This window comes from Sinohyriopsis cumingii, chromosome 17 (genome assembly GCF_028554795.1).
Source record: "Sinohyriopsis cumingii isolate HCF-2022 chromosome 17, ASM2855479v2, whole genome shotgun sequence".
Classification (NCBI taxonomy): domain Eukaryota; kingdom Metazoa; phylum Mollusca; class Bivalvia; order Unionida; family Unionidae; genus Sinohyriopsis; species Sinohyriopsis cumingii.
In genome coordinates, this window is record NC_142977.1 from 93,335,244 (window position 1) to 93,457,139 (window position 121,896).

At 35.6% G+C, this 121,896-nt stretch overlaps 2 protein-coding genes across 4 annotated transcripts in view; both read left to right on the forward strand.

Moving 5' to 3' along the window:
• The window catches only part of LOC149779437 (uncharacterized), an 11,591-nt gene extending 2,913 nt beyond the window's left edge, over positions 1-8,678 (forward strand). For both annotated transcript variants that reach the window (XM_089938624.1, XM_089938623.1), the window contains exon 3: positions 7,688-8,678. In XM_089938624.1, coding sequence (XP_089794750.1) covers positions 7,688-7,875 — 188 coding nt within the window. In that variant the 3' untranslated portion in view covers positions 7,876-8,678. The remainder of the gene's footprint in view (positions 1-7,687) is intronic.
• A 26,340-nt stretch (positions 8,679-35,018) lies between these two features.
• Positions 35,019-121,178, forward strand: LOC149779438 (excitatory amino acid transporter 1-like). Of its 2 annotated transcripts, none has more exons than XM_089940102.1 (9): positions 35,019-36,186; positions 81,047-81,089; positions 85,291-85,453; positions 91,143-91,329; positions 92,594-92,827; positions 95,999-96,193; positions 111,279-111,413; positions 112,102-112,335; positions 114,565-121,178. In XM_089940102.1, the coding sequence occupies exons 1-8, from the start codon at positions 35,648-35,650 to the stop codon at positions 112,301-112,303; spliced, it is 1,698 nt and encodes a 565-aa protein (XP_089796228.1). In that variant the 5' UTR covers positions 35,019-35,647; the 3' UTR covers positions 112,304-112,335; positions 114,565-121,178. The 2 variants fall into 2 exon arrangements, with proteins under 2 accessions (XP_089796228.1, XP_089796227.1); XM_089940101.1 differs by having other exon boundaries at positions 35,020-36,186; positions 112,102-112,344.
• The last annotated feature ends 718 nt before the right edge of the window (positions 121,179-121,896 follow it).

The following is a 121,896-nucleotide window of genomic DNA, read 5'->3' on the forward strand; positions in this document are numbered from 1 at the left end:
TATTTGGTAACTGTTGAGTCAATCAGCTTTCGCAGCGAACTTCTGAGTACCGCATAGAGTTCTTCACTTAGGAGGTTTTAATTTTTATATTAACAGAATTTTAAGTTATTGGGTTTTGCAAACGCGTATTTTATTCTTTCGTGGAATAGGATTCCATGAGTTGACTAGACTGAACGGCAAGCAAACTCTTACCTTAGCATCTACCTCTGTTCTCAGATTAATTACAATCTGTTTCTGAGATTGGTCTACCTCTGTATGAACCGATACATTTGTAAATGAGCATTACATTTTTGGACCAGGCGAATATTTGCTCAATTCTTACGTTTTGGTGCCTTATGTTTAGTTCAGAGCAGAAAAGCAAGCGATGTCTTGATGAACACAAAATATATCAGGAGTGTAGTGAGCCATATTGTTACGGTTTTCATGGATGGGAAGGGCTATCAGAGATCGAGGGCCAGGTGTGGAAGGGGCTGTTTCGAAGTTACTAACTTTGTCTCTTTATCGTAAGATCGACAGGTTCCAGTGTCAGAACCAGACATGTCAGTAATCTGAGGAACTTGTGTCACTCGGTGTGATTTCTTCATCATGTTTCTATTTGCTTGTTTGCCTGTCTTTATCCCCTCCCCTATCAATATTATATAATGATTGCGTCAACCACCATCAACATGTTTTACGGATCCATCATTCTACGTATCCTTAATTTTGCCATTCCTTTAAGAAGAACAGTATACATCGTTTCAAGCTTCTTAAGTAACTAAAAAGGGAATACAAGTTTTATCAAAGTGTATCAGAGTAACCAATTAAGCACAAGCGGGAGTGCACACACGCACATACAGTAATTATTGGTGTTCATCACAGACGCACACCTTGTCTGGTTTGGTCCAGCTAGGCCTGCATTAAGGTGTTAAATGGGTTTAACAAGGTTTTGTTGATTGTAAAGTGTTTAACCAATGGATAAAACACGGCAGCCGACCCGGCCTGGCCTGAGAATCCAGTATGCTGCCAACTTGTCTACCGCAAACATATATGTCGTAGTCAAAAGATATTCCACGGATTGGGCACTAATGATCTTATGGAATAGACTTCAGCATTTCAACTACTAGAAAATGTTTTCTGTGCTGGTGGAAAAATTGTAATGGTTACCTCCTTTCTCTGTAAATTCTTATTTTATGTAATTCTTTTACTAGATGCATTAAGTATTTGTCCTTTTTGTTTTTGTTCTTTTATCGTTTTCTTTCTTTAACTAACAGAAATTGTATATTGTCACGGAATTGTACAAATCCCTTTATTTATTAAATACATGTACACGGGTTTGGTGTGTGTGTGTGTTTGTTTGTACAAAAATATCCGAGGGTGATTTATGTATATTGTACAATATTTCGAAACAGTGAATTTAGTTCATCGTATGCCGCACGTGCGAAGTGCTTTCGATAGAAGAAACCGAATACTTCCAGCGCACAGACGATTATGCTGCATTGTCTGTGTATAAATGTCTCAGCGGAAGACTAAATCTTCCCATTACGGAACGTCTTGTCAGTGGGCAGTCTACTTAAGGACTTGCACATCTTCAGCTATACAGGTATGTGAATTATTGATTAATTTCTTGTGTATAAGTTAGAACTATTTTACTACAACGTTTATTTTAGTATATTTTCTATGTAGCTTCGGCTTTTGTAGTATAATGCAAATATTTCTATTTTTGTTTGTGACTTAGCAAGAGATTTATATTAGCAGTGAAGCTGTGTTTTATTAGGAAACGTTAGTACCATAGGATTCTTATCGGGCAGAGGTAGGTTCGCTTCTAAACCTGTTTATTGCTTTGTAATTATTGTGCCGATAATGTAATATGTATAGCTTACGGTATATAACGTCATTACGTTTTATCGTATATGTCCGTGTCATGCATAGTACATGGTGTTAGCTGTATTTTCAGCTGATCGGAATCGACGTGGTACCAGCTGCAGAGCTAACCATGGAAGTTGACCATATCAGCTGTAAAGCTGAACCATAACAGCCTAGAGCTGAGTGAACAGTGTTGCTCGTCGAGTATCAGGTGATCGGGTGATGCTGACCGATTTGTGGGCGCTGGATGCTTGACTAACCAAGGAATTGAATGGTTGCCTGCGACTACCTGGAATACCGACTGCTTGATTGGTCAGTGTGACTGGGAGCCAAGTGTGCTGGTGATGGAGTGTGTAACTCCAAAAATGTAATATTTTAGCCGTGGGCTAAATTTGGGGTGTGTAATGCCCATTGTTTTGGGATTGTAAAGATATTTTGTATGATATCAGTCCCTTTGTTTTCATCATTTTATATTTGAGTAAAATACATCATTTTTCACATTTTGAGTGAATTCATTTTTACTATTTGAGTAAAACACATAATTCTTTTCGTCGTGTGAAATTACTGTGAATCTTTTACCTTTGTCCTAGTACTGTGTAAGGTCATTTATTTGTATTTTCATTTGTTGCAATATTAGGTTCGTGCGGATTATGTTAATTTTTCCAATATTTGGATCTTATGCACGCACGTATTAATCATAATTCTTTTCTCATTCAAGTCATTCATCATTAAACATTGTATTTGTATCACCATTAAAAGTGTTCTGTTATAAATCCGAAATCCAAACTGGTTATCTTGCTACATATATTTTCTTTAATGAGCCAAGAGGGATTTTGTACACTGTTTCTTTGCATGTGATGAAGTAAAAATGATCAAACTTTTCTACGGCCGTATCCTTGTCCAGGGTATGTAACCCTAGTTGCTTCGGCACGACATAACCTTCACAGTGTTGCTGTAACATAAAATGCTAAGATACCACAAAGTTACGCATATAGATTTCCTATACTATCAGAATAAATGGGGAAAGTAATGGTAAATACATATAAGAATAGGTTTGTAGGAGTTGCTTCCCATAAAAAAACCAACTTCGTCACTGATTCGCGGTGATTAGCAACCCTTTCTTTGAAGAGTCAGTAAAGTGATTTAACAAGTGAAAAATCTAACACTTGAAATCAAACTCGTTTATCATGCTTTTTGAACTTATATAGTCGAGGACAATTACAAAACAGGGACAAACCATACAAACACAAGTCAGATTAGGTTACTTATGTCGAGTGGTAGTAATAGTAGTAGTTAAAGGGGGATGTAAGACAACCATACCTTAAGTTGTTAATTCACGGAGCAGCAATGTTTTTGTTCTAGATCTAGTGAATCTTTGGTTAGTTTGTGGAGGTGGGAGGGGAATGAAATATGGGCGAACTCAGACGGTGCACGCATATCCGATCCCTCGATGAAGCGCCAGTAAGTCAACGAGGGCCATACATATTTAAAACCTACAGTGTCTTTCAAAATCTTTAAACATGTTCGCATAGTCTGAATTACAGGCGAAATACCAAAACAGTTGGCGACCGTTGCGTGACAGCCATAGTAAACGGAAGCGCGTCTTCTTCGGATCATACGCCGTGTGCGACACGAAGACGGTCACATTCTTGGAGACCGCGAAGGTAGAAAAGCGCGGCAGCTGAATTCCGGCAAGTATCGGAGAACTTCCATGACTGTCTTGGCTCAAGGCAGAGGTGGACATGATGTACGACCTACAGTCCATCTTGGGGCGGCTTAGGCGCATGCTTGTTACTGGCATGCTGAAAGCCAAGTTATCGAATGGTGTGGGTACAGCCATCTAAAGATGGTTGAATAGGTTGTTGTAGTGGAGGACCGTCTATCAACCGTCTATTTTAACCCAAGGAGTCAATCGAAAAGAGTCAGCAACTAAAATACGAACAGCGACCCCAGGGGCCTTGATGGATACAGCCAGAGTGTGGTCGAGAAAACGGGTGTGCGACATATTTACCGACAGGCATTGTGCAAAATAGTCAGCCTGAGCTTTAACGTGTCGACTCTCAGCGTGGTGCACCTGGCCGACATATTATTTCTGCCGTACGACAAGGTTAGCTGGCCCATGTACATTAAGAATTGACCGCATACGAAACCTTCAGCAAGCCAGGGAATGCCACACGGACAGCCCCTCAATGCGCTCGTCCTAGTGCAGTATTTATACGCTGAAAGGTGTTACCCCGTCATATATCACCTTGATAAGTCCCTCGATAGGGTTAGTGATCTGCTGCCTCGCCGTGGGTTTATGCGAAAAGTGCTCCAAGTCATACCGGAAGAGACGCAGCTACCTCGTAAGGGTAATCTCACCAGGCGAAATGCTCGATGAGTGAAATGGGAGGTCTCACGCTAATGCTATAGCTTCCGAGTACGCATCAATGAGCAGGTCTTAGAGATTCGGACCCTACGAGATACGGGGTTCCTGCAGAATATGTGGCTGTTGCATAAAGAACGATGATATCCTGCATGTTGCAGCTCTGGTGACCTCCAATCCATTGGATGATCAAGGCGAATATACTTCCTTCATCGAATGTGTAGTATCTGATATCTGGCTTTGTCATGCCCGTTGTTTTGGTATCTCACCCGCAAACGCTTATGTCTCAGTTAAGGATAGGATCTCCGTTATATTTATCCTTAAATATTCATAGTACATAGCTGTTAGCGTCGCTATTTAAGAAGTGGTCTTTTAGAAAGTCATTCGTACTGTAGAGATGTACGTCCTTTGCCAAGTCCCCAGAAATGTCTTCCGTCTCTCTAGGAGCAAATAGTCGGTATAGGGTCAGAGGAGCATCTTGCGGTTATAATAAATGTCATACATCAAATATGAGTTGGAAGTCATGGTTGGTGTGACGTATGCCTCCTCCTCAGCAGATACTGTACCAGCTTCATTCATCAGGGGTAAAGACTTCCCATTTTGCCACATCGTAATTGTCGAATGATAGGCAGTCTTTTGGAATAATCGAAGACCCTGAGTGTGCACCGTGAAGTTCTCCAGACATTCAAGTCCACATCGAGAAGGCAGTCTTGCGACTGGGTCTATACTACTTAAATCAGTATATTCGGAATCGACTCAGTGGTGGCCAACAGGGGGTGGGCTCTCCAACGTAACCATTTCCATAATTATTAGCGACAAAGCAGATACTCATTTTGGTTGGTTTGGAGGAGCCATAGTCCGGGCTTATTCGATGACTAGCCTTTGCGTACTCACTATGGAAGATGTGACCCTGTGTCACAGTCCAAAATAGTTTCAAAAGGTATACTTCTAGAGGCTAGCATCGGTGTATATGGACGACGACTACGAGAGACAGACTCAGTGGCTGACTTGAATATGGCTCTTTGGAAGCGATGGTAGGATTCCTTGATTGAGATGTAGCGAGATGGTATAGTGACTATGCTTTGCTACACTATGTCAGTGTACTTCGTCCAATCTGCTTTGCGAATGTTCCAACGCCTCTGTGAAGAGTTGTGTATAGTCGGCAGCTTAAGTCCAATATTGATAAGTATTGGTCAGTAAGAACTGTGTGGGAAGTCGTCTAACTGTGTGGGAAGATGTCTTAAACAGTTTGGCTTACTGGCGAGGATGGTCACCAATGGAGCTGACACAGCTGAGGTCCGTTGAGTAGTCCTTTTTGCCATCTTGCAGAATAGAAGGTTCCACGTTGCTTTCCTACTCTACCAAGTATTCTTCGTCTTCATCGGAGTGTGAGTAGCCCCAGTCAGGGTGATGACTTTTAAATTCGCAAATATAGAAGGCGGAGTACTCAAGATTTGGAAGCATATTGTTGTCCAAGTGGACACTGGGCGAATTGTAGAATCTGGTACAGAAAACTGGAGAGGCATCAGTAATGTCTCAGCGTGCATACGTAGCAAAGCTGAATTCGGAGTCAGGTGTTGATGAAATAAGATCAAAACCTGCAATGTTGTATCGTCCAGGTTTGCAGGTTGGATCCTTTATTTCCAGAGCCTTGGCTGAGTACTGACGAGGAGCGCGACATGAACGCGGATCCATGCTCCCCGTGTACGGGGTATTCAGATGTTTATGATTTTCAACATTTATCTAAATGGAAAGTTATCCCTGTTTGCTGATGACTGAAGCAGTACTCAATGGCGACCCTGGCGTGATGCTATGAATGCTATGGTACCTAGCCTTTGTATGAATGTAAGATTACGATCCTCACTCTTTAGGTGGGAATATGCTGTTGCCTTGCGCTGATTCAATAGGGATATGTAACGCTTGGCTTGACCAGTAGCTAGTATGAGTTTTACTTTGCAACTCGTTTAGGACCATCCTAAATTGTCATGTTGTCTTTGGTTTTATGCTTCCCAGCTTCTCGACCTGGTGGCCATCCACAGCGCAGTTGGATATCCCATGAATGGTACCTACCCCGTATTTTCAGGAGATCAGCTGTAGGATCCCATCTTTGTATCGCTGGGCTTGTGCCGATCAATAGGTGTTGAAACATTTGCTAAAACACAGTTCAGTTTGCCCACAAGGGATCCATTTACACGTGTCTGCTCCTCGTCGGACCATGGCTACATGCGCAACCTCATATACATATCATATCTCTAATTGGGCTTCAGTTGGTAGTAACATACCCTAGCTCTATGGTCCTAAAGTAAGTCACAGAAAAGAACGAAAACCCTAGATTATACAGTATAAATTTAAGACGGACTTACAGTATTGTGAATTAAATCCCAACTAGTTCTTTAATGTTTTATCACAAGTCCAAATATATAAAGTTCCAACTGAATTCCAGTGGTATTCCAAATACATTACACTATTGAATGTGTTAGTGTGTTAATGTACCTGTAGCCTTGAACGTAGTAATGTGCTAATGGCCTGGAATGTAATGATGTGCTAACAATATTTTGATGTATCAAAATATTATAATCCAATCATATTCTTGTCTGAACTCACTATAATTTCACATTAATGTTCTAGTGGATGAATATTATTGACGAGCACTTTGTATTTCCAGTGAATAATAATTTGGGTAAATAATTCCACCCAATGAAAAACTGAATACAACTAGTAGACTGATTCTACTCCAAGATGCTATGGCAAGAATAAGTAATTTTTCAAGTAAACAACATTATATAAAAATGACACAACAATTGAACCATGATAAGGGTCAAAAGTTTATTTCTAGAGCATTCTAAGATGTCAACAATATAAGGTATATTACTAACATTATAATAAAGAACATGGCAAACATCTGGTAAACCAGGGTTTAACATGGGGGAATACCAATATCCTAGATTCAGATTACGATAAACATGTTTACCTCCATTGATAATGATGATCCAACTGTTGAATCTAAGCCCAATTACGAAATACAGTTATACCAAACATCTAATAATGGAGAAAAAAGCCAACCAACAATAGAAATTTAAAATACATAATGTGATATACTTTTATGTCAATTTGCTGTACTAAAGTTTTGATAATGCTTAATTGGGAAAGCTATTTTTTATTTATCCGCTATAGGTCCGTACGTGTGTGTACAAGGCATATACTTGTTTTTAATACGATAGTTTAAACCCGAGGTAGTGGTGGGTGAATTTTCTTTAGCATCATCATGTATGAAAATCAAAAGAACATTCTGTGAGAAAATGTAAAAAAATACTCCTTTAAAAGATAGAATGTCTGATCAGAATACGGCAAAAGAAAATTCACTTTCTGTTATTACTTCTTAAGCATTTAGGATCCAAATTTAGTTACAAGTTGAAATTAATTAATTATTTCATTGACTGGTTGATTTGAATTGTAAGCAAAATTATTTTGTTCTTTCAGTGTTTTATAAAGTTGAGAGAACCTGTGGCGGAAGTGGTGACTCGTGCACTTCGATCCTAGGAAACGGGGCATGCACATGTACCGGAGATCTTTGTAACGGACAAAGCTCTATTCGAAAACCTCCAGTGGTGCTTATTTGCTGCTTCTCTATCTTTATATTGATGCTATATATCCACAAGATAATTTAGGAAGGGATAGAATTGCTGTGTCTAACTAAATATTTCCAGACCAAAATACATTGGCACAAATTCTTACCAACACAAAATCGCATGAAGATTATGTTCTGTCTTTATCAAGATTATGTTCCACTAGTATTAAGTTTGTGTTCTGCTTTTATTAAGATTAATTATCAGAGTAATTACGTTCTGCTAGTATGTGTATTAAAATTAGGTTTTGCTAGTGTTAAGGTTAGGTACTGAGATATTTATTCTTATAGTATTTGAAACTAGATATGAGCATCAATGTACATCATTAATAACAAACCGATAATATCCCCGAGTGGTTCAAAAGAATTTCATTAAGATAAGAATAATTTTAATGAAAAATATTTTATTTTCACATTAAATTTAGCCAGCTAATATTCTGTTTCAGATATTTTTCATTGGGTCCAGAGAAATTAATTAAATCTTAAATTGATTTGTATAAACAATATTTATTCCAATAATTATCAAGATATTAATAATAAAAGCTTTATCCTCTGCTCCTAAGTTATAATTGATCTGAATTAACTACAAAACTCATTTCTAAAGTTTACACTTTATTTCGCTCAGATTACAATAGTAACACTTATCTGAATCAATTTTATTTTTTATAGAAATTCCTTGTAACCAAAGTACACGTTTGAACTGATTATTTGTGTTTTATATTTATCATTTTGTTGTTAGAATGCATAAAACATTGTCACTCTGCAGGAGTTACATTAAGTAGATCAATGTATCACCTTTGTAATTCTAACATCTGATATGCATCAATAAAAATGTCCTAAAATAAAGGTTACTTTTTATTTCCAATTCAAGCTATATATACATACATTGTTACGACTATATGGTCTTGAACTAAATGACATATAAGAGCGAAAACCAGCACGTTTTGTCAAATTCAACAAATAATTTATTTCCTTAGATTACAAAGTGAAAATTTAAATAGAACTAACAATATTGTGAATTAAATCCCAAATAGTCCTAACAATTATATAACAAGTCCAAAAGCATATTATTCCGAATGAATGTCAGTGGTATTATCAATAAATTTCAATCATGATTGCGCTAATGTAAAACCATCCCGGAATAATGTCGGTGTGCTTACAGTTTTGATGTATCACAATTATATAATCTAAAACGTCTGTAAATGAATTCACAATACAATAATCCTAGAATAGCGATTTAGTCTGAAAGTATTAATGAGTACTTTATAATTCCAATGAATAATTTAAAGAAATAAATCTTCTCAGATTGAAACTGAACACACTTAAAAGGCTGATTCCACTTCAGATGTTACGATAGGAATGAGTAAATAAAATATAAATCACCTTACAACAAAAACCTAAGACACAATATGAGGACCAAGATGAGGATTACATATTCATTTCTAGAACATTCTAATTTATATAAGTTGTCAACATGATGCGGTCTTTTACTTAAATGATAATAAAGAACACAAGACAAATCAGGAAGACCAGAACTTCCCCAAATGAAAACCAGTGTTCTGGATTCAAATCAAAGTAAACATGTAAACCTATACATAATAATAGTCTTAATATATAATTGACAACCATGGACAAAAATAGCTTTGTAATTTGGTGTTTACAATAAAGAGACAGTAATCAGGTAGTCCCAAACTCCGACCCACAATTATGGACAAATGTCAATCACACAATCCAAATGAAACGTTCAGAGTTTGTTTGATTAGTCTGATTTTATTTTGTCTTTGAAATGAGAATTTTTAAATAACCTCCACCTCCTTTTCGTTATTGTAAATTAAGTTTTAATGATCACTTATATATCCATGCACAATGGGTGTATCCCAGAGAGTAACGTACAATGTTATCAGCCAGCACAAAATAGTATAATCTTGCTTGCTGTTCAGGATGTTTCCTTTCCACGTATAAAGCTTTATATTTCATGACAGTTTTCTAAATTGTCCACATCACAATATTCTTCTACCTAGACCATGATCCAGTAGTAAAATCAAATAAAAAAAACTTCTGATAAAAAATTATGTAAAACTTAGGATTATCATTTGTTTTTGTGACTAATATGATTTTCACCCCTGCGACAGAGAAATCTATCTGATTTGCTAACCTTACTTTTCTCATCACAGTCTGATTGTGTCAGTCATGGTGTGTACGCGTTCGGAACTACTTTAAAAAAGAACAAACTCTTGTTGTCTTCTACTGTGCATGGCAGAGTTATATAAAATCAATCAAACAACAACAACAATAACAACAATAGATAAATAACAAAATGAAATTCACTCATAAAGCAACTGAAGGCCACTTTGTGAACACATCATACAATATATACTGAGAGAAACAGACACAGAAACTTTGGCAAACACCTCCAATCCGATACAATTGCAAATGAAAACTCTTGCACTTACCAATCAGAGTGGTTCGTTGACAGTCCGCACGCTATTCCACAAGATTTCCATGTAGTATATTATTGTACTAGTAATCTCCTCACAGTCATACACACTTTATTAGAGCTGTGGACTGTATCATTGGCTACCATAGAACTTATTCCAATTTAAAACTGACCAAAGTTAGACGTTATTTGTAGAAAATGTATTCATTACTTATTGTTATTTTCATATGACATCCATCAATTAAGTGTGATATTATTACATGCTCACTTTTCTCCATTAACTTTACATTGTCAGAATCGTGCAATATTACCCGATACCGAACTCGCATGCAAATGCAGATATTGCATTCACGTGCATAAAGGAACTACTTTCTATTGTAAACAAACAATGGACACAGACGTAAACAAATCATGTACACTCGCGGAGTAGGCGCTTTACGTTGTGGTTGTTTAAATTTGTTTCTGAATGAACCAAAGCAGATGTTTCGTGGACTGCCACATACCAGCTGCCTTGGCACATTCCGCGTTAACTTTGTTGATACAACGTTTCGATTTAGGCTAGCTATACAACAGACGCAAGAAAGGGTCCTTACAAATAACATACAAGTGACAAGTCATATACCGTCTTCTTTAGCTAGTGATAAGAATGGCAAAAAAATATACTTACAGTTTTACATCCTGAATTTCCTCAAAATGTATTTTCTTAGTTATGCAAATCCGAATTACATGAGCCATGTCATAGGTTCTCAATCTTGATTACACATTTCGAAACTGTACTGTAATTTCGAATATAAGTGCAGTTACATCCTCCTTACTGCACGCAAAATGAAAAAAGCATTAAATTCCATAGCGTCTTTTTGATAATTGCAATTGAAAGACTTCATATTTTTCCCACGTTGTGTTTTCAAACATTCAATGACAGAACAGAAACACATTTGCAGATGAGAACACGCTTCTCCCACGCTTCTTCAATCCGATGTATTTCATGAATAATTGTCACATAGAAATCCAGTCCATAATCACGAAATTTCGTAGAATCGAAAACAAATACCAGAATCTATTCATTCCAGATCAAATGGAAAAGTTGTTGCAAGGCGCATTCATTCACAATACGACTCCAAATTTCAATTTTAACTAGACAAGCCATTTTCTTTCGAAAGTTATGTCTAGCGCGCGACTAAGTTCAAATTTATCTGGGCGGAGTTATGTGCGCAGTAATAATGTTGTTGTTTTGTAATGATGAATCTGCGCTTGCGTATTTAGTTTGGAATACGGCATACATTTAGTTACATTGCTTCTTGTAGATTATTTTGTTTCTGTAATTAAGCATTAGGTAGAATAAAAAGAAGTAGCATATAATAATACGGTTACTGCATTTGTATGGGAAAATATGAACTCGTTTTTTCGGATGGATATACTTCACTTCCAAGGTCGTGCATTTTTTCCATTCGAAACACTCGTTCATATTTTCCCATACAAATGCAGTAACCTATAAATACAGTAATAATATCAAATGGTTTTTGTTTCTATTCTCTCATGAATAGACCTTATGTACTTAAGACCGACATGTCACCCAATCACCTTCATTAACATATTCGTATTAATGGGCAGTTTTTCCAAACAATAGCAGATTGCTCTAGACGCTCATGGTGCAACACTTCTAACATGTAACAGGTATAACTATTTTGTTATTTTTTATTCTTTTCGAAGAGCGGTATATATAACTAAAATATTATAAGACCTGTTGACCTATATATAAAGTGAGAGACAATAATAGTATATGATTAATATTGTATATGTTGAATCTGCTATCTATATTGTCAGACTAATTATTGTCAAACTAATTGCAATGGGTAAAAAATTGAGCGAGAAGAATAATATGTGTCAGTGCTTCTACCAGTACAAGGAAATCCCAGTCGAGGGGGTATCATATATATATATATATATATATATATATATATATATATATATATATATATATATATATATATATATATATATATATATATATACCGTCAAAAGGTTGCTACTGCAGGTACAGACAATTTCTTCTTTCTATATGCGGTATCATAGTTTCTGTAACGATTGTTGTCGTCTTCGCCCCACAACTGTTACACGAACAAGCTTGTCCTTGATGAATAACAGTCGAAATTTCGCTTTTCATTGTTGAGTTAATATTCGTGCAACATAATTCAGGGAGAATGTAACCGGGGTAGATTTTGTCGGTGATCTCCACTTCATCGTTGTAGAAACAATCCCTCAGTTCTTTCAACCTGGTTGTTCATTATAAAGCAATGATTCCATGCCGAGTTGGTATTGTCAAGTTATGGTGGTCGCAAGTGTATTTTTTAAATAAAATTTGACCCTTAAAAAAAAGTATATTTCAGTGTATACACCGTTTTAAAGCAGATATGAATGAAGAATTGGAACAAAGTCATTACCAATGTCGGGATCACTTTTTATCCGATTGAACACTTCATGGCCAATTCCGCAACCACATCACCACTGTCCTGATGTACCAGCACTACATAAGAATCAGTATGTTTTAATATCCAAACGTTCTTGAAATGAATTCAAGGTAAATATAATAGAGCTATAAATCTAAACATACTTGAAATAAATTCACAGCAAATCCAATAGAGCTATTAAAGCTGATAGTCTTTAAATGTTTCACTGTAAATCCGTACGGCTATTGATATATGCAAATGTCTTTGAATAAATGTTTTTCACAGCCCTGTAATTCGAATAAAAGATTGTCTTAAATAAATGAATGAAGCCACTCGATACTCTCTTAAGACCAGTGATTGATTTAAGAATGAATGATTCCGTGTTATAATCCTTTGTTATATCAAGCTAACAACGCAATAGCTAAATAATTCAATACGAAGTTTTTAAGTCAATCATTTAGTATTTAGACATACTCATTTGCAGTAAACAAGAGTTGTTACTGCTCCAGCCAAACGTATGAACGAAACATCGTACTACGCATTGTACATTTATGCATGACGCATAGTGCAAACCATGATCATAGGATTTTTAGTATTAAATAAATGTCATTAACTAAATGAGTCTCACTAAAATCATTATTATGAAAATAAGATACATATACATATACATAACACCGCAAATGTAAAAAGACATTCTATATACTACTAAGAGAATTTCCAAGTGACAGGTAAAATCAACACGCGCGCTAGGTGTTGGTGAACACTCAAGTGGACCCAACTCTTTAGCAACAAAATGTTCACACATAAGGCCGGTAAAGCAGAGTTTTCAACGGCAGAGTCTAATAAAACATTAGTTGTCGTCTGCCACTTTGGGTTCAGCAATCAACAACGTCAAGTTGCTGTGCAAGCCTGTACTAGTCAAAATACAGAAGATCTTCAGGCGTTACCACGTATGCGATTTAAAAAGATGCCAGGTCCTGTTGTCAAATCCAGGTTAACGATTCCGGTTTTGTTGTACGTGGGATCATCCCTCACAAGAACTCATCTGAAATTATTGATTTACATTTTTTATAACTAGTACATCAAAATTGGCTAAGGTTCACGCTGGTGATCGAAGACAACTGGCTGAGGGTATCCGAAGACCTTTATTTCTCTTTATTCGTTTATGCGGACTTTACTGCCGATCATCTCCTTCAGAGCCATCCCGGATGCAGTTGTGATGTAGCAAGAACTAATCTTCACTTATCTCAGTAAAAAATTAAATTATAATATATGACAGAAATACACATCCTTATACAATTGAAGAGATAAAAAGTGACAAATTATATCATATCAAAAAATACACATGGGAGGAAAAAATCGAAAACAACTTTGTCATAAAAATATGTCAAAACAGTAATTTAGTAAAGATAACTCAATTAATTATTCAGTGAATTTAGCTGTACCTGCCCCACACAGTGAGAATGTAAACCGTGGAATGCAATATGACTGTAGTTACTCTGGCTTGACCAATCTTCGGAAATTTTCACCTTTAAAACCACAGGAAAAGAGTGAATCAAAAGAGCTAATATGTCAATATGAGCACTTGTTTCCTGGTGTTCCAACACAACATATAAAATAAATCATGACGTTAAGACTGTAGATTCTGCAACTCTTTAACACCATCCTTATTGGATGAATACTCTCAAGAAGGAAAATTGGGGAGAAAATTCAGCATTAACTGGAGAATGCATTTATACAACCAAATTAAAGTAACTGGAGTTTACCATGTATTCTTGTGCCAAAACTAGATACTACATTTCGCTTGTGTTCTGACTATAGAAAAGTGAACAAAAATGAACAAAATTGGCAATGAATTTAGGTAAAAGAGAGTCTTTCCGTGCTTGTGTCATATTTTGTGTAGTGGCCCCGCGTAGCCGAGTGGTCTAAAACACCGTTACGGATCATTGCCATTTCACCACTGTCTTGCGTGGGTTCGAGTCTCGGGTTCGGCCAATGTGGGTATGTGAGAAAGCTTGGTAGTAGCTTCTCGTTGGTCGGTGGTTCAAGTTCAACCAGTAAAAGTTAACGACGAGGCTATCTCTGAATTCCCGGTACTTGTTAGTTAAAGCATCTGATGAGATGTTCGGGGATGACAAACTGCTAATGGAAAGTGTGTTCAAATATTTCCATAATTTCTGAACCTGTGACCAAATTATTGAGTAAGAAAACCAAGTTTCATTGGTCTCATAGGTTTCAGCAATTTTTTGACAAATTATAGGCCATACTTAAAGGTGCACCAGATATTTCAGGTCTAAATTTCAGTGAATCATTTAAAATGTATATTAAGCATGTGATGAATAATACATAAATAATCCACCACTACGGTGGAATATTGATTCAAAATGGTAAAATGGTTGGATCATCGAGTACGTCATTTTTCTAAAACAAAGTAAACAAGCACCAGAAAAATTATTCCACAATCGAGAACCAATGTTTGGCTTTGATTTTGATTTTGCAATATTTCGAAACGTATTTTAGTTTAACTCATTCTCCAATTATTGTATTCCGTGATCACAACCCCCATACATTCATTGACGAAATGAAAATCAATAAACAGAAGTTGTTGAGATAGAATGTTATGCTGGAGGAATAAAACATGGACATTGGATACATCAGTGAAAATATAAAATGTTTTTCAGATGCATTCTTGCGTGTTTAGAAGTACTATATTAATTTATTTGGTGTCGTTCATAAGACATCTTCCTAATTTTAATTATTGTTGTATTATATTTATATTAGACAAATATGTATTAATCTGTATTTTCTTTACCAGGTCCTGGGTCGAATCTCCGTATAGTACGAATTAAAAGTTCTATAACCTGTATGATATTATTATTTGTATTAAATATTAATTCTGCCTACAATTATCAAGCATTCTCCTATAGAATCCAGGGATAGCACTTTCCGTTCTGTCTGGTGTGTGTTTATATATATATATATATATATATATATATATATATATATATATATATATATATATATATATATATATATATATATAACGTTTTTCCGTGATTGAAGGATGTGAACAGAGTTTTTGCGTACCTGACTTTTGTCATGATTGTAAACAAAGCTTTTACTAAAAAATTACCATGTTTATGAGGTAGTGGAATTCTCGATTAGAATTCCAGGAAACTATTGTCGTAGGTAAAGTGGGTAATTGCATATGTAAGGGTTGATAAATAAATTAGTCATTCCCATCTTAAAGTCAGTCTCTGGAATCCATTTGTTTTCAACATCGACGTTTGTGTTAAGATATAATTCTGGTGGAATTATATTTTAAGTCATTCATTGGAATTATAAAATGTTCAATGAATGGTTTAATATATTATTTCGGAATGTTTTTGACATTCTGAATAGCATAAATTGTATATCATGACACTCAAAACTATTGCTATATCGGGACATTCAAGAAGATTTAATACTTTTGGATTTGTGATAGAACATTTATAATTATTTGGAATTTAATTTACAATATTGTAAGTGTCTTTTCAATTTTTTCTTTCTACTTTAGTGAAATAAATTATTTGTTGACTTTTATTTAAATTGCTGGCTTCATTTCCTTCTGTTACATATTTTAAGACCTAGAGTCATAAGATTATGCAACCTTGAGCACCTCTGCTTTCATAACTGCAGGTAATTGATCTTGTCGTTGAAGTCATCCTGACAATGTCTGGCGCAATGTGATATCAGGACCTTCCAGGTACTGCGCGTAAGATTCTTTTATCAACTGGAATTTCAGTACTATCGTCGAGACAACTTAAAATTGGTCTTGTTGATGCTCGTGTTATGCCAACCGCGTATGGTGCAGATTCCATCGAGATAGCAGAACTCAGAGTGGGCATGTGTTCATGTATGAAAATTTTAGTCTTTGTTGGTCACCAACGAAATTCTCTTCATTGGTAGATTCCATGTCATACACTTCCAAGGGGAAGTTCAATTTATTCCGGCGAAAACACAACCGCGTTATTCGCGGGAAGACCACCTAACGGTCGTGATAGGATATCAGGCCAACTGTAATACACGCTTAACGATGCTTGTGCAATCTCGAGTATGCGGGATTTTATCGCGGTGGTTCATGTAGCGAATGTCACATAACATTATGATTGCGTTGATAAGATTGTGATTATCGAGGTAACGCTTGGACTTGCATTTACAACGACACGCTCCAACGCAACACACATTTCATATAAAACACGAAACTCTCTATAAACCTCGAAGTGTTTTAATGGAAAAGCGCTTCAGAACTCATCATTGTTGTCATAATATACATTGATGTCGTAATATACGTCGATGAGTTCTTGCATTTACAAACGAAAAGTCTCCATGTCTTAGGTTAGGTTAGAAACCGCTCAGAAATAGATGTGACCTCATTGATAATTTCTGGTACATTGTTGCTCGCTAAACCCAAAGCTACTAGTGTTTCCAACCGATCCACTTGTTCATTAACTAGTTGCCGGTCCACAGACATGCACTGAACACTGCGAGTTTGAGCTCTGTGTGACTACGCCGTCCACGACGAGGCGCCTCCGTTCCAATACCGCTTTGAACAAGTTGTTGCTCTTGGGGTTTGGGTATGAGAACGTATTTTTGTATGCATACGATCCACACTTTTTTGCCTTTATCAGGATCCTCGGTCATAGATTTATTATATTGTTTCTAAAGAGAGTAAACTCCGCTCTTCGTGGCTTTTGTTTCCCCAGTAAACTCCTTAAATACCAGTTTAGGCCATTCAGTGTCTATGTTTGTTTCATATACTTTCACTGCTGTTGTGACGTTTGCACGTATTGGGGTGGGGTTCTTCCAATATAATTTAATTAAATTATGATGAATGTTCCACCCTGGCTCGTGAGGTTAGAAAGTTAAATTAGTGACGAGGTAGTTTTACAGCTCTGAGCCCCCAGTCAGCAATGCCGACGGTTAAATTATAGAGAACACTAAGATGAAATTCAATCAATAACAATTTAATAAATGTGATAATTTAAAACGATAACTTCCAATCACACGTCTTTCCCTCGACCAAGTGACAGCCTAATTCATCCCGTGATTTACAGTGTGAGTTCGATTTTCCACCTGTCCTTGCATCTACTCATCTATTTCTTCCCGCTGATTCCTTCCTTTTTTCCGTTCCTCTAACTCCTCCTTTGTCTCCGTTTCCCTCTCTACTATCTCCTCCTACAATTTCGCTCCCAGACTTCAACTTCTCCTGACTTCTCTCCTTTCTTCTCCTTTCCTCCGTCTCTACTATCTCGTCCTCCAGTTCGCTCCTGGACTTCAACTTGTCCTGAGTTCTCTCCTTTCTTCTCTTTTCCTCCGTCTCTCTATCTGAGACTACGGGACCAAACTATAACTGGTCTGTCCCTCAAAGCTTCCTTATTTGAAGCTCTCTACTTAGAATTTCCTGCTCTAAGATTTTCCCGCCAATAACGAATGGCTATTCGGAGTTACGCTAACCTCTCCTCTGGGTAATTTCTCTCAGCGAACTAATTCTTGCCGGAAGACGCGGGAATATCATCCTACCCAAATCAAGGTCTCTCCCCTATCTCGATTCTGATTGGGTGGCGCTGTGCCCCTGTCCAATCGTCTTCGCGGCCAGTGCAACCCGTCTGTCTGTTTTCAGGTAAAGAAGTTAAGACACTCCCACTTCTTCAGGCAACTTCTTTTGATCTTGGAAAACATTTCGAGACCTAGGTGATAATTGGCTATCGGGCGGCCTCGCAACTCCTATGTCCGGCTCTTCAATTCTAGCCACAACAATCTTACGTAACGGATTAGTGCTAGCCTTCGGCAATGTTTGACATCAAACAATGGCCTGTCAGAATTACCTTGATTATATATGTTTCAAACTGGGCTACTCTGGGTCGGGGTAAACATGACAGCTGTTTTATAAAGAGTGTCTCACCATTTGACGAGTCTGCATATAGCCGCTATTTATGCATGCGATATTTCAAGGATTCACTGACGATATTCTTCTATAAAATATTGTTTAGGTGTTTCCATTATTGTTTGATAATTGAGTGATTCTGTTGTTGGAATATGTTTGACCGCCTCTGTAACGTTTTCGTCGAGTGCCTAAGTACATATTGCGACCACAACAAGTTCCTCACGCATTTCCTCGATGTTGCCTCTAGTTTGATCTATACGATCTTGGAATTTCTAAATTGCGCCAGGCAAGCGTCCGAGGGTCTTCACGGTTTGTTCGGTGACTGTTTAGCCTTTGGATATCATACGAATTGGTTTCCGCTACCAACCTTACCGCATCCATGGTTTTTGCGGTCTTGGTTGCAATCTCTTTTGCGGTTTAATCAACCGTGAAAAATAGTACTGCAAATCCATCAAGGTTTAAAACACATAATGGTTGAGCAGCGACCAGTGGAACTTGTGTCTATTAAAAGAAAAGTCGAAGATGATATCGCTGTCACGTAACGAAGCATCCAAGACACCGTAGTAAATATCCTGGTGAAAAGCACATCCCCAGATACAATTATTGCGAGCCTAGAATACGGCTAGATATACGACTTTATTCTAAGAACTAACCAAAGGCTGGAGAAGCATCGATAAACTGAGTGAAGGTTTTATATTACCCATATGATCTTGCTTATAAGGCATCAAATGATATATCCGCACGCCAACATGTGCTGATACAGATCTCGTCTATGACTGAAATACAATTGCAGCTGGATCATCGAAGGAGCTATGAATCCTCCGATTGCTCTTAATCATGGCTAGTGCGCTGCTTAGTTGTGGACAAAGTTCATTCATGGAAAAAAGTACATTTAACAAGCTAAGATGAATATTAATTATGTTCGCAATATACTGCAGTTCACACGAAGCTGCTGTTGAAAAGGTCCCCCACTGGATTGCTCAATAATGGTTAGTCAAACAAGCACTGTGGAAAATTTACCGACCAGAGCCAAAAACGTTTTCCCGTGGATGGTTTAATGTGAGGAGCCCCTATCATCGATTGGTGTCAAGCGGGAAGACTCACGTTGGTGCAGCGATAAACACCGTATTGGATTTGCTGTGTGCGTGAAATCGCGTCGTTCGCAAAGACATTTCGCAAACATGTCGTGCCAGAGATCTTTTGCACAATGAAGACCATGAGTCCTTTCACCTTCGCGATGTTTTGGGAGCAACCAGCCAGATCAAATACATTTTGGAGCGCAGTCCCATGTGCTCTTTGATTAGCTTTACCTTGAACTTAACTACAATCTGTTTGTTTGTATTTTCTGTACAGCGAATGATCATTTAGATAATCATTTGTGTCAAATTCATTTACAAATATTGGTTCAGCCATATCCACATACACATCATCGACTGCGACATGCATCAGCCTCTCTATCCATGTACAGCATCCTATTGATGTCCATCGTGTTCACTATCACTGACAAGGCTGACGCGGATTTGTTTTCGAAGGTTCTCCATAGTTTTCCCAAACGCAACATTATTCATCAATTTGGAAGTATATTTTTCCAGCTTATTCGTGGCTTTTATGTATAGATCTGTATATCAGGTTTTCTTGCGCCTCTTAGTAATTTTATATTACGCTCGCGGACTATTTCAGTTGTTGCAAAGTATACGATGATGTTACTTCCGGGGAAAGTTGTCAGGGCTCATCTTCAAGTCCTGAAAATAAAAGTATGCCAACTTTTCTTATGACAAGTGGTATTCGTATCTCATGCTCTCGCGCGAGTTGCCTCAGCTGATTGAGTGTAGGCACGTTGTTATAAAAGGGAAAGTCATTGTCTAACTACAAATGCCGTCAATACATTTTTTAATATTGTTGTTTAAACAACAATAAAAGTTTTTACCGGTCTTTCAAGGCATCGTCCTAATTATCGCTGAGAAATGGCGTTAAACTCAAAACAATAAAACAACATTTTCTTTGAGCACTATACATTGATATCCGTCAGCTATATTATATCCTATCTACCGAAGTAGAAATTTAATTTCACGCGTGCTAGATGGAATTAAGAGTAGATTGACATTCCGTTCGGGTTATCAATATTACAACACACTCTGGTGTATGTTGGAAGCACATCAGCGTATTAGTATCGAAGTATTGCCTGTTTCCAGGCAGACCATTCTTCTGTTGGAGAGCTGATCAGAATAAAGTGCTGCCAAGGTAATGCTCATAAGTCGCCCAAAAATAATTTTCCCCACTACAAAATCCTTGCATAATTGATATTTCTAGTTTTCATTATATTGTTCAGAAGTTCTGAGAAAATAAAACCATAATGTAATGAAATTGTCCCGTTTGGCTCAGGATTGTTATTACTGCTTTTTTTTTGTTGGGGGGGGGGGTTGTTTTCTAGAATAGCATACTGTTAGTGAAAGCATCACAAGCAGTAAATTAAAACGGACCTGACTTCGGAGCAAAACGTTATGAAAAGGCAGCAGATAAACAACGCTGACTGCGAACACTTTGCAAAGGGTAAATAGAATACATGAGAATGGTAAAACTTTTACCTGAGCATTTGCCTGTTTCCAAATATATTTCCCTCAAGAAAGTGCAGAGACAATTATTTCAAGAAAAACAGGTTTCCTTCTAAGGTAGCTGTCGCTCAGTTAGAGTTAAAGGTCTATAATTGTCAATATAGAGGGAGAGAAAAATGATGCAGAAAGTTAAATGGAAAATGAAAAACGATTGGTATAGACATTTACAATGCAAAATCACACATCACAGTTTTTAAAGATAATTATATATGTCACAAGGTATGCATTTTATTATTATTATTATTTGTATAGTAGTAGTAGTTGTAGTAGTAGCAGTTGAAATAAAATATTTAAATTGGTCTTCATTTTCCCATTATCTAAATTGGGGCCACGGGTGGCCGATTTTTCTTTAACGCACTTATCTTTACCAATCACAGTCATCTCACCTTTGCCGCATGGGTTTGAGTCTCGTTCTCAGCCAATGTGGGTATGAGAAAACTTCCCAGTAGATACCAGAGGGTTGGTGGTTCTTCCTTCGGTTTTACTGGCTGTTTTTTCCACCAGTTATGATGGCCGCCGTGTATAGCCTCTCATGTGCTGAAAAATGTTTTAAACCCACAACAACAACAACATCGTTATTAACTTTAGTTTATGATAGGTAAATGCAGGTACATCACACGCCGTAGCTTGTGCCTTATCTTCCATAGCGATCGACTAGCATGCATATAATTTAGGTAACATATGTACGCAAGGTCTTCTTCTGCTGTGCACAGCTTGTCACTAACCAGTGAAATATCAACTCATGTCAATACACAATCGTACCTGTTTAACGATAAGTTGATGCTGCGACAGGGTTCGTGTTGACATAAATATAATTTTCAGAGTCATGAAGTCGTCTTTAATATTATTTTTAGAATGTAATCTTAGAAAGCAGTGGCGTCACTCGGGTTGGTGTCACCCAGTGCGGTAGCTCATGGTGTCACCCCCATGGTCCTCCTTCCGTAACAGACCATACAGAATCCTTAGTAATGTCATTTTGGTGTCACCCCCTCTGATGGTGTCACTCGGTGCAGTCCGCACCCCCCGCATCCCCCTAGCGACGCCACTGCTGTGCCTGCTAGTCATGTATTTAACTATGATCGGTTATCCGCTTATGAAATCCGACTAGACCGAGCAGTGTGTGCTCTGTAAAATTTGCAAATTTTCATTTTGGTGTCACCCCTCTGAGATGGTGTCACCCGGTGCGGTCCGCACCCCCCTAGCGACGCCACTGTTAGAAAGTATTACTAGTCCCATCAAAGCATTCATATAAATTCATTGTGTAACTGAAAGATGTTGAAGTATGGCTGCATCCTCGAACTTTCAAATCGGTTGGTAGCCCAGCATGAAGTCAAATAGGTCCCCCGCAGACGACCATAAAAAGTCGAGCACCAAACTCCTCTGTGGAAACACCAGTGTGGCCTGATTATCGTATCGATCCAGAAACACAATACGTTCTATACGAATTCAGACCCTTATCTACTCGGATTATAAATATCATCACACTGCAGACATAGCTTACAGCAACGTGAGCAATGCAAATTTATCTAGAAAGGTAAATTGGTCTTAACATTCCAGTACCAATACATACCTTTGAAGACGAATCTACCTTTGAAGACAAATTTATATTTATAATTTCGTCAATATACATTCTGTCGAATTTGAAAAAATCAGCTTGTCATTTGTCTCCTATTATATGTGAATGAAAACTTCATCACATAACGTGTTTACTTATGCAATTTAATGAAACGGGCAAGTTGTGGTCATTCTCAATAAATACAGATTGATAGGAAGACCGTCATTCTTGCATGTATTGATATAATAAATCCACCAAGGGTGAGCCACAGGCGAATTAGAAAATGTAAATCAAAATAATAAAAATTCAACTACTCTCTAGATGAGATATGGCCGTGGAAACTAGAGCGTGTAAATTCGGTGTTTGGCACTGTATGATTGTCTAAATTATTTTTCTCCAATAGCTGGCGTTTCTGTGTCCGTGAAAAATAATGAAATTGTTAATCTTAAGTGCTACAGAGGTTAGATGCAGTAGATCGTAGAGTCTCTAGTGGATTATCGGTTAGATAGATATGCACGCTGCCAACAACCTTGTACAAAGAAGCACTCCACCATAATGAACTGCTGGTTTATATGCATTTCTGGTGGACACAGAGATAATAAAAACATGCTAAAATGCTTTAAAAACCCAAAGCTGGTCTCCAAATTAAGCCTACCATGGAAATCTGTTCTGTTTAACATTCTTTTGCTCTCGAAAGTAATTATCTTTAAAAATAAATGATTCATATATTGAATTGGTATCATGAATGCATATTGACGTATACACGTAACTACATTTGTCTCGATATTAGTATGGACTATAAGTGTAGTTAAATGGATACCATTCATTAATGCGACGTTGAAAAACTATTTTTTTGCTTTTTTAAAATTCATTGAAATTCATCTCATGTACATTTGAAATATATATATATAGGAAATGCTTTGATATGTACTTTTATATATGTTGAAAAACAATTTAACTTATTATTATGGAATATATATATATATATATATATATATATATATATATATATATATATATATATATATATATATATATATATATATATATATATAACAAAGTTATTGATTCAAACAACTTAAGAAGCGAGGATAACATATTAATTTTGGGTAATTTAAACGAAAGTGTTATGCATATTCCTACACACATACAATACAATGATTATTTCTTGACATCTTGCACGCCCCACTCTTCTTGCTGTCTCAGAAGTGTGTGATTTTTATTTTTAGCATATGAAGAAATAATTTTGACTTTGCTGATTGCAGTTCTACATAAGAATTTGAACTTTGTCTGAATCTAATCTTTTGCTGTCTTTGACGTCGTAACAATCTCATGCAATCGTAATATTAAGGTCATACAAAAAGTACATATAACTCTCTATGACTGCAAGTGTGTGCTAATGGACACGATTCTAATGAAAAGGGTCTTTAGAATTTATACGTTTTTACTGCATGTACATTGTGTCTTTTCCATTTGATGGTTATCTAATACAAGTTGTTAAGATTGTTAGTTAGTTGTTAGTTATTATGACGTATCATGAAATAGAATGAACATAATAAGTGAACATATAAATTATGCCACGCTAATTCATTTATTCAGAAATAGACCATTTTAAAACCTGAATAGATCCGTTATTTTTCTCAGAGTTTCTGTTGTCTATATACTTGGAGAGAGAGATATAGATTCTTTACATATAAGTAGCTTCTGTAACATGCATAATTTCTGCGGGGACATCGTTTGTTATCGGACCACTTTCTATATACCACGTCATTCTATTGCATCCATTTCAAGGATTCAATTTAATAATTGCTGAAGTCCTGAAATATAAGTGAGCTTGTGCTGGAAATTAAACCTGGGTAAACACGTTACATTGGTGGCAACAGTGAGGATACTTTCTGGATGATACTTCGTTGAATACTTCGGTGGAATGAAAAGGAATATGGCGTCCAAATAAGGGTACAGTGGAAATAGCGAAACCGGTGCTGGGAAATTAAACTCCAACAGGCCTTTGGGGAACACGAAGTGGGGAAGTGCAATTAAGGATGCCAGCTTCTGGCACTGATCTTGAAGCAGAACTGATACGCCAGAGGGAAAATTGTCAAACTTTATCGACCGGATATGCTACAAAGGCATATGAAGACCTGAGAATGAAAAGTTCTGCTTCAATCGTTACCAGTGAAACAAGGAAATCATACAGAGGTACTTGTGCAGTAGTATGTAAAAAGTTGAAGTACCAGAACATGGCAGTGATATTCTAGAAGACCGAGTTTATTCCGTTAATGTTGAAAAGGGCTGCACTGAGGATTCACGAACTATTTTAGTGGAATGTCAAAAGTGATTATCATCAAAAACAGTTAGAAGATGTTAAGACATACCTTCTATCATGTCACGACATATTTATTAGAAATAAAGAGTACAAATGTCATTCAGCATAGGATTACAACTGGGGAAGCGCTTCTAATAAGGTAAGCTTAAGGACTAATAGTAAACGAGAGGAGGTCGAAGAAGAAATAAGGCTGATATTGGATTCGAGAATAATCGAATCTTCGAATAGTCCCATGCGCTGCTCCACTGGTTCTCGTTACTAAAAAAGAGGATGGTTCACTTAAATTAGGTGTTGATTCATATCCACTTCCTCAAACCGATGACTAACTTGTTACACTAATAGGGTCGAGTTAGTCTTGAACACAATATCTTTTCAAAAAGAATTCACAGGACAAAGAGAAAACATGTTATGTGACGGCTTGTGGCATGTATCAGTTCAATGTCACGCCATTTGGGTTGTACAATGCCCAGCAACTTTCGAGCGTCTGATGGAATTTGTCCTATCTGGTCTTCATTGGGAGATGTGCCTCGTTTATTTGAATGACACAATCGTGTTTTCCAAGGTCTAAGACATTTATATGAAAGGCTTGCTAGTGTTTTCTCACGTATCTGCGAAACAGGGCTGTTTGTGTCGCCCAAAAAAGTGCGAGCTATTTAAAACGAATGTCACCTTTCTCAGTTATAATGTTTCCAGGGAGGTAATAGTGATAGATCCAGCCAAGACCGAAGTCGTTAAAACAAGGCGTCAACCCAAGAATTTACATGACGTGAAAAGCTTTCTTGGAACCTGTTTCTATTACAGTAGATTAATCAAAGATTTCGCCGAAATGGCAAGAATATTTCACAAACTGAATGAGAAACAGGTAAAGTTTCAGTGTACATCTCAATGCCAAGTATCTTTACAAAAGCTAATAGATCTCTTCAGCTCAAACTCTATTCTTGCATATCTAAGTGTTTAAAATCTGTTCCTTTTTTGACACTGATGAAAGTGGATATGCTATTGGAGCCATCTTGTCTCAGGTACAGGACGATATGGAAAAACTAAATGGATATTACAGTAAGACGCTCTCCTAAGCTATGAGAAGTTACCGTGTTATCAAAAAAAAATTCAATCGATAAACATTTTCATCATTATTTGCATGAAGATGAGTTTCTTGTTTAAACAGACCATGTAGCCCTTAACTGGCTCCTTAAATTAAAGAACCCCGAGGGACAAATGGCAAGATAGCTCAAAATTTTAGGAGTTTACTAGGTGAACAGACAAGACAAGAGGTCAAAGACGATTAAAATTCTATGCAGATTGATAGTAGTGATAGGCCAAATGAAAAGCTCAGAGCTGAAAGTAGCTAGGTTCAGAAGAAGACTGATGCGGAGATCAGAGAGGTTCAGATCAACAAAAATATTGTGTCAACTGTTGTTTAATGGAAAGAGAATTATCGGGAAAAACAATGTGGGAGGAAATATCTTTTCAAAATGCGGACTGCAAATCACATGGGTCTCAGTGGAACTGACTACAAGTTGTACAAGGTGCACTTTACAATCTGCTATGGCTCCACACGAGGACCAATGTATCATTTGGTATTGCCATTTTCGTATATATAAAACACTTGAAAGAGTAAAAGAACGATTTTATTGGCTAAAATACAACAACAGTATATCTGGAGTTAACATTGCCAGATGTGGAAAAACACACAATGTCAAAACTGAGGAAAAATGAAGCAATATATTTTTAGAGCGCCAATCGAACGAGTGGCTATGGACAGTTTGGGTCACTTTCCAAAAATTGTTTTCTGAAAGAGATACATACTAGTTGTAACGGGTTGAGCCACTAGATGCACTGAATGTTATGCTATGCCAGAGCAAGAGCTGCAACGGTTGCCAAGTTATTTGTCAGCAAGTTAATCTGTCATTTTGGTGTGCCACGTCAGTTGCATACATGCAAAGGCCGCCATTCCTCACACAAAGTGGTGGCAGCTTTGAAAGATTTAATAGAACGGCGGGAGATATTGTAAGCACATATATCTCAGTGGATCAACGTGATTGGGATGCCCATTTATACTTAGCAGCATTGGCATATTTGACATTAGTACATGAGACAACTGGGTACTCCTTGAACATTCGGACGCTTGACAAAGAAACAGAATTACTGGTTGATTTACTCAATAGGAAATCACCATGCACAGAAGATACCAAGAACCATTCGGATTGTATACGGTCGCTCCAAGAGATGGTGTGGGATGTACGCGTAAAGCATGGTAAAACATGAATAAAGCAAGCAATAGGCGACAGAGAAGAAGATATGACCACAGAGCAAATTAAATCTAATACAAAGCCGGAGAAGCCGTTTTCATTAGAGTTACAAGCAAAACAAATAGAAAGTCTCCTAGCTGCATGAAAAGTGGGAAAGACCTATGTTGTCATGAAATATCTTTACGATTTCGTTTATCAAGTCTAAAAGAACTCGAATGCCAATTAGAAAGTTGTACATCATGACACATTGAAGCTTTGTTACGGAGAATATCACAATTGGGTCAACCAACAGAGTGGTGGAGGGGAAAGCAAGGACAATAAATATTCAAATGTACACACAGATCGTCGACAGTATAATGCGAAAAAGGAAAGGAACAAGTTAATGGCAACTTTTGGAAACAGACGTGCTCGCTGCAGATGATTACCTCAGTTTATTACAGAGTATACCCATTAATTGAATCAGTCAAGCTCGCATCTTTTAGGAGTCTGGCAGATATAGGAAATTTCATTGTATGAAATGCATATATATTCTCATGCTTTTGATATCGGTAAAGTCGGAGAGCATACGGTTGTATATGTAGCTGAGGTATGGTTGCACATCATGTATGATGATCTGGTATTATTCATGCTGGAATAATAAAGTACATGAATGATAGAATATACAATGTTTGTATTCTTTTGTTTTTGGTGTTCTTCCTTTTTTGTAAGTTACCACGTTCAACGTAAATATCAGCAACGGTCCCACTGATAGGCTAGAGGGTTAAGAATAACGTCAGATTTCTCCTGGCATAACACGTTCGTAGCTTGTCTATTATTACAGGTCAAGTGATGCTGTTCAAACGCGGTGAATGCTTTGCTACCTGCACCAGAAGAAAAGTCAGCGGTTGCATTACTGAGACAAGCATGGGGACTGGATCAGTTGTCCCTAGGTTGGCTGCACATTCACATGTGCGAAGAGCAGACCCCAACACTGACTTCGTACATAAACAATGAGCACCCGTGCTTTGTAGGTGTTATTAAGCATACTCTCCAATTAGTAACGGGGGGTCAAGAGAATTAGGACCGAAAAGCAGCCAGAGCAAAGCACTAGCAGAGCAGACAGGGGACCTTGTGGGGAGAAATAACCAGGAAGAGGAGATGGAGGATTTGACAGTGATTCAGGACGGTTATCCGTTCTGTCTGATCGGATCGACTATACGGAATGAATGATTTATCTTCTCCTGAGTCCATTGAACTGCGGGAACCCTTTTTTTCATCTCTTCGAAGAATGGCACATAATCCATCAGAGGAGGCCAAGCAACCACAGTACGTTGGGTTTGGAGAAGGTATTACTGGCAAAAAAAATCCCCACTTAAGTAATATCTGATGTTTCAGTCTGTTTGGAAAATTGCAGTCAGATATCAACCAGATCCCACAAACGTCCTACAACCAAAAGCTCAAACCCAGATTTTCATCATGTTTCGGGTAATGCCTCCAGCATTGAGAAACCGGACTGAAGTCGAAGATGAGTCTGTCTTGTTGAGCAGGATGCTAAAGATGAGATGGTTTTACTGACCTTGGAGAAGTAACTGGGCCCAGACGGGCAACCGCACAGAAACACCATTCCAAAGAAGTACAGCTTCCTTGCTCAGCCAGGGACTGCCCAGCCAACCATTGTCAATATGTCAGCATCCGTTCCATGCGGTTCCATAGCGTCTGCGCCCTACGAGACATATTGCATCAGTTTATGATCCAAACGGTTGGAATCATTCCGGAAGCCAGCTGAGGTCAAGGACCAATCTACAGATTATATCAAAAGAGGTCCACAGAGCATCCATGTTTGGATAAAATAAAACTCGTAATACAAAGTAATTATATGGCCTGTCGTAAGCATTTAAAGTGCATTTACAATAGGAAGTAAAGATTGCCGTTTGAATATTATTAGACAGTTTATATAACGAAGTTTTACACAGAATAGATTCTGCTTAACAATAAGATAATTTATTTACCGTCTCCTGTAAAGACGAAACATCCACACTGGGTATGTTCTGAATTTCCCGCACCACCAGCCTCAGTTGGAGGTCAAGGTTAACATGAATACGTGTTGCACAACAATTTTTTGTTTTTGCTCAAATATTTGTAATTAAAACTGTAATGGTATAATTAGCATTCAACATTTGTCTTGAATCAAAATAATTTAACGGTGGTTAATATGTATTGTGTCTTAAATACCTTAGCAATATGCATCAGTTTGGCTGCGTGTTACATGGTGTTGTGCAACCGAAGGTTATAAATAGGGGTGTCAGTATTCCTTTGACCGCCTAGGGTTAATGTGCATAACAATATATCCATTATTCCTAGTTTTCAAATCCGCTTCTAAAAGTGATAGGCAATGTTATCTTTCTCTGAACAAAACTTAATTAAAATAAACAGATTTGAAAGTATACATTAATTTCGTAAATTTCTGTTCTAGATATATTATAACATAGAGTACTTATTCCTAAGGATATTGGAACTCCATAAAACTTAACCCTTTTTCAGTTCATATGTTTTACTATAGTTTTATTATAACAGAAATGGTTATCAATTCTTATTGTAATTCTATGTATTGGAATTTGTTATTGGGATTTTAATGATGCTCCTACGGACATACTTTAGTCTTATTAGTAAAATGTTTGTGATCAATATAATAAATAATATAAGCTATTAATTATGATATGTCATGACATATAAATAACATATTAAGAAAATCTGTAAATTATGTTATGTGATGTTATGTGGATTTATTTATTGACATTTTAAGACTCAAATCGTTTTTTTTTCCCATTCAGAATTTATGTTGTCTATATACTTGGATAAATATATAGTTTCTTCACATAAGTAGCTAATGCAACATCCATAATTTTTACCAGGACTTCGTCTGTTATCAGACGACTTTTCTATATACAACATAATTATACTTCAACCAATTCAAGATTTAAAGTTAAGGATTGCTGAAATCCAGAAACAGGAAGTAAATCACTAAATGTAAGTGAGCTTCGGCTGGAAATTAAAGCTAGATAAGCACGTGACAATAATCAGCACACGTTGCGCTTATTCTCAGTAGTGAAGTGTTTGGTAACTTCTATGTCCCGGATGAAAAACTTAAGCAAACAATTCCAATTTCTCTGTTTCTACTTGTCTTTTTATTTCTCGATCAATAATTTCAAACAGTGACAGGTAATATGTTATAGCGAGATTCTCTCTCTCTCTCTCTCTCTCTCTCTCTCTCTCTCTCTATATATATATATATATATATATATATATATATATATATATATATATATATATATATATATATATATATATATATATATATTCTTTAATTTCGTTTAATTTTGTCTCTTTTAGATCAGCAGATGCATATAAATAAAACCTATGTTTACTTAGATATTTATATTCAAATTAATCACAAAGAAGGAGTCTGAATCGCTACCAGCGGTGTACGTACTCTATTCCATTATCAACGGAGGAAATTTTTTAGCCAGAAAGCTAATATAAATGTCACCATTCTGAAATTAACAATCATTAGTTGCTCGAATACCAAAAACCTTTGCTGTTAATTAATGGCCGTGCTATGACTGGGGAATGTTAAATATTGTGCTCCATGTCGGATGACTTCGGGTAAGATGACTCCTTTACCCTTGTATTAATACTCTTTTAAGATAGTTTTTTTTGCGTTATTCAAATACATAATTAAACATAAATACGACTGCTTCTTTTTTAATGGTGTCAGGCTGTTACTATTGTACGAAAGGTTTGCATGTCTTTATTATGAATGAAATAATGAAAAAACATGTCAACTGTCCCTTTTTGGGTCGATTCGAGTTATAATATGCAACTCAAATCAGTGCTAAACATACATATAATGAAAGGTATGGAAAAAGATAAAAACTGCAGTCAGAGATAGTCACCTCCTCAAAATGGAAATATGCATACTCCTTAAACAATGATCCAAACAAAGAGCTAACTTTACTGGTACTTTCGTTTCCTATTATGAATACTGTGCAGATGTCACAAGCTCGCATGGGTATCGGGCTGTTTACGACAAGCCACTCAGCTGTTTCCAATGAATGAATGAACAGTTTAACTGTCTTGCGTCTCCTTTTTATCTTTACCAGTAAAAAAAATTATTATAAGAATATTATAATGTGAGATTTAGGGTTTAATTTGCGATGAGTTTCCAAACTTTGTCTTGAGCTTTCATATTGTATTGGTTTCTTACATGCACAAGGGATGCACTACGGACTATCTGTGGGTATACAGCCAGTGTATCGAATGGTTAAAACGTTATATTGTGAATGTGTGTAAGAGAGAAAAAAATATGCAGATTTATGAGTTAAATCCACAGGGATGTCTAAAGCTTGATTTGGTAAGCGAGGACATGCATGTTAACATTCTAAGGTATCATACTATCATAAGGGATGCCAACTCCATACGGAATGCGATCGGTATGTATCCTGACATTACGGTGATACGATATTAGCTGTATTAGGTATTTTATAGAGATGACGGTGCTACCGTATTATATATGTTGGAATTTATCTACTGATAATGGTAATAACATGTTAGCAGTATAGACCTTTTTCCACAAGTCGAATCTGGGTTTTTCCACGCCAATATTAAACGCATGCGCAATCAACGTAGAGCAACTTTTAAGAGGTCGTCATTAACAGTGTGCATGTTCGTGTAGAAAGTTTATGACAAAGACGTAAAGGTTTTACATCTGTACACCATTGACAGAAATAGCATGTTGGCAAATCATGAGTGAATATTTCAAAAAGCTTCCTAATACAGAGAAAAGCAGGTACGAGCACAAACTGCATCAGATGGGACTTACAAATGTGGACGATCCATTTCTGAAAGGAGAGGGGTGGGTAGATAATGTTACCAGGTGACCAGAATTACAATTTGGACAAATCTACGTGTATTTGATTGACTCTCCTGGACTATATACTTGAAAACTTGAAGGCTTACAAATCTCTTGAAGCATATAATCAGTTTTACAGTGGATGGGTGCATACATGTTACGTGAAAGACACAGGCGAACACTGCAACATCCACAGGTGCTCGACGCGAGCGAGATGTTGAGAAAAAAACAAACAATAATGTAAAGGAAAAAATCATACAGAGTGACAAAAATACCTTAGATTACCCCCATGACCCGTTCTGACATAGGACCCTCTCTATCATAACATATAAGAGAGAAGGTACGGAACTTCCAAATACTTCGTTCCACCCATGACCCTCGATTTCCTTCTGCTATTTCCGTTTTTTTAGGCACACGACCATACTATATGGCTTATTTTACTCCTGAGATATTTTTCTATTCATCAAGCCATTATTGACTTTTATGCGTTGTACCAAACTGAAGTTACGGGCATGGTTCCGTTTACTGCTGAACCTGTTTGTTGTTTTGTAATTACTGTGCCGATAATGTAGTCTGCATAACTTACCATATATAACGTCATTGCATTTTATCGTATCTGCCCGTGTCAGGCATAGTACACGGTGGTAGATGTATTTTCAGCTGACCAGAGTGATCGGAGTGGTCGGACTGACCAGAGTGACCCGAGTGACCTGAGCGATCCGAGTTATCGGAGTGATCGGAGTCGACGTGGTGCCAGCTGCAGAGCTAACCATAGAAGTCGACCATAGCAGCTGTGAAGCTGAACCACAGGAGCTTTAGAGCTGAATAAACGGTGTTGCTAGTCGAATAGCAAGTGATCGGGTGTTGCTGACCGAGATTGGTGGGCGCCGATTGCTTGATTGACCAACCTGGAACACTGACGGCTTGATTGGCCAGTGTGACTGGTAGCAGAGTGTGCTGGTGACGGAGTGTGTAACTCCATACATGTAATATTTTAGCCGTGGGCTAATTTTTGGGGTTTGTAGAACCCAGTGTGTTTTGGGGACTGTAAAGATAATTTACATATCTGTCCCCTTTGTTTACATAATTTCACTGTTTCAGTAAATACATTTTACTATGAGTAAAATACATTTGTTTTGCTCTTTGAGAAAACGGGGATACCGTGTTAGCTGTATTTGGTGTTTTCTAGGGATAACGGTGCTACCTATTAGATATGTTAGGATTTACCTAGAAATAAACGTGATAGTGTGTTAGCTGTATCAGGTATATATATATATATATATATATATATATATATATATATATATATATATATATATATATATAGAGAGAGAGAGAGAGAGAGAGAGAGAGAGAGAGAGAGAGAGAGAGAGATAATGGTGATAGCTGTATTAAGGATTTATCTAGAGATATCGATGATACCGTGTTAGTTGTATCAGGTATTTATCTAGAGATAAGGGTCACACCGTGTTATCTGTATCATGTATTTATCTAGAGATAACGGTGATACCGTGTTATCTGTATCAGGGATTTATATAGATAACGGTGATACCGTGTTATCTGTATCAGGGATTTATAGAGATAACAGTAATACCGTGTTAGCTGTATAAGGGATTTATCCATTGATTACGGTGATAAAGTTTTAGCTTTATCAGGATTTAAATAGAGATATCGGTGATATCGTGTTAGTTGTATTAGGTATTTATCTAGAGATAACGATCATATTGTGTTAGCTGTCTCAGGAATTTATCTAGAGATAACTGTGATATCGTGTTAGCTTGATCAAGGATATCTCTAGAGGTAACGATGATATCGTGTTAGCTGTACCAGGGATTTAACCAAGTTCAGTCAGGTACAAAAGCTGCAAAACATTGTAGTTTATTTATTTAACTTAAATTTGTCCTCTTATCTTACATGACAATATTTACATTTTAAGAAAATGTCACATTCGCAGAAACGAAAAAAATTGGTCTGAAACTAAGAAATTTTAGCACAAATGAGATGTTAAATTTAATTTTGATAAGATTAAGAAGCAACAGGCTCACGCACATAGAACGTAAGATTGGCTTCGCTTAAAGTTGGTATTGTAGCAAATTAGACATAAATTGTGCGATGTTTAAAATCAACCAAGTATATTTTAATCACAGAAGTGTAATTTAAACCACCAAAAATATTGTTTGTTGAAATAGATACCTAGCTTTCAATTTTAACATGAACAGTAAATACAATTTTAATTATTTACACGGATTGCATTTTGCTGATCCAGTGTATTGTGTAATAAGGCTGAGCATTGAAACTCTATTCTCTATTTTTGTGGGCAAAACCTTTTTCTGTGTGAAGACGTTGATCCAAACATTGAACTTAATTTTAGAAGATTCCACTTTTTTACACCAACGCACAAATGGAAGTTGCAACATTGAAAAATATAACTGTTGTATGATGTCGTTTAAGCTTTCCATGGTAACGCACGTGTTTCAAATTGCAGATGATATCTTAAAAAAAAATTATACAAACTTCGCATGCAATCATTTCCACCCAGAGTACATTCCTACTACCAGAGGTGTTCCTATAATATTTGTTGAGTCCATATTTAAATCATTATCGATCTACTATCTTCTCATAGCAGTATGCTGCAGGAGGGTTTACCAACCTATCGAGAGTGCAATTAGGTCTGAGTGCATGTATTATGGGCGAATTATTAGGAAAATAATTATTTTATCTCTACCGTGGAATTTATATTTAGATTTCTCCGCTAGACTGACTAATAGGGACTGCTATGTGACATCTTTCTTCCAACTATATTTCCATCATTAAATCTCTCTGGAAGCAGCTGTTTCTGTTTTTGTTAGTTGCAGCCGATTTTTTTTTTTTCGCGCGCGCGGGATGAAGAGAGACTGGAGGCTGAGCTCGCTCTCTTTGATAGCAGAAACTAGTTTGCCAGCGGTCAATTCAGCAGACAGTTCTAGTGCAGGGTTGAAAGGCTGACATTTCCACTCGAATGTGGTCTTGTGTTGAATTGCATAAGATAACGGTATCAGTTGTTATAACTTTGCAAAATGATTGCGTGACCTTGTACCTTTGTACAGGCAATTGGTAATGGCATGAGTTGGACGTATTTCAGTAGCAGATGAAGGTTGCTGGTTCTCACGGCATTAAGGGAAGTACATACTACTTAATGACACCATTCACAACAGTATACCGTCCAATTGTCTAGGAAAGTTCTCACTGAGAACATTGGTTAGCTTTATTTATGTTACTTTAGCGCTTGGGGGAAGGTCCAATTTTTCGGAGCAACAAAAAAACTGTCTATTTGATTTCTTTAATTCTGCTCTGTAAAAGTAATATTGGACTTTGATTCACTGATCAGACATTAGAATGGAAAACCGAGAGGAAGCACAAGAAAAAGTCAACACTCATATTTCAATCGTCGTTCCCGAGGAATCTCCCACGGGTTTTCGAAAATGGTTTCGACAAAAAGTTGCGAACCGAAACTTGCGACAGTGTTCAGTAAGCATAAAGGAGAATTTGCTTCTTGTGCTACTCCTTGGATCAGTTATTTTTGGCTGTATTTTAGGATTTTCTGTTAGGGCTTTCGTTGGGAAGATGGACTCGCGAAAGATTATGTACCTTCAGTTCCCGGGTGAAATGATGATGCGCATGTTGCAGATGCTGATTCTGCCTCTAATTGTGTCCAGTCTCATAGCTGGGATTGCCGGCTTGGACGCCAGAACGTGCGGCCGGATGGGACTTAGAACGTTGATTTATTTCGCTACCACCACTCTCATGGCCGTGGCATTAGGGATAATTTTGTCATACATCATTCGGCCAGGAGCCAACAGTAAAAAAGAGGAATTAGAACGATACGGAGAGGCTGCCAGTGCACATTCGGTTGACACTTTTCTTGATCTCATCCGGTAAGTGGACCTTAATTTTTATTCTGACTAGGTCTTGACGGACCTCTAATAATAGCTAAGTATTTAACTATCGTGTACATAATTGACTTTGCAAAAAAACTATTTTGAGGTTTGTTATTCCAAAACTTATCTAATATCTTCTCACATGTTTTGATGAGGGTGCTGATATAATTTATACAGGTAGACAGTTCAGTGCTTCTGCTACATCCTTGTTGATTGAAAAGTGTCAAACTCAGTCCTCTTATTGTTTCATTTTTTCATAAAATGATGAAATTACAAACATTATTTTGTTTTATGCTCCATTGGGATTTTAAGTCTATGTAGGCCATCTTCATTTCACAGTCATAAAATTCTGATATTTGTTTCTTGGCTCTTTTCTGTTTATTTTTGAAGATTCAGTGTATTTTCTACGATGGAGACTCAACACATGGTTTGTTTATTCAAGATGCGATCAATAGCTTAAAATCACTGCAGTCAAGGTTTTCCATTATATTGAGACTTTAGGCGTAACTTGTAAGACTAAAGGGTACTGGTGAACCAAACCTACTTTTGATTACTCTCACAATTGAAATTGCCTTGTTGATCTTCTATGAAATATGTCCAATAAATGACAATTTATTATCTATATATGTCTCCGATTCCACAAACCCCAATGTATTCCTGGTTTTTTGCCGAAAATATTTCATTTTTTTGCAATCTGGTTTTCCCAGTTCTCGGGTAGAAATAGTCGGTTTTCAGATCATTTCTGCGTTACCTATCCTTCTGCCGGACATCTAGATCTGATAGATGAAATATGGCTCAGAAACTTTGGTATCATCAGCAAACATGTAAGAGTTTGTGTCTTGAATGGTCACACTTGCCAAACCGTTTGTGCAAAAAGGATTGGACGCTGGACTGATTTCTGTAGAAATCCACAAGTCATTTGTCTCTGATTTCTGTAGAAATCCACAAGTCATTTGTCTCTGATTTCTGTAGAAATCCACAAGTCATTTGTCTCTGATTTCTGTAGAAATCCACAAGACATTTATCTCTGATTTCTGTAGAAATCCACAAGTCATTTGTCTCTGATTTCTGTAGAAATCCACAAGTCATTTATCTCTGATTTCTGTAGAAATCCACAAGTCATTTATCTCTTATTTCTGTAGAAATCCACAAGTCATTTATCTCCACTAAGATATGTCTCCATGTAAATAAATATCCGCTTTCTTCTTTATGCATTCACGGACAGGACCTTCGATACTTTCCTTTATCAATTTTTGTAAGAGACGCTCATGTGAAAAGTTGTAGAATGCTGTTTGTCACAGTAGACTACATTCATATATCCTCCTCTGTCCTAGACAGCAGTCCACGTGACTAGTACTTGCGTCAGAATTTTAAAGTTTATGCTCCGGTATTAAGTTCAGACTTATTCTTTTTGAACAAGCTTGTAATGGTTCGTGTGTTTTATAATAGCAATCCTTATAACGGTTAATATGTTTGATGATAACATCAGTTATAATCATTCCTATGTTTATGATGCTATCCCTTATAATTATTCAAATGTTTTATGATGGCATTAGTTATAATAGTTTATGTTTTATAATGTCGTCTCTTTTACTGATTTATGTCGTTTATAATATCATCCTTAAAATGGTTTATAATGCCCTCCCGGGTAATGTTTCATGTTTTATATTGGCATCCATAATAATAGTTCATTCGTTTTATAATGGCATCTCTTACTATAGTTTATAACGGTATCCCTTATAATAGTTTTAGACGGTATCCCTTATAATAGTTTATAACGGTATCCCTTATAATAGTTTTAGACGGTATCCCTTATAATAGTTTATAACGGTATCCCTTTTAATAGTTTTAAACGGTATCCCTTATAATAGTTTATAACGGTATCCCTTATAATAGTTTTAAACGGTATCCCTTATAATAGTTTATAACGGTATCCCTTATAATGGCTCATATGATTTATAATGGCATCCCTTATAGTAGTTTATAACGGCATCCCTTATTATAATCTATAACAATATCCTTTATAATAGCTTATAACGGTATCCTTATAATGGCTCATATGATTTATAATAGCATCCCTTATAATAGTTTATAACGGCATCCCTTATTATAGTCTATAACGGTATCCCTTATAATAGTTTATAACGGTATCCCTTATAATGAGTTATAATTAGAGCTCGGTACCACGAAAAAGTTTGTATCGCGGTATACCGCGTTATTTCTACACATACTGCGTTATTTATGCACATAACGCGTTATGTCTACACATACCGCGTTATTTCTGGAAGTACCGCAAAATGTACCGTGGTAGGTTGTAATTATATAAAAGTCAAAAATTCAGTGTTCTGTGGCAATTGCTTAACAGTTTCTTTTGTGCTTAATTCTCGTAATTCAATAGATGGCAAAATATATTGATCTAATTTATAGCAAAATAACAACATATTTTAACCATGATACTATTTGGAAAAACCATGAATTATGAGATAAAAGAAAAGAAAATATTTCATCTCAAAAGAAAACCACAGCCCCTCCCCGCCAAAAATTAAATGGCCAGTATGTTAATGTAGAATTTGCTTTGTGTATGTTAATTGGTGTATAAGTTGTCATCTAAAAGCTGCAGCTGAAGTGGCACGATAAAAGCTTACACTATTTTTGATACTTGAAAGACATTCATTGTGCTGACATTAGAATTTAATATAATTTCATTTAGCCGCCTTTAAGTTAAACAAAAAACTTAAGAATTGCCGTCAAAGAAAACGACTTTTTTAAAGTTAAAACAAATACCTTTTTATCCCGTTTTTTTTATTTGATTCGTTTTGTAAAAAAAAAAACATTCAAAAGATAGTCAACTGATAGAAAATATGTTTCGTTGAAAGTCATGACATATAAATACTTGTTGACTTGTACTTGGTTATACCAGAGAAAATTGAACATATTAGTTTAAATTTTCAACAATTGTCGCTGTTGCTTTCATTTTAAAACATTCTAAAGTGTTGATAATCTGTGTCATTCTGAATAAATACGAGCCAAGTTTCCCGATCCGCTAAAAATTATATCACTATGCGTATCGCGATATATTGACATATCGTTGCACCCTTATCAAAGAAGGTGGTGTCTTTAAGTTAAACAAAGAACTTAAGAATTGCCGTCAAAGAAAGCGACTTTTTTAAAGTTGACTTGACAGTCATTGTGGTAAGTGATGATCGACGCGTTACATGCCTATATCACACTATCCATCGTGATGATCAACAAGTGGTATTAACTAGCTCATATGAATTTCAAAACACTTGGCATGCATGGAAGCTGAATCCCCAAGAGAACTTCAGGACTTTTTTATACAGGGCACAATCGATATAAAATCGAGTTCAGTAGGATGCTCTCCAGTACAATTTTTAATTTATATTGATCTTAGGTTAATGCATAGAATTGTATAACCAGTTTCAAAATAATAGTATAGGAAAAATTACCGAGCTTCTGTTTTATACAGACTTTATAAGTTTTCGTTTTTTTTCCATCTTGGTACAATGGCTACTATTAAAATAATTGTCAATCATTATTAAAGGGAAATCAAATGGAGGTCACAAACATATTGACAAGAAAAGTTTAATGGTTTGCATTCTTTGAACTGGTTTATTATTTTTATTATTTTAGATCATGTCCGTTGTGACCAATCTTAGCATATCCATGGAACTATCATTCTGGTTTATGGACGTGGCTGTGTTTTGTTGTTGTTGCTGTTGCTTTTTATAAACAAGAATGTTCAGAATTGTTTTGTGTTTGTGTTTTATTTAATCGTTAGGTCCAAATTTATCCTCCGATTTTCAACCTTTGCGTTTATAAATATACGCTCCTACTGAGAAATTCTTCACAAAATCTGTCATATATTTCATACCAGATTGGCAGTGACTGTTTGCTTGCAATAAGCTCGCCTCCGGGCTAATATTGTTGCCCGGGTATGTGTGGAGAAAGTTCGCTAACTGAATAAGCATATTTATGAAAGCCAAAATCAGACGAAAATTTACCTTGTCTCGCTCTTATGAAGAAGGAAAGTCTGAGGTGATGTAGGCTCTGCCGTGCCGAGCTTGTAGATGAAGCACCTTCAGTCTGGAAAAATAAGTGTCGCCATCGCCAAAACTCTTGATCTACGATGCTACTCTACACCAATTTTAGTTCATATTAACAGTACGGATGGATGGGTACCCGACCCGGCCACCCTACTTTTGCACTACCAAATATCCGGCTCAGCCGGGCTTTAAGACAAAAAATTTGATCTTGCTGGGTCGATTTCCACCACCCGTCCCCGCAGTAATATAATAATAATAATAATAATAATAATAATAATAATAATTATTATTATTATTATTATTATTATTATTATTTTTTTTTTTTTTTTTTAAAGAAAACCCACAAAAAGCAGTTGTTATGTTTGACAAAAAAAGGGGAGGGTGAAAGATGGGTTGGGGAAACCACACAAAATAGGACTGGAGAAACCCTGTCTGCTAAGCGGACCCGGCTCCCGTTAAAATTTCCCTACGCGTCTATCCGTAATTAACAGTGATTGCTTGCTTGCACTAAGCTCGCCTGTGGGCTACTATTGTTGGCCGAGGATGTGTTGAGAAAGCTCGCTAATTGATTAAGTATGATATTTCATCACTGAATCAGTTCAAATAAATGACTGGCACGTTGTTTCAGTACAAACAGTGATAAGAACGTTCTCAGATATTAGAACAGGATCGACTTTACTATGTTAGAGAACAATCAATAGATAATACAAACTTTCTAGGCTCCATTTCTTGAGGAAACTCGCTTTAATATATAGGCATATAATTCATAAAAGACAAGAACAATGTGTACTTCAAAGGAATTTAGGCGCTGCAATATGGAACCAATTACACTTGTACCAAATTTTCAAAAACTTGTCATCTCATTGGAGCCTTTAATAGTATAATATTTCATACAGTGCTAATTACGCTCTGACCTTCACTGGACTGGTGGTGTGGGTTTTTTCTTGCATATCGATTACACTGTCCTCTGCTGGACCAGGTGAATAGACTTTTGTACAATGTTGATACGCTCTGGCCTGCATTGGGCAAGAGGCGTGCGCTTTTGTTGTTGCTGTTGTTGTTGTAGGGTTTAACGCCATTTTCAGCACAAGATAGAGTATACATGGCGGCCAGTATAAATGGTGGAGGAAGAAACCGGTAAAACCCCAGAAAGAACCACCGACCCACGAAAAGCTACTCACGTACCCACATTGGCCGAGCCCGAAACTCGAACCCACTCAGACAGGTGTGATCCGTAACGGTGAGCTCCTTAGATCACTCGGCCACTCGGGACACCAGTGTGCCTTTGTAAAGTTGTGATTTTTCTCTGAAATCCATTTGGTCAGAGATGTGGTCTTTTGTATAATGCTGGCTGCGTTCCGACTTCGGCTGGACTAGTGATGGGGGGCCGAGTGGTCTATGGCGATCCTTTACTGATCACCGACATCTCATCCCTATCAACATGGGTTCGAGTCCAGGGCTCGGCCAGCGTACGTATGTGAGAAAGCGTGCCACTAGATTCCCGTGGGTCGGTGGTTTTTCTCAGGATTTGTCCGGGTTCTCCCGCTACCATATATACTGACTGCCCATCTTGTGATGAAAACTGGCGTTAAACCCAAAACAACCACAACAACAATAACTAGCGATGTGGGATTTTGTCCAGTCTTGCTTGCTCTTTGACCTCATTTAGACAAGAGATTGTTGAACCGATTACATTTTGACTTCAATGAACCAGCCGTGAGTTCTTCTGTATATTGTTGATTAAGTTCTCACCTGTATTGGACCAGCTGTGTCATCTTCGCTAGTCAATGTTCCGATATGTTAACCCTATCTAAACATTGGCGGATCGAGCTGGTATTTAGTGCTTTTATCCTCGCGACATCTATTGGATTTCATGAGTTGCCTCCCTTAGTATGTAATGCCAACTAACCAATAGCGTGTAACATTGGTACAGTGTTCATCGGCCGAAAATGGTGGAGGCAATTGATTTCAAAAGGATACTTTGTAAGTGTAACATCGAAAGTATGACTGCGTATCAAAGTGAAGCCATTACCGGTGTATTTGAGTGATCGATATTTGTACAAACACGGAAAGGAAATGGAAAATTGCGTATTTATGAGTCCATTCAAGTTGTTTGTTGTCTCCTTGTTTTGATCATATAGGAACAGTGCTCAAATTTGAACAACTTAATTTTGATTGGATATGATGGTTGCCGCCGCGTCTAATGAAATTCGCAGACCCTAAGCACGGAAATATTTGCTCCATACGCCAAGGTGTAGATAGGGTTAACGTATCAGAACCTTGGCTAGCGAAGATGCAGCTGTGTGGGCTTTTGTACAACGTTAAAGTTACGCTGATCTGACCTTCATTTTACCAGCGTTGTGGGGTTTTACGTACACTATGTAACCGGAATCGACTCGGCTCTATGTCCTTTCCGGTTGCAGTTTTAGTGGCTCATTAATCGAATTTGATGCATGTTTTTATTTAGTACATGGGTACAGAAAATAACCTTTTCACCTTTCCTCGTTTTTAATGGATTTATTTTAAGACGTGTTATTTCTGTAACATGTGTGTACTCTATATGATTCATGTTTAAAAGACTACCCTTCTGAACATCTGTTTGCTTTTTCCCCTTCTCTGCTTGTTATCATATAAAGGATTCGGCGGTAAGGTGAAGAAAATAGTTGTCATAGACGACGGTGATGAATAGAAAATCTTCACCACATGTGACGGTAATGAAATGAACATCTTTAGCACATACGACAGTAGTGAAATGAATATATTTACCATATGCGACGGTAATGATATGAAAATCTTTACCACATACCACATGCGAAGGTAATGAAAGAAAATATTTTACTATGGAAGACGGTAATAAAAGGAAACAAAGACAAAGCAAAAGAAATATCTACTACATTCAGTTTTTCAATAAACAATACGATATCAGAAGATTCAATCACTAAACATTACGTTGTTCTTATTTTGCACTTTCGATTTTGCACATCCTGTCAGTTGCTAATTTAAAACCCTTTCATTAACAAGTAGCAATTACTCTATTTACCACTCACAAAAGACACTTTTTTTCCGAGTGGTGAATTGAATTAAAGATATCTCAGTACGTTTTAATTCTAAATCGTCATTTATGAGATGATGAAAGCGAGAACATCTTTTAATGTAGTATCGACCACTTTGGCAAATTAGTTAGGGTTCAGAAAGTGGTATCTGGGATGCTTCAGTTTCAAAAATTATTTTCTTTATCAATTTTTCCCGCTGAATTCAACGAACTTGTGGCTTTTATTTTCTAAAATATGGAACAGCCTAGTTCTCTTGAGCGACTGAGTTTATATAACACTGTAGGAATTGAAAGAAAATTACCCAAAAACTCATTGCTCATTACGATATCTCTTAAGAAATTGCGTGGTTTTTTTTAATGCAGCAAACATGAACTTTTACATGCTTGCGGAGTACCTAATAACAGCTCTCGTATCAGAGTGCGTGCGTAATGCACATAATGAAATATATGAATATGGTTAAGACATGTGTTCGACATTAGCATCAGGGATGATGAAAATATACAAGAATCGCTATGTAATTTAGGAAGTCTCAAACTTGCTGAGCTTGTTTACCCCTGCAAGAAACTTCGACATTGTGAATCGTTTATTCTTTTGTGTCATACTTTGACACGCTCATTAAATCGGATTATAATTAGAACTGAAAGTGCATTGTATGCCATTTAGTCTTACTCGAAAGAGCGTGGAATATCATTGTAATATGTAGAAATGGTCAGTGGAATAAAAATATTGGATTGTAATTTTGTCCATCAGTTTAGATATCAAATTCAAACGTCGCCCTGGCACAGCTCCAGTGGCCTTGTGGTTAGAGCATCCGCATCGGATGCGAGAGGTCGTGGGTTCGATCCCCGGCCGAGTTATACCAAAAACTTATAAAAATGTTACTAAACGCATCGCATGGTACTCAGCATTAAGAGTTAGTTTTAGGACTGGTCGACCTGGTGTCAGGATAATGTGACCGGGTGGAACATTATGCTACATGTCTGCGGCATGATGCCCCAGTGCTGGACATCATTATACACTGCCACACTGCATACATCGTAGCGATATGACTGAAAAATTGTTAAAGTTACGTTAAAAATCCAAATCACACCCAAATCAAACTTTCCCCTGCTATCGTCGAACTGATTTCACGTAGAAATTAACAAAAGACTGAAGATGACAAATTTCCGTGGGAGGCTTATGGAAAAATGTAAATGATGATACTCACTGTTACGTTTGCCATACCACAACAAAGTAGCTCAAAAGAAAACTGACATTAAACATATACCAGTATCATGTCCATTGTAACTAACATCACACTGACAAAACAGTAATTTGTATGGTTTATTGCGATGTACAAGATAATGGACATGTGCTTGGCACATCGAGAACAAAGCTATACTAGTCGTCAATAATTCACATGAATGGCGCATGCTTAATCATATTACAAGTGAAAGATGTACATTTCAAGAATGACGTGGTATAAATAATTTAAACAAGTGGAAGTAATTTTTATGGGCAAAGTTTACACACGCATCACAGCTAATACGATATTATTGATGGATGTTGTAATGCTAAAATATATCTTCGTTTAAGGTCGCTTGTGCTGTTTTGTAAGCAGTAGCGTACTAACGGGCGGTTGCCACGGGCGCCAGTTATCGTTGGATGCCAAAGCGACGGGCGCCAAAACCTCTTTGGCCTTTATCGTCGCCTCGGGCGCCGTTTACCCTTAGTCGCCATTGTTTGTAAGCACTTAGCTCGGTCTTAAGTGTATACAATGATGTCGGGCATTTCTGCGCACTTAAGGTTTCCGACTCCTATATTGAAGCAAAATGCATACCGAATTCGACCGATTGACGAAAATAAAGTACAGAAATGTTTACCATTAGAAAAGAGGCAATTGTCACCAGAATATTTTGTTCAAAATACTGTTAATTTTGGACACGGGATACCACCCCCGTGTTTTCCTGACTTGCGATATGTCGGCCTATTCTGCGCACAGCGTTGAAAAGATGTAATATTTATTAATCGGGATATAGAAATGAAATGCATTACATTGGACTGTTTCTGTCAGCATTTCAGTCGAGTAAATAGGTCAGATTTATAGCTAGTTTTACAAAATTCATCGTAATAATGCCAATAAATGGCAATATATATTAAGCAAACAAAATCGATCTTGTAAAAATGTTAAGCTATTATGTGGAAGAGAAACAACAATAAATAGGATGTAATGTGTTTACAACGTCTTGCTGATGGGGAAAAATTACTGAAGAATTTAGAAACAGACTATACGCCGGTGAATTTCTTGAGAATTTATATTGTAGCGGCAAGTTGACGCGTTGGGTAGCAGACGATTTTGTACGTATGGGACAACTTCTTGCAAAAATGAAAACTTGGATTAAAATGCAGTATTGTTTTAAGGTACACATTTCCATCGTTTATATAAAGTATTTATTTGTATAATTCTAAAAGATACATAGTATATCGGGTTTTCGGGGTTACCGGTTCAAGAAGGTCATGGAGTTGGTCTTCATTTTTACGTTGACATTTAGAAATCACATTTTCATATGCATTTCGAGTCGAAATGCTGGACATTTTTGTACACTTTAAGAATATCACTTTTCTTAATTAAATTGCGATCGTTCTTTCTTGATATAAAACGGATATTTTTACCCAAAATAACACGTGATCCAAGGTTTACAGAATTGTGTCGTTGCGCAGAATTACCCAACACACAGAATTGGCCGACATGGTGGTACAACTCGTTCCTACTGCGGCTGTTTGCATGTGACGAATCCAGTACAGACTGCATCAAGACCCAGTAAATGCCTCAGCCCACTAATTTGGTACACTTCGTCTCTCGCATAGATCAAAATATATTTTAGCTATGCCTATAGGGTTACGAAAATGTACGTATTAATAAATATCTCAGCACCTACGCATGTGATGGAGAGATGCATGGCACAGTCTTATTATTGGACAAGCTGCTTTTACTGGTATGCATAACAATTTAATGGCTTTAACACAAATATTACCACTGTCGAAATGTTTCACTTGAGGCATAACCCTTTAAAATTGGTAAAAGTCGTTGCATTAAACTATCAGGTCCTGTCAAATTTCGGATAATCGAAGCTAAGAGCACTTGATTTTTTAAAAATATTTATATGTATACTCAGAAAGGGGCACCTTGGCGACATCTGAATGAACTGTCCTTAAGATCACGAAAGTTGCATAATGGAAAGCAAAGCGAATGTTTTATTGGCATGAATGATGAAACATCACGAGAAGCTTTGGATAGCGTTTCCTGTAAGTTTATACAACAGAAAAACACGCAAACATCATACGGGATTTAATTGTACGTGAATAATATTCTTTTTTTGTGCAAAATTAAACTACGTTTACAGAGCTTGGGTAACCGTTTATATAGTGGAATATATGTATGAACTCTTAGTAAAGAATACTAAAGTTCTACTGAGAACATCGGCCAATGAGCGTTATTAATGTATCTTTTCCAGAGAATGTTGTTGTTTCAGTTACTGGAATGAGTTTACCGTTGTTCAGTAATGGCGTTAGCATTGTTGACCTGAACACTGTGGACATTTTATAGAGGATTCATAGGGAGTCTATTTTACGTGATAGAGAAAAGAAATTGCAAATTGTCCATAAAAATGTACGTCGATCGAGAGAAGCACAAGCATTTTCATTTAAAACTTTGCTGAGCGGTGTATGTTTTTCTTTTAATTTTATAAAATAGAATAAACTCGAACCACCTCAGTAGCTACGATTACGTGGAAGCTTGTTTTAGATTTTGATGAGCTAGCTGGTGGAGATGATCAAAATTCGTGCGCGCCATATTAAAATGAGCGACGCGTAAATTAAGCATGGTCACGCAAGCCAACCATTAACCGATGAATTCAATGCATTTCGTTAATTATCTTTCACACAGCCAGCCGAGCGACAGAATCTTTTCACAGCTTGGATCCAGATCTTTAGATGTAGTTATATGATTGCTGATGAAGATTCTGAATTGTATAAGTACAGTAAATGACATTCATCAACAGGCACAAACAAGTCCTAGGTTCTGAGTATTTAATAGTATACATATATGAGATTACATTCATCAAGATTTACAGACACAAACTGGTCCTAGGTTTTGAGTATTTAATAGTACCTATACGTCAAATGACATTCACCAAGATTTGTAGGCACAAACAATTCCTACATTGTGAGAATTTCAGTTTTTCTGCTCTCTTAGATTGAAATTTAGTCATGACATCGGGGAAGTTTTATGGTCCACTGTAATTTCCCGCCTGCAACCCTTCCCGTCCAAATATTGATATGTGAACTGCTGTCTTGCTTTTTATTTGTGATTATGTCTGTATAAAATGCCTTCTAAATTTGTGTTGCTTTTCTCATTGTCATATCTGTTTATTATATTAGAGGGACCCTCACACAGTAATCAATTAAAACAACTTTTTCATGAAAATGCAACGCAAAACACGACCTAAAATGCCACGAATTAGTCCTGTTTGGATAGTCTAGCAGTATGCGAATAACTTCTGCCAAGACAATGATTTTATATTGATCCTGAAGACTTCCAGGAGATCATTTATTATTTAAACACTTACAACTCAGGTCTCAGGTATCTAGAAATCAGCACTCGAAATGCTAGGTACGCTGTTGTCCTTTGAATGGCAGCATTAAATATGTACCTATATCTAGGAGCTGACAAAATATATCTATGTCCTCTAGAACCATGATCACATATTTTTTCATTAACCCTCACAGAGCAATTTACAGAGCGATCTCTCAAGTAAATGAAGTGTTTCGACTATGAAGATCCGTTCACGTTTCAAGGTTTTTTACCTTTTTGCGGACTGAAACGTTTCTTTATAAGCTTTTATGTATGAATTATGAATACCAAAATGTGTATAATGACTTTATTTAGTCCAGCCTGGCAAAGAGTGTCGAATAACTGCTGATAATTATTTTAATGTACCCGTAAAAGCTCATTATGGAGAATAATATTCCTGACTGGCAGCAACTGCGTCGCTGATTAAGGGGAGAAACAGCATATCGGAGGTCCTTGTATTCTGATCGAATTTATTTGCATTTAGCCTAACCAATCGAAGTGAAGCTTGATACGAATTTATTTGCACTTAGCCTAACCAATCGAAGTGAAGCTTGATACGAATTTATTTGCACTTAGCCTAACCAATCGTAGTGAAGCTTGATACGAATTTATTTGCACTTAGCCTAACCAATCGAAGTGAAGCTTGATACGAATTTATTTGCACTTAGCCTAACCAATCGAACTGAAGCTTAATACGAATTTATTTTGTTAGGTCTATATGGTCTTAATCTAAGTAACAGAAAAGAGAGAAACCCAACAAGTTTTGTATAATTCAACAAATAACTTATATCCCTGAAATACAAAGTGAAAATTCAAAAAAGAACTTACAGTAACGTGAATTTCAGTGTAATCAAAACTAATTCCTTGATTGAATTTGTTGATGGTTCCTGTCTCGAATGTGCAAATGGCCTGGAGTGTGGCGATGTGCTAACAGACTAGTGTTTTGACGTACCACAATAATATAACCCAAAATGTCTTTGTCTGAATTCATTACAATTCCACATTAATGTCAAAGAATATTTTTGAGCATTTTGTAATTCCAGTTGATAATAATTTCAATAAATAAATGTACCCAAGCAAAAAGCTGAATGCGACAATAAAACTGTTTTTGCTTCGGATGTTAAGGCAACGATGAACAATTTTTTTTAAGTAAACAACATTATATCAAAAGCTAGGGTACAATGATAAAGCCAGGATAATGGTCAGTGTGAAGTTCTATGTGACTCACTGTTATGCGTTGGGGTGGGATGCTCCCAATATTTATTTGAATTACTGAGGAATTCCCACCCTGGCTCGTTTTTGTAGGAAGTGAAATTAGTGATAGAGAGAGGTAAAGCTCCGAGTCCCCAGTCAGCAATACCGACAATTAAATTATTAAGAACACAAAGGTGAAATCTAAAAGAATAACAATTTAATACAAATTAAACGATATTAATTTCTCAACCAATCTACTTCCTCTCGACCGTGTGACAACCTATTTCATCACGTGATTATAGTGTGAGATGGCTTCCCCTGTACTTGGTTTCTACTCATCTGTGTTTACTACGCCAATTGCTTTCCTCCTTCCGGCGTTCTCCGGTTCTTCCTGTCCTCTTTCCCTTTGTCTTCCTTTCTCCTCCTCCTTTTCTTTCTCTCTTTCTCCTTCAACGAGGCTTGTTCCCCGCCTGCTTCTATTCTCTATTTCTCCTTCAACGAAGCTTGTTCTCCGCCTACTTCTATCCTGTCTCTCTGAGACTCGGGATTTGACTACTCTGTCCCCAAAAGCTTCCTACGAAAAACACAAGGACGTTAGCATTTGTGTTAGCCATCTCGCTCACACTAGATCAACAATCAATCAATCATCAGATCAAGGTTATCTACATCTTTGGTCACGCATTCGTGCACATCGAAAAACACACACGTTCTCATAAAAACAACGTTGCAATAAGAGCGGTATCCTACTTATCATACAGAAATCACTAAATTGCGTCACATCAATATATATATTTTCTTAATCTCATTATTCTCAACAATATCACAATAATCCGACGCATTTCTGCACTTTACACTCCCACAAGTGTACACAAATATTCAAATATTCATATTATTTAAATTTACACACTGCAACCATTTTACAAGCTACCATTTAATTCACAATGGCAAAATCTAGAATATCACATGAACAAATACACTAGTTTACTACGAAGTAACTAAATAGCGAAATACAATATTAATTCTGACGAGCGAGCAATCTACATAACCATAGCTCATTTCTCAAGTACGCATGTAAATTAACAATACAAGGGTAATTCTACGTACTAACGATTCTAGTAAGTAAATATACATACTGCACTTAATTACAATTACAATGCCGTAACATTCTGCAACAATCGAGCAAATAACTCACTGACCTTTACGAAGCTTTCTGTCCTTAGAATGTACTAAGAGTTTTCCCGCCAAATCACGAGTGGCTCCCTCGGAGTGAGCATATTCTGCTTTACCAGTACGACGGCTTACAAATCACTAATTCGTTATCAGTCCGACTGACTGTTAAGTTCTGGTTCGAATTGATAGCCCCATCCTTCCTCAGTTCTGATTGGATATCAATTCTACCCCCAGTCGGTTCAGATTAACAGACGCGCCTCAGGCCATCTGTCAAAGCGGAGAGATTTACAATAGCGTTGAGGGTCCTTTGTTCTTAGAACAAAGCTTCTAACTTCTATATGCTAGTGTTAACACCTAACGGGGGATTCATGTACAAACAAAATCGCCGTAACAGTGCAGGGTCGACATACTCATTGCACTAACCCATTCCTTTGTTCCTGACTTACGTAATCGCGGGCAGGCAAACATGACAGTCAGTCTCCTCTATAAAACATTCAAAGTTGTCGATAAGTTTAGTAATTTCTAAGTGAAAACTTGATGTCCTAGACTAGGATTCAAGTAAATAAGTTTACTATATAAAAGGAACTGAATATTTAATCTACATTCTTAGGGAAATATTAGATGTGTTTCTGTTTGTTTACAAAATAAACGTGCCTGGTCAGGTACACCATTAACTTGGAGAATGTCAGGTACAAAATACAGATGTACATAACATATAACCATTAAGGAAAGTCGACAAATAATACTAATGAAATATACATAGCAATTTGAACTTTGTCTAACCAATCAAAAACAAGCATCATACGAAATATATATAATTATTCAGCCAAACTCATCATTCTAGAGAAGATTATTTAGCCAACTGCATGATCAAAACTTGTATACAGCTTTGATAAGAATGGAAATCGGGTTTGCTTTTAAGATTTTCAACAGTTTTGGCGATCGGCTGCCTCTCTATTAGATGTATACGTCATTCATAAGGCGACCGACAAAATGAAAGCACAGGCACGTGCTACAGCCATAATCGTGTGTCGGGCTTTAATTCATGCTTTGCTTAAAGATGCAAAACAAAATAAAACAAAACAAACAAACAAATAATAGACAAACTGTTCTCCTTATATTGTATAGAAACAAGCATGACCTTGATCAACCTGTGGACTATTTTCATTACATCGTCAATTACTAGGGACCTTGCATCGACTGAAAAAGCGATCGAGATGGATATTTTCAGGTCAAGTTTGCCCATCACTCCTGCCAGGGTATAGGCCACCCACAAAAGATCGTCAGAGACTTCTGTCTTGTGTCATCCTCTCGAGCTGACTCCAGGTGTGACCGAACTTAGTGATGTCCGCCTCAAGGTCGCGCTGCCAGGTGTTTCTTGGTCGACCCCTTCTCCGCTTGCCTTGAGTGTTTCACCTCAATGCATGTTTGGTAATGTTGATTGGCGGCTTACGTAGGGTGTGTCCTATTCAACCCCACCTCCTCTTCTTGATCGCGTCCTCTACCGGACGATGGGAGGTTATCTGCCACAGGATGGCGTTGCTGATGGTGTCTGTCCAGCGGATCTGGAGAATTCTTCTTAAGCAGCTGTTGATGAAGGTCTAAACTCTCTTTACGGTTAACTAGATGATTATGTTAACATACTCAAAATATTTCGCGACTTTCTTCCATTCCTAACAGAATCTATAACTCATTATTACATAATAGACCCTCTCATAGGCGACATTGTTAATGTTAACATTGTTATATATTAACAGAAAGATGTTTTTTTAAGTAAACATAGTAAAACATCATTTCATATGAGCGCCCATTGATTCTCATTTAGTTAATTAGCACGTTGCAATTTCAGTAATAAGGGCGAGCTTAGGAATGTTCCACAAAAAAAATCAATTGGATTGTATTTTAATTAAGATCTGTAATTTGCAATTATCTTAATCAGCACTCACCAGCACATCTTCGTCTGATTGACAGATAACGCTCTTTTTAAGCGAACAGCGTGTAAGTGCGAACAAGCAATGCATGATATAGTCGTAATTAAGCCACGTAGCAGGAAAATGCATTCATTCAAAGCAAAAACGAATGTCTAACTGCAATATAGTGTTCAGATTCAGATAACTAAGACATTATTTTCTCTAAATATAACGTATTTTCAGAGACCGCAATTTTGTGTAAAATTAAATAGTAGTATGTACAGTGATCCAATTTATATCCTGCCGAAAGTTACTGAGTACATCCTCCGTCAAAGTATTATCGATAGCGGATTTGTTTAAAAATACGATATGACCCGGCTCCAATATGGTTCGGCAGTCCTCAGTGAACGAGTGTGTAGCTTCCAAGACAAGATTCCCTCGAGGGGACACAAGCTCTTTCCGGTCAGAAAGAATTTCCACGAATTCAAGATAAGACTATTTCTTCACTGCAGTGTTGAAACTGTTCTAATCAGCCTTGTTGATAGCCATATTGGATGTAAGATCGACATCATTAAGTTTCATTTGGACCAGCAGCCATATTGGATGTAAGATCGACATCATTAAGTTTCATTTAAGACCAGCAGCCATATTGGATGTAAGATCGACATCATTAAAAGGCTTGTAGTGAAAACCCGATGTAAAAAATTACCAGCAGTTGAGGAGAAGACGCACTATCATTATTAAAAGGCTTATAGTGAAAACCCGATGTGAAAATGACCATCAGTTGAGGAGAAGACGCCCGATCATTATTAAAAGGCTTGTAGTGAAAACCCGATGTGAAAATGACCATCAGTTGGGGAGAAGATGCACTATCATTATTAAAAGGCTTGTAGTGAAAACCCGATGTGAAAATGACCATCAGCTGAGGAGAAGACGCCCGATCATTATTAAAAGGCTTATAGTGAAAACCCGATGTGAAAAATGACCATCAGTTGAGGAGAAGATGCCCGATCATTATTAAAAGGCTTATAGTGAAAACCCAATGTGAAAATGACCATCATTTGAGGAGAAAATGCACTATCATTATTAAAAGGCTTATAGTGAAAACCCGATGTGAAAATGACCATCTGTCGAGGAGAAGAAGCCCGAAAGCTCCGGTGACCTAGTGTTTTGTGCGTCCGCCTCGGATGCGGGAGGTTGCAGGTTGAAACCCTAGCCAAGTCATACCAAAGTACTAACAGCTGCCTCGCTTGACATTCAGCATTAAGAAGTTAGAGTTAGGACGGGTCGACCTTGGGTCAGAATAATGTTACTGGGTGGGACATGATGCTACATGTCTGCTGCATGATGCCCCATTGCTAGACATCGCTATAAACGTCACGCTGCAAACATCATAGCGAAACGAATAAAAAAATTTAAAGCTAGGTTAAAATTCCAAATCACACAAACATACACACACGCACACACACACTCTCTCTCCCTCCCTCCCTCCCTCCCTCCCTCTTTCTCTCTCTCTCTCTCTCTCTCTCTCTCTCTCTCTCTCTCATGCATAAAGGAAACAATACGGGAAAGTATTTGGAGTGAGAGCAAAAAACTAAAATTGCATCAAGTAATCTACAAGAACCTGTCACCTCGTACAGAGTTCACAAAAAACCATCTTTTTTGTTTAAATCATAAGTGTGTCTTATATTTATTTAATCAATATGAATGAAAATTGAAGATCAAAACCCAAAAGAAGCAACTTAGCAATTTGCAAAGGAAATTGCGATTATTCGTAATAGGTTAAGAACTACATTTTGTAGCGGACACACTGGACAGGGCTGTACAGAGTTCATTCATTCTGTCAATACAAAGCTACTTTTAGTCCATCTAAACTGTGTTGGAAATGCAAGTATGAGTATTTGTATGTGATATAAATAAAATATATGTATAGTATAACGCTGTATTTTGTATATACCACGTTGTATATAGTCTTCATTAGAAGGAAACTCGGCAAGCCTCGTTTCCTTTGAATGAAAAATTTATACATCTCGAAGACACGCTCTTGCCAAAGACAACATGCATTAAAAGTGCGTTAAAAGTGCAAACAGCTGTACAGTATCACAACTGTAACAAAAACAAACAGATAAAGAAAATGGAGAAACGAAAGATAAAATACGAGAGCTGTAAGAAGTGAGTAAAATCAATGAGAATTAAACGATAGATTCTTAGGTAAAAAGAATAGATTAGAGAGAGAAATAAGACATGAATTACTTGTTAATGTGGGGGGAAAACATTAAAATGGGTTCAGTGTATTTGCTGAAGAAAATCTTAAGTCATAGACGTCGTATAGGCGATGATTGTCAGACCCATTAATCTTTCAACTGTGCTAAAAGCACTGGTGCTTTCTGCGTGATCTAAAAAGCGACATAGCGAACCGAACATCTTATCGTAGATAAACGGACGTCATATTTGACTACAAATTAGTGCAAAACCTTACCCATGTCCTGCTATTGAATTGAATGCGGTCAATTAGTTAACTGACGAATGACGAAGTTAACATAGCCAGTGCAGTTGGCGAGACCGCAGTTTAGTATATTGAAACACATATTTGCATGCAGAATCCATTAAACATTTTAATACCAACACACCTTTGAGCTGAATAATACTGACTTTCTGATCAGATCAAATGGTGATCACAGTGTCACGTGAGATTAAGGCAGAATGAACTAAACTAGTTCGTGAAGATGGCAATTGTCTTTTGTGAATTTTTCTAGTGGCTATTGCAGCCAACTCCCTTACCGTTAAATTTTAGTCTTTCACCTACTGATAATTCTATAATTTTTAATTGATTTTGTCGACTGTTTTCTTGAGTGTTTATGCTTTCAACCCTCCCATCTGCTCTGCATTATGACCTTTTTTTGTTTTGTTCTTTCGGCAATGTTGAGATAGAAACTTCTTCAAATTCTTTTCATGCATTTCAAAGTTAGAACACTTGTATTTTGTTTTTAAATTGACATCTTACACAGCAATTACTTGACGTCCTCATTCTGTTTACTCGTGTGCAGTGATAATCTCTTTACAGTAGGTGGAACTTCTCCGCTTCTAATTCTTACTTGGTAATCATCTATCAAAGTCTTTCCTACTTTTGCCTAATTTGTAAACAAAAATCCTTAGATTTTAATGGATTTTAAGGTCCCGTCTCGTCACTATTAGCGAGGTTTGTGAAAAAACAAATTAAATAGATAACACCTATTTAATTCATGGTTCCGTCAAATCGATCATGACTAACAACTCATGGCCAGTCTGGACTGCGATAATATTTTATGGTAGTATTAATTGTATGCTATATTTCCTTAAAATTAGAACTGTTTCACTCATTCCAGTGACTTCTTTTATGGTCCAAATGTACAAGTCGAGACCTTGGAGTGACACTTAAAGTTCCTTCACTCGGTACAACATCTTTCAAACATTTATGCATTTGCTCCGAGCAATAATTAACAAGGTCTACGATATCGGTAGCTTGTATTCGACCCTCTACATCTTTTGCAGAATCATATTCGTACAAAGGATTCCCAAATAAATAATTTTCAAAAATTTCATTACCACCCCTATACATTTTCATCTATTTAAACGACGAAGTAATGGACCAAAATATTCACGTCAGTGTCAGAGTCTATAATTCAGAATGTGGCACAATTGGCTGGGATATTTATACTGATCGATAATTTGGACAGTTTACAAAATTAACTGAAGGTTGACTCCATCGTATTAACTGGAAATATATACCTTACTGGAAATAGATACCTTACTATACATACCTTACTGGAAATAGATACCTTACTATACTAACTGGAAATAGACACCTTACTATACTAACTGGATATAGATACCTTACTGGAAATATATACCTTACTATACTAACAGGAAACAGATACCTTACTGGAAATATATACCTTACTATACTAACTGGAAATAGATAGCTTACTGGAAATAGATACCTTACTATACTAACAGGAAATAGATACCTTACTGGAAATAGATACCTTACTATACTAACTGGAAATAGATAGCTTACTGGAAATGGATACCTTACTGGAAATAGATACCTTACTACACTAACCGGAAATAGATACCTTACTACACTAACTGGAAATAGATACCTTACTATACTAACTGGAAATAGAGACCTTACTATACTAACTGGAAATAGACACCTTACTATACTAACTGGATATAGAGACCTTACTACACTAACTGGAAATAGATACCTTACTGGAAATAGATACCTTACTATACTAACTGGAAATAGACACCTTACTATACTAACTGGATATAGATACCTTACTATACTAACTGGAAATAGATACCTTACTATACTAACTGGAAATAGATACCTTACTATACTAACTGGATATAGAGACCTTACTGGAAATAGATGCCTTACTATACTAAATGGAAATAGATACCTTACTATACTAACTGGAAATAGATACCTTACTATACTAACTGGATATAGAGACCTTACTGGAAATAGATGCCTTACTATACTAACAGGAAATAGATACCTTACTGGAAATAGATACCTTACTATACTAACAGGAAATAGATACCTTACTGGAAATAGATACCTTACTATACTAACAGGAAATAGATACCTTACTGGAATTAGATACCTTACTATACTAACAGGAAATAGATACCTTACTGGAAATAGATACCTTACTATACTAACAGGAAATAGATACCTTACTGGAAATATATACCTTACTATACTAACTGGAAATAGATAGCTTACTGGAAATAGATACCTTACTATACTAACAGGAAATAGATACCTTACTGGAAATAGATACCTTACTATACTAACAGGAAATAGATACCTTACTGGAAATAGATACCTTACTATACTAACTGGAAATAGATAGCTTACTGGAAATGGATACCTTACTGGAAATATATACCTTACTATACTAACTGGAAATAGATAGCTTACTGGAAATGGATACCTTACTGGAAATAGATACCTTACTATACTAACAGGAAATAGATACCTTACTGGAAATAGATACCTTACTATACTAACTGGAAATAGATAGCTTACTGGAAATAGATACCTTACTGGAAATAGATACCTTACTATACTAACTGGAAATAGATAGCTTACTGGAAATAGATACCTTACTGGAAATAGATATCTTACTATACTAACTGGAAATAGAGACCTTACTATACTAACTGGAAATAGAGACCTTACTATACTAACTGGAAATAGATACCTTACTATACTAACTGGAAATAGATACCTTACTATACTAACTTGAAATAGATAGCTTACTGGAAATGGATACCTTACTGGAAATAGAGACCTTACTATACTAACTGGAAATAGAGACCTTACTATGCTAACTGGAAATAGATAGCTTACTGGAAATGGATACCTTACTGGAAATAGATACCTTACTATACTAACTGGAAATAGGGACCTTACTATACTAACTGGAAATAGAGACCTTACTACACTAACTGGAAATAGATACCTTACTGGAAATAGATACCTTACTATACTAACTGGAAATGGAGACCTTACTATACTAACTGGAAATGGAGACCTTACTATACTAACTGGAAATAGATACCTTACTATACTAACTGGAAATGGAGACCTTACTATACTAATTGGAAATGGAGACCTTACTATACTAACTGGAGATAGATACCTTACTATACTAACTGGAAATAGATACCTTACTAGAGTATGTTATTTAAGTCTCTATCCACCCGGAGTGCAAGTTTGATAACATTCAAGAATTAATTTTGAAAGAGCTGCAGATTATGATGTCGTAATTGAAACATTAAGGAAACAATTTTGATAAATAAAATGTGTACTTTTAGGTTTTCTGTTAATGCATTTACAATTTTGACAACATGTCATACTGTAATTACAATTACTACTTACCATGTAATAAAAAGTCTCTAAAGGAAAATACAATGGGCAATACGATTAAAAGTTTCGTCAGTGATGACAACAGCTATTTTCAATGATTAAATATTCATGTGCCATCTATCTCTTGTCTCGAAAAAGTATGATAAAGTAATTTTTATATTTTTTTCCGGTTGTCGTATTTCTGATGTTTGACCAGTGAAACCATTCTTTGTTTTACCGAGCTGGACAAATAAAAAGAAGCACACGTCATGATCAACACCAAGGTTGTGATCGAACTTTTTTCCTTCCCTTTTCTTTATGGTGTTCATTGTTTCTATAACACTTTTTCATGTCTTTTTTGTTGTTGTTGTTGTTGGCACGGTTACAATTACTTTGTTTGGGATTAAGCTACGTTATGTCTTTTACCCCTCAAAATATATAACTTAACGATCAGTCGTAAGTTAGGGTGTGGAGCGAATAGTGCAATCTATCTTCTGACATACAAGATCTGAGCCATTCAATATGTTGGCGAAACCATTGTTTCAGAAAGTGAATGAATCACCACAAAATCACGTTCGCAACAAAATCAACGCAAAAGTCGTCAATCACTGCAACTCGAACGGACATTAGGTCGAATACCTCGAGATGTTACCGATAAAATCTAATCTGGGGGTGGGCAGACACAGAACGAACACATAAGAAACGGTACTGGACACTACACTTGAAAACTAATGGGGAATTTGCCTAAATGAATATATCTAACCTTCCCGTTGTAGCCTTGTCAAAATTACAGCCAGTCATTGGATTTACACCCGACGCAAATTTTGAGCTAATATCTACCCAAGTAATTACGTTATTATTATTATTATTATTATTATTCTACCGGAATATAATTTCTGGCATCGATCTCTCGCCACACTTCGTTTCTGTCTTTTGTTCACAACTTAGAATTAATTCAAAACATACTGGTTCGCTATGAGATAGACACAAGAACCCGCTCGTCTATTATTCTTGCACCGCTTAGTATTGTTATATCTCTTTTTTAAATTGCCTTGGTGAGTCTAACATGCAGGAATCCAGATGTTTTCGTAGATATTGTGTTAAGTGTTTGTTTTGTATATATAATTTGTTTTTTTTTCCCCTGACGAAAAGCTTGCTTAGCTCGAAACGTTGGGAAGCCGTCCTTAATTAGCGCCGTGATCAATGTGTGTGTGTGTGTGTGTGTGTGTGTGTGCACACTACTTGTTTACTTCTTTTGTTATATATATATAAACAATTACTCCAACACCGTTTTGTCTGACACTGTCTTGTTCAGAAATATGCGTAGGTACAACACATATACCAAGCCAAAAAGCGTCCATTGATACCAAATATCAAGCGTTGTTTCAATTTATTTAAGATTCTAAATGGGGGGGGGGGGCGGCCTGTGGGATGTTTTAATCGCCATGCCAGAAAATCATTGAAGGTTGATGCAAACTGTTGACATAGAAATAGATCATTTCACAGACAGGGTTTTTGATGTTAATGTTTTTGTTTTCTGCAGTTTGCAGTAAAATCAACGGCAACTAAAACCAACGGTTTCTAAATTATCAAGAGAGCCACTGTAATCAGAGCACCTAACTCAATTGTATTGTGTTCCTCAATCTTCCTTCTCGGCAGTTTGTACCCACCCCCACAACCCCCTCCATGAGATTTTAACAACGAAATGCACAAAGATATAAAAGTTTCACAACTTCGCAAGACTTAGTTGTTTTATTACTAACTTATCATTTTTTACGCGACTGTCTCCAGGGGTCTCTAACAGGGAGTTTCTAACACTGTCATCGTATTCGCTTTTCAGACCAGAGGGAGTTTTCATTGTAAACAATGAGCCTGCTCTCCATCCTTTACCGATTCCTGGAAAAGTTCATTTTCAGTGAAGGGGTTAGATTTATTGGACAAAAGATATATACAAATAAAAAGCTAGTATCGTACGCATCCAGTATGTTACAATGTCTAGTTTTAATATTTCTAAACAAAAATGAACAAGATTAGAAGGGCAAACTGCGTAACTCTCATGTCAATGGGTTCATACGATATAAGTCTCAAAGTCACGGAAATTTAAGAAAATATTCATAGGAGTGTGTTAGTAAAGAAACTCATGTATGGATTGTTTCGCGAACAATATGAGAGTGTTTGACATCCCTTGGCTTTTATCAGGTTAGAAGTTATAAATTGATGGGGAAAAACCCAGGTTTTGTTCATCGATCTATATTCTTTGATGATTCTATTTTTAGTTTCAAACCGTTGAAGATGGGGTTAACGTAGAAACTGCTGGGGTGAGAGGGATAGACGAATACTATTGCTCTTAACATTTAAAATACGTGTTCATAATCAGTTGCTGAAAATGTAAATTGTATCGCTATGGCGTGAGGAAATTATCTTCTGCCTTAAGGGTATACTCCTTGAACTGAATTATTGATCAGGACAATATTTTGGCTACTACTGCGTTTGAGTTTTTTCCTGATAAATTTTGTACCATATTATAAACCCTGATAAATTTTGTACCATATTATAAACACGTATATATTTGTACCATATTATAAACACGTATATATTTGTACCATATTATAAACACGTATATATTTGTACCATATTATAAACACGTATATATTTGTACCATAACACCGATATATTTTAGACCATACCGTATACACCGATATGTTTTGTGATTTGAATTTGGATGTTTTTTTAACGATGTCTGCAGTGTGGCAGTTTATAGTTATGTCTAACACTGGGACATTATGCCGCAGACATGTAGCATCATGTCCCACTCCGTTACATTATCCTGACACCAGGCCGACTAGTCCTAATACTAACCTCTTAATGCTGAACGCCGAGAGAAGCAGCTGTTAGTACCATTTTTATAAGTCTTTGGTATGACTCGGCCGGGAATCGAATCCACGACCTCCCGCATCCGAGGCAGACGCTCTAACCACTAGGCCATCGGAGCGGTGTGATATGTTTTGTACCATGTAATATACATCGATATGTTTTAGACCATACTGTATACACCGATATGTTTTGTACCATGTTATATATACCGATATGTTTTGTACCATGTTATATACACCGATATGTTTTGTACCATGTTATATACACCGATATGTTTTGTACCATGTTATATACACCGATATGTTTTGTACCATGTTATATACACCGATATGTTTTGTACCATGTTATATACACCGATATATTTTAGACCGTACTGTATACACTGATATAGTTTGTACCATGTTATATAAACCGATATGTTTTGTACCATGTTATATACACCGATATGTTTTGTACCATATTATCAACAACGATATATTTTATACCATATTTTGAACAAATCTAATCTTGTTGCAAAATAAAGCATGCTTCAGCTTTAATGATTCTTTTCTTTTATTTTACTGACGATCCAAATATATTTGTACTAGATTTTCTCGGTAAATAAAAAATTGTTATCTGTTATGATAATTGATGCAGTCGTGTTAAGTGATTGATAGCGGCGAATAAACTGGATATTTTCAGATAGAAGCTGTATAGGTTAATGCCATCACAGAAATCGATTTATTGTCTCTGAAGTTGTGACACATATCTTTCACGAAAAATCAATAGGGTTGTTAACGTAAAGAGAAATAAGTTATTATAGACTGGCAGTCACGAACGGGATTTATTTATTTCCCGTAGAGTAAACAAAACTTTACAACAATTAATAGTTATGTTAAGAACCGTAAGAGTAAACTTTCCCTTTTGGTTTCTAGTAAACTCGTTGATCGAGTGATTCTTCATACGTTATATACATGACTAATTTGCATATCAGCATAATCTATGCTACATAGTACCTAGCTACGATGTCGTAGCCTCAGCTTGATTTGTTGTGATTGAGGCTACGAACTGATCCCATATCATGTAATGGAGCACCAAAAAAAATCATCACTAAAGTCAGAAAAACAAACAGTGTAGAAATCTACTACATAAGTATAATCATGTTGTGAAAGAAGTTTGGCTTATTTTTAATTTATTAAGCCCTTACAAGAAAAAATAAATTGGCATGGTTACACTAACCTCACCGTGTCGGCCATGACAGATAACGCGAGACTCTCGCTATGATCCCTTTTCTATATAAGGCTTGCCAGACCATATTTGGATATTCTACGCTATGTTATTATCAATCAAGTGGCTAATAATGGGTTTTTGGTGGAATTTCAAAGTTGCCGATAAACCGTATTTATTTTTAATGCGCAGAATTTCAGACTCTAACCGCGCCATATTTTTACTACAATTTGTTTACGTTTTCAAATAAGGCCTCAATGTCCTTATATGGCACACAAAAACAAACGAGGCTGAGAACGGAAGTAATCATTATTTGAACTAAAATGGCGGACGATCTAAACGAAAATATCGGATAAGAAAGGTAAACGAGATTTTACAACTATTTCTACAATGATTTGCGATACTTCCGGTATTAAATAAGAGGACTACTCAATTTATTTCATCGCAAGGAATATTTTCAAATTGTTGATATTAGGCTAAAAGAGCGCCGGGTGTGAATCACACCCGGCTTGCTGCATTGACACATATATGCTCATGTTAGTACCTCGTTCACGAGGTAGGAGTAGGGGTATTATAGTCTGATAATACAAACCCGTTTGTTTGTACCCCCCTATCGATTTCCATCAGACAACATAATGACGTAGTTCATCCTGTTCGGTAACTGCTGAATAATTGCGTAAATTACATAACGTTGAGAGTTTGGAATTATATCCCTCTGCATACATGAACATAGAAATTAAACCGCTTGTTAAATCCACATGAAAAGCAAATTTGTAGTTGTCATTATTTTTCTTTTGCGTGATTCGACATTGTAAATATCGGAAGCAGACGACTTAATGAATGAATTGACTAAGTTCCTTGCACTTTTTATCACATTAAATGTTTCGGTAGGGGGCTACAAACAAACGGGTTTTGTATTATCAGACTATAATATTAGTACTACCTTTTGGTTTCTAGTAAACTCGTCGATCGAGTGATTCTTCATACGTCATATACGTGATTAATTTGCATATGATAATATTATTTAGTTGCCACGAGATCAATGCCCTCTGAATTTCCTCTCAGTAACTCTTTACCCCTTGATACATCTATTATAGAGATGCGCGGTATTACCAGTATACCGTTTTACTGTGTATTATTTCCCAGTGGTAGCCTACGTAGCATGGTTCATTTTCACTGTTCCGGTACTTCGGTAGTTGTTACGAATTTAATATCTTAAACAAGTTTTTATTTTTCATGGCAAATTAAATCCAAAATTAGTAATGTTCTCTTTTATAAAATAGTTGTAATCGTCAGAAAATAATTTCGATTATTACAAATATAATTATGAACCTTTAATAACCCTGTGCCATCGTTGCGGCCGAGCGCGATATGATGGCTTTTAAAGTGTTGGTATAAAGCAACTTCATATACCAATACTATTGTGTAATCCGCCCATTGCGCAGTAATACGCATGCATAAACATTATTGGAACTGTGTGCTGTTGGGTGAATTCGGATAGATTAATGATGAATTTCCACTCATTAATCATTAGTGAGGTATGAAAATAACGATAAAAAGTAATAATAATCCCCGTTCTCTAAATGAATTGAATTCAACATGGTACACAATTTAATCTCATTCCCTTCTTTTTCTGTTTTCCCCTTCCCTCTCATGCACCAGGGACAAAATATGCAGAAATCTGGAGTGAGAGAGAAAAATTTGGCTGGGTGAAAAACCTTGAAACTGAAACTGCACCAAGTCGCCTACTCTATCGTTCTTTATAACGGTATGTTTACACTTCCCTTGGGATCTATCTAAAGTGTTTATATAATCAATGAAACAAAGTTGCATTTGCCAATCGACACAGTAAGGTAAATGTCTTGGTTACGGGGCACACATATGTAATGTATTTTAGGCTTTGTTGATGTTGTTGTTGTTTCTTAAACCTATTATAAGCCCCCCCCCCCCCCCCCCCGTTGACCATCGTATCAAGATAGGGGCGAAAATTCATGAAAAGACGAGAATAGAGAGTTTTCGCTTATGTAATACCTCAACGTCTCTGGACCTACGAAGAATGATGGTAAATGTTAAGTAAAACCGAACAAAGGAAGAGAGAGAGAGAGAGAGAGCATTCCTGCTTAATACCTGGTAGCTGGTAATCATTTCGTATCATACTGAACCTAAAATAAAGTAAAACGTAGTTTGTTACATGTTTTACGTAATCTAATATAATGAGCGTTTGAAATCACAAAGCCATTGAAAGTCATATGAGAATTTTTTTTGGCAAGATGGTTAAACGTAACGTTGAAAACAATGAATGGTTATGGTTTGACGTTTGCCACTCTTGTGACTGCTACACGAGTCTTCTATTAAGAGACCAAAGATTTCTTATTCAGATAATTTACAACTAGATAACACACATTTGAATATAAATGTACTCATTATGCATACGTGCGAATTTAGCTATCCAAGCAAGGAACACTGAGAACAGCAGAAACTATGTGATAAAGGCGACTGGCAACGTGTTTTGTGAAGTTCTCTTTCAATGTCTGTCGTTCAATAGTCTGTTTTTTTTTACTTCTGAAAACTATAGCATTTAGGACTTTAAATGATTTAGATTGATAGGACTGTAATTATTATAGATAGCTAAATTTCTTGACTGTGGTCCTTTCAACAGCGAATGTAATTGGAATTTTTTAACGGAAATAATGATTTTATTAATAAAATTATTCAAAGGATAACTATAATCATTTCTTACTATATGTCACTACTGTATACTATATTTATCAGTGTATATTGTTTTTTCTCATGGTGTGCTGTATTTCTAACGGTACATTGTACTTTCACGTTCGCGCTGTATATTTTTCGCACGGTATGCTGTATTTCTCACTGTATTCTACATTTTTCAATGTGTGCTGAATTTCACGCTGTATAATGTTGTTTTCATGGTATACTGCTTTCTCACTGTATAATATATTTCTCACTATGTACTGGATTGTCATGGTGTAATGTACTTCTCACTGTATTCTGCATTTATCACTATACTATAATTTTAACAATACACCGTATTCCTCACGGTATACTGTATTTCTCAATACATACAGAATTTCTCAGTTTATTTGTCCCTGTTTTCTATCTTTTGATCTCACAGTATGCTACATTTCTCACAACATTTTATATTCCTCGCTGTTTATTTTTTTCTCACTATACAACATTTCTCACTGTATTTCTCTTCGTATACTGTATTTCCCACGATAAGCCGCATTTTTTAAATTGTATACTGTATTTCTCACTGTTATACTTTGTTTTTATATTTCTCATTACTATGTTGTATTTCTCACTGTGTACTGCCTCCCCCCCCCCAGTATATTGTATTCCTCATTACATACATCTTTTGCTGTAATTCTCACCGTATTTCATCTGCTGTGGGAAATGTTTCGCTCAGTACCGATCAATAGATACATTATTCATTAATATAACACCAACAATGACAGTCATTATCGGTTTCTACAAAAAGAATAATGAGAGAGCGTTTTTGATGAATTGATATGCCATGTTGCAGTATTACTGGTTCACGTTTGTTTTCATGCCATCTAGGTTAGGAGTGATATTATACTTTCATATAGCATTCACTAGGAGATCAATATTTGATTTTATTTGAATAGACCATAGAGGGCTAATAAGGACTTACCTAATCATGTGAACACCTTTTGATTATGCGTTTTTGTCGAGATCCTTTACTTTTGAACATCATTTGATATTATTCTATGCATAATCTGAGACTTACATACGTGCATTCTTCTCCTGTATTAATGCTTAATTTCTCGCAATCATATTTAGAATTAGTGCATCTTTGACCAGTATGATGTTTGATTTTTCGACCCATTTCTCACAACGTTTTCATTGTGTTATAGGTCTGAGAAAATTTATTTGCTTTGGGTTTTCGGAGGGCATTTATCATGCTACCATTGAGAATCACTGATTTTCTATTTAATACATTTTGGATTGTTCTCAATCAGAACTCCAAAATTAAATATGGCAGCCTATCAGATGGATGCAAGTTAAGAAAAATCTGAAACTATGTGATTATAGTTTTGCCTCAGTTAAAATATAAACTGCGCAAAATGTGGCACTTTCTGCTCAAGCTGGAGTCTCATGTTCAAAAGACTTTGAAGAATACGGCATGAGATTCTTACGTGAATTAGATAATTAGGTAAGGGTATAGCATAGAGAAAAAACTAACATGCTCGTCATAAAAAAAAGAATGAAATAAAGTGTGTGTCCGTGAGACAGATATATAGATGGACTGGGATTATGAAGGAAAACCTATTTTTTGAATAATATTAAATCCACAAATGGTTATTGACCGGAATAGGAAATAAGGATTAGTAACACTCTAAAGTCTTTTGATAATTTCATCAATGACTTTAAAAACGTTCCATTGACTTCTTTACGGTTATTCTCCTTTATATAATTGGCAAATGGGCTAGTTCTCAAGGGATTTTCAATCTTAGAAGAAAGAAAGTAATAGAGCTCTGTAAGAAGGTAGAGACATATTAACGTACGTGATAATTTTAACCGTGCCAATCTTTGGAGAGTAACGGCAGATAACTTAAATGCCTTTCCTGCAGTTTCTTAGAAGCATTTTGTGGGAAACTAGAGGCGGTATGTTGTAAATAATGGGGTGTCTATTGCTCTGTGAGATTCTTTTTGGACAATTAGATAATTAAATACAGCTGTTTTGGAAAAATGTCATTTTGAAGACTTGTCTTTGGAAACCTAAGGAACCATGTAAGTTCATTCCTAATGTTACCATTGCTTGTTTCAGTAAATTCAGAGAAATCAACTTCTCAGGCAATGCTATGGAATTTAAAGAAAGGTTGACAGTTGATTACAGTCATCAAGAAGTATGCAGTAATATTATTAGTAGAAGTTGTTCTTGCTAATGCTCTCAGTATTCTTTATGTTGTTATACACTAAATTAGTAATAGTAGTTATAGTAGTAGTATTGCTGTTGTCTCAGTCTTTTATAACACCATCAACGTGTGTCAAAATCTCATTTGTAGTTTTGTTTGAATTTTTCAGCAAGCAGACTGTAGTCTTATTATCTTCTCCTTGACACACGACAAGGTTATGATCTTGACTGATCTGCCCGCACAATAACCCTCTAACATCAGCTTGGTGTGTTGACATGGTGCCTGTCAATCTTACCACGTGACATGAGCTACTTTGCTATCGCTTCTCCTACATCGTTTGCAATTTTCATAGCTTTTCGTACTTCTATGCATCTTTAGGAATGTAGTTTTATTCATTAGAACGCTTCTTTGACTGATCTCATCTTTTGGCTTTAAATTGTATGATTGTTAATAACATGTAGCAATGTAGAAAACGATTTGCCTGTCTTGCTTTCTCGACCACAATATCCAGACGAGTAATGTTTTCTATCAAGCACTTACTGAAACAGGACACGACAATGATCAGACATTATTCTCAAGAAAAAAATCGAAATTGGTTTGTTATCTGATAAACAGATTCAAAATGTGAAACTATTATGCGTATTTTAAAAATGACTTAGACATAAAATTATAATTTTATATAAAAATTGTTTTCTTTCTTGAAAACTAAATTGCATCAATATAAATTATAAAGGTAAATCGTCTGCATAAAATCAAGATCTTGTTTTTTATCTTAGTTATGATAGCGATTTTTATGTCATAGATTTCAAAAAGAGGAAAGCTTATAAAATGAACTGTTTACAACAAGATGATTGAGTACTTAGTGGTTGATAATTATCTGCTTGAAGGTAAAGTGTGGAAAATGGTTGCACTTTTTTCTTTTGATGAATCTGTGGTGATTATTCACAAAAGGTGTGCTCTTCAGAATTTTGTAAATACACTGATGAAATGTTCTAATCAAAATTGTTTAGCTGATTAATCAGTCTATCTTGCTTATCCGTGTCAAGCAATAGTTTGTTCATGAAAATAAAAATGCTGAGAATTGATAATTGAGAAAACAAAATTGCGATTCTCACCTCCGCTAATAAAAAGTCATGGCTTCTTTATATGAGTGACTGACAAGCCATATGCCGTCATACAAACAATGGCCGGAGAGGATGAAACATTAGGTGCGATCAAAACAAATGGTAATTAATATTGCATGAGAAGTTGGTCTTCCTCTTATTGCTTTGTTTGTTTTGTTGGGTTCTTTGTTACTCTAACTTTCCAGTGCTTTGTGCTACTAGAAAAATTAAAATAGAAAGCTGTGACCACAAAGGTCAAAATTGAATGTGGCAGTCACATATACTATTAGGCTCTTTCTAGCCCATCTCTTGGTCTCGATAACGCTCCTCTGAACGGTATACAATATGAAAGCATTGTATACAACACATAGCATGCATACTCTTTCACCTCTATCACAAATATACACACGTTTTATTGCTATGTGATCATTATTGCAAAACCAGAGTTAATTTATAGCTGTGTAGTGCCGGTTTGTGTAAAACATTTGAGACAATAATTACTGCATTCCTGCAAAAAGAACTCCCACTTGACTTGTACAGCACATCAATACTGTTTAAAGGTTTTAATAGCTTCGCTCTACCAACGTTTCGATGTTCGAATGACATGAAATGGTTCTTGAGTGGTCTGCTGTTACACTGATAATTGTGGAATTTAAATCCTAAAATGTGTGTGTGTGTGTGTGTGTGTGTGTGATTTAGATTTTTTTTACGTATTAACAATTTTTCAGTCATATCGCTACGATGTCTGCAGTGTGGCAGTTTATAGTGATGTCTAGTACTGGGGCATCATGCCACAGACATGTAGTATGATCTCCCACCCACTCATATTTTCCTGACACCAAGCCGACCAGACCGAACACTAACCTCTTAATGCTGAGTGCCTAGAGAGGCTGCTATTAGTACCATTTTTATAAGTTTTTGGTATGACGCTCTAACCACTAGGCCACCGGAGCGGTCTAAATTTTGATAAGAAAAAGAAGAAAACGACTTGGCAATTTCACCTAGTACTGACCAAAGTGCCAGCTTAAAAAAACTGAATGGACAAATACGATCATTGATTTGGCAACAAGATACTTTTGGCCTGACTCTTCTACTTAATGTACTCTCAAGTTTACACCATCAAAGTGTCACAAAAATCATGGTCTTTGAATTGTTATTTTTATTAGTAGTAGTAGTAGTGGTGGTAGTGGTGATAGTAGTTGCAGTAGTAGTAGTTTCGTACTAAATTGTCTTTAAATTAACTTGTCTGTCTCACTATATATTGATTCATACTAAATTGTATTTCATTGAACTTGTCTGTCTCATTATTGATGATTGCTAAATTGCCATTTAAATCAACTTGTCTGTATCCTTCAAGATCATTACATACTCCTTGACTGTGAAATATTTAACACGTTCAGTTTTGACACTTTTGTATTATCTCATTCCGTCTTCCAAATTTGGCAAGTTCGATCCAATACTCTTTCAAAATAATATGTACTTTTGAGGTATTCACATTTTCTTTGTTTCTTTCTCACTTCCGTATTTATTTCATCAGTTGTCATGGGTTTTAAACTAAATATAATATGTTATTGCTCACCTGTGTTCATCTGATAACGTGGACGTTTTATCTCTCTCTCTCTCTCTCATTTGCTTATCTTGTGATAAGCTCATATGATGTTTTATAGACCCCTGAAATTAAAAGTGACAAGATTACCTTACACCAGGCAGTTCGTTACTTACAAAGACAAATAAATTAAACAGATCTGAATACTTACTATGAAACATACTCGATTCTCTTCAACCACCATATTATTCGTCTTACATAATCAAGATGAAAGAAGTCACCTTAGTTTAGTGTTTTCTTTATAGAATATGTCCATTTTAGTTAGACATCATTAACTTACGCATGCCTTGCTGCCAGCTGCATCCTATTAAATATCTCCCAACCTGAAAGCCTTAGTAACTCCGACAAAGATGATACATTTTAAAGTCGTAATACATATGTGATTCTCTTTTCAAATGTTGTTTGTACTGTTGCTCTCTATTAGAAACATATTTTAAATTTAAATAAAATATTTAAAATAAAGACCCAATCTTTACTGTTTTAACATAGTATTCACAATTTTGATGAGTGTCTTAAGCTTACTTAACGTATCTCTAAAAAGTAAAAGTGCATACAAGTTGTAGATGGACAATGCTTTTGTTGTTTTAACCTCTCTCTCTCTCTCTCTCTCTCTCTCTCTCTCTCTCTCATGGTATTTGCTATTCATGCACATTTTTTACTTTAGGCAGAGAAAAATATTGAACGTTTTCCTTTGGTTTCTTTATTTGTATCGATCATGTGTCTAAACCAATAGACAACAGCTTCGTGAACATCAAAACGAAATTGACATTTGATTCTATGGGACTGTTATATCCATCTTCCCAGATTATAAAACATCTTGGCAGACCTCGACCTGGTGTTTTAATGTGCAATTAAAAATTCAGCTTTAGTTTTTGTGCGCCGATCTAATCACGTCCGTAATTTAGTATGCATGGTATTGAAAACAGCAAAGAATCAATATTCATTCTTTCTTACAAATCGATTCTCCTCTTTACATTAAATCCTCATGGGGTGAATCTTAGTACTAAATAATAAAGCTGATTCGTTCGTTGTTAGAGCTCGTATATGACCGGAGCAGGGATGATAACCAGGTAGTATTTGTTGCAAAAAAGCAGTTGAAAATGGGAATGATTGTGAAATATACTGTTACGAGTCTGTGCTGCTAAAATAAGTAACAGAAAAGACTGAAGATATTAAGCTTTGTAAAGTTTAGCAAATAATTTATTTCCCTAGGCTACAAAGTATTAAAAAAAAAGAAATAAGAACTGAATCACAGTTGAAATCTCATTGAAAATCTAAGATGGAAGGCGATGACGTATGCAATAGTCAGTGTTGTACTGATGTGTCAATAGTCTCTTGTTGAATCACAGAAAATATTATTCCAGTTTTTGAATTCTGTATAAATTCTGGTAAATATCTTTGTTCAAGAATTATCAAAGCACTTTAGTATTTCCAAGGAAAACAATCACTTGAAATTCAATAATTTGAAGAAAATACAAATTCAACCCCAATCTGGATAGAACGTAACACAACTTGACTTCTTAAATGTTAAGGCACAACTGATATAATTCTTATTACAACATCAGTTATAAGACTATCTAACGCGAAACAGATTCCTGGATGGGGGTCAAGAGTTCATCATTCTAGAAAATATAGAAGTTTGTTTATAAATTAACAGTTGCCTCACGTTACGTAGTCCAGATATGACCTTGACACAGATCAATCATTCTTACTCAGAGAAAGAAAAAAAGAAAAAAAGAGTTGTTTACCAAAACTGTCGCTGATTTTGGAACAAGGTCAGCAACGAGATACAATGTTTCAATTATTATTTATATACATATAAATAAAAATCAGGTCAAACAGAACTGAACTTAATTCTAATTCTAATAAGAATAAAGTCCAGTAAACAATATTACCTTACAATAACATGTAATGAAATTAAAAAAAATATTTTAAAACAAACCAAAAAAGCTAAAGTTTCGTTTGGCACTTTTAGGTTCCATTACGTCAAGTGATAAAAGGCTCATTGTTCCGCATAAGAAAGAAAACTCGGTTGGTGTTAAGATTTGACTGAAACCATTAAAAGTGTTCTTTAGGGAAAGTAAGGTAAAACTTTTATAGCGGAACATGTGTGACTTGAACATAAATTATGATCCGAAGGTGGCTGAACTTCTAAGCTTGCACACATCTTCCTTTTGTACAAAAACTAAAGTATCACGTGCTAAGTGTCAATATGGTTTTGAATTTTGATTTTCCGAACGACTCCAAAAGTTCCACTATGCAAGAAACGATGCTATTCAAAGAACATAAAAATGTCAAACGTTAACCTTATAAACAAGCGAATCAGTTTTCCATATAATTTAAACTGAAAATTATTCTTTCTTGCGCACAATGCTGAACGTTTCTGGAAAATTAAATTCTAAGTTGCTATTTAATTTCTAACATACATTTGTCATATTGGTATGATGTACCTTATTTCCTGTAATGATATTCCATCACCTTTTGATGAAAAAAATTCATTTCCATCTATTCCCAGAAGTGACGATAATTTCAGACCAACATACTCTGCAAAATGTCTCGGGTTTAATCTAAGACATAAATCAAACTGATGAATAGGGGGTTTTGTGCAATAAATCTTAAACAATTTATACCGCGGTAGGCCTTTCGATAGGAATATCAATCTATTTTCACTCGTGTTATTTCAGAGTGCTCACTGTACTATATTCATCATTGTTACAACTATATATGGTCTTGAACTAAGTAACAGAAAAGAGAGAACACCAACAAGTTAAGAAAGTTTCAACAACCAATGTATTTCACCATAATACAAAGTGAAAATTTAACAAATAACCTACTGAATTGTGAATTAAACTCCATATAGTCATAAAGGTTCTATCACAAGTCAAAAAATATGGATTATTCCAAATGAATTCTAGTGGTGTTCCAAAATAATTAAAATCTTGAATGTGCTGATACCAATGGCCTTGAATAGGGATGTTGTACTAAAAATCTTGATGTATCACAATGATACAATCCAAAATGCCTCGAAAGTAATTCACAATGATCACAGAATATGGATTTAGTCCGAAAGTATTTTGAGCACTTTGCAATTTCAATTAGTAATATGAATAAGTGAATCCCCTGAAATTAAAACTGAACACAGCTAGAAGACTGACTCCAGTTTAGATGTTAAGATAAGAATGAATAATTCGGATGTTAATAACCTTATTATAAAACCTAAGACACAATAAGAGGACCATGATGAGGGTCCAAAGTTCATTTCCATAACATTTTAAGTTATAAACAAGATCAGGCATATTACTAAAATTTTCGTAAAGAACATCAGGTAGACCTAGAATTCCCGATGGGAACAACAGTGTCCTTAACTCAAATCCAAGGAATCATATTTGCCTACAAATAATACTAATCTTTATATAAAAAAAACATCTACAATCACAGACAAAAGTTAGCTAGATAATATGTTGTTTACAGAAATAGAAAAACACGTTAATCAGGTAGGTCAAACTCCTACTCTCAATTATGGACAATTGTCAGTCTCATACAATACAAATTAAATACACATAACAATCTGGTCAAAATTATGTGCATTTTCTTACTTGTGTCTGTTTCTTGATTTACCGTGAGGACAGACTTCACTATCAATGGCTTTAATATACTTTCCACAAAAATATCCAAATTTCCTCTGATTAATTTGCCTCCTAATTACTATACCATGTTTATTCCATATTGATTCTCGCTTTCGGTTTTAATACATAAAATCATCTGTCAGATTTATATTAATTTATACTGACATAGCGTCTCCTAACGAGTCGTTTAAATCCTATGATCCTTACAATAGATCTTCATTATTTTGACATTTTTCCAAGTATCAATATTTCATACCTTTATATGATGACAGGTACATAAATGCAGCTAATTGTATACTTAAGATTTATATCTCAACCTCTCTTGGATTCGTGTTTCTTATAAAAGGAGAAAACGCGGCCAATAGAGAAATTTATATTAAGTACTTTAATAATAAATTACCTTCCAACTCACTACATAACTAACGAATCAGTTTGCAAAGTTATTACGTCTTAATACCATAGAACAAAACTGAAATCTTGATGTTGTAGTCCGTGTTATTATGGATGTCTTTTTTTTCTCATCCAAACATTTCACCCATAAATGCTTTATATTAAAGACAAAGACCATGGATCTCCAGACGTAGTCATTACTGCTGTCTCATTATTAGGCTTTTAACTAAGCTTGTTGTGTGCATTTTGCCTATATCTAACTCAGTCATCGTGTTCTTAGCTCACTTATACAACCACCTTTGCCCACACAGATGCCAAAAGCTGTGACTATGTTTCCTTAGGCACTTTTTTTGAGCAGACATTCTCTCTTTGACGCGTAGTGTTAGGCAATTAACAGGAACCAATAATGTATTTTCGTGTTGCTTCCTTGGGCTGCTTTCCTTGTTGCTCTGTATGCAGTGAATTTAATGAAAGAGCAAATTTGTAGCGAGATTTATCAGTTTGTCACTTGCCAAAGCACCGCTCCACAAAGAATTATTGCCTCGAATAATACATTCAAGGCAAATGTAATTCAAAATCTACATTTGCTACTGGTAAAGATTACAAATGAGCATTCGTGTATATTTCAATACAAAAACCCTTTTTGAATTTGAAAAGACTTTTACAAAGATTACAACTATGTTTGCATGATTTTCTTATTCTATGAAAGTAGAATATGTTTTTAGCCATGACTTTTGGGGTAAATCTTCATTAAAGTTTTTGATAATTTGCAGTGACAAGACATTTCGGTGTAGACTCGTTATATTTTCACAAAATCGTCTGCTTCACGATTAGTCTGAAGATTTAGGTTAATTGAATCAAAACAAAGTCACGAAAGTAGGGTAGAAGACGGCGTAACAAATCAGTTGATTATCTGTCTACGTTTTCTCCTATATTAAGCTTTATACACAACAATTTATGAAGCAGCTTTGAAACAAAATCTTATTTATACAAATTAATATGTCCGTCTTCTTCTTCGTTCCGTAACTACTTTAATGAACTAATTGTTAATGGCATCGTATGCGACATTTATTTTAAATATTGACCTAATTTTATGTTTATCATTTTTTTTTCTCTTGGTACGTTAATATTTTCGTGCCAGTATTGAATGTCTTCTCTATCTTTCCACATTCCTGCTTTTAGAATGCTAACGTCTCTTAGAGATCCTAACCTTTATAGCCCCGTATCAACCATTCATATTTAATGGGAGTACAAAGATAAGGTGCCAGATTCTCGGTCTGTATATTTGTATGCCACGTTAATGTCTTAGAACTTTACGATATGGAAGGGATACATCCCACTTTAAACGCCTCTAATCGGACTAAGACGTGCGTTCAGAAATATATCTGTATTTATTATGATAGGCTCCGTCTTGATATTGGGCAGGAAGCAAGCACAACTTTCCGTGAAAGCAAAATCGCTTTACTAAAAACGTACTTCTTTAGTTCATTTGAAATAATGCCCATCAAATTGTCCTGTATATGTCATACAGATGTATATCTTACGTATCCAATTATCGGTAATAACGAAGGAGATCTCTCTCTCTCTCTCTCTCTCTCTCTCTGCTTGCTCATGCCATCGTCTGAATACCAAAGATTGTTCAATAATTCATCTTGTGAATGGTTCCATTAACAGCTTATTCATCGCTTGTTGTAGTTGTTGCACACTTCATTTCCAATTTAAATCCCAAGTCAGATCTTTGCTTCTGATAATATGTAAATAAAACTGTTCCCTTATTAATTGTATATCTTATTCTTATTTACATTAGACTGTTAAATTAAATATGACTGTCATAACACATGCATAAGCATCAGTCAGCACCTAAAAAATATAAAATATTGTATTCATTGAAAATGATCTACTGCAAATATGTGTATAAGCAGAAAAGCAGGATATATTTTATTACTTAGACCTGTTCGACTGTCTTTAGCTTTCATTAATTTTAGACTTTGACTATGAAAATATGGCATGCTATGAGCCAGTGAAAACTGCCTTATGTCACTGGGAATGATATTCCATACCAATGGACCATTGTATTGAAAGCTGCCTTATGTCACTGGAAATGATATTCCATATTAGTGGACCAGTGTAATGAAAGCTCCCTTATGTCACTGGAAATGATATTCCATACCAGTGGACCAGTGTATTGAAAGCTGCCTTATGTCACTGGAAATGATATTCCATTCCAGTGGACCAGTGTATTGAAAGCTGCCTTATGTCACTGGAAATGATATTCCATTCCAGTGGACCAGTGTATTGAAAGCTGCCTTATGTCACTGGAAATGATATTCCATTCCAGTGGACCAGTGTATTAAAAGCTGCCTTATGTCACTGTGAATGATACTGTATACCAGTGGACCAGTGTATTGAAAGCTGCCTTATGTCACTGGAAATGATATTCCATATTAGAGGACCAGTGTAATGAAAGCTCCCTTATGTCACTGGAAATGATATTCCATACCAGTGGACCAGTGTATTGAAAGCTGCCTTATGTCACTGGAAATGATATTCCATTCCAGTGGACCAGTGTATTAAAAACTGCCTTATGTCACTGTGAATGATATTGTATACCAGTGGACCAGTGTATTGAAAGCTGCCTTATGTCACTGGAAATGATATTCCATATTAGTGGACCAGTGTAATGAAAGCTCCCTTATGTCACTGGAAATGATATTCCATATTAGTGGACCAGTGTAATGAAAGCTCCCTTATGTCACTGGAAATGACATTCCATACCAGTGGACCAGTGTATTGAAAGCTGCCTTATGTCACTGGAAATGATATTCCATACCAGTGGACCAGTGTATTGAAAGCTGCCTTATGTCACTGGAAATGATATTCCATTCCAGTGGACCAGTGTATTGAAAGCTGCCTTATGTCACTGGGAATGATATTCTATACCAGTGGACCAGTGTAATGAAAGCTGCCTTATGTCACTGGAAATGATGTTCCATATTAGTGGACCAGTGTAATGAAAGCTCCCTTATGTCACTGGAAATGACATTCCATACCAGTGGACCAGTGTATTGAAAGCTGCCTTATGTCACTGGAAATGACATTCCATACCAGTGGACCAGTGTAATGAAAGCTGCCTTATGTCACTGGAAATGATATTCCATTCCAGTGGACCAGTGTATTGAAAGCTGCCTTATGTCACTGGGAATGATATTCTATACCAGTGGACCAGTGTAATGAAAGCTGCCTTATGTCACTGGAAATGACATTCCATACCAGTGGACCAGTGTATTGAAAGCTGCCTTATGTCACTGGAAATGACATTCTATACCAGTGGACCAGTGTAATGAAAGCTCCTTTATGTCACTGGAAATGACATTCCATACCAGTGACCAGTGTAATGAAAGCTGCCTTATATCACTGGAAATGACATTCCATACCAGTGGACCAGTGTATTGAAAGCTGCCTTATGTCACTGGGAATGATATTCTATACCAGTGGACCAGTGTATTGAAAGCTGCCTTATGTCACTGTGAACGATGTTCCATACCAGTTCAAAAGTATATTGAAAGCTCCATTAAATACGCCTTCTTTTACTTTAATGTTGGAGTACCAGCAGCATCACTTTGTTGAATGATATTGCTTAGGTAATAGGACTGACTTTTGTGGACACTTTATATTAGTAACATTTCTACATAAGCCATTGCGTCACGAATATTGTCTATTTATTGATCTAGAGTTAAATGGTAAGCCCTCTTCTGCAGTCTGAAAAGTTCTCTCATGTTCGAATTAGGAGCGGTACCCCAAATTACACTACAATAGTCCAAAGATGGCTGAATATAACGTTTACAAAGATGACCTTTTACTGAAAATAAATGAATGTTCGAATTTTCTAAAGCATCCAGAGATAAGAATTAACCTATACTGAAACGTTTTCAATGGAACTAGACAAAGTTAGATACTTGATAAGTCAATGACAGTCTTTTCAATGGGACTAGACAAAGTTAGATACTTGATAAGTCAATGACAGTCTTTTCAATGGGACTAGACAAAGTTAGATACTTGATAAGTCAATGACAGTCTTTTCAATGGGACTAGACAAAGTTAGATACTTGATAAGTCAATAACAGTTCATAGCAAAGGAAGTTTGTGCACCCTAACCCTAATTTAATACCTGGTTTTGTCATGTCCGAAGGTCATTTTGCATATCAAGTAATGCTCACAGTGTAAAACAAACCCTTTTCCTAGGTGATAACTTCAAGAAACAACGTGTACTGAACAGCTTGATGCAATTCAAAATATTTGCCATCGGTGCAGTTTTTTTATATGTTCCTCTTGCATTGAACCCATGTGTTTACTGCTAAAGGTTGCTAGCTTTTCTTCCCATCAGACTATTGGTATTTCACTGTCTACGAAGTAACCATGAGTTTGGAGGGGGATGGTCTACATACTTCATATCAATTTCAAGAACAACACAAGCCCGAAACACCTAATTAACAAATATATCAATATCTTTAATTATTAAATAATAATTACCTGTTAGAAAAGGTCAAACAATAGCCTTAAATTTCAGGGGCCAATTTACAAAATATCCCTTGCCTCCTGAAACTTCTAAAAAAAGCTTCTACATTTTAAGGGTTTTTGGAGATATACCCTCTCTTTGTGAGGAAATATACTCTTGGAAACGTTCCTGTTGTTTTTCGCTAATCATTTTATTGGGGTTGGGGGGTTGGGTTGGTGAATTAGACTTGTAAACGAGTATGAAAATAGTCATTAATAAGAATTAATTTAAACTACTTGCTAAATCCAAGGATCCTCAGGTTCACATTAAGAAAAGTCCTACTACCTATTAGAATAATTATGGTTATCGAAGCTTGAACGAAATAATTGGAATAACATCTGGCAATTTTAGCATGATATGTTAAGCACAGTGTATATAGGCATTCCAGGAATTATACAAAATATAGGAATATATAAAACTATGCTGATGAAATTTGTAACAAGCATCAGTGAATCAACCAAAATGAATAACGGAGTAATCCAGCTAGCTGTTTTTGTCTAGTGAGGTAACAGTGTGTAATATTTGGTGATAAGCAATTAATAAACCAACGGTGGGACCATATTTCATTCGCAGGTATATCATCCTGTGTGAGTAACAATGAGAGCGAAATAATGCAATGTAATAGTTTTTGGTTTATAATGCACGGTTCTTCAAAGTGCAAATACAAATGGAATATAATAAGCTTAAACTCCTTGCCTCTATGTTGCTTTATCTACGTAAACTTACAGCACAGACCACAGGCCTCAATATCGATACACTCCTCATATATGGATATCAGTAAAAGTAACCAAACCTGTTTCCATATTTTACAACCACGATAATGATTTCACTATAGTATTCGCCTAACGCACCGTTACCCTCCCCCTTGCCCCATTCATTTTGAAAACGAAAAGTATCAAAGATATAATAGAATGCATAAAACTTCTCCATCAGTTTATAATTTCTAATATTTTAAAGCTAGGGAGTCTCTAGCTCAGTCATTTGTCGTGTTTTAAACCAAACGGGAGTTTCTTTGATAATATGGTATCCATATTTGCGTGGGTGAATCTGTTTTCCGACAACATGAGTGATGTAGTTTGTTTTATTGTTTCTCCGCTCATTTGTAGGACCGTAAACGCTGGTGGTGAAATAGCAGTTTTATGTCACATGAACATTTCAATGGCTACTATTGTATACTATTGATCTATTTAATGGTCTAACTACGTATTTCTTTTATATAACGGTTGCCCTGGGTTTATCCCACTTCATGTACATTACTTTTCACTAAAATAAGAACTCAATGTCATTAACAAAGTTGACAAAATCTTCAATGGCCAGAATATGGTGATAGATGCTGTCTCTCGCCAGACAAGATTTAAAAAAAAAACAATCACCATATCCGGTACTAATATTATATCTATGTTCTTGAATAGTTCTAGTCGCAAGCCATCTTGTACCAAAATATAAGAGATATCTGTGCAAGATAAAGCGCTCAAAAATGTACATGAATTTTATTCTAGGTAACAATTTCGCATGAGTACGTCGAGGATTTGAGAATAGACCAGATAGGTCCAATTGGCACTATATGGCATGAGTGCATCAACGACATGACAGTAAGACATGTTCTGTTCAGTTGTCAGTAGATCTGTTTTGTTAATATGCTACTACTTCAACTCACAGGACTGACTACATTAGACATTTGACCTCATTAGACATTTGACCTCATTGCATCGCTGAATGGCGAGAAAGTAAAGATCTTTCTTAATGTATCAGTGTGGCAAGTAGTCAGTGGTTTAATATCAACATAGAAAAGAAAATATTTAACTGCAAAACCAAATCAAAGAGAATGTGAGTCAATGCGTACTTACTGATGCTACAGTTCTCACAATGCAAAACAATGGTATAAAAGACACAAAGGGTAAATAAAAATATAAGATTTCATCCGTACCATTAATGCAGCTGTAAAAATAAAACTTTCTAACAACAGCAGTGTGATGGGGGAAAAGAACTCTATGTATATATCCCACTCATGAGAGTCTAAGAGTGAAAATAGAAAGAAAATGTTTAATTTCGTTATTGGAAAACATATGTATAAGTGGAGAAAAGAATTTTAATCATTGGAACACCTTCTCCTTGTTTGCCATGAATACAGTTTCCGTCAAAAGCAAAAACAACCAGAAACGTGACAATCAAGTGTATATAGTTGACATACATCACCGGGGACGTTGACATATGCAGTAAACGGAACCTAATTCAGACTGTAAGTCGAACATTCTCTTAAGTAACTTTTTCTCACAATCACAGCGCGAGATTAAAACATGCAGTAGTACAGTCTCATAATAGACAACATAGAAAATATTAGTTGGAATATGAAAAGTACATGTATGTGAGCACAACCATTAAATTATTCGTGGAATTTACTATGCACAAAATTCAGTTCGATTTGTATGCGCACATATTATTAACAGAAAACAGATATCTTAAGTATGTCCCATAGAGTACTGGAATATATATATATATATATATATATATATATATATATATATATATATATATATATATATATATATATATATATATATATATATATATATATATATCACCTTTAATGTTCTAATCTAAGTTACATCCCAGCATTTAAAATTCCACAGTGGTGAAAATGTTGATATTTGGGACTGCTTTTACTTGGAAATTCTTCCTTTTTCTTTTCAGAAACATGTTCCCGGATAATTTAATTTTGTCCTGCTTTACCGGAGTAAGTATTCTTTATTCATTTATTTGTCTTCACTTATATAATTGCCCTCGATAAAATAAACAAGAAAGAGATTAGCTCTATTTTTAAAACGGATCGTTCACAACTTCATAAATACGTAAAGGCTATATACGTTGTAAGAGTTGATAATAAGGAAATATTTCACGAGTGAAGTGGAAATATGTTATTGTCAGAAGAGGCGAATAATATCAAATGCTTTACTTCATGAGTGAAATATTTCCTTATATCTACTCGGAAAACTTAGATTTTCTTTTTTATTACATATTTTTATGGCAAAAACCTTCGATTCGGTATGGATTTGTGTTTCCTTTCCGAGTCAATGCGATTAACAGCTGCATTACTACATCGATAAAAAGAAGTACCGAAATTTGGCAATAATTTTTGGACAACGACGTTTGGGCAAATTTAGATTTTAAACATAATGCTTCGAATTGTTTTCAAATTTCTTCCGCTGATTTATACAATGTTAGGGTGGGACTGTTATCGCAACATGACAGAACGCTCCAACAGACTTCAGGGCTTGCCATCATTAAACAAAGTAATTTAACGACAGTTTGGCTGTTTGTGTGTTTAATTTTGCTTTCTGACTTGTATTTTGTGGTATCATCACTGTGACCATATCATTTTTCTTCAAATGCCGTCAGTATTTCATTATGAAGTATGTAATAAAAACGTATAATTCAGCAGATTTTCTGATAGTGTGAGAGCTTTGTAAACGTTCATCATTTCCCAGGATTCGATGCGTACATGAAATTAGGAAATGACAAGTACAATAGAGTCATAAATATGCACGTGTTCGTATGTTTCCCTCTAAATGGCGCGAACGAAGCACGTACATGTTTCTCTATCGTCTGGTAAGTTATTTAATCAGTCACCATCTTGTCTACTAGATAATAAAATAGAATGACCATTAGAAATTGTTTTTATCCTTGGTTAACCTGTGTAACAAAATTCTAACAGTGTACTGTATATATACTCCACTAACAACTTAGAACCAGAACTCAACTTACATTAATGTCGATGGCATATGAAGAACTAATTTTATTACATTTATTTAAGAAAGATTCCAGTAATATGACATAAATAGTGAGATCCTCGTGGTTTACTCGTATCCCACATAACATCAACGACGAAATGGCCTTTTCAGCAAGCTTTCCTAATTAATCTCAGGTTGAATTGGGAAGGAATTGCTTAGCATGTATATTATCAGCTGCTGAATTTATAAGGAAATTCACTTTTTGCTGTTTGGATCAAGAAAATGAAATTTGAAATTTAAAGATCTCATCTTATTTTAGATCTTTCAAATATAATACCCGTCATCAGCTCCAGCCCTTTAAAAGCGGTGAGATGTGTAAACTCGACACTAGCCTTTAATTTTGAAAGTAGAATGTAAAGGGATCTTCATATTTTATAACCGCTTTCTAACTCGTCCCTAACCATTCAAGTCCTACTAACAACGCTCTTAAGTACTCTTTGTGCACATTGAAAAGACTGTGATAATCTGATATAAAACGAGAAGTAGTGTTAAACCCCAAACAATGACAACAACAACAACAACAACAACAAACTCAGTTGTTACAGATTAGTTTACATCTTTGCTTCATTCGCCCTTTCCTCACAAGAACAATAATAATGATAGGTCAGTGTTGATTGTGTTTTGAAGATGGATGTGTACAAACTTGATTTGCAAAGTGTTTTGTTGTGATCATCCAATCAATCATCCTAATAGCTCAATCACCAACAAAATGCAATTGGAACCTTATGAGAAAAGGACGTCCTTTTGTGCTCTAAAGCCCATTAAGCCTTGTCTCAGACAATTGGATTTCACAGTAAAATATTTAATTACGGTCGCTGTTTTATTATTTCCTTTTCCTTACCATCTAACTGCTGCGCTGACAGACTTTGAATGGGTCTGAATGAGCGTTGCTCTCAAACTTAGTAGTATAATATGTCATTCAAGAAAAGATAACTCTTTTCTGCTTTGTACCAAATTTTGTTTCGATTACTAATGAAACATTGTCTACATTTACAAAATTTTTAATTTTAACTTGACTGACGTGACGACAGTTTAAAGTTAAGAAAAACAAAACTGGATTTAGGTTGAGCCAACAAGGAAAAGGTTGTACTAAGTCAAAATGAACTGCATTGAATGTTCAGCTATCTTGAATTTATTTGGCGACACCGAAAATGGTGGTCCGAATATCTCAAATCATATCTAACTTATTTTAAGTACCAAATGCCACCTTTATCTTTATAACTTTTCTGTTATATTTGGCATACAGCATTTTGAGAACAGTGTTTGATTTGAATTTTACGTTTCATGATACTAACATTTACACAAATTTCTTAATCATAGCCAGTACAAGGTCTACGTTTCATAAATAGGAATCCGGATTTAATTTGTCATCACCTTAGTATTTTTCACTTCTTTGAGAATATTGTTTCATATCAATAATCAATACCATTACCTTAAGTTATCATGTCGTCAAATTTCAGTTTCAAAATAAATGATAGTTATTTTAAAAGACTTAAATAAATCAAATATTTTACATCAATGTTCCACGTAAATTCTCAATTATTTAATATGTTATTATTTTCATCTGAAACTACTTACTTTTCAGTTAATGCATAATGATATTTAACTGATCAAGGCATGTTTAAATAATAAGTTTCATATGGTGATTAAGCTTATTTGTATGTCATTGTCTGCGCACATTTATTTCCAAAGTTTGATTCCGTTATTTGTATAATAAATTCTGTTTTACAGTCCATTTTATAACGTACCTGTGCAAAATTTGGAGGGAAGAACTTCAGTTCAGTTTTCAAGTATTGCTAAAATCTTATTATAAATTCATTGTGACGATTTCGAAGTGTACCTTTTGACCTCTCAAAGAATGTATGAGAGTACTCTAGACTAACACGGTTAAGTTTTAAAACTAATTGGTACCTTTAAAGGAAAATTAAGTAATCAATACTTAGACAACTGTTAATTTTAGCATCGCCAGTTTGACAATAATAATAATAATCGTCATTGTTGTCGTCTTTTTCTTTTCTTCTTTGTCATTTATTTATTTATTGTTACTGTTGTGTTGTTGTTGCTGCTGCTGTTGTTGAACAGTTGAATTTTATGGTATCCAAAGCTTAAAAAAATAGGAAAGAATTAATTGTTTGGTATAGGAGATAGAAATAGTTATTTACTTGTTAAAATTGTATCACTAAAAAGAATGAATAAATGAATGTTACGTTACTAGTAATAATTGGACTACGTAGAAAAAATATATGAGAGTTTTCCAAGAGAATGTAAGTTCTTGGTATCACTTTGCTGCTGTTTAGAATTGTATACCACTAAAAAAAATTGTTAAAACTTTCATCTCTATGTTTCGATTAAACATGTTATTGTACTGGTGTGTTATAGTGTTTACTGTTCTTATAGTGTTTACTGAAATAATGATTTGTTATCATGGAAACATTTTTTCAACTTAACCGATTCCTGTCGAAGTAACTTCAATGTATCCTCTATTAAAAATGCCAACACAAGGCGTTAAAGACCTATCAAAAACTTTTCACGACCCTTGGAATAGTAATGAAAATAATTAAACAAACATTAGACTCGTTTTCGGCTGCTCATATCATTTCAATCAAGTATTCCAAACTTTGATTGGACACACAGCGATAGGGCCATTTTGTCACGTGATACCCTTGACTATTAAACAACTTCACATCCCACTGTAGACTCCTTTATCAGCATGGTTTATACTTTACACTGATACAAATTAATGGGCAATCAAGTGTAATCGTAGTTAAAATTGGTCAACAAATTATCATCAAATAAAACTTCCGGTGCTTCAAATGATTTAATGGTTTACAACAGAGGAAATATGCCCTTTTAACAGTTCACAGCCTTTTTGTTGAAATGATTATTTCTCAGGGCAAATGTAGCTCGCTCTTATCCGTACGCGTAGGTTTTATTCCTATTCATAATTTTCTCTTCGTATTTTGCCCATGAACAAATGAGAATTGCTTCTGCAAAATATGGCGCAAATGTACTATCTTAAAAGAAATATTCATCCTATAGTTGTCCTGATTTCCATTATTATGAAAACAAACCAAGGTTTTGCATTGATCCAATATTTAGAAAGTAATCTAAACTTTATTTATTTATTTATTTATTTATTATTTCCAGTATCGATCTGATGAGCAGAGGTCAGTGAGAAACAGGACTATCACCGAAAAGGTTCCTTACAACGACGGAACACTTAACGAAACACTAGGGACCTATGAAACATCGGGTGTTACTGACGTCAGTGTGAACTCCCAGACTCCTGTGCTAGTCACGATAACTAAAGGTGAATGATTTTTACTTTCTTGTAATATTTACCTTTTTCCTTCCAAACTGAGTCAATATCTACACGAAATTCTGAATGTTTTGAACCTTCATTTGGTATTGTAGGTATAATGAACGGTAAATAGCACTTGCTCCAATTTCATGTTTTTTATACAATGAAACAAGTTAATTTCAGTAAGCTTTTAATTGTTGATAAATCAAACAACTTTTCAGTTCAGAGAAATATTCGCAAACAGAATGGTTCAGACTATGGCCAAAGTGCCCTCTAGGGTCTATACAAGTAAAACTTAGAAAAGCATATTGAGGCCAATTAGAATTTCATATATATCAGAAACATACCATTGTCTGTCAAAATAATATATTCGAAAAAAAACTGCAACTGAAGGTTTTATTAGGAAACTAAGAGTCTCAGAGACAATAAGCCAAGACGACGAACACTTATTGTTAACACTGGCTAAATGGATTGTCGCACAATTTTGTCCGTGTAACTATTTTGATACAATGCTAGGATAGCGATAGAAGACATACACTGTATGATACAGGTCATAGCTGGGGCCCCTCCAACAGCGAGATGCAACTGATATGGCATACGCATGTCTTCTTTGCTGGTAATACGAATGGTAATAAATACACTTCATTTATGCATCTTGATTTTCCTCAAACTATACTTTCTAAGCTCTGCAAATCCGAATGACATGTCCTGCAAAACCTGTTACACACCAAAACTGTACTGGAATTTCGAGAACATCTCCAGCCGAAATTCATTCTCCTTACCGCACTGAATTGACCCAATTATCCAGTCCATCAAAATCAGAAAAACAGAATTGAGTTTGATCAACATAAAAACAAAATCCATCCATTCCAGACCAAATGGAAAAGTTGTTGCAGTGCGTATTCATTCAAAATATAAATCTGATTTTCAATTTTAAGTAGGGCATAGACCAAAACAGCGCGCGACGAAGTATGGTCATTGATATTGATATTGAGTATTAATTAATCGACGGTTGTGTATTCAGTTTAGAATACAGCATAAATTCAAATACTTTGTTTCTTGTAGTGTATTTTTTATAATTAAGCCTAATGTAGAATAAGAAAATGAGCATATAATAAAAATGTTACTGCATTTGTACGGGAAGATATGAACTCGTTTTGTCAAATCAATACCTCACTCCCAATGGTCGTGCAATATTAAATCGAAAATAATCGTTCATATTTTCCAAAGGCAGTAACTTTTATATACTCATACGGTCTCTTGACCTTTATCATATTCCTGCTACAGACAAAACATAATTTATATTTGACGCCGTAGTCACTAAAAAGGCAAAGCACAAATTATGACCCCTGACTTGAATTTGTTTTTTAAAAAGTGTTCAATTTTTGTGCTCGCATTGATATCCTGATAATAGACATGGGGGTTAGTTAATACCAGTGGCTTTACATAATTGTCAAAATTCATTGATTTTGAAGAACTCTTAAATACAATCTGTAATGCGGCGGCTTTAGTCTCAATCAAGTTCTGTATTTAGACAGTCTTTAAAAAAAAACATGCAGTTCTAAATTGACAGTTGACATAATTCCTATATCTTCTTTGCCAATATTTACCCAAAATGATTGAATTGGTTGTTTTACCCCAAACAGGTGGAAATTAATTTGATCTAATATCCTCTACGCATGTTCTGATACATACACGGTAGAGGGATTATATTGATTTTCTACAGAAAACGATGCGTGACAAAATCTATTCCCTATCAAGACGGATACAATTAAAGAGATTAAGAAAAGTAACTATATGGATCATTAAATATAATGTCTCTATAAAAATGCAATTGGCAATATTGAAAAGTTAATTCAAATGTCCTGAGATAGTCCTACTAAGTTTATGAGAAGACATTGCAAATCTTGCAGCAAAATCTAAAGTAATTCCATTCGATAAAGCATTTTTTTATCATCTCGTGTGTGTGTGTGTGTGTATGTGTGTGTGTCAAAACTTAAATGAAACAATGACACTGACGGCATTTCCAAACGAGGAAATTGGTGATATTGTTCTGTCGCCACATGATAAGCAGAAACATTAGGGAATAATCTTTCAACCAGACGACGAAACTGATAATTCGATCTACAGCTGACACATCAAAACTGGTACAGTGACATCAGCAATTAAGAACAATTCCTTAAAGATATGAGACATGAATGAAAATCGAATTGTCATGCAGTCTTGTTCTTTAGGCTAAATAAGTGATGCCGCAGAGAGATGTGGGATGTGTTTTAGAATTAGTAAAAGTCGCATTTTAGATATTTTAGTGTGTATGTGTGTGTTTCTCTGCTGTGTTTGTGTGTTGGATTGTTTGTATTGGTGTTGGTTGAAGGATGTTAGCCTATGTTCTATTTTAAATCTACTCTTTTTAGATTATCCCTACTTTTGTATAAAACTCTTTCTTGTCTCGTTAAGTCACAGAGACGCAGACTGGGTGTGGAAGGGTGTAGTTTTCTGCTTATAGTGAAAGTTCCATGACTAATATATAAGATGCTATATAGTCAATGATGCAGTTTTTGTAGCTGTTTAGTTTTGGATCTGACGGTTTCCTTGGCTTTTTACATCCCCCTGTGTATTTTAAGTATTTATCTACGCTTTGTGATAATTGTTTCCCAACAAACTTTTGAAAGGTGAAATGGTTAAATCTTTTATATGGGACAAAATAAATACAGACAATTTATATAGTATGTCGGAAAATGATGAAAACAACAGCATATACGACTTTGAAATGCATATAAATAAATATCATTCAAATCATAATAATGCAATTGTATGCAATCAAAGTGGCGATTAATAACATAACGCTAACGTTCTGATATATTTAACATATGAGGAATTTATTTGCTTGCCAAAATTTTGCAAATGGCGTTAGCCAGTGATTCAATATAAAATTTAAAAGTTTAAAATGTTTGCCAGCTAAGTGAGCATGCTAAAAATTAGAAAACTCTAATTAAACAATCTGAGGAATTGAGTCTTAAAGAAAAAAACAAGTTCCTTTTTTGTTTTAAAATACGGATAAAAAAGCGAAATGAACGAAAGAAAATAAATATTGACATTTTGTTTTGATGACATTTTTCCTTGCAGTTAAGATCAATTTCAATGCAAACCGTTTTTTATAAAGCCTCAATCAGAGACCAAACTGTCAATTATATAACTGGCAAAAATGGTCGAGACATCCTTGATTAAAGTGTGATTCATTCAACAAAAATATTAATACAACTAAAGGTGTGAAAACTAGACTTGATCTCATAAATGCAAAACGCATCATTCCGGAATTCAGATACTTTATAGTGTTAGATAATATGTTGTCTTAAACAAAGAAACAGTGTAACATAAATGTGCGAAAACAACAGGTTTTGTACAATTCAACAAATAATTTATTTCCCTAGAATACAAAATGAGACTTTTAAAAAGAACCTACATTATTGTTAATTAAATCCCAAATAGTCCTAAACGTTCCATCACAAGAACAAATGTATGAAGTTACAATTGAATTCCATTGGTATTCCAAATAAATTCCAATATTGAATGCGCTGGTGTGTCTGTATTCTCGAACGTGCTATTTTGCGAAAGGCCTGGAATGTGGGGATGTGCTATCAGTCTTTTGATGTATGACAGTAATATAGTAAACAGAATGGTCTTGACGGAATTCATTTTAACACCAAACTACTGTTTTAGGCCAAGAATATTTTTGAGCACTTGGTAATTCCAGCGAATAATAATTTGAGTAAATAATTCAACACAGTTAGAAACTGAACACAACAATAAGTCTGATTCTTTTTAGGCAAGAATGAGTAATTTTTAAGTAAACAACATTATATAAAAAGCTATGACACAATAATAGAGCCAGGATGTGGGTCAGTTTCCTTCCTAGAACGTTCAATGTTGTCAACATGTTTAGCAATTTTTAAGTGAAAAACTTAATGTGCTAGATTCAGATTCAAGTAAGCATATTTACCATTAATAATGATCTGAATATTTAATCCGCAATCATAAAGACATATTATCTATATATTCTGTTCTTTACAACATAACTGTCACTGGTTAGGTACACCAGTAACTTGATTTTGGACAAGTTCAAGTACAAAATACACGCGTACATAACATATAATCAGTTTTAAAAAAAGTAAACAAACAATACAAATTAAATATACATGACAATACTGAATAAAGATTTTTAATGTGGGAAATGATTTTGAAACAATTAAATGAATCTTCATTTAACAATTTCATAAATCCTAGAACACATGATCGTTTTCTTGTTGAGCTTTTTGTTGGACATGCATTAACCATAGCATCTTCGCCATTCGATTTTTTTCACAGAAATGGACATGATAACAATCAGTTTAGCTGCTCTTCCGTGCTAAGAATATAAATAACCTAGATCAAAGCGAACACGTGCTAATAATTTCGATCGTGACAAACACATGTACTGTACAATATGTCTCAATACAGAACCGTATCAGTGTAGTTTTTCTGCAAAGGAACTAATTTAATTGATCCAAAAACCTGGAGTTACAGCAATGTTTCCGTTCCAATTTCGCATCACAATATCCGTCAGATTTGATTATGATCGACCCAACAGGCTTTACAATACAGACCAGGGAATGCAGATGTTTCATTTCCAGCGGAAACTTTGTCTCACGGTAGAAAACACTAGTTGTATTGAAGTTGTTATGTCCTGCATCGCTCATTGTGAAAGAAACAGGGATCACTCCAGGACTAAAAAGTGCACAGCAACACGTACATGAATCATTAAGCTGAGAAACGTACAGTCTACTCATTTTAATACGAAAACCTACACTAGACACTTCAGCTTAATACAAGCAGATTTACAAATCCCCCGATCTAACAGTCTATATAATTATGGAAAATATATCCTCTTGATACGAATTTTTTTAGGATGACCTTTAACTTAAATTTAATTCTTTCCTGACTTATTATTATCCAACCCAATTATGTTTTCATTTTTGTTTATACTTTGGGTTACCTGTATTAGGTACCATAGACATAACAACACTTTAGCCTAAAATGGTCAATACGTCTGATTTATTTACCTTGGGAGGAAGACCTTAATAGTATTTAAAACCCTTGTACAGTGTTAACCAGAAGCAATTTTTTTTTTTATATCTGTGAACTCCATTGAATGAATCTTAGAAAATCTGTATTCTAGTGAGAGATAATCAAGGCTGTCATTAATAATTACGAGAATACATATTTTTTGGAATGAAAGTATATAGCATTTAATGCCATCGCTTTCTAGTCACATTTTATCGGAGTCTTAAAAATTACAAAAGCAGTCGTTGACAAGAAATATAAAATTACTAATTCTGTTGAAATGAAAAAAGACAAAAATTAATGTAACCAACTGATTTTGTATCATAAAGAACTCTTTCATTCTAGTATTAAAAAAAAGAAACGGAACTGGAAATATACAATTCATACAAAGTTGGTTTGTTTAAAACTGAAATTAATATGTATATAGGGATATATGTCTGTCTGCATGTATGTATGTGCGTACGTAAGTATCTATATATTTCTGTTTCTAAAATGGGGTCTCTTCTTCACATGCTTTAATTTCCGTTTCCTTTCGTACGAACTTGATAAAATATGAATTTAACTTGTTATACAATTTACATTAATTAAACCATTTCAGTGATACAGGAGGTGAAGGTGACGCATAAAGGTGGTCAGACGGGTCAGATTAACGTCCTGGGACTGGTTGTATTCTCGCTTCTCATGGGAATTGTCCTAAGCAGGATGGAGAAAAAGGCCAAACCAATTTACGATTTCTGCAACTGTCTATCGGAAGCAACAATGACCATCTTCATCTACTTTATTTGGTGAATATTTAATGTAGGGGGAAAAAAATTGGTCTAAATTATCAATTCCTTTAAAAAGAAAGCATTCATTGAATTGTCGAAGAACAAGCATAAACTATGATAGTTTCGAGACTTATTCCGTCATATTTCCGTCTCTGAAATTAAATTTTTGACAAATTCGACACAATTTCTCAGTTGACGAAATGTCTTATATCTGCTTAAGTCGAACGGTTGATGAAACTCGCAATGTGTGCATACAAAATGTGGTGTTGTTTGTGTGAGATCGAGTATACGAATGCGATGTGGTGTGTTTGAGATCGAGAATATATACGCAATGTTGTGTACTTAAGATCGAGCATACATATGCGGTGTTCTGTTTGATATCAGGTATACATATACGGTGATGTGTGTGTGTGAGATCGAACATGCAGCTATGTTGTTATGTGTTTTAGATAGAGCATACATGTATTGTGCAGTGTTTTTGAGATCAGGCATACAAATGTGGTGTTGTACGTTTGAGATCAAACGTCAAATGCGAAGTTGTGCTATTTTAGATAGAGCTTGACGGTATTTCCTTATACGGTGTTGTGTGTTTGACATCACGCATAGAAATGAGGTGTTGCATGTTGGAGATCGAGAATACAAATGCTGTGTTATATGTTTGAGATGGAGCATACATGTCCGGTGTTGTTTTTTTTTTATATCAAGGATACGAATGCGGAGTTGTTTCTTTGAGAACGAGAATACAAATGCGGTGTTGGGTTTTTTGCAGACCATCATGGGTTTAAAATTGTATTCTATAAAAGCTGCCTAGTTGATTTTTGATGTTTGTTGGATCTAACCTTGCAACTTGTTAAGAAATTTCGAAGAAAGTGGAGTATGCTTTCTTGCTTATGCATGCGTGTCAGCGAATGTGTCCCTGCGTCAGTTCGTAATAAGATCAACCTACTCCAATAAAACTGAGGTCTAAAGTCTAAACATTATTGGTAGGATTTAGTTGTTAGATGTGCAAAGTGGCATCATTCGGTATGGGAGTAGCGGGAAAGAAGCTGAGAAATACACAGGAATATAATTTAGTTTCAGACAAATGAAACTATTTTATTACCTTTTGAACGTTAATCATACAGTCTTGTTAGCTAGCGTCTTCTTGTAACAAAGGAAGTTAGCTAGCAAGTTTTTAATTTTAATAAAATTTGAGACATTTCCTTAATTTGTCATTTGTATATGATATTCTGTACCGAATTAAAAATCCTCATTGAATTCAGTAGTTTTCCTATTTTACCAGGTATTCTCCCGTGGGAATAACATTTCTCATCGCCGGTAAGATCGTCGAGATGGAGGATTTCGGCGTCCTCGTTGGCCAGGTGGGCGTTTACTTCCTGACTGTTCTAACAGGACTTTTCATACATGGAATGATGGTTCTACCTCTCATATTCTTCGTCTGCACACGGCAGAACCCCTACAAGTTCATGTTAGGCATTTCCCAGGCAGCATTCACGGCATTCGGAACTTCCTCTAGGTTAGATTTATATTATATACAGCATATGTAACTCCCCTGACTAGTTACGCTTTGACTACAAACGGATCGTGAGGTTTTAGGTTACGTGAAGGAGTCGATCATTTGCGTTTGGTCCAAGTTCAATTCAGTGAGGCAAATACACCTTGCATACATTGTGCAAATACGAAACGAATTTCGTGCAACATCATGCACACACAATAGATACTAACGTCACCTGTAACCTCGCTATCATTTCGTGGCTGGATAGTAAGTATTAACATAAAAATATGACTCCCTCCTACCCCGATGCATCAAACCTTGGTACAATGGAAACACTAAATATACAGACTAAATGATTACAATTCTACACTCCAAAACCTTTGAACATTAATGGAAGCAAGATATATACACCAAACACCGAATGGAGAGGATGGTTGGGGGGTGGGGGGGGGTAGGTGGTTATGGGACAGGAGTCATAAATGTATACCACAGCACTGTTTGTCTGATTTGTCTCTAGGTACAACCAATAACTTTAAAGATTTTAATGATGATCTCAGAAGTGGACGACGCAATGGAGATTGTGTTACTAACACGTTGATCTTTTCAAATATTGTATACGTTAATTAATGAAACGATTATAAGACTATTTTCCAAAATTTTCGATTTTAATGTCCATTGAATAATACTTACACATTTAGAAAAACAGTGTAGGAATGGAAAATAGCGGATTTACTTCCGAAATTAGAATATAATATGTTTTGTTTGCATAGAAATAAAGAGAAGACGGTTTTAGCTAATTTAAAGAACAAACGTGTTACAAAATAATCAAGTAAGTAAATTAATTTATAATGACATTCATTGTATAGGTTCAATTGAAAGTAAAGTTTGTAAATCTATTTAAGTTTGTATACATATTCAGATTTTGTGTCAAAATGTATATATGTGAATTGATTTTTCATATTTCTTTTTAAAATCTAACAGATGCCATGTGATCGGTAAGGGTCGCAATGAAAATGAGTAAATTAATTTTCATTTACTTTACTGTAATCCTTATTCATGATTGTGAACAAAACTTTTTAACGTTTATACGTCTTTTGAGAAACGAAACGATTCCGTTTACACGTTATCTTACATTCTCCATGACGACCATAACGAAAACAGCTTAATGTCAGTGAAAACCAGCTTATCTGTTGAGTCTAATCAGTCTTGATGTAAAAAAATAAAAAGAGTTAATGAATTTGTTACAGTTTACCCTTAAGTCTGATAGTCCTCATTCACATGCATACCCATCACAATGACTTCATTTGAATAGTACTGCATTTTTAGTCTTCACTTTAAATCAACGAAACTTTCAATTAAACGGCCTGTCAATTCAATTATTTTGGAAACCAAACTAATTTTTTTAAATTTTATTCCAAACTAATTGCCGCTCTGTATTTTACATTTACTAAGGTTTAAAAAATGTGTGCTTCCTATTTGACTGGTTTTAAAATTTTGGTAGGCAGGTCGTTTTATTTCTCAAAAAAAAACCCCAAAAAACATTATATGTATTTCGTGTGATTTTTTTGGGACCATGGGAGAAAAAATAATAGGGTCCGCAATGAGAAACAGAGCTGGTCTGCCGACCGGAAACACACATGTTGTATGGTCTAATACGATTTCCCTGTTGGTATTAATACCACCTGGAACAAGTACGCTCGATGTAGATCAAACAGTCCCACATTAAGTGGTCTTTCAGTAACATAAAAAGCGGGGGTTTGTGTATGTGTGTGTGTGTGTGTGTGTGTGTGTGGTCTTAAAACACATCTTTGTAAAAGATGCACTAAACTTAGGTGATATAATATTGCTCGTAGTGAAAACTTGCACAGCCGACATTCACATAAATAAAGCTAACGTAATTTAAAGGGCATCAACAGGAATATTTAAGATAAGGATGCAGGATTAAATTTGGCATATAACGTTTCAAACCTGCCATATCCACTATGCTGTAAGGTCTCATATCAGGCATAAACATCGTGACTTGTTTTTCAGCGCACTGTGGCATTTTACTTTCGACATTTAAGAAGGAACTGCAGTTTTGAAAGTAATAATTGTCTGTTGAGTGAGGGTCTTTTTAGAACCAGCTTCAACAGTCGTGTGCCATGTTCTAAGGATTTATGTTGGCGTTTAGATGATTCAACATTGTACCTGTATTACCACTTTAGTCATCTACAGCACATTGACTGCATTTCATTATTTTCATTTCTACTATTTCTAACTCTGTGAAATATTTTTAAACTTCAGATCGTTCGCTTCTGTTAGTCATACTTTTGTGAACAAGATCGTGGAAAAAAAAGTTCATGCAATTGGTCACATGTTCTATTCCTTTAAACAGAAATTTGTAAAGGTTGACGTGACAAACAAGAAACGATGTAGTTTACACGTATAAATGAGACAGCCTAAATTTCTTAATATCTATTAATTTGCATGGTATGGATTGGTATCTACGATCAGTGGCGTCACTAGGGGGGTGCGGGGGTGCGGACCGTACCGGGTGACACCATCAGAGGAGGGTGACACCAAAATGATTGTCTATAAAAAAAAAATTGAATTTTTGTGCAGGAAAGAGGTCCATGGGGGGTGACACCATGAGCTACCGCACTGTGTGACGCCAACCCTAGTGACGCCATGGTCCACGATCAGGAACGGCCTTAGCAAACGTGGGGCCCGATTTGGATCATTTTGGCGGGGCCCCCTAGATTTATGCGCGGGACCCCTTTTGAGCACGGCGTTCGGAAATAAACTTTTAAACAAGTTTTGTATGATATTGAACATTAAAATTTCTTCCATCGATGACCACTGTACCTTTGTCAGCAGAACCTCGGAGACGTAATTCTGTTGTTGCGGGATCAATGGATATTTGTTTAATTAAAACAGCACCGAAACATGTCAGATACAATTTTAAAACAGCAATCTCTGTAATGTATTTTAGCCGAGCAACCTCTTTGTTTGACTTTGAGCATATATCCCCATAACGCTAAAGCAACTCAATGTACTGAGGGCAAAAATTGCTTTCTTCAGCCGGAGTTTACAGTTTCGAAAATTGGTAGTTTTTGCTATGTTAATTTTAAATTGTACTCAGCTTGTTACTATACCTAATTATGTTCTTTTCAAAATCATTTTCTTTTAGATAATTTGAAGAATGTTTTTCAGTTCTGCAACAATGCCCGTAACTCTTCATTGTCTGGAGGTAAACAACAAGGTGGACCCTCGCGTCAGCACATTTGTGGTCCCTGTCGGCGCCACGATAAATATGGATGGAACCGCGCTGTACGAAGCTGTAGCTGCGTTGTTCATCGCTAACGTCAACAACATCTTCATGGACTTTGGACAGATTATAACGATTAGGTATGGATTTCATAACAATAAGAGATCAAAATATTATGTGGTAATATGTTTATATGTGATGGGAGTTGTTTGCAATTTCATATGCCATCAGTGTAATTATTAGGACAGAATTTTTCAGTACAAGTAACAAGATTGAAAATTCCTCTAAATTGTGTTAAGAGTAAGTTTTGATTAAATTGTATTAGAAGTAAATTGATAAATCATACTGAAAGTAATCTTCTACTAAAATATATTGAGATTTAATCCATTTATTCGTATCCTACTATTCAACAATGATTGCGCTATTATGATCAAGTACGAAACGTCTTATAAAAAATATTACTTGTATCGCAGACTCAGCACAAAAGAGTATATTCAGCAGGTTATAAAAATAGCGAACTAGACAGATTCCAAAAATTCTTATGGAGGGCAAATGTGCTGATCTTGCAGAAGTACTTACGTAATAATGTACATAGACCTAGACAGTAATCTGTAAGAGACTACGAAGCCTCGCTTTGAGATTCTGGCCAAACGCAAGAGCTAAAGAACGCGCCATATTTGGCGTTGTCTTAAGAAAGCGGGTATATTAAGCCCAGCCGCGGGTCGACATGAGTTTTGCTGGCCAGAAACTCAAACAGGTTTTGTCTTTGCAGCTCGATCCCGAGTACCTTCAATTCCCCAAGAATGTAGTCACGTCTTAATCATCGAGTGACACTTACATCAAATGACTTGAACTTCCTTTCTTTTCTCTCTCTCTCTCTCTCTCTCTCTCTCTCTCTCTCTCTCGAAATTGAGAACGGATTGACTTAGAGTTTACGAAGCAAATCTTCACGTAAAAGCTGGTGTTTTAGAAAAGCACAACCAATACCATCAAAACACATAAACAAATCAGAACAATATAAGTGTATGTTTTATACAATGAATGAAATGACTCGTGTCCAAAAATCACCATGTTGCAATTTCAAATAGCCTGTTTATATTTGTATCCTTCATTTTTCAACCATGCGATAAAAGGGAAACAAAAGAGTAATTTCAGTTTCATGCAAAAATCCCAGTAGACGTCACAAAACCAGTTTATATTAGTCGTGATAAGAAATGGAAACAAACCAAAATTCCTTTGATTTCTTGGAATTAAATGAGTAATAAATGATTTAGTTGGGCTTTAGATTTGTTAAAGAAGATAAGAAATAGCGATAGAAAAGGATTGTAATTGCTATGATTACCTGAAAATGTCCTGGTAACCGTTATGACACTGATCGGCATAGCACCAGCTAGTTATTACGATATATTAACGGTCAGTTTCTATTACAGATGATAGTAATACCTTAAGATACTCGGACAGATTGCTCTCTATTTTCATTTCTTTATGAATTTCATCTGAAGATTGTTTTAAACCTCTATTTCAAGCAGTCAGCGTTGTTTGTAAACCTCGACGTATCACGGAACAAAACACGGATGTCGATTTGTTTATTTATTCGGTAGAACGTGCAGTAATATTTTGCAATATGAGATTCATTCTGAGACATCAAGGCCAATACTTGATCCGTGTGAGATCATCCTCGAATACAATATCGGTGTCTGCACTCCATAAAATTTCATATTACACTTGAAAATAGCTATATCACATTTGACAGTCTATTGCAAAAACACATTTAGATACATGGCTTAAAGACAAAATGTCTCTCCGAGGTAGGATGCACTTTTTGACCATAGTCCTGACCGTTTTATTATTTATGATATAATTTATTATACACATATGTACATATTCAGCAGAAAGTGTGTCACGCACCATGTTTATTAGATTAGTGGCTGGCAGGCCAGTTATCGTTTTCGGCTACATTTAATATGCCTGTTACTTAATTTTGGAGCTGCGAGAAAAGCTGTTGTTTGTTCTTGAGCATCAAAAGACGGCAAGTTCAGTAAACATTACAGATTTCTCGTCCAGATATATGGAAAACCCTTGAGGATTTAATGTTTTGAATTGCTCTCTTCATAGTTCCGTATGTAGGCTCAGCACATATTATCAAAGGTCATAGTTCAAATAGGCATTTATCGAAGCATGGCAACATGCCTTTGATTGAAAAGATAAGATCAGAACAAATCTTAATGGTATAAATAGGTGTAATGATACTAATTTTACCATTGTAATGCCAGTAGTAATATAATATTCGCTCCATAACGCTGCGTATATTTACATTTTAGTATCGAAACAGTGCTAATAATGGCAAGCCGAAGTATTGTTCAAAACGATGTGTAAAGTACATCACAGATTATGCTTTCCTAAAACTACAGATGTGTTGATAAATTTCTATCATTATCTCGAAGCTAATGTTACAAGAAAATATTATAAATGGGCTATAACTGTAACCCGTTACTAAACATTATCATTTTAAACATTGATAGGTTTTACCATCAGAAGGATTTTAAAAATCTCTTAATAACATACATAAACATTTTGCACTATCTGATTTCATTGTAAATACGACGAAGACTAACGTGCTAGTGGTTAGACATGGGTGTATATCATCGGATTGTGAGAAATGGTTTATTCTGAGAAGGCATTCTAAATTGTTTCTTGTTTTGATTACTGTTTTTCATTACGATGGCACCTTTTCCGAGAATCTAAGCACATGAGCAGGCAAAGCTTTAAAACCATGAAATTATATAATGTAGTAAAAACAAAAACAATCTTTCGAAGCATTAAGTTAATTGTTGAACACTAATTGCAGCCCCTTCTGATTACTATGACTACGAGATTTAGAATTGTAAAACAAATGTTGAGAAATTTAAAGAATTCATCTAAAATTTGTAATAGAATATTACATATTCATCCTCCAAATACTAAAAATGTCTCTGTTATGACAGACTGTGTAGGCATCCTTCACGTGTCGATAGATTATGAAGGAAAATCACATATTGGTTAAAATTATAGTATACAGAAAATGTTATTCTAAAACCTGTATATCATATTAATTCAGAATAATAATTACACAAAGGCTTTATCTCACTAAATATGTATTTTGCTATGGACCAGCAAGACTGTACAAATTTGCTTTACGTTCCCGTGTAGTTTAAGACAATATACTTTCGCATTTTGTGTTTATGTTCTCTCTACAATGTTATTAAAATACTGTGAAGACTCAATTATTAGAAACGATCTTGCGGCAACTGGTAATGTGCGATAACCGATCTAAAATCTCATAAATACATCCTACAGCTGTGGTTTTGAAAATCATGAAACGTGTTTGATTTAAGATAATATGTACAAGAGTTCTACTGTTGTGATATTGTTTTGTTGGTGTCTATTACAAAAAATTTGTTGTCAAAGAATTCCACACGCGATAAAGACCACTGATTATGTTAACGTGTTGTATGATGCGTTGTGAAAGATTGTCAGAAAAGTGACTGAAGAATTAAGACCGAAAAATGCAAGAACAGTAGTGTTCGCAAAGGAATATGAACTGATCAAGGATTTCATGGCTGAGCAGCTCATAACAAAAGAAAGAATATAATAGATAAAATGACAGTTTGGTTTGTTTATATTCATTTTGATGAGACAATCTAAAGAACGGCTGGCTAAAAGTTTAAATGATGACAAATGTAAAGGGATTCTAAAACAGTTTACAAATATACGTTCTAAATAGTTAAGGAAAGACAAGTACCATTATAGATACGTAACTAGCTTAGAAATGTTTAATGAAACAGTAATAACACAATATAAAAGTTTCTCTACTCACCTAACAATTCCAACATAACAAATGACAATTGCAAGTATATGCAGGACGCCATGGAACATTTCAACTTGAAAACGCATTGATATCTACACGAGTATTGAATAAGGGAAGATATACTGATAGTATGTGCTGTTTTTTATGACTTCGATTTATATGACAATTTGCAAACCAGGTCATAATTAAAGTACTCTGTCATTATTAAAGTACTACTAAATTAGCACACATTATACAGTATAAATATGCAGAATGAGATTATACAGTATAAATATGCAGAATGAGATTATACAGTATAAATATGCAGAATGAGAACTGTTGACAGACTATGATATGTTCCTATTGACTGAGGATAGCATAGGAGGCACAATACGTTGAAGTAAATCACTATTAATATTCGAACAAAAATGGATGAACAAATTGATGGTGGGTACGAAAGGTCTATTTCAAGGTTTAATTTAAGTCGTCATATGCCTATTTACTGACAACGTTTGCCCTTGGACAATGAACTAACACACACACACACACACACACACACACACACCCCTCTATACATTTTAGCATGAAACCTCAAAGTCATTCAAGATGTACCTTGTTGCTAAAAACCTCTGTATAGTAACTATTAGCCAGTATATCCAGACAGAAATCGTACAATGTACAGCTTGAAAATTAACTGGAGGGTTAGAAGAACATCTGTTCAAAATACGAAATATATATGATAGTGTCTTCAACATATATGCAAAGCATAAAAATGTTTGCGTTTTAGAAATGGGGTTGGAGATTCCATTATACTTGTATAACTCTAACCATTTGATGATTTTACAAAATTTCTTTTTGCCTATATCAGTTCAGAATGAATACATTTTTTCTTCACCCACAGAATGTTCTAATTGGAATGCCGTTCAGCTAATGTTTGAAAGGTCCATGAGCTTTCTTATCCTGTAGAACAAATAAGCTGTCCTTAGGATAGTAACTAGCGTTATGGAACTTGATCTTATCTGATGTTATCTTTGGCGTCATTGAATAAGATTTTATGTCTGCATTAATACACAGCGGTGTTAAGGCAAAAACTGTATCCATTGAGCATTGATAAATACGAAAAGAAAGTTTCTAAAATGATCAAAAAAATATATGCTCCAGAGCATCTAAAATTTACAACATGTCGTAATTCATCGGAAGGAAATTAAAACAGGTCGTAATTCATCACAAGGAAATTAAAACAGGTCGTAATTCATAGCAAGGAAATTACAACGAAACAACATTATATAGGTCATAAAAAAATCATGACATGTATAATATTAGAACTAAACGGCGTAGTATTTGTTGTCTGCGTATCAGGACAAGCGTGTATCTAATTGTCGTCTGCGCATCAGGACAAGCGTGTATTTAATTAACAATTTACAGACCAGTGAGCACTCTATAGTCAAAAGGAATAATCAAGTCTCATTACAAGTTTGTTTCTTTTGTCTCTCTCTAAGTATCTGTAACTAATCCCTACAGTATTCAATAACAAACATAGTGTATGTATATATATATATATATATATATATATATATATATATATATATATATATATATATATATATATATATATATATATATATATTCACACCAGTAGCTCTAAGAACTAATTTATTCTCCGGATATATTACCTTTGCATCCTTGAGTAACCAGTTTCTATCTTAAACCTTGTTCTTGTTGTTGTTCAGGAAAATGACACAATGACGAATGTTTATTTTTTGACTGCATTCAGTTTATGTCATCGTTCAGTGTGGAAATTGTCTTTGTGTAATTAGAGACCCCATCGATTATCATGTCAGACTCTTTCAAAAATATATATACAAACATAAAAACACAACGAATTCATTGTTTCGAATGTTTACTTCAACATCTGAGATAGTATTAGTATACATTTTGTGAGCTTCTAAAGTTTCTTCTTTTCTGATTTGCAGGTGGATGCCTTGTTGAACGTTAGTTGATTTATTACAATCTGTTATCGTGTGTACGTCTCATATCAAGCCAGCGAGAATGGCTATCGCTGTACAAACTGTTGGCATTACGTTACTTTCTGAGAGATTTTATTGTTAAACAAAGAAATACTTTGTGACTGATGCCGAAATTGAAAACCTTGGGAATAAAAACCATAATTGTTATGCTTTCATTAGCAACTGAGAATTTGTAACTTTGCTGAGTTTCAAGCGTGTCTGGATAACTATTCCCACTAGTTTTGCACAGTAAGTTGTATTGGCTGCAGTACTGCCTGCGAGTTCAATCTTTTAATGTAGTCATACATAAAGCATGTCTATTTATGCTCATATTATTAACTTATTGTGCAACTGATTCCTAAATACGCCATTCGAGATAAATGTTTTCCAAAAACCTGTCCTCTTGTTTCCAGCATTCTGCTACTTCAGATGCTTTTGCAAGTATTATGTCATATCTGAAATCCTTTGAAAGAGACTAAGGATAACGTGGAAAATGATCTATTTGTTTTTGAACGTCTAATGATATTAAAAACACCGCAAAGAGTTTCTGCACCAGTATGTTATGTGTCACAGTTTAACTGTATCAGTTTCTAATTAATTATTCCTTCTTCAAACCTTCTTGTGCTAACCAAAACAGAAAACCGCAAAATTCTTTATGTCAAGCTGTTGTCATTAAATTTGAAAGTTCTTTGCTGCTATGTGATATGGTGATGTGTTTCACGAGCATTCTAGCCCCCACCATTTTTTGGTACTTGTACATTGTTAGTATTCGTGCCTAATAACAGGAAGAAACTACCCTATATAATAAATATAGTGGAAGTGAGATTTGGTACTGCTATCTGTAAAATGTAATACTATTGTGTGTCTTTGGAATACAGTGATGTATTAAACTGTATCCCAGCTGTTAAATCTCCCCGGAATCAACGATCAAAGCAGCATGCAGTGATTATTGAGACATAACTTGAAAAATCAAAAAATGATAGTGTTCAGACTCCCCGGAATTAATTATCAAAGCAACATCTAGTGATTATTGAGAGATGACTCGAAAAATCACTGATTGGGAATGGGCCAACTGCTGGCAATAGCCATAAAATTGCATGAAACAATCACACCGTAAAATACGTGTTTGTACAGGTGTAGTGAATAGGAATAATCACCATTATAGTAATTTTTGGTTGCTATTGATAATCGTGAGTCTGTTATAATATAGTTTTCCATCTGTATGGATAAATTAGCGTGGCCAAAACCCCTAAACAGCCAAAGGGTTACATTTTCTTTTAATTTTGATAGTGCTTTGTGATCATTTAATATATGTCTTTCTACTAGCTCTCTCATCGTCGCTTTTTTCCATGCTTCCAAAACGCTTTCTTAAATTTCCTATGTTCATCATTAGCTGCTCTCAGCTGTCTTGGCTTTCGATAATGTTTTTTTTTTAAATATTTTTTTTATATGTTTAGATGACTGTATTTTAACTTTTCGCTGTTGTACTATGTTCCTGATCAAAATCAACTTTTCCTTATTACTTATCACTTTATCATTTCGTAAATATAGTATAACTTGCTGATGGTAAAAAATTCATGATGTTTTAAAACCTTTTGTCTCTAACTTTTTCCCAACCCCAGTGAAAGTTTAAAATAATACACCTGTAGCTCTCCCTGCAACGTTGCTGTTCCCTGACCACCTGAAGTTGTTGACATGTTAGCCTCCACCCAGTTGAAAATTATGGATGCTACTTTGCATTTCTTTTCAACTTCTCTTTAGTGTACGAACCTGACGATAAAATAATTTTTAATCTTGTTGTTTTGTGCAGCCAGGAATTAAGGAAATCCTGGCTGTGCTATGCACGTTTACCAGAAGCACAGCTTCATTGTCTATTCGCTGTGTAAAATAAAACGGTGCTGCACTTGGTGGCTTTTTACTAATGTATACCAATGAGACAGACAGCTGAGATTTTAAGTTTCAACGGACTTTATTCATTCTGTATATATTGTGTCGTGAATTTGTGATGAAGACCTACACTTGCACACTAACAAGGGGTGTACATTTGTCTGCAGCTTCGCCGTTTTATGGTATACTGTTATATTTATGACATTCTGTCTCTGAATTTCATTTAAAGCAGAAAAACTACCTTCTGTTGCAGGTGTACTCATTTACTATGCTTGAAAATGGCATACTAAAGGTGCAGTCATTTTCTGTTGTGTCACAATTTGTCAAGTGTGAACTGGTTATAATAAACTGAAATGATAAGTATTACAACTTCTTCAATATCCATGTTTGACGTTGGACTAACTGCGAACCTCAATAGCTTTTTTCAAAAGTATGCAATATGCAGTACTAAAAGTAGAGCTTAATGTTATTTGGTAAATTATGTTTATATTTTGTGTGTGTTTCTATCTGAATGTTTCTGTAGGTAATGACGATACTATTTAATGTTTCTGTAGGTAACATGTTTGACGTTGGACTAAATGCGAACCTCAATAGCTTTTTTCAAAAGTATGCAATATGCAGTACTAAAAGTAGAGCTTAATGTTGTTTGGTAAATTATGTTTATATTTTGTGTGTGTTTCCATCTGAATGTTTCTGTAGGTAATGACGATACTATTTAATGTTTCTGTAGGTAATGACGATACTATTTAATGTTTATGTAGGTAATGACGATACTATTTAATGTTTCTGTAGGTAATGACGATACTATTTAATGTTTATCTAGGTAATGACAATGCCATTTAATGTTTCTGTAGGTAACGATGTCATTTAATGTTTCTGTAGGTAATGACGATACTATTTAATGTTTATGTAGGTAATGACGATGCCATTTAATGTTTCTGTAGGTAATGACGATACTATTTAATGTTTCTGTAGGTAATGACGATACTATTTAATGTTTATGTAGGTAATGACGATGCCATTTAATGTTTCTGTAGGTAATGACGATACTATTTAATGTTTCTGTAGGTAATGACGATGCTGTTTAATGTTTCTGTAGGTAATGACGATACTATTTATTGGACAGAAAGGTTCAAGCATTTAGCAATGTATATTTCATTGTTCCTTTTACACATTTTGCCTTTGCATGATTTTTATTTTGCCTATACAGTGTTAAACATGTTGTCTGGTAAAGGCCAATGTCTTATTAATTAGTCGATACATAACACCGGAATGATTAGTATGCAACTTGATCTGTACCCATGTTTGAGTTTGATCTACTGACGTTGTCAACAACTTATTCAAAACCATGCAGTGAGCACGGATTTCAGTGCTACATGTAAAATGAGTTCATAATGTTTTTGTGTCTTTTTTTATTGCATTCGCCGTTTGTCTACAAGTATATGCTATGTACTACCTGAAACGTCAAAGCATTCATAGTACTGGGTTATACACATAGTTGTGTCATGTTGTTATTTACTATTTTGAACTTTAATGATCCCTAAAGGTTCGAGTAAAAACAGAAACATCTTTATTTTTCGACCAAATAAACAAGATACCGAAAGCAACCATGCCACCATATATAAAATCATATAGTTTGAAAAATGTAGCCTAAAAGAAGACCAGCCTATATCATTTCTTTCATTTTGTGATGCTGCATTATGCACAATTTTTGATGTTTCCTACTCTTTTCTTAATATTTTTTAAATTATTCAACTTTAGCTTTCAAATTCCTGTGAACGTTTTCCAAGTTGTTTGCCAATATCAACTCTACTAGACTCGTTAGATTCGTCATTCTTTTAGTCTTGTCCAACTTCCAGTTGATTGTAATGCAATTTCAAATGCTGTACCAAATATAAACATTAATCGGATCAACAGTTACATGTCAACTGACTTCATATTTAATTTAAGTAGTGAAAATTAATTTGAAATGTAATTAGGTAAGTGAACAAGATGGACTCAAGACGTGTCCTATTTGTAGAGAAGATTTTATTTTATCTTCAAACAGTAATTACATGCGTCTTAAAAATACAAATTATAATTGTATTTCACAGATGGAAACAGCTAGAATATCACAAACAAGTTAGCATAAATTTAGTTGAGAAAACAATCAAACATTATACGTAGATAAACAGAGAAAATGTAATATATTTTTACAAATGAATATAGCGACCAATGGACCGTCCATATATGACGTCATGGAATGTGGGGTAAGGGGGTCCGACTTGTAAAATGATATGTGACTATGGGGGGGGGGGGCGTAGTAGGGGATTTTGAAAATTGTGATGTCACAAAAAATACATCAGCACCTTCTACCAGAGAAGATTAAAACTATGCAGCATTGCACTACTACTTTAGGGAAATTGAGGAGGGTCCAGTCAGCGTACTCTAATGCTCAAATACGATATATTAAGGTTTACACAACAACGGTGGGGGGGGGGTATTAAGGTGGCAATATATTCTGAAAGAGTATCAGCTAAAATGAGCATTTTTGAGAGACGTGGGTGACTGAAGGCGTCGAACTTGGTTTCTGTTAGATGTTTTAGTGGGGTTTTTCTGGTATAAAAATTTGCCTAATCTGCAGAGGATCGTTGAAGGCGTAGTCAGAAGGGACATGGTGTTAACATAATCGAGGTGTTCGGCGAACGTTGATGCCATCAACTTAAAACAAACAAAAAAAAACAGTATGATCGCTATTCTTATAGAAAATTTATTTAAAAAATTCAAATGCAATTTAATGTTATCTATGTGACAGTGCCAGTCTTGTACTGTGTTTAAAAAAGGTAAATAGAGCATAAAATAGCACGTAAAATTCAGTCAGCCAATATTCAATAACATCATACGGATGTCGAATCGTTAGTACTCACTTATAAGTCGAGATCAACAGCAAATTGTACAGACCCAGATCTGCCGTCGCACAATGAGTCAGCAAATCTTCATCTGTGCAGTTTTTTTTAGTAGTAATCAGTAGAACAAATAATAACATAGACCCTGGTCTAACGGCGCATTCAGTCGTAGTGAACACCATTTCCTGCTCTATTGATTTTACAAGGTTTTTGATTATGTCAAGACGGAACAGGCGAGAGAATGCGTTCCATAAAGTCTTGTTTTCTTATCTGCTTTTGTGTGTCCGCTTTTGCTTTTATGTTGCTGTTTTTTTTTGTTTGTGTTTTTTTTTGTTGTTGTTGTGTTTTTTTTTTTGTTGTTGTTGTTTTGTAGTCATCCCACCAAACGTATTTTATCCAATACCTTTACGATCAGAGTTCATCGAAGACAGCATACGATTCTAAAACAGCTATGTATACATGATTTAATTGATTGTTGCAAACTGTACCTTCTCTTCATGATTTAATTGATTGTTGCAAACTGTACCTTCTCTTCTACAACTGATGTTAATTTGATTAAAAACTAAATCAATCGTTTTATTCCCACGCTAGTTGTAGCGAGAAAATGAGCTATTGATCGCATAATATAGACGATTGTTTAAAAATACAAAAGCTCGTATTAACCCACATGTAACAAGCATCAATGTGAGGAAACACCACTATGCTCCAAGTTACTTTAAGTTGCTTAAAGAAAATAACACAGTTTGTTTGTTTTGTTTTTTTACGTCTACTCATCTTCGCTAGCCATTGTTCCGATATGATAGTCTTAACTACACCTTGTCGGATCGAACAGATATTTTAGTGCTTTGTCCTAGCGACATCTATTGGAATTTTATGAGTTGCCTCCCTTAGTATGTAATGCCAACTAACCAATAGCGTGAAACAGCGGAACATCGCACACCGGCCGAAAATGGTGGAAGCAATTGACATTAAAAAGGATACTTTTTAAGTTTAACATCGCAAGTATGGCTACGTACCAGAGCGAAGTCATTACAGATGTATTTGAGTGAAAGGTATTTGTACAAACATGGACCGACAGTGGAAAATTGCTTATATATCGGTCCATTCAAGATGCATGCTTCCCTTGTCTCGATTATGTAGGAACAGTGTTCAAATTTGAACAACTTAATTTTGATTGAATGTGGTGGCTTGCAGCAGCAACCAATGAAATTCACAGACCCGAAGCACAGAAATATTTGCTCGATACGCCAAGGTGTAAATAGGGTTATCATATCGGAACCTAGGCTTGCGAAGATAATGTCTACTGTGTATTCTGTGCAAATACACCCATGCCATGGCATCACAAATGACGTCAAAACATTTTGCACAGGAAATGGGCAACGACTGTGGCATCCAAATGTATTTCAAAAGGCAGTTCGCGGACACCCATTGATTGTAGGAGCCAGAGATAGCTTTCTTTATGAACCTCTATGTGCCTTTATTTGTGTTATAGGAATCCGGTGTGCTTGTGCGCTTAGGTGAGAACAAATTACTGCGTAGCCATAGTAGTGTGTCTGCTACGCATGAATGCCTTTATGCACAGCTGTGGTCCATCATTATTTGGAAATGTGCACGTAGATGAGTTGCTGTTGTTTTGGGGGTTTAACGCCATTTCTCGGCACACGATATGCTATACAAGGCGGCCAGTCTAACCCGGAAAAGCCCCGGTAAGAACCACCTACACACGGAAAGCTTGCCAAGCTTTCTCGCATATACACATTGGCCGAGCCCGGGACTCGAACCCACGTGGAAAGACGTGGGATATCAGTGATTGGTAAAGGGGAGAATACCCGGCCACCGAGAGACCCCGCTTAGTTGAGAGGGTATGGGGGGGGGGTGTGCATGAAGGTAAAGAATAGGTGCTGTTACACAGTGGCGTCGCTAGGGGGGTGCGGGGGGCACACACTGCTCGGTCTAGTCGGATTTCATAAGCGGATAACCGATCATAGTTAAATACATGACTAGCAGGCACAGCAGTGGCGTCGTTAGGGGGATGCGGGAGGTGCGGACTGCATCGGGTGACACCATCAGAAGCGGTGACACCAAAATGACATTACTAAGGATTCTGTATGGTCTGTTACAGAAGGAGGACCATGGGGGTGACACCATGAGCTACCGCACTGGGTGACACCAACCCGAGTGACGCCACTGCTGTTACACGTGGACTCCTGGCTCTCAGTAAAGGATGGATTAAACAATTGCCTAACTTGAAGGATAATATTAATTCATCTGATAAAAATTTCAGTTCATATTATCACGCATCCTTGTGCAAGATCCAGCGATATATATTTTTTTCATTTTTGTGTATAGCTTTTGTACGGTTAGGAGGAAACAAAAATTGTTCTCCCACTAGCTGAAGGAGTCACGTGACCCCCAATGCGGTTTTTATTTGCATTCGAGGAAGAGTTTGCTCTTAACATGTTTGTAACACGTGTCAAAAGTTAAGACTTCACAGGCCACCAACAAGTGTCACAAGTCCAGATTATAAAAAACACCAATAAGTGTAAAAAGTCATGATTAAATAAGTGTCAGAATTCAAGACTAAAGAAACCACCAGTAAAGTGTCAAAAGTCACAATTAACAAGCCACCAACAAGTGTCAAAAGCCAAGATTAAACAAGCTACTAACAAAGAGTCAACTGTCATTACTGATATATCCTCTCATACAAAAGTTAATTTGTCAATAAAGCTGTAAAGATAAGTCAGACATTTTAAAACTGGTTTCACTTTTCAAACTATATTCACAAGCATCAAGCTGGCAGTTGGATATCTAGTAATATTCCTTATTTCTTACACACTCAGTACGTTTCCTGTTTCGGTATTTGACACTTTTATCTTCTTTGTCGTTTGGGATAAGGGTGATGTGTGAATGTCTTATTTGGAGGGAGGGGGCTATTGAGTGCTTAAAAGCACTTTTAGTTAATTTTGTTTTTCTATCCTTTGTTGTTGGAAATGTGAAATTCTTCTGTGAGTGCTTGGGTTTACGTTTTTTCATCGAGTCCACTTAACGAGGTTCAGTGACACGACTCGTATGCTCAGCATACAAAGTTAAAATGGTTTCAGAGCTTTTTCTTTCGATCAAAAGGCTGACATATTTGACGGCGAATTCTTATAATTTATATAAACTTTAAATATTACGGTGTATTTTGTCAAATTTGGTTAAATTTTATTCATCTGGTTCTGAGCAGTCATATCTAAGATTTCCATAATTTAGCACTTCCATCTGGATGCGGATCAATGCCATTTTCATGAACTTGAAAGGACTTTATGTCAGGATGCTTTCTATCAAATAAGTCAAATTCTGTTCAGCGCTTTTTTTACAAGTCGTTTGAAGGTTTTTCTATTATTTAAGCGTTTATTTTAAGTGCACCAAGACTTTGAAGGTTATGTCGTGCAGAAGCAAGTACAGTACTGTGCACACAACAGCTGCAGATTCTGGCGTGACACGATAGTAGGAATATAATCCGCAAGTCCAAGGCCTTAATCACTGAGCTACCGCAGGGTGCATTCTGTTAAATTTCGTTTATTTTATTATGCTTAGCGTTTCTTTTCTTCATTTTTCAGCAACAGCAGCCACATATGATGACGTCTTGGCATCAGTTGTACAAATTTGAAACATCTCTGTGCTATGTTTTCTGTTAAATTTTATTGTATTCTTTTGGTCGTTGTTTGAAAAGTCAATTTATAAGTTAATCTGTTTTAGTAACAGCGGCGATTACATATTGGCGTAATTTATATACAGACTGAAAAACCTTGATGAAAGGATGTTTACTTTCAAATCTGGTTAACTTTTGTTTGTCGTATTTTTAAAAGTTTATCAAGGTTTTATGTCTTTTTTAATAACGACAACAGATCTGAAAGCTAATCGGCATCATTTCACTAACTTGAATGCCTCTATACCCGAATGATTTCAGTTAATATTATGGAATTTTTTAATAGAAAAAAAGTAATTTTATGGTGTTTTTTTTCTTCTTTTTCTATCGTAGTAACGGCGGCTATGTTACACAACGACTTGGCGTCATTTGTCATCAAGCCAGGATACTTTCGGTCAGATTTGGTTTACATTTGTTCAGAGGTTATAGGTGATTATATTTTTTTATATATAAATGCGGCCATATTTGATGGCGGATCGGCCTCATAGTGTTAGAAGGTCTCCGTGCCAGGAGGTTCATTTCAAGTTTGGTTTCAATTAAAAGAAACCTGAAAATAGTCAGCGGAAGACGGAGGGTGACAAAGGTCGCAAATAGGGTTATGCAATAGCTCACTTGGTCTTTGGGGGATTGGGGAGGGGGGGGGGCGGTCTTTTGCATCAATGTTGGATTGCCCTAAAATCGTTTTAAAGTATCGACTAATAACGAATTGATAGCTGACATAATGGTATATAGTCTGAGTTTCATAAAACCCTTGCCACCCCATGTTTTTATATTTGGACATTTATGTTGGAGTGTACACCCCAAAATAAATGTCCAAATATTAAAATTGGGGTAGCAAGGGTCATATGAAACTCAGACTGTATGTATGAGGATTAAATGAAGCCAGCGCAAAACATTATATAATTTATTTGGTTTTTAATATTTTTTCAGCATAACTGCCACGGCAGCATCAATCGGGGCAGCCGGTGTGCCTCAGGCTGGTCTCGTTACCATGGTGATAGTGTTGTCTGCAGTAGGACTTCCTGTTGATGACATCACACTTATCCTCGTTGTTGACTGGTTTTTGTACGTATCTAAGATATGATTTACTCCCATGATTAATCGATTTCTCTCAGTATCCGAATTTGTAAAGATAAACTCGGATGTGTGTAAGTAAACTTCCAGCCACATAATACAGATATCATACATAAAAAAAGAGTTGGTTGGTGTTTTTTTTTTTTTTAGCCCCCCCCCCCCCTTGATAAAAACAGCCGAGTCAAATGGAGAAAACCACCAAGTACACTTCAAGAACTCCAAACGTCCTAGTACCTAGGTACGCCGTCAGATCTGGGAACCAACCCAGAAACTATCGCGCAATCTCTACCGATCATAATATGTACAGGTGGTTGTATATTTATTGTATAAAAAAAAAACGTAGTGTCTACGCAACTGTTAACTCAAAAGGGGTTAAAAAAAAAATATGCAAGAGAAAATAGATTTACTTATGAAAATTTGAACTAAAATATTAGTTGAACCACATGAATGTATGCATGTTCAAAATACGACCTCGTCACGTATATGAGGATGCTAATCATCAGCATATTAAGCAAAACAACTGAATGGCTTATGCAATATATATTACTCTCTCTCTCTCTCTCTCTCTCTCTCTCTCTCTCTCTCTCTCTCTATATATATATATATATATATATATATATATATATATATATATATATATATATATTTGTGTGTGATGTTTTGTTTTGTCTGTTTTTAGGGATCGTTTCCGAACCATGACAAATGTTACTGGGGACTGCATTGGGGCTGGCATCGTGTATCACCTATCTAAACACGAGTTGCCACCTCTGAGGGAAGAAGGGAGAGAAGAAGAACACATTGAAATTAACATACAGCAGGACAATCCAAGCAGTGGAAAGCAACCAAACAGTACAGAATGCCCGACCATCGCTGTACTATAGAGGGAATGAATATAAATCATGAGCAACCACAGGTATCTGAGGCAAGTTTGATACTAAAATGGGTCAAAGTCACGAATATAGTATGGCGAAAGTACATCTGGCGTGGTTAAATCCCTTCGAATGCATGGCCCGTTCAACAAGTACATAATACGATACAACGGTCGATAAATTTCATTTTAATCCCTCGATTTCTTAATAGTATTCGCGTTGACAGCGACACTTTAGCAGTGGCATTATAAGGGTGAAAGACGCCCGGGACAACGATAAAGGCCCAAAGAGGTTTTGGCGCTAAGTATCCCACCCCGGTAGTAAGGTACTGCTTTTCAGTGATCCAAGAATAATTTTAAAGTTGAGACATTTTTTTTATACGAGCATCTGTACGTGTTATACATGTGAGAAGTTAAGAGGCAAAGATTGCCCTCAAGCTAGTGTTGTACGACATTGACGTTTACGTCCATGTTTTAAAGTCAGAGGTATCTTATATGAATAAGTGGCATTTTTTAAAATATCTTTGATATGAAATCTGATTCACTATTCGATCACTACTGATAAAGTTTATATGCTGCTTGAAAAAGAAAACGGTTAATGGCTGGTTGTAAGGGTGAAGGATGAAAATGGAAGGCAATATAGAAGCAAAGCTAATCAAGTTGGGTTTTGTTTTAAGAGTCATTAGCGAAACTAATGTGCAAATCATCTCAGTCTATCGAAAAGAAGTAGAAACTGACAAATGACTGGGAGACAGCAAATGATTTTCCGACAAATATTTAAAACTCTAGCTCTTATATGGAAGATTAATTCCGATCACAATGACTGCTATCTTTTTATCACAGTAGTAGAATATGTGGAAGAGAATTCAGACCATCACAGGAAGGCACGCACAATTAACCCTGTTTTTAAGTTAAATTGTAAGGAAATTACTCTCCATCTCATCTCCAATCATATATTTGGTCTGATATATTTTGCAGATGTTGAAATCTCGAGTAAGATTGGGTTACAAAACGAAGTTGTTCACCATTTTCGATAACAATCTGCAGTAGCTTCTCGTGTGTCGGTGGTTTGTCCCCGGGGTTTCCCAGGGTTCTTCCTCCACCAGTTATACTGGCCGCCATGTATAGCCTGTCTTGTGCTGAAATATGGCGTTAAACTCCACAATAACAACAACTCTTATTCCACCTTATTTACATTCCCACAACTCTAGGATATATCTAAGTCGCACTGCCTCCTAACTGATTTATGTCGCAACACAAACCACCTGACATAATTATCCTATGGAAAATTTTCCCAAAACTGTTAACAGGTTAAATATACAGAAAAACAAATAAATATTCCATTTACAGCTTAGTGCAATCGACGGTCAAGGGCCAAACGTTAAAGTATATATAAGCCTGACTCTGTAAGAATCTGTTGATGATACGGTAGCCATTATACTGTATAGCTATTGGCATTCAACTATCGACTTTGGTGCAGTTGAACACTCTTTATCTTCACTTCGGGAAACATTAAAATAGTCTCACCAAATAACCTTATTATATTCATTTTAGGTAACTATGAACAAAGGGATTGTAGCGCGTGGGGGGGGGGGGATTACAGGTGTATAAAATTAAAGATGTGCAGGAAAGAACGGTCATCGTTTAATAGTATCCGGTTTCTATTTAGCAACAAATGGGGCAGGAGGACTTGGAATATCTGTATCAATGTCAGGGAGGAAATTTGACAAATCTGGGTAATATTCTTCTGTAATGCTGGTTCAGCATCATGACATTTCTGGGTAATGGATTATCTTCTTAAATGCTGGTTCAGCATCATTTAGTTATGGTATGGTCTGTAGGGCCTGTCCTTCATATAGTAAAGGTTAGCTAATCATATTGTGTGTGTAAGGGAAGTGGGTTGTGGCGTGTGGTTACATCTTTAGACATAAACAGTAGTTTGCCAACATGACTGTAATTTATTAAATACCACTGAGGCCCCCTCACCCTGAAGCCATAAGGTTATATGGACAAGAGATCTCGGGTCAGATATCTTTTATGTAAATCGATTTCAATATTCTCGCCAAGATAATAAGGTCGGGGCTGGGGTATTCTCAAATATCAAAATCGAGGAAACATATTTAGCAATTAATTCGTAATAAACTACTAAAAGTATATTTTAATCAATAATAAACTGTTTTTCATGTCCATTTTCAGTCTTTTCCCTAAACTACTTTTCGCTACTTTTTCGTTGAGTTTCGTTTATATTGATTTTTTGTGCTCTTTTATTTTCAGAATCTATGCACTGCGGTTGAAGAATAGAAACTGTTCTTGTTAGTGAATTTAGTTATTCGATATACTGTTTAATACTGAATATTCGCCTATCGGATTTGAAAAGGTTACACCATCTAATTAGCACACACATTTATTGGAATATTTGAGAAGCAAGTTCTGGAAATGTCTCGAGAAATGGACAAAAAGTTATGTTTCAAAGATTTTGAATTGTACATGCTATATACCTAAAATTATCCACGGACCCACTCAGTTGGACAAACTCGTGTCTGATGAACAAACCATACCTGTAGAAATACCATCAGGTGAACATTTACACATACCCGGGTGATTAAGTGCTCCAATGGCCATTCACTTGTTACGAGATAGATGACATATATTCACACGAAATGTTACAATACAAATGAGCTATGGAAAGTACTACTGGCAAGAATATAACTCTATTATGCGATGTAATGAAACAAAGTTGATAACTAAAAATATGAGGAAAATATTATGAATTGAACACTACCCATCCCACCCTCAACACTGATCATTTTACAAGCTGCATTGAAATGTATGGTGAAATATCGGGAAGGGTGGTGATGATGTATTGCATCGTTTGGTTACATCTGCACCTTGTTGTGGTTTTATTCCTGCTAAAAGATATTTTTATTCTTATGATTACTGTCTCTGAATGAAGCACTGAAATACATTGTATACTAAATGATACAAGGGTCGCCACATTATATTAACCTAACATGGCCGCTATTTATTTATAAAGGGGTGTATATTCTCTTTCACGGTAATATTAAATTTAATGGAATGATTATGAATCACGTTTGCTCTATTATTATAAGTGAAGTCATCAAGTCAACTATAAATATACGACTGTCAATGGAGGCATGCAGATCTAGTGCTGTCCATCTTCGCTAGCCACAGGTCATCGATCTACTTTGTTCCATACTGATCAGGTGATGTTGAACGAAGTGGATTTACGACCCTCGGCTGTTGTTGTTATTTTGTCTTTATCGCCATTTTCAGCGGGGTTTTTTAGGCTATACATGGTGACCAGCATATATGATGGAAGAAGAACCAGGAAAAATCACGGAAAGCTACTGGCAAGCTTTCTCACATGCGCACGCTAGCCGAACACGAGACTCGAACCCATGCGGACAGAGATCCGATGCAGGTGATTTGTAAAGGCAGGCGTCTTGGCCTGCCACCTCGGGCCCCTACGACCCTTGGCTAGGAGAGCATTATAGCCTGCCACCTCGGGCCCCTACGACCCTTGGCTAGGAGAGTATTATAGCTAAACAAAACTTTAGAAATCCAAATGCTGTGGGTCCAGAACTTTGATGTAAGTTTCAGATATTTTTTTTAAAATTGTGTAGTACATATGTGAAGGACATTTTCGTAGTTCAAACTCACCTATAGTATTTAAATCTTTAATAAGGTATGTAAGGAGAAATTTGTTCGTAGCAAAGGAAAACTGACTGTTTAACCACCGAAATATTACATTTTTACAGGAATTTGTTGTTATATGATTTATGCAAATGTAAACTTCTTGTTTTTTTTTCTTCTTTTTTTTCTGCACTGTGATTGTATTTATAATTACTTTAGTTATAGCCGCCTTTGCTCAGTCAAAAATCCCAAATTAATTTTTTTATCACTTAAAATAGTTTCACCGAAAGTTTCCTTAAATAATTTTGTATCTGTGGCCCAATCAAACCCAGGAAATCTAGATACCTCGAGTCATGGCCATGTTTGTGAGGAGGGGAAGGGGTGCAATGTTAAGTTCAAGAATATTTCATAAATCTAAAAATTATGTCAAATATTTAAAGTTTTTTTCTCTATATTTCCAAACATATTTTAATTGTACATTCTTCTTAACGTCCACTCCACAATTCTTTTTTGTGTATCTTGTGAACTTGACAATTTTAAATCATTCCTCCTGGTACATTTATTCTATAATGAAAAGTGGATGTTGAATATCGTAATCTTGTCTACACATATTATTTGTATTAATACCACACACACACACACACACACACACACACACACACACATATATATATATATATATATATATATATATATATATATATATATATATATACACACACACACACCGTCTGTACTCGTTCACAAGTTTCGAGTCCAACTGCAAATTGAACAAACCTAGATCTGCCATCGCTCACCTAATGCACCAGCAGATCTGGATCCATGCGTTTGTTCAGAGTAATTAGAAGAACAAACATTATAGACCCTGATCTATCCGTGCATTATCATTAAACCTAGCTTTTATTTTTAAAGCATGCTGCAACAACTTGAGCTAAAAAAAGAAACGATTAGAAACGTAAAGTTTTTCAGAACGGGAAAAGTAAGTATATGCAGTAGCCAATACTACTCCTTGACACAATGACAATTACTCAAGGTTTTATGAACAACATGCAGACAGTTTCATGTTTTCCTTTTGTAATTGATGTTCAAAAGGTAGCAAAACTTCTGGCAAATATATTGCAAACAAATCCTACAGCTGGGAAAATGACACAGTTTGCATTTATGTTGAGAAAATACTTATAAAGGTGACATTTCAACGAGAATATTTTATTATGTAATATTATAATAATAGGAATATAGAGATTTCATTTCACCAATATACACATTAGTTATAGCTGCAGCATATACATTATTATAATTTGAAGTTGAAAATTATATCTTTTGTCGTTTAAAGTTGTAGAGTTTTAAGTACAGTGATCTTCATTATAACGCTGTTCAATGGAGCCACAAAAATGAATTAATTTACTTGCGGCTGCTTGTATTGGGTGCAGTATAGATGCTTCCCGATAAGGTTACTAGCAGATGATATTCTGCCCATTTTACCTGGTCGATGGGCAACCTGGCAGTTTCTCCTATATGCGACCATCAAAACTGACTATTCTGAACAAGGCACGCCGAGGCAAAATCAACTTATAAATTACAAATATAGATACCAAGAGAAAGCCTGATTTACGTTCTGTTTGTGTATGTTTTTTAACAGTACCTTGAGATTCAGTGAATGTATTGCAACTTCCAAACACTATATAATCTCAATGGTAAATCTGCAAGGATACCACAAATATGGCTGCTGATGACGTCATTCGGGAACTAGCTCACCTTTGCATATTATGTAATAGGTTACATGATTCCTTATAAATGGGACTTTGCTATACTGATACACTTTATAGTGAGGGAGATCCCTTATAAAAGGGACTTTGCTATACTGATACACTTTATAGTGAGGGAGATCCCTTATAAAAGGGACTTTGCTATACTGATACACTTTATAGTGAGGTACCACTGTACTGCTATTGTGATGATGTACCGTATTTACCCTTGTATAACACATGCTCAGCTACGACTAACATGCTTGGGTGTATGCCGTTTGCTCAAAACTGTAAGCAAATGAAAAGCATAAACAAAGATCTATAGGCATATTATGGGAAGAGAGATCTGGTCACTTGTAGGGCCAGCATTATATACAGCTAAAAACGGTACATTATCATTTTGTTGCACAAAAAATTAAATGATGAATTTCAAGGTTGTGACCTTCGCATGGTTATCCTCTCCATAAGCAGTGTATATTTTTATACTTTTTACAGACTTTGTATGTAATTGTTGTTCTCACGATGCCACATGTTGTATATATTCAGTACATTTATGTTGTAAGATACAAGTGTACTTTCAATATTTTATTCTTAGAGACCTTTAACATTTGTAATGAAAAGAACTTGGTGTCAAAAACGATAGAACTAATGAAGATGTTACGTGAAATCTATATGCGCTACTCTTTCATTGACAACCTGCTATTAGAATCATTAGTACCGATTACCACCATCTTGGCATATTTTGTTTTGGTTTTTAATCCTGCATAATTTGATGAATATTCTGAAACACTGGGCTTTTTTGGAGGAGGGAGGTATGAAGTAGAAACAGTTTCATTGGGTGAAAACTTTCAAAACAAGAGGAGAAATATTTCAGCCCGAAATCCAAACACAGGAAGCAAAAGATGGCACAACCGCACTTGGCATAAACTTGGATATAAGATTTGCAAAAATATTCAAGCAGTTATTAAGCAGGATGAACAGTACACATACTTAACCATATGCACGAGAAACCCAACAGAGGACTTCAAAGTCCATGAAGGGTAAATTCTGTCAACAATTTCAGAGAAAATGCAATGTATTCTTAAGAGTAGGTGTAATAAAAATCATAGCTGATAGCTGCCAGTGATCAATGTGTCTGTCATGATGAACAGCTTTAAGACACAATAGGAAAACGAACAACTATAAATAATCCAACAGTACTATTTGCCTTTTAATAGTGATTCAGCAATTTTATGATATATCAAGTATGCTTATATTCGGAATACTGAACGAATGATGATAATATTCACTCTAAAAAGTTTTGTTTAATAAAGGAACTGTTTCATTCTGATATTATCCTTTCTTAATGTCAAAATTATGTCTGAACAGAGAAATTTGTAGGAAGGACTTTCCTACAAAATAATTTTCTTCTTGAAGTTAATAGTTTTCACCTTGTAGATAAAGTTGCGTTGTTGTAGTTTAGGTTCAACCTTTGGTAATTGGACATAAATATACTATGTTCATCTTGAATGTGAAAGTTTGATTTCTGAATGAAAAAAAAATTTCAGTATCATGGATTGTTTTAACAGCATGCCGACACATTATGCCAATGAAATAAGAGCTAAGGGGAGGTAACTGCCTTTTCCAAAGGAAAGGCCTAGGCACCTGTCGCTCTACCATCAGGTCTCCTGCAGCTCTTTGTACATTTCAGTATAAAGGAATTATTTTTTGTAAAAAGTTAACTGATAACAAACACACTGAAAAATGACTTTTGTAAATCCAGAGAAAAACCAGTAACAATCCGAATATCTACTACCATTTCAAACTAAGTGCCATGCACCACCTTGTTGAACACACCAGATCTTAGAGAAAGAGAATGCCTGAGAGCCAATTAAAAATGGCACATACCTATCTACAGACAAGTCAATAAGCATTGCCATTACTAAACTGCTACTATATGGGAACATATGGTCGGCTTCATAGCAAGATTTTGACTAGAATGGGAACAGACCATCCCTGCATTACAAGGTGACTGTCCATATAATTTTTTCTGTAAGTTTTGGAAAAAGTATTGAACCTCAGAATGAACTGCAACTACTGTAATACATTTTTGTTTTTTTTTCCTTGGATGACATGGTCCATCTGAATCAGTAATGAACACAATCCAAATTAAAATGGCTGATATAATCATGCATCTCTTCATATTACAAAGGGGGCCCCGAGTGGCCGAGTGGTCTAAAGCGCTCTCCGTCACGGATCACTGCCATCTCACCCCCGTCTGTGTGGGTTCGAGTCTCGGGCTCGGCTAATGTGGACATGTGAGAAAGCTTGCCGGTAGCTTCTCGTGGGTCGGTGGTTCTTTCCGGGGTTTTCCCGGGTTCTTCCTCCACCATTAATACTGGCCGCCATGTATAGCCTATCTTGTGCTGAAAAATGGCATTAAACCCTATAACAACAACAACAACATCATATTACAAAAATGTCAGGTCTAAAGGTGATTCAACATATTTTATTTGAGAATCTAATCAAGAAAAGATGTTTTATTTTATTCCCAGAATATTAATTTAAACAAGAGGCCTATATGGCTGAGTTTCCTTTGCCAAGTTAACATGAATGCAAATTCATATAAGTACTAAAACTATCAAGGGGAGACAACACAGTTACTATATATATATATATATATATATATATATATATATATATATATATATATATATATGGCCTCTGGAGTGTCAGATAGAAGATCATCTCATTAATATGTTTAAATGTTGCCCGTAACTGAACTTATCCCAGATCACAATGATGCAACTTTACAAATCAAATCGGATCAGAAAGAGGGTCTCCACATTGTGCACAACCTCAGCTGATCAGATACAAGTCACCTGATTACTACGTGTGGATGTCACATGGAATCAGTCTCTTCAAAAATCTTAATGATATCAGCCTACATTTAAAATCTTATCAGAAATATAGTCTCAAAGAGTGTTAAGATGCAGAGTCCGATGTAAGATCACCTCATTAATCTGCATGGCTATTGCTCATAATTAAACCTATCTGAAGTCTTGATGAGATAAGCTTACAATTTAATCTGATAAGCCTCTAGAGGGTTGATAAAAAGTGCTGATGGACAGTTTTGTTTTTGTATCTATATGCCTGTGAAGATATGGTGGCAAAGTGGTCATGATGCTGCATTTGTGACCACTATCAGTTCAACCTGGATCAGTTTACTTGGTGTCTTTGGGCATGGCACTTTCCTCAACATACCCTAGTATGGTATAACTTTCAATGTGTTAGTATGCTGTAAAACACCAAAACCCACTTTTAAAAAATGTGAAATAATTAAAAATATTCCTACTGTTGTAAAATCATGGAGTTTCACTGATACAAGGTTTGTCACAGATTTATTGAAGTAGCATATAATTTAATCTGACTTTATTACAGAGAATGGAATTGTCATATAATTGTATTATGTTGTAGTAATTAGACTAATAAAAATGCTTTCCCACTGAATTCTTTTCTTTTAAGTGTTCTATCAAACTGTACACTAATTTTAACTGTTGACTGAAAGAAAAATCAATGATATTTGACCAAGACAAAAATGCATTACAATGTTCAATATGGTCTCTTAGACAGCCATACTGCATACCAGAATGTTTCACTTGTATAATTTTATTTTTTTAAAAAGAGTAAGTTACAATACATGTTTTGGGATAAACTGTATGGTTGCTGAGAAATGATTTTACCAAGTGAATTTTGCTAATATTTTGCAATATAGCATGTTAATCGGATCAATGTCTCATCTACTGGGACTAAGATTCTCTCCATCACTCTCTCTTCTCTCTCAGCACTGGTCTGCTGCCATTTTATGCTTTCAAAATGACACTTAGCTTTCATTAGCATGACAAAGTCAAACATGATTACCATGAACAGCACAGTATACACCCCCACAATGTTTAACAGACCTTTATGTAAATAACTTTTTGTCCGAAACTACTTTTCTTCTTGAAAGACCATGACTTTCAACCCAATATCAAAAGCCTTAAGTCACCCATAAAGTTTGCCAAAACCATTTTTCTTTATTCACTTGGTGACCCTGACCTTTCAAGCCCAAAAATCAATAGGCTTACTTCTTACCCAACATATAAGTCAATGACTAACTTTTATGAAGGTACATCGTCAAGAACTGGAATTTTGTGCTGAAACCATCTGTCTTCTTTCAGTAATAGTA

Coding starts and splice junctions, on each gene's coding strand:
- LOC149779438 (XM_089940102.1), top strand. CDS start 35,648: ATGGAAAACCGAGAGGAAGCACAAGAAAAAGTCAACACTCATATTTCA. Junction 81,090..85,290: donor TTTTGTCCTGCTTTACCGGA/GTAAGTATTCTT, acceptor TATTATTTCCAG/TATCGATCTGATGAGCAGAG. Junction 111,414..112,101: donor CTCGTTGTTGACTGGTTTTT/GTACGTATCTAA, acceptor GTCTGTTTTTAG/GGATCGTTTCCGAACCATGA.